This window comes from Dama dama, chromosome 4 (genome assembly GCF_033118175.1).
Source record: "Dama dama isolate Ldn47 chromosome 4, ASM3311817v1, whole genome shotgun sequence".
NCBI classification, from domain to species: Eukaryota; Metazoa; Chordata; class Mammalia; order Artiodactyla; family Cervidae; genus Dama; species Dama dama.
Genome location: NC_083684.1, coordinates 67,624,543 through 67,760,670, shown reverse-complemented (window position 1 = coordinate 67,760,670; position 136,128 = coordinate 67,624,543). Strand labels below are relative to the sequence as shown.

The 136,128-nt window shown below is 44.4% G+C and overlaps 4 protein-coding genes, 1 long non-coding RNA gene, 2 other non-coding genes and 2 pseudogenes across 10 annotated transcripts; 6 read left to right on the top strand and 3 right to left on the bottom strand.

Annotated features, from left to right (window-relative positions):
- The first annotated feature begins 5,216 nt into the window (after window positions 1–5,216).
- LOC133055329 (small nucleolar RNA SNORA7) lies at window positions 5,217–5,356 on the top strand. The gene has a single exon (XR_009692618.1). It is a non-coding gene; the product is annotated as a small nucleolar RNA SNORA7 (small nucleolar RNA).
- LOC133054844 (uncharacterized) lies at window positions 5,226–8,217 on the bottom strand. Its single transcript, XR_009692517.1, has 3 exons — window positions 8,139–8,217; window positions 5,582–5,732; window positions 5,226–5,345 (listed from the first exon to the last, which is right to left on the bottom strand). It is a non-coding gene; the product is annotated as an uncharacterized LOC133054844 (long non-coding RNA).
- Window positions 8,218–23,807: 15,590 nt separating this feature from the next.
- On the top strand, window positions 23,808–40,924 carry LOC133054843 (cationic amino acid transporter 3-like; annotated as a pseudogene).
- A 12,158-nt stretch (window positions 40,925–53,082) lies between these two features.
- Window positions 53,083–58,752, top strand: LOC133051825 (cationic amino acid transporter 3-like). The gene is given in 12 exon segments (XM_061136474.1): window positions 53,083–53,452; window positions 54,030–54,188; window positions 55,889–56,066; window positions 56,272–56,384; window positions 56,554–56,776; window positions 56,946–57,049; window positions 57,107–57,148; window positions 57,250–57,352; window positions 57,559–57,758; window positions 57,954–58,120; window positions 58,393–58,501; window positions 58,667–58,752. Coding segments are annotated over 12 exon segments (1,854 nt in total).
- A 1,616-nt stretch (window positions 58,753–60,368) lies between these two features.
- On the bottom strand, window positions 60,369–60,829 carry LOC133051816 (guanine nucleotide-binding protein G(I)/G(S)/G(O) subunit gamma-5). The gene has a single exon (XM_061136464.1). The coding sequence runs from the start codon at window positions 60,800–60,802 to the stop codon at window positions 60,596–60,598; it is 207 nt and encodes a 68-aa protein (XP_060992447.1). The 5' UTR covers window positions 60,803–60,829; the 3' UTR covers window positions 60,369–60,595.
- A 27,279-nt stretch (window positions 60,830–88,108) lies between these two features.
- LOC133055391 (U6 spliceosomal RNA) lies at window positions 88,109–88,215 on the top strand. Its single transcript, XR_009692666.1, has one exon. It is a non-coding gene; the product is annotated as a U6 spliceosomal RNA (small nuclear RNA).
- Window positions 88,216–101,201: 12,986 nt separating this feature from the next.
- Window positions 101,202–112,285, top strand: LOC133055209 (cationic amino acid transporter 3-like). The gene is made up of 12 exons (XM_061140636.1): window positions 101,202–101,254; window positions 106,766–107,168; window positions 107,863–108,021; window positions 109,288–109,465; window positions 109,671–109,783; window positions 109,933–110,155; window positions 110,327–110,466; window positions 110,568–110,670; window positions 110,857–111,056; window positions 111,262–111,428; window positions 111,892–112,000; window positions 112,167–112,285. Exons 2-12 carry the CDS (start codon window positions 106,796–106,798, stop codon window positions 112,283–112,285), a joined length of 1,884 nt encoding a protein of 627 aa, XP_060996619.1. The 5' UTR covers window positions 101,202–101,254; window positions 106,766–106,795.
- Window positions 107,346–107,428, bottom strand: LOC133055373 (U4 spliceosomal RNA; annotated as a pseudogene).
- A 6,422-nt stretch (window positions 112,286–118,707) lies between the features above and the next one.
- Window positions 118,708–133,073, top strand: ZNF331 (zinc finger protein 331). Of its 4 annotated transcripts, none has more exons than XM_061140169.1 (6): window positions 118,708–118,808; window positions 120,691–120,762; window positions 123,993–124,077; window positions 125,549–125,632; window positions 126,013–126,207; window positions 128,720–133,073. In XM_061140169.1, exon 6 carries the CDS (start codon window positions 128,776–128,778, stop codon window positions 130,033–130,035), a length of 1,260 nt encoding a protein of 419 aa, XP_060996152.1. In that variant the 5' UTR covers window positions 118,708–118,808; window positions 120,691–120,762; window positions 123,993–124,077; window positions 125,549–125,632; window positions 126,013–126,207; window positions 128,720–128,775; the 3' UTR covers window positions 130,036–133,073. The 4 variants fall into 4 exon arrangements, 3 of the variants coding, with proteins under 3 accessions (XP_060996152.1, XP_060996151.1, XP_060996150.1); XM_061140168.1 differs by having other exon boundaries at window positions 126,013–126,363; XR_009692516.1 differs by lacking the exon at window positions 128,720–133,073 and having other exon boundaries at window positions 126,013–128,709.
- Window positions 133,074–136,128: the final 3,055 nt, after the last annotated feature.

The window sequence follows — 136,128 nt, the reverse complement described above, 5'->3', positions numbered from 1 at the left end:
GGGTTAGCCTCAGCTTTAGATGGAAGCAAATTCACGAGTTTTAAGTTTTTTTCTTTTCGGGCCACCCACATGGCATGCAGGATCTTAGTTCCTAACCAGGGATGGAACCCATGCCCAGAGCAGTGGAAGTATGGAGTCTTAAACACTGGACCACCACCAGGGAAGTCCCAGGAGTTTTAATTCGGGGGATTCTGAAGGCAAATCTTGTAAAAAGATCTTGCAAACCACTTCACTAATCAATTTATCCAGTAGACACACAGCTGCATAGTTTGGGGTGGCCTGTTCTGAACTCTTTCAGGGTGAAAACTTTCTCAGTGGGGGAGATGGATTGAGAGAACCTCTCAATATATGTTCAGTGTCTAAGTCGTGTCTTTGTGACCCCCGAGACTGCAGCACACCAAGCTTCCCTGTCCTTCACTACTGGAGTTTGCTCAAATTTATGTCCATTAAGTCGGTGATGCTATCTAACCGTCTCATCCTCAGCCATCCCTTTCTCCTTTGGCCTTCAATCTTTCCCAGCATCAGGGTCTTTTCCAAGGAGAAATGGGGATTTGCAGCCAGAGTGTTGAGTAAGGGGGTCAGTGGATGCAAAATCCTTGAGACGAGATATCAAAGTGAGGAGGGGTCTTTTTTTTTTTTTTTTTGAGGAGGGGTCTTATAAGTGAGTCTAATAGGATTCTCATTAAGGCAGGTCAAGGACTCAGAGGTTAAATGGGGGGAGAGGAACTTGATCTGGTATGAGAGGTGATTAGCTCTCAAGGGTGTGTGTGTGGGGGTTGGGGGAGATTTAGCAGGATTCTTTGCTAAGACCTGGAAGGCAGGCTCAGGGCCAAGGTCGAGCTCATTATTCCCTCAATTGCAAATTCTACCTGTGGGGCAGATGGACAGATTTCTTGGGGCCAGGCTGCAGAAATTGATTTAAAAGCTAATGGCAATGGATGGGGGTGGGAATATGAAAAGGAAAAGGGGACTTGAGAGCAAAAATTCCTTCCTTCTCCTCAGGAAAGACATTCAAACCCTCATTCAGCACAAAGAATGAGATTTGATAGCTGTTTTAGAGAGTATTTTGAATATCACCAGCACACAAAGAGTAGGCAAACATCTGTTTAATAATGGCAAATTTACTATGAAAGCCCTGGGGGTGGGGACTTAGCTGGGTGGGACTTACTCTCATTCTTTGGATTTCTAAGAAATGACTGAGCTAGAACAGTTTTTTAATTTACAGCTTTTTTTTTTCTTTTTTTAAAAAGAAACTTTAAAAAAAATAAAATAATGAAACTTTTCCTTTTGGAACAAGTTTGGATTTACAGAGAAATTGCAATGTGTATAGTTTCCACTATGCCTGCTCCCAGTTTCCCCTCTACATAAATCCATTATTGCTCCAACAAGGACTGAGAAACCCTCGCAGCCAAGTGGAGAAGTGGAGCCCAAGAAAACATGACAACTGTGTAATGCGATGTCCTGAGTGGGATGCTGGAACAGAAAATGACATTAGTTTAAGGTTTAAAAAAAAAAAAAAAACTAGGGAAAGCTGAATTAACCACAGACTGCAGCTAATAATAATAATGTTGGCTTTTTAAATGTAATAAACAGAGCACAGAGAACTGGGTATTCTATAATAACCTAAATGGTAAAAGAATTTGAAAAATAATTCATACTTATAAAGATAAATTTAAAATACATCATTAGTACATTGGTAGAACACATTTGTTACAGTGAATAAACCAATATCATTACTGTTATTAGCTGCAGTCCATAGTTAATTTGTATTTCCTTAGTTTTGCTATTAGAACATTAGTACAACAAACTTGTTACATTTAATAAGCCAATATTATTATTAGCTGCAATCCATGGTTAATTCGGATTTCCTGTTTTTTTTTTTTTCCCTTGAGTTCTACTTGGCTGCGAGGGTTTCTCGGGCTTTTCTTATTTGGGGACAGTTTTGAGGCCTTCTGGTATAGAATGTGCTTCAACTGGGATTATGTGGTCAGTTAGCCACCTGCTTCCTCTGTTGGGATTGGTCTCCTGTTTTTCTCATGATTAGATTAGGAGCCTGATGGGCTGCGGTCCATGGGGTTGCAAGAGTCGGACACAAGTGAACTGCCTTAAAAGTTTAGATAGAGAGCCTGGGGACTTCCCTGGTAGGCCAGTGGTTAAGTGGAGAAGGAAATGGCAAGCCACTCCAGTATTCTCGCCTGGAGAATTCCAGGGACGGAGGTGCCTGGTGGGCTGCCGTCTATGGGGTCCCACAGAGTGAAGCAACTTAGCAGCAGCAGCAGCCAGTGGTTAAGGCTCTGAGCTTCCAATGCAGGGGGCACAGATTCGATTCACATCCCACAAGGTGCTGCCAAAAATTAAGAAATTTACACATGAAAAGAAAAGAGAGAACCTGTTCCCAGAATAAAGCTACCACCAGCGACGTCTACAAAGACTATGTGGCAAGTGTGTGTGTGTCAAGATGGGGAAGAACCTGGAGGCCTGGAGATCAGACTCCCCTCTGCATTCCATTGTCCCAGCCCAGCCCAAGCAAATGTTTGATTTGCTTTCCATCTCCATGTGAATTGCCCTTCTCTCAAGTCCCATTCCACCAGCCTCAGCATCTTCTTTTGTCTTTAGCTGAAGGTGGCTTGTAAGGCAAAGGTTTTGGCCATTCTGGCTAGTTACTCCATTTCCCTGAGGCTCCTCGTGTATTGCTGTCCAGTCATTCAGTCGTGTCCCAGTCTTCCCCCTGCAGTGGTAGCGCTGGGTCCCAGTTACTGGTTCACCAGGGAATTCTTGGTCTCATGTCAATTTAGAACAAGAGAACCTAGAAGAGTAGAGGCACATTTCTTCCTTCTGGACAATACTTTACCTAGACTCTGACTTAAGCCTGATTGAGTCAGGCTCCCCTGTAGCCTCTTAACTACACCTTGACCTTGACCTACCCGTGGCCCTCCCGGTCCAATCTTTGCAAATAAAAAAAAAAAAATCTGCCTGTCTCCACCCCACCCTTGATAGCTGATAACTTCTGATCTCTGATCAAGTTCCTCATCCTACACCCCTGATGTCTAAGGCCTTGGCTTGCTTTCAGCAAGAATCCTGTTAAGCAAGTTAGTAAGCATCCCCCCACCATGAGGTCTCCTGCTGGTAATTTTCCATCCACTCACTCACCTTCACTCTGCTGTTGGCTCTGACTCCCTGAATTTGAGCCCAGTCTCAATCCCCATGGGCTTCCCTGGTGGCTCAGATGGTAAAGAATCTGCCTGCAATACAGGAGACCCAGGTTCAGTTCCTGGGTTGGGAAGAACCCCTTGGAGGAGGAAATGCCAACTCACTCCGGGTTTCTTGCCTGGAAAATCCCACTGGACAGAGGAGCTTGGTGGGCTCTAGTCTCTGGGCTCACAAAGTGTCAGACTCAACTGGGCACAGCACACATTCTTTTTCAAATTCCTTTCCAATTTAGGTTATTATAGAATTTTGAGTAGAGGTCCTTGTGCCATACAGCAGGTCCTTGTTGGTTACCGTTTTCAAATAGCGGTGTGTACGTGTCCATCCTAAACTCCCAGTCTGTCTTTCCCCCTCCTCCCCACCCCGGTAATCATAAATTCCTTCTCTAAATCTGTTAGTCTGTTTCTGTTAAGCCTTGTCGACTTAAGAAAGAAAGAAGGAAAGAAAGCACTATATGAGTTGCGAGTTAAGTTTTATTTGGGACAAAATGATGACTGCAGTCTAGAGACAGAACCTCAGATAGCTCTGAGAAATGGCTCCAGAGAGGGAGGGGGAAGGTCAGTATGTATGTGATTTTGGGGAAGAGAAGTTATGCAATCAAGCACTTCTTTCTTTTTTTTTTTTTTTCCTGCAGAAGGTTTCTGCTAATCACGAGGAGCAGACATCACCAAGAAGGATTTTAGTGCTTTCCTAGATATGAGGAGATACAAGAATTGGGCTCATAAAATCAGTTCCTGAAAATATCTAAATTTCTGAAGACCTGTCCTGCCAGTTTTTCCAGTGAGCACAGCGTGCCTCCTTTCGGTGAGCTCCTTTCAGGCTGTGTTGAAGGACAACAGCTGCAGCAGCTCATGATTTAACCCTTGTAGAGTCAAGCAGCAATTTGCAGTTGACTAATCTGTACCCCCCCCCCTTTTTTTTTTGGCTGCACTGTGCCACTTGTGGGATCTTAGTTCCCTGACCAGGAATTGAACCTGGGCCCTGGGCAAAAAGTGTTACCAAAAGCATGTGTGGGGTCTGGCTGCCTGCCACTTAACAGCAGATAATCAGGCCAGGCTTTATTTCAGATGCCGGCAACTAGGTGGACATCAGTCCAAAAGCTGACTCCACCCGCCCCCAACAAGAAGAGGGTGAGAGCTTTTATAGATGGGGGGTGGTGCTACATGCAGAAACAAGTCATCTCCAAGAGTCAGCTTCAAATTGGTCATCAGTGGTCTGAGCAGAATCAGCTTGATTGTGTTAGGTGCAGTTAATCTTCAGTTTCAGGGTCCGTTTGTTCCCACTTCTTTCCAGTCAATTCTCTGAATTGTGGCAGCTCATGTCCGGGGTGCAGTCAGGTCGCCCTGTAGTTAACTTCTCCACCTGCTGCTTTGGTGTCTATAGGACAGCTCACAGGATATGGCTCAGAATATTGTCCATAGCTCTTGAGGGGGAACTAAAGGTCCTTGACTATGTCTAATGACTACATTATTATTTAGTCCCCTTTGATTGTTTTCCTTTGTTTCAGCATTTCTCCCTTCTCTGATCAAACTTATTCTTTGACTACAGTGTTCCACAGGCAAAAGGCAGGCAGAGAACATGGTGTGGGGGGCAAGGACCAAAGCATGAAGTCCTAATCACTGGACCACCTGGGAAATCCCAAGTCTTCACCAACTTTTAACAAGTGTCCAGTGGATTTTTTTTTTCTTTGTTACTTGTTCCAGAACCTGCACTGTTAAACACTCAGAGCCATACCATTTATTCTAGGATTCCACACTCAGATGGGTTTTACTGATGATGTACTTTAAGAAAAAAAAGAGAAAGAACATGCTGAAGTGACGGAGATTTGGAGATAAGGGAGGGAAGGGATGGGCCAGGAAGGACCTCTCTGCTCAGCCCTGGGAACCGTCTCAATAACTAGGCCCTGTTATCTGCCCTCTGGACTCATTCTTACCATCAACTCTGTTTCCAACACAATAACCATTAGCCACGCTTAGCTCTTTAAAATTTAATTAATTAAGAATTAAGGTAACCTCCCAGGATCGCATCTGGAGAATGGCTTGTATTATGCCAGCTTCGGAGTCGGGAGGGAAAGCAAGCCTGGCAGATGTACCCATTCCATTCCCACTTTGCTCAGTATCTGGTGATTGGAAGACACTCTGCAACAAGAGAAGAAAAAGAAAAAAAAAAAGAATTAAGGTCGTACTGAATAGCACAGGGAATTGTATTCAGTATCCTGAGATAAACCACAATGGAAAAGGATATTTTTAAAATATTTATATATATATATATATAGCTTTGTCACTTTGTTATACAGCAGAAATTAACACAACATTGTAAATCAACTTTATTTCAATTAAAAAAAAAAAAAAACAGGTGGGAAAAAAAAATTCACCTCCTCAGTCTGAAGTTGCCAGGCAAAATACAGGACGATCAGTTAAATCTGAAGCTCAGGAAATTCCCCAGTGGTCCAATGGTTATGACCACACTTCCACTGTGAGGGGCATGGGTTTGATTCCTGGTGGGGTGACTAAGATCCTGCGAGTCTTGCAGCAAGGCAAACAAAACAAAACAAAGAATTCCTTCAAGATCTTGTAAGGAGTCACAGGACCCACCAAGATTAGTCTTGTGTGTGTATGAGTTGCTTCTGTTCATATTTAAACTCTTTAAATATTTAAGGAGTTCCTGTCCAACTCTTTGCCAGGCTCCTCTGTCCTTGGGATTTCCCAGGCAAGAATACTGGAGTGGGTTGCCATTTCCTTCTCCGGGGGATCTTCCTGACCCAGGGATCAAAGTTGGGTCTTCTGCATTGCAGAGGGATTCTTTATTTTCTGAGCCCTGCTGATCCTCAAATTCAGCTGGAATAAAGTCTTCCATTGTTTTCTTAGATCGACTGATTTTCCATTGACAGGGAAGAGGTCTAGAAAATATTCCAAGGCATTACAGCTTCTGGAAAAGAGGTTTCAGATGTCCAACTCACTTCAAAGAACTGAGTCTCATAAGCTAGGTACAAAAAGATATTTTTAACACATAGAACAAAGAGCATTTAGTAGGGATTTCCTCTTGGATGACTAGAATCCTGAAGAGGTTTGGGGAGGGGCTTAATCTCATTTTCTTTTTTATCTGTTTAGGATTTACAAGGACAGTTTTTTTTTAGTTTCCAAAATCCAATTTCACTGAATATTCCTGAAGACTTCTTGTGAGCAATTTATTTGTTCATTAGTTATTAGCTGAAATCTATTTTCTGGGTCCTAACACTGGTAAGAAAGGGAGATATAATCCCTTAGTACTTGGGGTCCGTGCTCAAGGACTCAGAACCTGAGAAAGCCAAGAGTTGTATATGGCCACTGGGTGGTGGGGATGGTACACAGGTGACTCCCCTGATTTGAGATCCTCTGAAAGACATTCTAAAGAAAGCTTTGGGAGGAAAAACTTTTTCCTCTTTCAAAGAGGTCTAGTAGTTGAAGGCCAGAAAACTAACAGCGAAATTAACAGGAGAAAAAAAGCTTATTAACAAGTGCATGAGGGACCTCCCGCTATTGAGAAACTAGAGGAACTTTTACATAAGGCTTCCCCGGTGGCTCAGATGGTGTAGAATCCGCCTGCAATGCAGGAGACCTGGGTTTGACCCCTGGGTTGGGCAATCCCCTGGAGAAGGAAATGGCAACCCACTCCAGTACCCTTGCCTAGAGAAGCCCATGGACAGAGGAGCCTGGCGGGCTACAGTCCACCGTGTCTCAAAGAGTCGGACACGACTGGGCAACTAACACTTGAACTGAAGGAGGCTGTATAGGGGCTTCAGTCGGAGGGTACGGAAAGTTCTGTGGGGCTTTCTGATGCTCGGGCTATGGGCCTTCTGCCTTGGCAACTGAATTACAGGAAACTTCCCTTGCAGGAGGTGGTTGAGGGCAGCTGTTTTCTGGGGAGGCAGATGAAGCTTATCTAACATTTCTTTCTGCATCTTCAGCAACTGAATTGTTTTTATTTGGGGATAGATATAATTTGGGGACAAAGGGAACTTCCCTGGTGGTCCAGTGTTAAAGACTGCTTCCACTGCAGGGGGTGCGGGTTGAAATCCCTAGTTGGGGAACTCAGGTTTGCATTTGCCTCACAGCACAGTCCAAAAAAACAAACAACACACACACAAATAAGGATAATTTGGGAATTAAAGATTATTTTATCTGAACTCTGGGATTCCATGTGGGCCCCCATTTCAAAGGGAAGTAAGACAGGCAAGCATAGTAGGGTGGGGGTATGTAAAGGTGTTGTTAAAACTCACATTCACAGGATAAAAAGTTTAATCTGAAAAGCTTTGTTTTGGGGGCTAAGGCCTGTGGATTCTAGCACCCTGGGCAGTGAAAGCCAGAGTCCTAACTACTGGACCACCAGGAAACTGCCTCTTGAATGTTTTTCCAGATTTTATGAGGCTGGAATGGTGGGGCTGGTGAGTAAAGCTGAAACTTCGTAGCCAGGAGCCTGATTTCTGAAATAGAAGCTCCATGAGAGCGGAAGAAGGGGGTGACAGAGAATGAGATGGTTGGATGGCATCATTAAGTCAATGTACATGAGTTTGTGCAAACTCTGGGAGATGGTGAAGGACAGGGAAGCCTAGCGTGCTGCAGCCCATGGGGTCGCAGAGTCGGACATGACTGAAAGCGGCTTAGCATGTGGCAGATACCCATTTCACAGATGGGCACACTGAGACCCAGGCAAAGTGTGGTCCCAGCTGACAAATCAGCTAACTGGACAGGAAAGCAAATTTTGGGGTGAATGTGGAGAAAGGAGAGGAGCTAAGTAGACTAGGAACAAATTTTGAGAAAGAGGTGTAACCCCCCAGGAAGACACATGTCTGCAGTTACCCCCGGACTTTATTTTGGAGTGAAAACTTCTTTTTAGTGAGTGAAATCTGTGACTCAACATGCGTCAGCTACAGATTGGCACTTGCCATCTACCTCTGCAAGGATTAAATCCGATGCTGCTGCAGCTGCTGACCTTCAACACCTCCTGAAAGGAGCTCAGGATGGAGAGCAGAACCTGTTGCAGAAAGGAGGTCAATTCTGACTCCATGTTGGAAACTGTTTCTTTGACTTGCCTTTATTATTATAATCATACTTAATGGCTTGCCTGGAGGACCCTGCCCCTCTGCTTGTCTGCAAACTAAAGTGCCTTTGTTCAGCTCACGGAGAGATAATTTGTTCCTCCCCACCTGTGAACAGAACAGATTAACACACCCCTTCTGCAGGCTGGACATCCCCTTGGAGGTGTTTTGCAAGACTGAAGACCCTTCCACTGTACTTCCTCACTTCCTCTCCGTCTCTATTGTGCCTTTTGACTTTAGTCCCTCATTGCTTCTTTCTCTCAGATCTGTAAAAGAACCTGGCATCTAGATCCCAATAAGATGTTGATTTTGAGGTGCTAGCCTGCCCTCTTCTCCGTCTGCTGGCTCCGGATTATTAAGTCTCTTCCTTGCCTCAACACCTTGTCTCTCGGATTCATTGGCCTATTGTGTGGCGAGCAGAGTAACAAAAGGAGGCAGTCTGTATTCCAGGAAAAACTGGCAGGACAGGTCTTCAGAAAGATATTTCCAGGAGTTGATTTTATGAGCCCAGTCCTTGTATCTAGGATATCCATATCTAGGAAAGCACTAAAATCCTACATGGTGATGTCTGCTCCTCGTGACTAGTAGAAACTTGCAAAAAAAAAAAAAAGTGCTTGATTGCATACACTTCCCCGAAATCACATACATAGCTGACCTTCCCCCTGCCTCTTTGGAGCAGTTTCTCAGAGCTGCCTGAGGTGCTGTCTCTCCAGCTGCGGTCCTCATTTTGCCCCCAAATAAACTTACTTGGGGGCTTCCCTGGTGGCTCAGTGGGTAAAGAATCTGCCTGCAATGCGGGAAGCCTGGGTTTGATCCCTGAATGGGGAAGATCCCCTGGAGGAGGGCATGGCAATCTACTCCAGTATTCTTGCCTGGAGAATCCCCATGGACAGAGGAGCCTGGCGGGCTGCAGTCCATGGGGTCGCACAGAGTCGGACACGGCTGTGCGACAATCACAAGCACGCACACTTCCTTGGCTCCCAACTCTCGCTTCGTGCGTTTTTTCAAATCAACACAAGCAATCCGTTGTTTGTGCCACCTGGGCTGTGACTGTCTTCTCCATCAAAGTGGGAACACCTTAAAGCCGACACCAAGACAGACACATCTCTGTGTCATCTGTATCATTCAGCGTGGGTGCTGGTCTGCAGAAAGCTGGCTGAGTGGGTGAAATGGACTCACAGTGATTTCACTGAGCCCTGGTTCAGTCTGAGCAAGTAGCTCAGATTATGGCTCTATTTAGCAAATCCTCATTCCCAGTGCGTAAAGATCATATACTTTCATTTATTTATCCTGGACATGGCTAATGCAGTTCTCATAGTGACTTAAGGACTCAGAGATGTCAAGCCCCTTGCTTAAAAATCATGGAGCTCCTACAAGCCAGGATTTACACTCGGAGACCTCCAGATCTAATTTGTGTTGTTATCCCCACCTACTGGAGGCTTCTGGTATTTTTTTGTTTTTGTTGGTTTTTTTTTTTTTTTTTTTTTTTGGCCTCAGGTTTGTTATTGTCGTTCAGTCACTTGAGTCTTGTCTGACTCTTTGAGACCCTATGGACTGCAGCATGCCAAGCTTCTCTGTCCTTCACGATCTCCCTGAGTTTGCTCAGACTCATGTCCATTGAGTCCGTGATGCTATCTAACCATCTCATCCTCTGTCGCCTTCTTCTCTTTTGCCTTCAATCTTTCCCAGCATCAGGGTCTTTTCCAAAGAATCCACTCTTGTAAAGGTGGCCAAAGTATTGCCTACCAATTAATGAGATAAGATTAATATGATAAGGTTTTCACAACTAAGCCATGATGTCCGTCACTTTACATAGTTTTCCCACTATGCCCAATCTCATTTTTTTCCAAGGAGGATATTGAAAATTGCATTTTCTTTTTGTAGGAGATATAAATTAGGATTTAGGATTAACATATGCACACTACTGTATATAAAATAATCAACAAGGACCTACTGTATAGCACAGGGAATTTTATTCAATACTCTGTAATGACCTATATGGGGAAAGAATCTGAAAAAGAATTGAATCAGTTTGTTGGGACCTGAAACTAACACAACATTATAGATCAACTATACTCCAATAAAAAATCATTTTTTAAAAAATGGGGGTGACCAGGAAAGGAATGAAATTCTCTGGTGGTCCCGCGGCTAAGACTGCTTCCACTATCAAGGCAGGGTTAAATCCCTGGTTGGAGACCTCAGATCCAGCATTCCACACAGCACAATGAAAAAAAAAAATTCCAATTTTATGGTGTTATAGTCAGGGTGAGTAAGGGTGGCATAAAATAAGGGGATGCTAGAATCATTCAGATCAGCCTCTTGTGAACAGAGGGGACTGGGGTACATCCCCAAACAAATGATCAAATATCTTTGGAAATATGTGTCCACAAGTAGGCAAAAGATATGAACAAATAGTCCATGGAAGTGAAACTCGTTCTGCTGAAAAAAAAAAAAAAAAAAACAGTGAGAAACCAAACTGCTGAGACATTGAGGTTGTACTTCAAAGTGAAAAATCCTATGGTGACAGTTAAATCCAAAAAGCATTTGCTGGTTCCCCTGGTGGTTCTGAACTGTGGTGCTGGTGAAGACTCTTGAGAGCCCCTTGAATTGCAAGTAGATCAAGTCAGTCCATCCTAAAGGAAAGCAACCCTGAAGATTCACTGGAAGGACTGATGCCGAAGCTAAGGCTCCAATACTTTTACCACCTGATGCGCAATGCCGACTCACTGGAAAAGACCCTGATGCTGGGAAAGATGGAGCGCAGGAGAAGAAGGGGATGACAGAGGATGAGATGGTTGGATGGCATCACCGACTCAGTGGACATGAATTTGAGCAAACTCCGGGAGATGGTGAGGGAAGCCCGGCATGCTGCAGTCCATGGGGTCACAAAGAGTCGGACACAAATTGGCGACTGAGCACCCACACAGAGACGTGTGCAGGTCACTTCGGTCAAACTTGGCTTGTTGATCTGCATCCGTAACCTGTTGTATACACTCGCGTTCCTTTCATACACACTCCCATTCCTCAGACTTAAAGGCCTTGATTGCAGCTGCTAAAGGATCCACCCTGCAAACAGGCCGCTTCCTCCTGCTGCATCTCACTGGGTGGCAGCTTCTCACCTGGAGGAGGATGCTCTGTGAGCATCCCTTTCTGCACTTGCCCTACATCCACTCTGGCCTCTCCGGGATTTGCTCTGGAGCTAGACCACAATGTTCTTTTCAAAACGCACATAATTATCCTGACCTAAACCCAGCTCAAAAAAAAAAAAACAAAAAAACATTAATGGAACCAAAGTCCTTGTAAAGGCAAATTCTTACCAGCCCTTACAGGGACTTAAATAACTGTATCCCTGTAAGCTCTGCATCATCATTACCCTCTCTGTCTTGTTAGATGTCAGCCCACTCACTGTCCATTATTTCTTTTCTGAAGAGGGCTCTCAGCCTGATCCACTCTGCCTCGAATGCTTTTAGCTAGCTAATCACCACCCTGTGTATCCTTTTAAAGGTAAATGCCATTTCCTCAGAAAATATGTTCCTGACAAGACCAAAGTACCCTCTCTTTTTCTTTGCAAAACAGACCACATTTTTTTTTTTTTTTTTTGCAGGATGGGGAGGGTCATACTCAGAAGCTTCTATTGTAATGATTTTTTTTTTTTTTGAAGATGGGAATTTAAAAAAAAAAAATGAAATAAAATGTTACAAAATGAACAGGAAGCATACTAGGTATAACCATCTGAACCAATTCCAGACCTTACTGTCAACTGGCAGGAAATAAAGACCAAGGACCATTGGACCAGGAAGATTTGGCCAGAAAAATCCAGACCGTGGGACACCCTTATAGGTCAAATTGCTCAAGTTCTACAATATAGACTAGAACAAAGGGAATATAGTATTATGGGGAAGGGCCTGGGTGATGGAGAAGCAGAAAAGGGAAGATTGTTCATCAGTCTCTATTTTATTTCATGATGTGATTTTCTCTGCTCTGCTAGGGCCATAAGTTCCTTGAGAACACATGTCATTCTTGAGTTCACCCATCCCAACAGTAGTAGTGTTTGATATAGCTTCTTGCCCCCATACATGTTTCTCAATCAGAAATGTGGGACTTAGAGCCATCTGGCCACATCAACAAAGGTGAAGAAATGGTTCTGCCAAGCAAGTGCACTCACAGACCTCTGGGTGGCAGAAGAGGTGACCGAATAAAATACAGGATGTTAAAAAAAAAATTCATGATGCTCAGTAACATTTGGATTTCGAGTAAACAATGAATCGTCTGCTATTCAAAGAAGCATTTTCATATATTACAGGCTTAAATAACAAGTCATTTCCTCACTTCAATAGCAACTCATTTTTTTTTTTCCTAAAGAATGTCCCAAATGAGGGTTTCCCTGGTGGCTCAGATAGTAAAGAATTCACTTGCAATGCAGAAGACCCAGGTTCAATCCCTGGGTCAGAAAGATGCCCTGGAGAAGGGAAGGGCAACCCACTCCAGTACTCTTGCCTGGGAAATCTCATGGACAGAGGAGCCTGGCTGGCAGGCTACAGTCCATAGGGTCGAAAAGAATTGGACACAACGGAGCTAACACTTTCAAACTTTTTCACATGCCCCAAATAGTCAATATATGGGACATTTGTATTAAAACATCATCCATTGTTTATCTGAATTTCAAATTGTACTGCATATGTTATAGTTCACTTGTTCAATCCGGCATGCTATTGGGGAATTCAGCAAGGCATCTCTACAGAAGGTTTGTACTTTCAGCAAGAACTTGGAAAGTGGAAATCTCATCGAAGGGATTGGATCATCATGGCTCTTCATCACTTTCAGAAACTCTGCCAGATCCATGAATTCTCCACAAGGTCTAAACTATGGGCAGGAAAGATGGTTGGACTGGAGGAACTGGCTGGGTGTGGGCAGGTAGTCTGTCCAGAGTGTTCATCCTGCCGGGCTTTTGACCTCCTGTACCAAACTTCTTCATCCACCTCCCCTCACCCCACCCGATATCAATCTCTTTCATTCCCCACCCCCAGCCTCCTTACCATCCTTGTTAATGTTCAGTCGCTCAGTTGCGTCCGACTCTTAGCGACCCCATGGACTGCAGCAAGCCAGGCTTCCCTCTCCATCACCAACTCCTGGAGTTTACTCAAACTCGTGTCCATTGAGTCAAGTGATGCCATCCAACCATCTCATCCTCTGCCGCCCCCCTTCTCTTCCTGCTCTCAATCTTTCCCAGTATCAGGGGCTTTTCCAATGAATTGGCTCTTAGCATCAGGTGGCCAAAGTACTGGAGCTTCAGCTTCGACATCAGTCCTTCCAATGAATCTTCAGGTATTTCCTTACCATGGTTACATGCTTTACTTCATCAAGGGCTCAGCTCCAACACTGAGGGGACTTCCGGACTAACCCAGCCAAGACAGCTGCTCCCACACCCATCCCAGTTTACTCTGCCTAGGTGAATTTTCATGGTCCTCATCACCAGACAAACCATCTATACCTGACTACATGCTAATGGGAGCTACCCAGGTGGGACTGGTGATGAGGAACCTGCCTGCCAATGCAGGAGATATAAGAGACTTGGGTTCGACCCCTGGGTCAGGAAGGTCTCCTGGAGGAGGCAATGGAAACCCACTCCAGTACTCTTGCCTGGAGAATCCCATGGACAGAGGAGCCTGGCGGGCTACAGTCCATGGGGTCACAAAGAGTCAGACACGACTGAGCAGGCACACACATGCTAATGAGCTGTACCAGAACTGGGAGTTTTTTCATATAATGCTGTAAATGAGTAAAACAAAAATGAACCCGACTTTTCTAGGGTTGGTGATTCATACCATAGGGGTTTGAAAAGACTTGATTATGGCCGTGCTGCAGAAGAAGCATATCTGTATTAAGATATGGTCTAGAACACAAGCTAAAAGGAAAAGGGAATCAATGAATCTTCAAGTGGAACACAATTTTACTAACAAGGTGTTAGTGCAAATGAAAATTTCATGGAATAAGTATGACACATATAGAGGCGTTTAAAAAAATTATGTGTTTTATTTGGCTGTGCCAGGTCCTAGCTGTGGCATGCAGGACCTGCACTTGTGACATGTGGCATCTCGTTCCCCAGCCAGAGGCTGAACCCAGGCCCTCCACATTGGGAACGTGGGGTCTTAGCCACTGGACCACCAGGGAAATCCCTAAAGGGAATATTTTACCTCCCTTGGTTCCCAGGATGAGCAGTTCTTAGACTGTAACTCCAGATTCCAATAATGTTGTTAGCTGAAGGGCAATTCTGCTTTTTTTTTTTTTTTTGGCACAGAAAAAAATGCAAAGTGTTAGACATGCATGGTTTGTACCCAACAATTCAGCTGGATTTAACAATCTCTATGGAGATAGACATAGAGGTAAGTGATTACTCAGCTTCAGTGTATCATTTGTAGTCCAGGTGAGATCATCCATAATAGAATCTGAGATGTTTCAGGGGCTTCGCTGGTGGCTCATTGATAAAGAATCTGCCTGCAATGCAAGAGGCCCGGGTCTGACCCTTGGTTGGGAAGACCCCTGGGAGAAGGGAATGGCTACCCACTCCAGTATTCTTGCCTGGAGATTCCCATGGACAGAGGAGCCTGGTGGGCTACAGTCCATGGGGTCGCATGCTGCAGGATGTGGCCAGAAAAAGAAAAAAAGAAGAAGAATTAAGTAGTTTAAGAATGCTTGACTCTCTACCCCTAGCTTCCTCTTGGTAAATTTCCAAGTGGACCACAAGGGCAAGAGAACCTCCAGTTGCGGGTCAGTCACTTGAGCAAGAATATATTCCAGGGAAGACAGAGGGAAGTCAGCTGGCTTGCAGCAATGGAAGAATGACAGAGAATCTGACTTCCTGCCTTAATGATTAACTGAGACTGTTTCCCTTTAAAGATTGTTTTGGCTGAGGAGGTGGCTACAAGTCCATCTTCTCCCCAGATCATTAGCTTTTCTGAATAAAGCATCATTCTTCTCTACAGAAGCCTGTCCCTTGATTTATCATCTGTTGAGTGATAAGTAGCCAAACCTGCCATCAGCTACAGATCTAACTGCTGGGCTAGGATAGCCAATGGGTCAAAGCTGGTCACCCTGCCTCTGAGTTAATATACCCAGGGTGAGTCCTCTATCTTCATTCATGAAGATTAAACTCGGTAATTTATAGTTAGGATGGCTTACTGCTGGAGCCTGGGCTAATGCAGATGTTAAAGCATTGTTAGCCTTTTCTCCTTCTCTCATTCATTCAGTTGGGTTTGGTTGGGTAGAGTTTAGTAGCACATAGAGGGTGGGCAACACAGGGACATCTAGGCACCTAATTCTCCCGATGTCTGGCTAGACGTAGAAATCCCCCGAGTGATCAGGAGCTCAGAAAGCCAGGGTTCCCTTAATTCTTTCAGAATCAATCAACATTCTTCCTTAGATATGAAGCGGCCTAAATATTTCACAACTCGTGAGCAGAACTGCAGTTTGTCTGTGGAGGTATTACGCCACTTAGAGGTTAATTCCTGTAACAGAGGGATAGTATCTAAACTCTCCACAACAGCTTAAAGTGAAAGTGATAAAACTCAGGGCGCCTGCATTGTAGGCCGACTGTTCACTTTCTGAGCCACCAGGGAATCCCCCACTTTGTGTGGTTGCCTTAAAAAAAAAATTTACAATATTGCAAGTCAACTATACTTCAGTTTTAAAAAAAAAGTTAATGTAAGACTCAACTACTACATTTAAGTTCTGTTTTGATGGCCTGTGTCCTGGGTCTTATCTTATGGGTCACTTGATGGATTTCAGAATCTAGTCAACCCTTCACCAGGACCCCCACCCTCTTCACTGTTCCACCTCCTCTTGCCAGGTTTTCCTTCCTGAAGACTAGAGCTCCTTATCTCATATCTCCCATTTTCCTTCTCTGCCTGTGCGCTCAGCTTTCCCAGCAAACAGAGCTCCTGGAAGAAGGGGACCAAGTCACATCCCCTTCCAGCCCTTTGTCCAAGGCTGGATGCAGGCACGAGGCTCGTTAAATGCTTTTGTTGCTTGAATTCACCTCAGAGATCTTAAGCTCCCCTTCTCCTGGTTGGGGCCCAGCTGGCCTTGGGGTCCCCCCATACTGGAGTGTCTCAGGGAGGTGCAGACTGTGGGGAGCTGAGTGTGTAAGAGGACTGGGAGGGAGCAGGGTCTGAGTGGGGCCCCCAGTTTTACATCCCTTCTTAGGGCCCTTGAGATCCATGAATTCAAGTGTCCAGAGAAATAATCAACCAACCATGTATAATGGGAATATGAAAGGGTTTTGCTTGAACCAAACTGAGGACTGTCCTCTGGGAGACAGATGCTCAGATAGTTCTGAGGAACCGCTTCACTGAAGCAAGAGTTTTCAGCTCAGTCTTATACTTTATCCAAACAAAGAACATACATCAAACATGCCAGGGTGTATTCCTTCAAGCCTCCAAAAAAGACAGACTTAGTACATAGTGAGACAGCGGGACCCTGGGGTCAGAGAAGGGCACTTTCTCTTCCAGGGAGTGTTAACACAGATGCTATGAGAACAGAGTTGTTCATCCTCATCTTCAGAACAGATTTCCTTTACCTCAGTGGTTAAAGCAGATGTGCTGTGAGGGTTGGGCAGGCTGTCCTAGTTCACACACAGTTCAGGCTGAATCGTGTATAAGACAGATTGACTTCTCCATTCCTCAATACGTGAACATCTTCTCCATCACAAGCAGCTAAAAATCTTAGAACCATATGATCCAGCAATTCTACCTCTGAGGATATACCCAGAAGAGTTGAAGCCACACTCAGGAAGAGATATGTGTCCACTCGTGTTCATAGCACCATTATTCACAGTAACTAAGACATGAAAGCAACCCCAGTGCCCATTGACCAAAGGATGGTGAAGCCATTGTGGTAGGTACCAATAACAGAGTATATTCAGCATTTAAAGAGAAAGGAGTATAACATGCTACAACATGGATGGACCTAGTGGATATTACACTCAGTAAAATAAACCTGATAGTAAAGGACAAATTTTGGATGATTCCACTGAAATGAAGAACCTGGAGTAGTCAGATCCATCGAGACAGAAAATAGAAAGGTGATTGCCAAGAACTGGGAAAGGATAAAGGGGGATTTGTTGTTGTTGTTGTTGAATGTGTAGTTTCTGTTTGCCAGAGGAAAAATGTACTGGAGTTTGGTTGCACAAAATGTGAATGTACTTAACATGGAAATGGGGTAGGACCCTAGGGTCCTTGACCCCCATGTCCTCTGCCTGCCTTCTGTCTGTGGGATAAGCTTAGCCAAAGAATCAGCTTAATCCAAGAAGTGAGAGCATGCAAAAACAAAGGACAACAGTCAAAAGAGAACAAATAATAATAATGTGGTGACGAGGCATAGTCACAGACCTTTAGTTCCTCCTCAAGGGCTACAGACAGTATTCTGAGAGTGTGTGGAGATGGACATTTCCACCAGCTGCAAGAGAGTAACTAGCTGATGACTGGACTGTAGCCATGACAACAGCTGCCGCAGTTCTGAGAAACGGCCTCAAGGAAACGGGAACAAACTGATCTTGTGACTGGAGAGTAACTGTACCTAAAACAATCAAGATGCTGCTGGTCCAACCACTGATGACCAAGTTCAAGATGACTGTCAGAGCTGACCGTGCTGTTTCTCCATGTAGCCCCCTCCCTCTGTCCATAAACCTCTTACCCGCTGCCTGTTGGGCTGGGAGGGGAGTCGACCTCGGGCAGGAGTGTAACCCTCTCCCCCCACTGCCGGCATCCAAAATAAAGCAAACTTTCCTTCCACCAACCTGGCCTCCTGAATGGCTTTTGAGCAGCCGGCAGCCAGACTTTGCCTTCAGTCACAAAATGACTGAACTGAATACTTAAAGACGGTTAAAATTTCCTGTTATGTGTATGTTACCCCAGTTAAAAACATCTTAGAAAATCTCACAAGGGTAACCACAGAAGTGTTCAGTGCTGACAGGAACTTTGCACAAGCTTCCGGTCCTCTCAGCCCCATCCCCACCCCAGTTACCCAGGGTTAAGGGTTGTCTTCTGTGTTCAGGGGCTCCCCTTTTTGGATTTTGGGCAACCATCAGTTCCAGCCCTTAACCTCACCTCAATAGCACCTTAACCTCAGGCTTCCTGACTGCCCCAGTGCTCCAGGCTCTGCTCCAAGGATCCAGTAAGTCTCGGGTCACCCTCTACTGTGGGAGACTGGGCGCTGAGTTCACATCCTCCCAAAGAGGCCTCTGCAACCCCAGAGTGCAGGGGGGGTGGGTGAGCCCGGCCTCTGACTGAGGGTGGAGAGCCCCGTTTTCCAGATGAAAGTAGAAGGAGCTGGGAGCTGTTGTGTTTGTGTGAGAAGAGGAGGGGCTGGGAGAGATTGGATCAATGTCCAGAGGCTCTTGGACTGGTTTTAGATTGGTGCTCACTCAACACTCAGAGGACCCTCACATAGAGTTTGTGATACGGGTACCACTGCCTTCAGTCTCCTGTCTCCTGTCTGCCCTCCGTGTCTGCTGATGCCTCCTCTAGGAGCTGAGCATTCTGCTGAGGACGACTCAGTGGTGTTTTGTGTTGAATTACCTTGGAGTTTTGTACACTCAGCAGCTCTGTGAAGCTGGCTCTCCGGTTTATCCTCAGCATAAAATTTTAAAAACTGTGATGAAATACACATAAATTGGCCATCTTCACCATTTTTAAATGACTCTTCAGCAATACTGGGTAAATTTACGGCAGCTGTGTAACCAGTTCACAGAACTCTTTTTGTCTTGTAAACTGAAACCGTGTCCGCATTTAACGATGATGACTCCCCATTTTCCCCCTCACCCAGCACCTAGCAAACCAGCATTCTACTTTCTGTCTTTGTAAATTTGACTGTATTAGCTACTTCAAAGAAGTATTTGTCTTTTGGTGACTGGCTTATATCACTTAGCATATTGTCCAAGTTTCCTCTATGTTATAGCATGGGTCAGAATTTCCCATATTTTTAAGGCTGAATAATATTCCACTGTAGATATAGAGCACATTGTATTAATCCATTTTTAAAAAAAAATTTCCCATTTATTTTTATTAGTTGGAGGCTAATTATTTTACAATACTGTAGTGGTTTTTGCTATACATTGACATGAATCAGCCATGGATTTACAAGTTTTCCCCTTTCCAATCCCCCCTCCTGCCTCCCTCTCCATCCCATCCCTCTGGGTCTTCCCAGTGCACCAGCCCTGAGCACTTGTCTCATGCATCCAACCTGGGCTGGTGATCTGTTTCATCCTTGACAGTATACTTGTTTCAATGTCATTCTCTCAGAACATCCCACCCTCACCTTCTCCCACAGAGTCTAAAAGTCTGTTCTGTACATCTGTGTCTCTTTTTCTGTTTTGCATATAGAGTTATCATTACCATCTTTATTTATCCATTTTTTGTGGATGGCCATTTGGGTTGCTTTCATCTCTCAGCTAATCTGAATAATACCACCATGAACACTGGTGTGCAAACGTCTCCTATGACCTCACTTTCAGTTCTTTTGGGTGTACACTCAGAAGTGGGACTGCTCAACCACGATGGTAATTTCAGTTTTGGTTTTTTGGAGGAACCACCATACTTTATCCACAGCAACGGCACCATTTTATGTTCCTAACGACAGGGCTCAAAGGTTCATCAGCAGCGTTTGACCAAGAAGGAAACGCAGGTCCAGAGAAGTATATGACTTGTTCAAGGGCAGAGAGGTGGGGCCAAGATCCTAATCATAGCTTCCCGACTCTGAATGCTTACCCTCAACCATAATGCTCAACTCGGACCTTAGAGTAACATGGACAGAAGCCCCCTGCCCTTAACTCGTGTTCACTGAGTCAGCCTGGCCCTTACACTGGCAGAGCAAGTGTAAGGGGGAGACATTCTATGTCCCAAAGGATAGAAACTAGAGTCTGTTATTTCTGATTCAGAATGAAGATTAGTCCTTCATTAGTCCTAATGAAGATTAGGCACATGGCAGGTGAGTCTGGTTTTTCTTTTTTTTCGATAGTCAATAATAATTAACTAGAATTTTTTTTTTTTTTTTTTTGCTTTTTCATTGGAGGATAATTGCTTAACAATGATGTGTTGATTTCTGCTGTACAATAAAGTGAATCAGTCCTAATTATAAATATACTTTCTTCCTGTTGAGCCTCCCTCCCCCTTCTGATCCCTTCTGATGTGTCTACATCCCCACAGAGAACCAGGCTGAGCTCCCTGAATTGTGCAGAGGCTTCCCACTAACTCCGCTTTACACATGGAGTGTGTACGTGTCAGTGATACTCTGTCAATTCATCCACCCTCTCCTCCCCTGCTGTGTCCACAAGTCCAATCTCTATGAGTCCATCTCAATTCTGGCCCTGCAGATAGGTTCATCTGTACCATTTGTCTAGATTGCATATATACATATATATATATATATATACATATATATATATATATATATATATATATACACATTGATATACAATATTTGCTTTTCTCTTTGTGACTTACTTCACTCTTTATATCAGGTTCTAGGTTCATCCACCTCACTACAACTGACTCAAATTCTTTCCTTTTTATGGCTGAGTAATGCGTGCTGCAATTCATGGGGTCGCAGAGTTGGACACGACTGAGCGGCTGAACTGAACTGAACTGAATACTTCATTGCATATATGAACCACATCCTCTCTATCCATGCATCTGTCTAAGGACTTCTGGGTTGCTTCCATGTCCTGCCTATTGTAAATAGGGCTGCAACGAACGTCAGGGTACATGTGTCTTTTGAATTATAGTTTTCTCAGGGTTTATGTCCAGCAGTGGGATTGCTGGGTCATATGGTAGTTTTATTCCTAGTTTGTTAAGGAATGTCCATCCTGTTCTCCATTGTGGCTTTGTTAATTTACAATCCCACCAACAGTGCAGTAGAGTTCCCTTCTCTCCACGTCCTCTCCAACATTTATTGTTTGCAGATTTTCTGAATGGTGACTATTCTGACGGCTGTGAGGTGATAGCTCACTGACATGTGGACCCAGTGAGGGAAGGGGAGGGTTGAACAAATTGTGGGATTAGGACATATATACACTACACGGGCAAAACAGATAGCTAATAGCAACCTGCATAGAACACAGGAACCTCAGGTTTTTGCTCTATGATGCCCTAGAGGGTTGGGATAGGGGCTGGGTGGGAGGGAGGCCCAACAGGGAGGGGATGTATGTATACCTATAGCTATTCACTGGGCTTCCTTCCCTTGTGGCTCAGTGGTAAAGAATTTGCCTGCCAATGCAGGAGACACAGGTTTGAGCCCTGGATCAGGAAGATCCCCATGATTAGGAAATGGCAACCCACTCCAGTATTCTTGCCTGGCGAATCCCATGGACAGAGGAGCTGGCGGGCTACAGCCCATGGAGTGGCACAGAGTCAGACATGACTGAGGGGCTAAACAACAACAAAGCTGATTCACTTCTTTGTGTCGCAGAAACTAGCACAACATTGTAAAGCAATTATACGCCAATAAAAAATGAAAAAAGAGAACACTCATATAAGTAAAATCAGAAATGAAAGAGGAGATATTACAAATAGAACCTCAAATATACACAGTCTTATACACATTCCTTATACTATGAAAAAGTATATGCCAACAAATTGGATAAACTGGAAGGAAAAATAAACAATCTGAATAAACCAATAACAAGAAAGGAAGTTGAATCAGTGATAAGAAACCTCTCAACACAGAAAAGATAGTTTCACTGGTGAATTCTACAAAACATTTGATTTAAAAAAATTTTTTAAACAATTTTGGCTCCACTAGGTTTTTGTTGCCGCGGGAGGACTTTCTCTCTAGTTGCAGTGATCCGGGGCTACTCTTCATTTTGGTATTCGTACTTCTCCTTGCAGTTGCTGCAGTTTTTGTTTAGTCCCTCAGTCTTGTCTGGCTCTTTGCAACCCCATGAACTGCAGCACGCCAGATTTCCCTGTCCTTCACTGTATCCCGGAGTTTGCTCAAAGTCATGTCCATTGAATCAGTGATGCCATCCAACCATCTCATCCTCTGTCTCCCCCTTCTCCTCCTGCCCTCATTCTTTCCCAGCATCAAGGTCTTTTCCAATGAGTCAGGTCTTCACATCAGGTGGCCAAAGAATTGGAGCTTCAGCATCAGCATCAGCAGGTAGATTCTCATCCACTTACACCACCAGGGAAGTCCAAAAAACTAAGAATTTTAAAAGACTACATGTATTTCTAGACCCCTTCCTTTTCTAAGATAATGGAGAAAACCTGTGTTGTCACTGTGTACACTTTCAAGGGTCCCCTCATAATGGAAGAATCTTTGATGATACCATGCTTGGGAATTTTTTCATTCTCTTCTCATGTCGCATGGTTTTCTTTCAACTCCCCTCTGACTTAGTTTCCGTTCTGTCAGGGCTAGCCTGGCTTAGGGATTTGGACGATTTCCAAATGCAACCAAGGCAGGAAATCTACTGGTCCAAGGCACAGTGATGAATTCATGTCAAAAACAGGATGTATGGAGGAAGGGGGCAGAAGGCAAGAGAGAGAGAGTGAGATGAAGAAATATTTTCATCTGTGGTAGAAAAGAGGCAGGAAGTGAAGTGAAATGAAGTGAAGTTGCTCGGTCATGTCCGACTCTTTGTGACCCTGTGGACTGTAGCCAACCAGGCTCCTCCGTCCATGGGATTTTCCAAGCAAGAGTACTGGAGTGGGTCGCCATTTCCTTCTCCAGGGGAATTTTCAGACCCAGGGATCGAACCCAGGTCTCCCGGATTGTAGGCAGACACTTTACCATCTGAGCCACTAGGGAAGTCCAAAAGAGGCAGGAGGAGGAGGCAAAGACAGAAGGATTAAGATACTAAAGACTGGCGGTGAGAGGGTGGGAGCAGATTATCAATAGTGAATTACAGGTTACCATGAATGCAACATCAATTTAAAATATTCATATATAATGTATATGCAAAGCACCCAAACTCAGCCATGGTTATAGAATTGAGCAGTAATTTCAGATACTTCAAGAAGTACATGAAAAAGAAAAGGTGTTAATATTTGAGAGGTAGAGGTCAGAAGGCTGGGAAATTTAGGGGAGGGGTGATGATCAGGACACTCACCTTGAAATACAGGGTGGCTGTTCAATGGAAAGGAAAAAGAAAAGGAATGTGAGCATATCTGTGATATCTCAGTCACCATGAGATGAATTAAAAACATGGGAAATTATACTGAAAAGATGAGAGGGTGGGGAGAAAGCAGCAGAGGTGGACCTGAGTGACTCTCATGAATCATAACAGGAAGGGAGTGCCTGACAACCAAGGTTGTCTACTGGGCTGGGCTTCCCTGGTGGCTTGGTGGTGAGAAGCCAGTGCAGGAGAAGGTGGCAAGCCGATGCAGGCGGTAAGAAGCCAGTTGGTCTCCTGCCAATGCAGGAGACATGGGCTTGATCCCTGGGTTAGGAAGATCCCCTAAAGGAGAAAATAGCAACCCACTCTAGTATTCTTGGCTGGGAAATCCCATGGACAGAGGAGCCTGGCAGGCTACAGTCCATGAGGTCACAATGATTCAGACACGACTGGGTGACTAAACAACAACGAAAGCAACAAAACTTTGTACGATGTGATACCAAACATGCCATTCTCAAAGCTTAGGTGTCTGTCCTTACATTATGTTAAACTCTGTATGTTTTCCCCTATTATAATTGTGTGAAAAGTCAGACTCTTAAAAAAATGATGTGGAAGTTTTTTCAACATATGTATGTGGACTTGATTCCAAATGTCCTTCTGTTGTTAAAGAGGGGAGTGCTCCTTACTTCTAAATCCCCAATGCCTATTTTACATGTCTTGTACTTTTTTAAAAATTTTTACTCTCACTTGTTTGGCTGCCTCAACTTGAATTATATATTTTTTTAATTTATTGAAGTATATTTGATTTACAGTGTTGTGTTAATTTCTTCTGTAGAGCAAAGTGACCCAGTTATACATATGTATTGATATCTTCCTCTTCATTTTCTTTTTCATGACTGTTTATCACAAGATATTGATTATAGTTCCCTGTGTTATACAGTAGGACCTTGTTTATCTATTCTATATAGAATAGTTTCCTCGTGCTAATCCCAAACTCCCAATCCTTCCTTTCCCCTCTTCCTTGGCCATCCTAAGTCTAGTTTCTATATCTGTGAGTCTGTTTCTGTCTCATAGATAGGTTCATTTCAGTTATATTTTAGACTCCACATGTAAGTGATATCATACAGTATTTGTCTTTCTCTTTTTGATTTATTTCACTAAGTGTGATAATCTCTAGGTCTCATACTGCTGCAAGTGGCATTGTTTCATTTTTCATGGCTGAGTAGTATTCCATTGTTTGTCTATCTGTCTGTATGTCTGAATATATATATTTGTCGTTGTTTAGTTGCTAAGTTCTGTCCAGCCCTTTTGTGACCCCATGGACTGTAGTTAGCCAGGTTCCTCTATCCATGGAATTTCCCAGGCAAGAATACTGGAGTGGGTTGTCATTTCCTTCTCCAGGAGATCTTCTTGACCAAGGAATCAAACCTGTACCTCCTGCATCAGCAGGCAGATTCTTCACCACTGAGCCACTAAATATTCACACACACACACACACACACACACACACACACACACACACATATCTTGTTTATCCCTTCATCTATTTGTTGCAGGAAGGGGGACCCCTTCCAGGGCCCGAAACTGGGCTCTTGTCTAACACTCAGAAATGAATTGTCTGAGGAGACATATCCACTGACAAAGCAAGAGATTTTATTGCGAAAGGGCGCCCAGGCAGAGAGCAGGAGGGTCAGGGAACCCAGGAGAACAGCTCTGTCACATGACTTGCAGTCTTGGGTTTTATGGCGATGGGATTAGTTTCCGGGTTGTCTTTAGCCAATCATTCTGACTCAGAGTCCTTCCTGGTGGTGCAGGCCTTGTTCAGCTAAGATGGATGCCAGAGAGAAGGATTCCGGGAGGTGGTCGGACATGTGGTGTCTCCCTTTGACCTTTCCCAAACTCTTCTGGTTGGTGGAGGCTTATTAGTTCCCTGTTCCTTACCAGGACCTCCTGTCATAGAACAGCTCATGCAAATGCTCACTATGGTGTCTGACCAGGGTGGGCGGTTTCAATCAGTGTGCTTCCCCTAACATATTGATGAATTTTAGGTTTTTTCCATGCCTTGGCTATTGTAAATAGTGTTGCTATGAACATACGAATGCATGTATCTTTTTGAATTATAGTTTTGTCTGGGTATACAGTCAGAAGTGGGATTACTGGATCCTATATCAACTCAATTTTTAATTTTTTGAGGACCCTTTATACTGTTTCCCATAATGACTGCACCACTTTACATTCCCATCACAGTGTAAGAGGGTTCCCTTTTCTCCACACCCTCTCCAACATTTATTATTTGTAAACTCTTTAATCATGGCCATTCTGAACAGCATTAGGTGGTACCTCATCATTGTTTTGATTTGCATTTCTCCAATAATTATGAATGATGGCCATCTTTTCCTGTGCAAGTTGGCCATGTTTTAGATATCTCTTTTAGTGACTATTTTAGGATGCCTTTTGGCAATATTAGGTGGATGAATTCTGTACACTGCTTCTTTTCCTTGGCCACATATTTTATTAGTGAAAGAAAAGTGAAAGTGTTAGTTGTTCAGTTTTGTCCAACGCTTTGTGACCCCATGGACTATAGCCCGCCTGGATCCTCTGTCCACGGGCTTCTCCAGGCAAGAACACTGGAGCAGGTTGCTGTTCCCTCCTGCAGGGGATCTTCCCTACCCAGGGAACGAATCCACATTTCTTATGTCTCCTGCATGGCAGGCAGATTCTGTACTGTCTCAGCCACCAGGGAAGCTCACATCATCTTGTTGAAGCATTTAAACTTTACTGCTGTTGAGACCGAATATCTAGTCCTCTATCCTCTTAGGTTCTTTGTCTGGAGTCTGCAAAGTAGACACACAAAGGGTAGATGAGCAGGAAAGAACTACATTTACAACTAGCCTTCTGTTTACATTTCCTAAGAAAGGAGGCCAGAGGGCTCTAGGCTAGATATTTACAATGAGCCTTCCGTTCCCACTTGGAGACAGAAATGACAGAACAATGTATGACAAAAACCACTACAATATTGTAAAGTAATTAGCCTCCAACTAATAAAAATAAATGGGAAAAGAAAAAAGGAAATGACAGAACAGAGTGAAGAGCTGGACTTTGCCTGCTGTGAGCACGGCAATATAACAGTCAAGGCAGGGACAGAAAGGGGCTAAACCCTGTGTGTGTAAAATATCAAGAGGCCACATATTTTCTATCTTGAGGGCACTGCACACGCACAGAAATTCTCCTTGGGGGGCAAAAAGATGGGGGTGCCATCCCATAATCGGTGATATCCAGGCCCCCACAGGCCTGTGTGCTGGAATCCATCTAGGAAAAAAGCTGCGCACACTTGTCGGGGAGGGTCCTAGGGCAGGGCAGGTAATTAGCCAAAGGCAAACAAAGACAGAAGAACTACCCTGTACGGTTGATTTAACATTCTCCTTAAGGGGCTCCTCCTCCTTCGGGAGGACGCCCACAGCCTTTCTCTTGGGTGTGAACGCTGCCTGGCTTCTGTCTTAACCAAACAAACCTCTGTGCGCTCCCCGACGAGTGTGCTGTGTCTTCAGTAATGCACTTTTACCTTATTTTTAGTTTTTGCCTCCTGGTGAAATGCATTTTTTACTGGGGGCAAGAACTGGGAGAATCTTGTTTCTAATTTCTAGCCCCTGGTGGACTAGTGGCTAGGATTCCTGGTTTTTCACCCAAGACACCCAGGTCCAATACCTGGGCAGAGAACTAAGCCACTTCTCATGGTTGTCTCTCTCCAAGATCATTGATGCTGAAGCCCGGGATTTCAAGGTAACTGCTCTCCCCAAACTGCTGGCTGGAGACTTCTGCCTTTCTCTCTCCCTCGAGAACTTGCTTACTCTCCCTCTCTGCTCTGTTCTCTTTCCAAGACCCACAGGGCTGAATCTAGGTCCATTCAGTGAAGGAGCCCTAGTTGTGTTTCTCTCTCTCCTCTCCTCTTTCTCTTGTTCTGCCTGAACTACAACTCCTGGCATGTCCCTTGCCTAAGCAGTGCTTCCTCATCAGCTTCCGAGAAACACGCCGGGAATCAGAGCTGGGCGCCTGCCGCCACCAGCAGCAAATTGCTCCCTGCTATGCTGTTCAGTTGCTCAGTCGTGTCTGAGTCTTGCGACCCCAAGGACTATAGCCAACCAGGCTCCAAGTTCTCTTGCTCCTTCAGATTCTTCTGCAATTTTAAGATATTGTATTTGTAAAAAGAAAAAAAGGTTAACAATCATTTGCCATCACATGGTTGCCACAAACCGTCAATTAATAAGAAAAAGCAGTATCTTTGAGGCACAATAAATCATTGCATGATAGTGCTTGTACAAGTATCTGTACAGATTTGAAATATAAGTATAATTAATGCACAACTGTATTTATATGAAGTATAATTAATGCAGAAATGTATTTATATAAAATGCACAAATATGCATTTATATAAAAGATGTGTATTGAAATATATATTTGAATGTTCCCTCTTTGTCTGAAATTCACTATATCTAGGTGTTTTGTATTTTTGTTTATTAAATCTCTCACTCTGCATTCTATTTGCTTCTTAGAAGGGAGTTAGTCATTTGGGGTTAGAAGCCACCCTAATAGCACAGGTATAGGAGTAAGAAGGTAGTCAGTTAGCACCATGCAGTCAGGGTTGTTGTCATCTTGAGGTGCTGGAAGCAAAATTGCAGGGTTCAGATGATTATATCAAGCCAAAGTGACACTGGGTGAAGGGAGTTACCGTACCTCCTAAGAGGCCAGTTAACTCAGAACAGTGTCGAGTATGGCAGAATTTAAGAGATTCAATTGGGTGAGCAGCAGAAATAGGCAGAGACCACAATTACAAGTTCTTCAGGCAGCAGGATACCAGTGTCTGGGAAGGCAACCTTGTCTTTTCATGGATGCCATGAAAAGGGAGTTGTTCCTCCTTATTTTCAAAAAAGACGTTCTTTATCTCAATGGTTAAGACAGATGAGCTGTGAGAGTCAGCCAGGCTATCTTAGTTCACACAAAATTCAAGTTGAACCACAGAAAAAATGACTTCCCCATTTCTCAATATGTGAACATTTTCTCCATCACAAGCAGATAAAAATCTTAAGACCATATGGTCCGGCAATTCTAATTCTGAGTGTATACCCAGAAGAGTTGGAAAGCAGCACACTCTGGAAGACATATGTGTATACCCATATTCATAATAGCATTATTCACAATAGCTAAAGCATGAAAGAAACCCAAGTGCCCACTGACCAAGAAATGGATAAGCCAAGTATGGTATGTACTCATAATACTGTAGAGTATTATTCAGCATTAAAAAGGAATGGAATACTAACCCATGCTACAACATGGATGAATTCTGTTGACATTATACTAAGTAAAGCCTGACAACAAAAGAGAAATAGTGTATGAACCCACATGAATGAAGTACCTAGAGTGGCCCCAAAGAGTTGGACATGACTGAAGCAACTTAGCCCTAGCTCTAGAGGGGTCAGGCTCACAGAGGCAGAGGGTACAATGGTGATTGCCAAGACTGGTGGAGAAGAAAGGAAGAATTTTGTTGTATGGGTACAGAGTTTCAGTTTTACAAAATGAAGAAAGTTCTACAGTTTGGCTATCCAAAATGTAAATATACTTAATTAAACTACACACTTAAAAAAGGTTATAATGGTCAATTTTATGTTATGGACATTATACCACAATTAAAAAAAAAAAAAAACACCTCTCAGAAGCATCCCCTGAGGTAACCACGGAAGAGTCAGGGCTGATAGCAACACTGCAGATGTTTCCTGCCCACCCAGCCCCAACCTCATCCCAACAACCCAGTGGGTAAATGCTGTCTTCTGTGCTCAGGACTCCCCGCTTCGGTTCTTGGAGATGTCTCAGCTCCAGCCCCGCATGGCTTAACCTCAGCCTCCCTGACTGACTCAGTGCTCCAGGCTCTGCTCCAAGGATCCACTAAGTCTTGGGTCACCCTCTTCTGTAGGAGACTGGGTGTTGAGTTAACATCCTCCCAAAGAGACCTCTGCAACCCCAGAGTGCACGGGGTCAACCCGGCTCCTGACTGAGGGTGGAGAGACCAGTTTCTAGATGAAAGGAGGAGGAGCTGAGAACTGTTGTGTTTGTGAGAGAAAGGGTGGGGTGGGGGTTGGATCAAGTCTGAAAGTTGGGAGACTCCTTTCAGACTGATTTCAAATGATTTGAAAGAATACCTTTAAGATGAGGGGAAGGGATAGTTAGGGAGTTTGGGATGGACATGCACACACTGCTATACTTAAAATGGAAAACCAACAAGGACCCACTGTATAGCACAGGGAACTCTGCTCAGTGTTATGGGGCAGCCTGGATGGGAGGGAAGTTTGGGAGAAAATGGCTTCATATATATGTATGGCTGTCCCTTTGCTGTCTACCTGAAACTATCACAACATCGGCTATACTTCAATACAAAATAAAAAGTCTAGAACTGATTCAAATGAATTCTTTTTAATGACTGAGTAATATTCCATGGTGTATATGTACTATAGCTTCCTTATCCATTCATCTGCTGATGGGCATCTAGGTTGCTTCCATGTCCTGCCTATTATAAATAGTGCTGCGATGAACAAAAACCACTACAATATTGTAAAGTAATTAGCCTCCAACTAATAAAAATAAATGAAAAAAAAAGTCTAAATTACTCTTAAAAAAAGATTACTTTTATATAGGATTTCCATTATGTGAACCTGATCTCAGTTCTCCTGTATACTGTTGGCCTTCCAAATCTATGGGTTCTTCCTCTGCAGATACTGGGGCAACTGTATTGATATGAAAAATTGGATTTTGGTAAGTGTGGAGGACAACTGCATGTTAATTTATATTAAGTCATGTTTGGGTTTGCTACACCTGGGAACTCTGTGAAGCTGTCTCTGTTATTTATCATTGGCAGCAATTTCTTTAATGATACACATGACATAAATTAACCATCTTAATGATATTAAGTGTACAGTGGGAGAAGAAGAGAGGGGGGCAAGTTGAGAAAGTAGCACAGACATATATACACTGTCATGGGCTTCCCTGGTGGCTCAGACAGTAAAGGGTCTGCCTGCAATGCAGGAGACCTGGGTTCAATCCCTGGGTGGGGAAGATTCCCTGGAGAAAGAAATGGCAACCCACTCCAGTACTCTTGCCTGGAAAATCCCATGGACAGAGGAGCCTGGTGGGCTGCAGTCCTTGGGGTCACAAAGAGTTAGACACGACTGAGTGACTTCACTTTCTTTTCCTTTTATGTGTAAAATAGATAGCTAGTGGGAAACCACTGTATAACACGGGAGCCCAGTCTGGTGCTTGGTGATGACTTAGCGGGGTGGGATGGGGGTGGGGATGGAAGGGAAGGTCAAGAGGGAGAGGAATACATATACAGTTACAGCTGATTCATGCTATTATATGGCAGAAACTGACACAACATTGTAAAGCAATTACCTTCCAATTAAAAAAAATTTTAAGTACACAGCTCACTAATGTTAAGTATGTTTACATTGTTGTGCAGCCAATCTCTAGACCATTTTTCATCTTGTAAAACTAAAACTTTGTCCCTATTTTTATGATAACTCTCCACTTCCCCTTCATCCCAGCCCCTGGAAAACCACCTTTCTGTCCCTATAATTGGATAACTCAGAGGTTCAAAGAAGTAGAATTATGCAGTATTTGTCTTTTTGTTACTGTCTTCAACAGGTTACTTAGCATAATATCCTCAAGTTTCTTCCACATTGTAGTACACATCAGAATTTCCTGTCTTTTTAAGGCTGCATAATATTTCACTGTATGTACAGACCACATTGCGTTTATCCATTCTTTTGTGGAAGGACATTTAGGTTGCTTCCAACTTTCAGCTACTGTGATAATTCTTTTTTGAATCAGTTCAGTTCAGTCACTCAGTCACATCCAACTCTTTGTGACCCCATGAACCGCAGCACGCCAGGCCTCCCTGTCCATCACCAACTCCTGGAATTTACCCAAACTCATGTCCATTGAGTCAGTGATGCCATCTAACCATCTCATCCTCTGTCATCCCCTTCTCCTCCCTCCTCCAATCTTTCTCAACATCAGGGTATTTTCCAATGAGTCAGCTCTTCGCATCAGGTGGCCAAAATATTGGAGTTTCAGCTTCAACATCATTCCTTCCAATAAACACCCAAGACTGATTTCCTTTAGGATGGACTGGTTGGATCTCCTTGCAGTCCAAGGGACTCTCAAGTATCTTCTCCAACACTACAGTTCAAAAGCATCAATTCTTCAGCAGTCAGCTTTCTTTATAGTCCAACTCTCACATCCATACATGACTACTGGAAAAACCATAGCCTTGACTAGACGGACATTTTGAATATGTGTGTACAAATATTTCTTTGAGAATCTATTTTCTGTTATTTTGGGTATATGCCCATAGGGTGAATGGATCATATATTAAATCAATCCACTTTTAGGTTTTGGAGAAATTATCATACATTGTCCACAGCAGATGCACCATTTAATATGCACAAGGATTCATCTGCAGAACATAAACAAGAAGAAAATGGAGGTCCAGAGAAGTAAATGACTTCTTCAAAGCCACAGGGGTGGTGAGGAAGCCAATATTCTAATAATATTCTCCTGGCTTCTTAATCCTTGCTCTTAACCAAAATGCTGAACTTGAACTTAAGAGCATGGGAAGAGAGAGCCCCCTGAAGGTAACTCGTGGTCACTGGGTCATCCTAGCCCTGCAGAGCCATGTGGTGAGGAGACATTTCAGGCCTCAAAGGAGCAGGAAACAGAGTCCTGTCATTTCTGATTCAGAATGAAGGTTAGTCCCCCTCCCTCCAGGCAGTTGGGAGACCTCTCTGGTTTGATGCTTTGACTGAGCTAGTCTAGAGTCTGTCCCTCCTACATATTCCATCTTCTTCTGCCCCAAAGCAGAGTTCTTATTTTATGTCACTCTACAAGCAATGAAGCAGAAAGCTGTTAGGTTTCAAGATCCTTACTGAAGAAATGTATGGAGTCTGGGCTTTTTGATCACCATGCTCCTAAGAGTCATTTCACACATATCAAAGAGGGAAGGGAATGGTGATGATAGCAATTTTCCCTGTGTTATACAGGAAAGGAGGGCAAAGATGTTATGTAGTTTGTGAAAACTCAGAAAAATTAATATGTTCCAGAGCTGGATTTGAACCAACAGAGCTGGTTGATTTCAATTAAAAAATTATATTCTTATCCATTCATTCATGCATGTTCAGTCACTCAGTCCTGTCTGACTCTTTGTGACCTCATGGATGGTAGCCCACCAGGCTCCTCTGTCCATGAAACTTTCCAGGAAAAGAATACTGGAGTATGTTGCTATTTCTTCCTCCAGGGCATCTTCCCAATGCAGGGTGAACCTATGTCTTCTGCATCTCCTGCATTGGCAGGCAGAGTCCTTACCACTGAGCCACCTGGAAAGCCCCTCTTATCCACTCAACTTATACCAGTTAATTAGCTACTGTATGTCAACTCTGCATTTGAATCTTTGGCTTCTCAAGAAGCAGGAAACCTTTCTTTCTAGGTTTTTTGGCTGGTCTAATAATTAAGTTGACATGAGACAAATTTAATTTGTTGTGTATTGAGAGCCCCATAAAAACTTGAGGCTCAAGACAGTCAGTCAGTGGAGGCTTATATGGTACCATGAGTTTAACAGAATGAGGTAAGGATCTGGGGCTTCAAAAGGGAGGAGGACACCCATAGGGTGATGAGAAGAGCGAGTGCTTGGTCAAAAAATGTTTGCCACTCCAGGCAGGGAAGTCTTTCTGAGGTTGTAAGTTCTCTCTGGTAATACCTCTCTTCCTGCCGTAGGTCCACTAATCTAATTATTTTGAGAGTTAAGGGAGAGACAAATTGGGAAAGGAGTACGTCAAGGCTGTATATTGTCACCCTGCTTATTTAGCTTATATGCAGAGTACACCATGCAAAATAATGGGCTGGATGAAGCATAAACTGGAATCAAGATTTCAGGAAGAACTATTAATAACCTCAGATATGCAGATGATACCACCTTTATGGCAGAAAGCAAAGAGGAACAAAAGAGCCTCTTGATGAAAGTGAAAGAGGAGAGTGAAAAAAGCTGGCTTAAAACTCAAACATTCATGGCATCTGATGCTATCACTTCATGGCAAATAAATGGGGAAACAGTGGAAACAGTGACACTTTATCTTGGGGGGCTCCAAAATCACTGCAGATGGTGAATGCAGCCATGAAATTAAATGATGCTTGCTCCTTGGAAGAAAAACTGTTACGAACCCAGACAGCATATTAAAAAACAGAGACATTACTTTGCCAACAAAGGCCCATCTAGTCAAATATATGGTTTTTCCAGTAGTCATGTATGGATGTGAGAGTTGGACTATAAAGAAAGCTGAGCACCAAAGAATTGATGCTTTTGAACTGTGGTTGGAGAAGACTCTTGAGAGTCCCTTGGACTGCAAGGAGATCAAACCAGTCCATCCTAAAGGAAATCAGTCCTGAATATTCATTGGAAGGACAGATGCTGAAGCTGAAACTCCAATACTTTGACCATCTAATGCGAAGAGCTGACTCATTGGAAAAGACCCTGATGCTGGGAAAGATTGAAAGCAGGAGGAGAAGGGGATGACAGAGGATGAGATAGTTGGATGACATCACTGACTCAATGGACATGAGTTTAAGTAAGCTCCGGGAGTTGGTGGTGGACAGATAAGCCCAGTGTGCTGCAGTCCATGGGGTCGCAAAGAGTCGGAGATGACTGAGCAACTAAACTGAACCAAATGGAACTGAAGGGAGAGACAGGGAGCTTCTCCTGAGTCTGCTGGGTCTTAACTGCCTTCAACTCACAGCAGTCTACCCACCAAAGAGGCACATTTGGGCAGAGATAATCCACTCTATCTCACTTTTCTTCAAGCAACCCTTCCAGTAATTTTGAATCATATTAAAATATGTATTTATGTTTAAGAAACAAAAGCTCAGAGACAGAGAACTTGCCCAGTGTGTCCTTTTACCACCTGCTCCACATCATTCCATTGCACCATGGAATTGGACTCCCAGGGTCAAGGGCAGATGGGACTTTTTTTTTTAATTGAAGTAAAATTGTTTACAGTGTTGTATTAATTTCTACTGTACAGCAAAGTGACTCAGTGATACATATATATACATTCTTTTTCATATTCTTTCCTATTATGCTTTTTCACAAGATATCGAAGAGTTTCCTGGGCTACATAGTAGGACCTTGTTGTTTAGGACAGACATTCTTAATGACCTTGTGTCTTGCAGCAGATCTTCTCAGCAGATCGTAGCCTCCTCAACTCCGTCTAGGATGCTGTGCCAGTATGTTCACCAACTTGGTCAAAAACTGGTCCGCAGGCGGCGGCTGGAGCCCAGAGAAGAGTCTGAGAGTCCTGTGGCTCATTTGAACACCCTGCAGATGGTGATCTTGGGTGTGGCCAACACCCTGGGAGCTGGCATATACATCGTGGCTGGTATAGTGGCCAAATACATAACTGGACCAGCGATTGCCATCTCCTTCTTGGTGGTCGCCCTGCCTTGTGTGATGTGCGCTCTCTGCTATGCTGAGTTATGGGCCTGAGTACAACGTTCTGGTTCTGTGTATTTCTACAGCTACGTCACCATGGGTCATCTGTGCGCCTTCATCACTGGCTGGAACCTCATCCTGACCTTACTCATTGGTGAGATGATGGTGGGGAGGAAGGCCTGGGACTTAAGATCAGGAAACTAGGAGGGAATGAGGGGTTTTCTCTCATTCACAAGCACTTTGCTATCTACCTTGTGGTGGAGGTGGATAATAGTGGCAGGAAAACTCCACAACTTCATTCTACTCAGGTCTATCCTGTTTTCCTTAAATGATGGACCAAGAATTAAAAGGATAGGGAACTGTAGGGAGTGGGTTGCGTGTTGCACAGGCTCATCCTTTCACCATACTGAAGTCTATGCTCAGTTGTTGTCTTCGTGGGATTTTCCTTTACCACTAGATATAAAATTTCAACCCTCATCTCTGAGCCTCCCTGGTCCCACTTTCCTGTGTTATTTTCTTGCATAACATTGATCTCCTAATTATATCAAATAGTGACCTATTTTGTGAGTTATCTGGGTCTGCTCTTCCCACCCCAAGAAGAGAAGCTCTTTGAGATTAGGTACTTTGTCTTTTGTTTTTTTAATACATCCCATGGCACATAGTCAAGAATCAATTTGTGCTTGTTAGTGAATATTCTTCTGCCTCTGCAGCCACTGCCAGTTTGTCCAAAGTGTGGAGCATCACCTTTGACAGCCTGATTGGAAATCACATCTCTCAGGCGTTAGAGGAGACTTTCTCTCCGTACATGCCCTCTTTCCTGGCCACGTTCCCAGACTTTGTTGCTCTGGCCCTGTTGCTGGTGATGATTGGTGAGAAGGGGACAGAGACAGGATGAGAAGAGTGGGGTGTGGAGCAGGAGCTGGGGAGGGAAAGGCTTGGGTGCAGAATGAGGGGGGTTAGGACTAGAAGGAAAGGTGGCAGGAGGGGAGGACACACACTGTTGTTTTATATTCTTGGCACCATTGACAATTCGGGCTGGATCATTCTTGGTGTGGTGTGAGGACTGTCCTGTCCATTGTAAGGTTTTTAAGAAACCGTTTTCAGGTGTTCAATAGCATCCCTGGCCTTCACTCACTAGACACCAGCAACACCCATCCCCTCAAAAAGCTGTGACAATCAGAATGTCTCCAGACAGAGCCAACTGCTTGGGGAACAAAATCGCCCCTGCTCAGAATCATTTACTTAGACCAACAAGTTTCTTCCTCTGCACTGAGACCAAAAGTAATTTTTTTTCAACTTAAAGGAAATCCTCATAGCATAAAATTAAAAATCTTATTATTCTCTCCCAGCTTTATTTAGATCTATATGACATACAGCACTGTGTAAGTTTAAGGTATACAACCTGATGATTTCATAGACATGTATTGTGAGATAAATTAACCACTTGAAAGTGTACAGTTCAGTGGCACTTAGTACATTCACCACGTTGTGCAACCATCACCTCCATCTACTTTCAAACATGTTTATCTCCCCAAAAGGGAAGACTGCTTCCTGTACCCACTGAGCAGTCACTATCTATCCACCACCTTGCCACAGTCTGCCAATTATCCACCTTTAGCAACCATTAGTCTACTTTCTCTATATATAGATTTTTTTTTTTTTGAGTGTTTCATATTCTTTCTTTCCTATAGGAGTAACGCTTCTGGGACCTCATACGTCACCCCTGATTATCAAAGTGTTCACAGGCATCAACATTTCTGTTCCAATCTTCACGATCATCTCTGGCTTCATTAAGGGAGACCTGCACAACTGGCAGCTCACAGAACAGGACTACAGACTGAACACATCCGGATCCAGTGACATCTATAGGTTAGGAGGCTATGACCCTTGGCCAGAGAAATGCTTGTGAAGTGGGGAAGGGGGCAGTGCAGAGCTGGGGATATGATAGGGACTAGAGAGATCTGGGCTGGTGAATCCACATGATCAGGTGATGGGGGGCTGGAGTCCAGGACTTGTGGTATGAAGGGAAGAATCCAGTAGAGATGGCTGAGCACACCCCACCCATGTTCTTCTTCATTCTTTCTCTCACCATAGCTTGGGCCCTCTCGGTTCTTGAGGGTTTGTGCCCTTTGGCTTTGAATGGGATTCTCCGAGGAGCAGCTTTATGTTTCTACCCATGTTTTGCTGTTGAGGCCGTGGTCGCTACAGGTAACATGGTCATTTTGTGTCCCATCTGGCGCTTGGGCACAGTTTCAGCTGCCCTTGGGCACAGGGGTTGATAGATGGTTAGCCTGCTTTGGAAGATGCAAGAGGAAAGGGGATTTTTTTTTTTTTTTTCCTTTCACACTGGTGTGTTTTCCTCACCCAAAACTTCTACCCACTCTGCAGGGAGAGAAGCCCAAAATCCTCAGCGTTCCATCCCCTTGAGCATGGTGATCTCCATCTCTGTTGGCTTTTTGACGTATTTTGGAGTCTCAGCAGCACTCAGCCTCATGGTGCCCTACTACCAGATTCATCATTACAATCCTTTACCGCAGGCCTTTCTCCGTATCGGATGGGCTCCTGCCAGCTATATCATGGCTGTTCTCTTCCTGTGTTCTTTTTTATACAGGTCAGTGTCATGGTTTTCTCCCTGTCTACTGTCTGGTTTTCAGGTATTCTGGCCCTTGAGATTGACAGACAAGAGAGCAAGACATCTTACCCCATGTAGACCAGGGAGATGTCCTAGTCTATCCCTCTTCTCCACATCCCCACACATGTTTCAATGTTCTTTTCCAGCCTTCTGTTTAGCATATTTTTCATGTCTCAGTTCACCTGTGCAATGGCCAAGGATGGGCTCCTTTTCCGGGGCCTTGCCCAGATCCATGCCCGCACAGGCACCCCCGTTGTGGCCATCATGTCTTCTGGAAGCCTTGCAGGTGAATAAACAAAACCCACTCCTTCTCCAATCAGTTTCCTTAACTTGGATTTTTCTAGTGATTTCTCACCCCCTTCTCTACCTTGCTCCTGCCCTCATTCTAGCCGTCATGGTGTTACTCTTGGACCTTGGTCATATTGTGGAACTCATGTTAACTGGGATCATGCTTGCTTACACCCTTGCGATTATTTCTGTGCTTGTCCTCAGGTGAGAGTCCCCTATACCTGGGCTGGGGGTCTTGGACCCTGGGGGTGGATGGAGAGGTAATCCTCTTCTGGTTTCATGCTGCCTTCTATATGTCCTGTTCTGCATAAGGCAGGAAAGAGACAAATAGACTGTCTGATGTTGGATTAATAGGGACTGCTGTTATTATTGCCTTAATACCTCTATTCAGGTACCAGCCAGACCTGAATGAGAAAACAGAGGAGGAAGTTGAGATGGAGCCTGAAGTTGAAGAACATCCTCTGGACTCTGCACCAGAAGCAGAAACCTCAAACATCCTAAAAACTCTGTGGTTCCCTACGAGCACCACCCCCACCCAGGAATCTGGTCAGATTGTCTGTGGATGTGCCTTCCTTCTTGGTGAGCAGTGGGATTTCTTTTGGTCGTATTCTGAAATTGACAGGATGGTATTGGAGTGTGTATTTTGTCAGTTGAGGAGTGTTGGAGATATCATAGCCTTTCCTGATGTGGGCAGACTGGGGAGGGGTGTGGCCCAAGGTCCTGAAGTCTTTGTCTCCTGGAGTCCAGCCTGTTCTCATCCTTGACCCTTGCAGTTCTCCTGCTGACCATCCTGAGCCTGATCCTGGCCCAGTGGCCCAGCCAGGTGTTCTCTGGAGACCCTGGGCTCACAACAGTGGCTGTGCTGCTGCTGCTGCTCATCACTGGGGTCACAGTCATCATCTGGAGGCAGCCTCAGAACCCCACTGCTCTTCACTTCAAGGTAGGTGACCTTACTTGCTGAAAATATCCACCTGAGTGAATCAAGTCTGCATGCTTTGAGGTCTAAAAGTCCTTCACTGGAAAAGGAATTGAGGGGAGTTGCTAAAACCAGTGGACCTGTCCCTGATGCACACTCAGTGTTTAAAAACCCAGTCTCAGTAGGGACTTAACACACAGGCTGAGGACTAGTCTTCTTGCCTACATGTGATAGGGTCTCCCTTTCAGACGTCTGGGCTGTGTCCAGGGATGAACTAACTCTGTCCACAGGCCCCTGCTCTGCCTGTCCTCCCACTGGTGAGCATCTTTGTGAACGTTTACTTGATGATGCAGATAACGTCTGGAACATGGGCCCAATTTGGAGTCTGGAATGCCATTGGTAAGTTGCTTTCTGGGCTAAAGAGGCATCATGGGTGACTGAACCTCTTCCTTTTACTTCATCTGCAAACTGTGTCAGATGCCATAATAGGAGGCCATTGATGACTTAGTGACTAAAAAACAACAACTGGGCGTTTGTAAGTGGGAAGAGCGCCTACTTTCCCTTCTCACTGTCTCATTTCTCTACTAGGATCTGTTATATACTTTGGATATGGGATCCGACAGCCTTGAGGAGAACAATGAGCAACAGCCATCAGCCTCCACCTCCCAGACTCTTTACAAAACATCCCTGGTGCTGAGTCATCTTAACCACAGGAAACAGCTGCTGTGTGGAATCCCTCCACGCACTTGAGAGTCTGCTGGTTCATGGGACAGTGTAAACCTTGATAGAGTGTGGGCACAGCATGCCTTTATAGCTGTGTATTCATTGACAGAAGATAAAATGACTTTAAAGTTGTAGAAATTAAAAATGTACATACAGAAAAGTCCATGTTTCATAAGCATACAACAAGATAAAATTTCACAAAACAATGTACAAGAACATAAGCAGGAACTGGAAGAATAAATAAAATATCAATTAGCACATAAAAATCTCTTCCTTGTGCCTATTTCCAGCAAGAAGAGGAAAGAAACTCACATAGGAAAGAAACTCAATCACTGTATTGTGTCATGAGTTGCACTTTATGGAGGAGGGAATGGCAACCAACTCCAGTATTCTTGCCTGGGAAATCACATGGACAGAGGAGCCTGGTGGGCTACAGTCCATGGGGTCACAACAGAGTCAAACACAACTTAGCGAGTAAACAATGAGTCCACAATAGTGAAAGACAATACCTTGATGCTCCCCTTGGTGGCTCAGTGGTAAAGAGTCCACCTGCCAATTCAGGAGACATGGGTCCAATCCCTGATCCAGGAAGATCCCACATGCCGTGGAGCAACTAAGCTGGTGCACCAACTACTGAGCCTGTGCTCTAAAGCCTCGGAACCACAAGGAAAGATACCACAATGAGAAGCCTACACACTGCAGCTAAAGAGTAGTCCCTGCTCACCACAACTAGAGAGAAGCCTGCACAGCAAACATAACTGTCACAGCCAAAAATAAATAAAATTTTAAGACATTTAAAAAAAAATTGTACTTTAAATATCAGGATGCAAATGTGTTGGAAGTAAAAGGAAAGGAATGTATACATTGTGCCAACAGCAATATGAGAAAGCTAGGCTAGCTATATTACTATAAAAATGGACTTTGATGAAATGAGAATAATAATAAAGTGGATCACTTCATAATGCTAAAGAGAAATGATCATTTGTATCTTTTCCCCTAGCTTTATTAAGGTGCAGTGTAACATGGTATAAATGGTCTTTTTTCTTTTTTTTTTTTTTTTTTCTGTAGGAGACTCTTAGAGTTAAGCAATACAGTTGATGAGGAAAAGTTCTTAAAAAAAAAAGAAAATCCCTGTATTTCCAGTGGTGGAGGAAGCGGGTGGGAAGTAATGGTTAGTTGATAAATAGTTGGGATCAAAAGGTAGCAATTGAGACTGAAAAGACAAGGGTCTTCCCTGGAGGTCCAGTGGTTAAGAATCTGCCTTCCAAAGCAAGGGATACAGGTTTGATCCCTGGTTGGGGAACCAAGATCCTACAAGCTATGCAGTGTGCCCCCACCCCCCCCCCCCCAAAAAAAAAGTACATTCCTTAATTTTAAAATACTTTATTGCTAAGAAATGCTAACAATTATCTGACAACTAAGGGTTGCCATGAACTTTCAATTTGCAAAAAATGCAGTATCTGTGAAGCATAGTAAAATGATATATGACTGCACCTGTGTATGTATACATATTAAAATAAGTATATGTATAATTAATATGCATAAGGTATGCATGTATAATATATGCATTAAAATATATGTGTTCATTCTTTACCTAACTTCAATGTATCTGGCTGTCTTGTAATATTATTTGCTAAATCTCTCACCCCTTGGTCTCTGTGTATGTTCTCTGTATTCTAATATCCTCTTGGTATAAAAACGTTAGTTTTATTTCCTTAGGGCTCACTCTTATGACCTCATTTAACTTTAATTACCTCATTTTAAAATAATTTTCTTCATTTGAAGTGTGAAGTGTTAGTCACTCAGTCATGTCCAACTCTTTGCAACTCCATAGACTGGACCCTGCCAAGCTCCTCTGTTCATGGGATTTTCCAGGCAAGAATACTGAAGTGGGTTGCTATTCTCTTCTCCAGCGGATCTTCCAGACCCAGGAATCAAACCCGGGTCTCTGTCATTGCAGGCAGGTTATTTATCTTCTGAGCCACCAGGGAAGCCCTTTCTTCATTCAGGTCTCACATTTATTTATTGGCTATGTCGGTTCTTAGTTGCTGCACTTGGGCTCAGTAGTTGCCATTTGGACTTAGTCTGAACAAAAGATCAAACTCACATCTTCTGTGTTGGATACTTAACCACTGGACCACCAGGGAAGTCCCTTCATTCCCTCGTTAAGGCCCCACTGTATGTGACCACATACAGTCACATTCTGAGGTTGCAGGGGTTAAGACTTTAACCTATGAATTCAAAAGTTGGGAGAACTTCAGACCATAACACTTGGCCCCCCCTTTTGCTTCCCAGTAACTAAAACAGGGTCTGGAACACAGTAAGTATTCAGTTACATTTGATGAGCCATATAATGAAAGAATCACACCTACACATAATATTTTACATGACCCAAGAGGAGGAACATTTCATTTACCAGAAATTATCAAAGGGAGACCACAGTATTTGATTTGGAGAGGAAACATTTTGTTAAACTACTTGGAATACAAAATGAGTCTTTAAAACCATGTGTCTTTTATCAATGGTGAGACCTAGATTGTGTTGCAGGAGAAAAGAAATACAGAGAGAAATTGGGGCAAGGAGAAAGAGGGAGTGAAGAGAAGGTGGTGAAGGGACTCTGTGAGATAAGAACTTCTTCGCTGATCTGGCCTCACTTTCATATGAAAATTATGAAGTGATGGATAAGGTCATATCTTTTTGCCTTTTCATACTCTTCATGGGGATCTCAAAGCAAAAGTACTGAAGTAGTTTTCAAATCCTTGTCCAGTGGGCCACATTTTGTCAGAACTCTCCACCATCACCCATTCGTCTTAGCTGGCCTTACATGGCATGGCTCATAGTTTCATTGAGTTAGACAAGGCTGTGGTCCATGTGATCAATTTGATTAGTTTCTATGATTGTGGTTTTCATTCTGTCTGCCCTCTGATGGATAAGGGTAAGAGGCTTATGGAAGCTTCCTGAAGGGAGAGACTGATTATCGGGGAAACTGGACCTTGTTCTGAGTGGGGCCATGCTCAGTAAATCTTTAATCCAATTTTCTGTTGATGGGCGGGCCTGTGTTCCCTCCCTGTTGTTTGGCCTGAGACTATGGCAGGGGTAATGAAGATAATGGCGACCTCGTTCAAAAGGTCTTGTGTACAAACTGTGGTATTCAGTGCCCGTGACCCTGCAACAGGCCACTGTCGACCCATGCCTCCACCAGAGACTCCAGATTTTCACAGGCAAGTCTGGGTCAGTCTCTTGTGGGGTCTATAGTTCAGTTCAATTCAGTCGCTCAGTCATGTCTGACTCTTTGTTACCCAATGGACTGCAGCATGCCAGGCTTCCCTGTCCATCACCAACTCCCAGATTATACTCAAACTCATGTCCATTGAGTTGATGATGCCATCCAACCATCTCATCATCTGTTGTCCCCTTCTGCTCCTGCCTTCAATCTTTCTCAGCATCAGGGTCTTTCCCAATGAGCCAGCTCTTCGCATTAGGTGGCCAAAGTATTGGAGTTTCAGCTTCAGCATCTGTCCATCCAATGAATATTCAGGACTGATTTCTTTAGGATGGACTGGTTGGGTCTCCTTGCAGTCCTAAGGACTCTCAAGAGTCTTCTCAAACACCACAGTTCAAAAGCATCAATTCTTCAGAGCTCAGCTTTCTTTATAGTCCAACTCTAACATCCATACCAGACTACTGGAAAAACCACCGCTTTGACTAGACAGACTTTTGTTGGAAAAGTAATGTCTCTGCTTTTTAATATGCTATCTAGGTTGGTCATAACTTTTCTTCCAAGGAGCAAGCATCTTTTAATTTCACAGTTGCAGTCACCATCTGCAGTGATTTTGGAGCCCCCCAAAATAAAGTCAGTTACTCTTTCCACTGTTTCCCCATCTATTTGCCATGAAGTAATGAGACCAGATGCCATGATCTTAGTTTTCTGAATGCTGAGTTTTAAGCCAATTTTTTCACTCTCCTCTTTCACTTTCATCAAGAGGCTCTTTAGATTCCTCTTCACTTTCTGCCATAAGGGTGGTACCCTCTACGTATCTGACGTTATTGATATTTCTTCCGTTGTGGCTCAGCTGGTAAAGAATCCGCCTGCAATGTTGGAAACCTGGGTTCAATCCCTGGGTTGGGAAGATTCCCTGGAGAAGGGAAAGGCTACCCACTCCAGTATTCTGACCTGGAGAATGCCATGGACTGTATAGTCCATGGGGTTGCAACGAGTCAGACATGACTGAGGGTGCCACCCTCAGATGGCATCTGTAGGTGCCACCAAGATGCACAGCCTCCAGTATTAAATGCAGGGTTTTCAGATAAAGATGCCTCAAAAAAAGAAACTATAGGCCAATATCAGTGATGAACATAGATGTAAAAATTCTTAACACAATTTTAGCAAACAAAATCCAACAACATATTACAAAGATCATACATCATGACCAAGTGGGCTTTATTCCAGGGATGCAAGGATTCTTCAATATTCACAAATCAATGTGATATACCACATTAACAAATTGAAAGGTTAAAAACCATATGATTATCCCAATAGATGCAGAGAAAGCCTTTGACAAAATTCAACATCCATATATGATAAAAACCCTCAGGAAAACAGGCATAGAAGGAACATGCCTCAACATGATAAAAGCCATATATGATAAACCCACAGTAAACATTATCATCAATGGTGAAAAATTGAAAGCATCTCCCCTAAAGTCAGGAACAAGACAAGGGTGCCCACTCTCATGACTACTATTCAACATAGTTTTGGAAGTTTTAGATACAGCAATCAGAGAAGAAAAAGAAATAAAAGGAATCCAGACTGGAAAAGAAAAAGTAAAACTCTCACTGTTTGCAGATGACAAGATCCTCTACATAGAAAATTCTAAAGACTCCACCAGAAAATTACTAAAGCAAATCAATTAATATAGTAAAGTTGCAGGATATAAAATTAACACACAGAAATCCCTTGCATTCCTGTACACTAACAATGAGAAAACAGAAAGAGAAATTAAGGAAACAATTCCATTCACCATTGCAATGAAAAGAATAAAATACTTAGGAATATATCTACCTAAAGAAACAAAAGACCTATATATAGGAAGCTATAAAACACTGATGAAAGAAATCGAAGATGACACAAATAGGTGGAGAAATATACTATGTTCTTGGATCGGAAAAATCAATATAGAGAAAATTATTATATTACCCAAAGCAATCTATAGATTCAATGCAATCCCTATCAAGCTACCAACAGTATTTTTCAGAAAGTGAAGTCGTTCAGTCATGTCTGACTCTTTGCAACCCATGGACTGTAGCCTGTGAGGCTCCTCCATTCATGGGATTTTCCAGGCATGGGTACTGGAGTGGGTTGCCATTTTAATTTGTATGGAAATACAAAAAACCTCAAATAGTCAAAGAAATCTTGAGAAAGAAGAATGAAACTGGAGGAATCAATGTGCCTGACTTCAGACTATACTACAAAGCTACAGTCATCAAGACAGTATGGTCCTGGTGCAAAGACAGAAATATAGATCAATGGAAAAAAATAGAAAGCCCAGAGATAAATCCACGCACCTATGGACACCTTATCTTTGACAAAGGAGGCAAGAATACAGAAAGGAGAAAAGACAATCTCTTCAACAAGTGGTGCTGGGAAAACTGGTCAACCACTTGTAAAAGAATGAAACTAGAACACTTTCCAACACCAAACACAAAAATAAACTCAAAATGGATTAAAGATCTAAACATAAGACCAGAAACTATAAAACTCCTAGAGGAAAACATAGGCAAAACACTCACTGACATAAATCACAGCAAGATCCTCTATGACCCACCTCCCAGAGTAATGGAAATAAAAGCAAAAATAAACAATTGGGACCTAATTAAACTTAAAAGCTTTTGCAGAATGAAGGAAACTATAAACAAGGTGAAAAGACAACCTTCAGTATGGGAGAAAATAACAGCAAACGAAGCAACTGACAAATAATTAATCTCAAAAATATACAAGCAGCTCCTGTTGCTCAATTCCAGAAAATTAAACAACCCAATCAAAAAACGGGCCAAAGAACTAAACAGATATTTCTCCAAAGAAGGCATACAGATGGCTAACAAACATATGAAAAGATGTTCAACATCACTCATTATCAGAGAAAAGCAAATCAAAACCACAATGAGGTACCATCTCATGCCAGTCAGAATGGCTGCTATCAAAAAGTCTACAAACAGTAAATGCTGGAGAGGGTGCAGAGAAAAGGGAACCCTCTTACACTGTTGGTGGGAATGTAAACTAGTACAACCACTATGGAGAGAAATGTGGAGATTCCTTAAAACACTGGAAATAGAACTGCTATATGACCCAGCAATCCCATTGCTGGGCATACACACCGAGGAAACCAGAATTGAAAGAGACACATGTACCCCAATGTTCATCGCAGCACTGTTTACAATAGCCAGGACATGGAAGCAACCTAGATGTCCATCGGCAGGCAAATGGATAAGAAAGCTGTGGTACATATACACAATGGAATATTACTCAGCTATTAAAAATAATGCATTTGAATCAGTTCTAATGAGGTGGATGAGACTGGAGCCTATTATACAGAGTGAAGTAAGTCAGAAAGAAAAACACCAATACAGTATACTAACGCATATATATGGAATTTAGAAAGATGGTAACGATGACCATATATGTGAGACAGCAAAAGAGACACAGATGTAAAGAACAGTCTTTTGGACTCTGTGGGAGAAAGTGAGGGTGGGATAATTTGAGAGAATAGCATTGAAACATGTATATTATCATATGTGAAATAGATCACCAGTCAAGTTTTGATGTATGAGACAGGATGCTCAGGGCTGGTGCACTGGGATGACCCTGAGGGATGGGATGGGGAGGGAGGTGGGAGGAGGCTTCAGGTGGGTAACACATGTACATCCATGGCTGATTCATGTCAACAAATGGCAAAAACCACTATAATATTGTAAAGTAATTAGCCTCCAATTAAAATTAAAAAAAAAAAAAAGATGTGTGAAATGGATTCCAGATAAACTGTCTCCAATGTCCCCTGTTGTTACAGTGGGGAGTGCTCTTTGCTTCTAAGTCTCCGATGCCTATTTCAGTTCCTGGCACATAGTCGTCTCCATGGCAACATTAAATGCCTGTACTCTGTCCACTACTTCCTTTACTGGCCACACATTTTATTCAGTAGCAACTTCATATTGTGGAAGCAGTTAAACTTTGCTGCTCTTGGATCAGAAACACTTCCTTCCCCTCTTTATCCTCTTAGGCTTTTTGACTGGAGCATGCAAAAAAGACACAGAAAAGGCAAATTACCAGGAGGCAAATTACATTATATACAGGAGACAACAAAAGTGTAACCTGCTAAATGATTAAAGCTACAGGCTTCTGTACCTAACTTAGTAGAGGGGTGCAGGGAGAAAAGGCTTTTATGGGAAGAACAAATGGGTTTCTTTGGGAAAGACAAATAAATTAAGAAACCAGAGATGAGACGCTTTGTAATAATGTTTGTCTCTGCAGGTGTGGGTGGTTTTTCCAGATTCTTCAGGCTAGAGACTTCTGAGAGAGTGAAATTTTTTAAAAATTTAAATGTCTCTCTCTTTTTTTTTTCATTTATTTTTATTAGTTGGAGGCTAATTACTTTACAATATTGTAGTGGTTTTTGCCATACATTGACACAGCCACTATGGAGAACAGAGTGGAGATTCCTTAAAAAACTGGAAACAGAACTGCCATATGACACAGTAATCCCACTCCTGGGCATACACACCGAGGAAACCAGATCTGAAAGAGTCCCGTGCACCCCAATGTTCATTGCAGCACTGTTTATAACTGCCAGAACATGGAAATGTCTCTGTTTTTAGTTGGAGGATAATTGCCTTACAACTTTGTGTTGGTTTCTGCCATACATCCACATGAATCAGCCATGGGTAGACCTGTGTCTCCTCCCTCTTGAGGCTCCCTCCCACCTCCTACTCCATCCCACCCCTCTAGGTGTCACAGAGCATCAGGTTTGAGCTCCCTGAATCATATGGCACATTTCCATTGGCCATCTGCTTTACACATGGTCACGTGTATGTCTCCATGTTACTCTCTCAATGCGTCCCACCCTCTCCTTCCCCCACTGTGTCCACAATTATTGTCCTGGTTTTACTCACCATCCTCCTCTTGGGAGCAGCCTCTCCCCAGAGAGGGACTTTCTGGCAGTGGTACTTACCAGAACTTTCTGCTTTGAGTCTGATAAGGGAGGCTTCGAGAAGGCTTCTTTCTGCATCCGTTGCATCTCCAATGTCTTCTTTTAAAGTAATCCTCCTGACTACTGAGTCTGTGCTCTAGAGCGCCTGTGCCACAGCAGAAGCCTGTGACCCTAGAGTCCGTGCTCCCCAGCAAGAGAAGCCTGAGCATGCAGCTAGAGAGCAGCCCCCACCCCATCCTGCAAATGGAGAAGGCTCCCGCAGCACGAAGACCCCGCCCCGCCCAGAAGAAATACAGAAGTGGCTCAGACGGTCAAGACTGCGCCTGCAATGCAGGAGACCCTGGTGCAAACACTGAGTTGGGAGGATCCCCTGGAGAAGGAAATGGCTACTCACTCTAGTACTCTTGCCTGGAGAATCCCATGGACAGAGGAGCCTGGCGGGCTACAGTCCATGGGGTCACAAAGAGTTGGACACAACTGAGCACCTAACACTATACTCTTCCTACCAACTTTGGGGATTCAAGGGTGTCCTCACTCGACCAACTAAAACTTTCTGGAATAGGTTAAGCCATTTCATCTTGTGTGGCTGTTTGTTTATTTGTTTGTTTTTAATTTACAATATTGTAAATCAACTATACTTCAATGTTAAAAAAAAAAAAAAGTTAATGTGAGAGTCAGTCAAGCAATGCATTTATGTCTCCTTTTGCTCCCTGATAGCTCAGCTGGTAAAGAATCCTCCTGCAATGCAGGAGACCCCGGTTTGATTCCTGACTCAGGAAGATCCACTGGGAACGGACAGGCTACCCACTCCAGTATTCTTGGGCTTCTCTGGCGGTTCAGCTGGTAAAGAATCCCCCTCAATGCAGGAGACCTGGGTTCGATCCCTGGGTTGGGTAGATCCCCTGGAGAAGGGAAAGGCTACCCACTCTAGTATTCTGGCCTGGAGAATTCCATGGACTGTTTAGTCCACAGGGTCACAAAGAGTCAGACATGACTACGTGACTTTCACTTCACTTCACTGTGCTGTTTTGTGCCCAGTGTTTTAGCATATGGGTCACTTGACTTGGGTCAGAATCTAGTCAACACTTCACTAGCATCCTCCAAAGCTGCAACATTCCCCTCTCACTCTCGGGGTTTCCTTCCAGGAGGAGCAGAGTTCCTGATCTCTTGCATCATTTTTCTTCTCCATCTCTGTGCTCAGCTCCCCCAGCAAACAGAGCTCCCTGAATAAGCAGACCAAGTCACATCCCCTTTACCCTCTTCCATCCTTTTGTGCAAAGCTGGGTGCAGGTGTGATGCTGGTTCCATGTTTGTGTTGCATGAATTAACATCAGAGGCTTTAAGCGCCCCTTCTCCTGGTTGGGGTCAAGCTGAACTTGTGTGTCCTTCCACAGTGGGGTGTCTCAGGTCATGTGCAGACAGTGGGGAGTCCGGCAAAAGGACTGGGAGGGGGTAAGGTTATAAGTAGGGTCCCAAGTCTTACAACTCACATGTCTCATGGTCCTTTATGATCAAATGAGTTCAAGTGTCCATGGAAAGAATCAATAAACAATCTAGTATGACAAAACCCACTGAAATGTTGCAAAGTAATTAGCTTCCAACTAATAAAAAAAAATAAATAAATTATTAAAAATAAATAAATAAATAAATAAACAATCTAACAGGAATAAAAAAGAGTTTTATTTGAGCCAAGCTGAGCACCATAGCCCAGGAGGCAGCCTCTTAAATAACTCTGAAGACCTGTTCTGGTATTCTTATTTTGGCCCTGCTGCATGGCATGCGGGAGGAGGGGAGTGTGCAGGATCCTTAGTTCTCAAACCAGGGATCGAACCCATGCCCACTGCAGAGGACTGCCAGGGAATTCTCAGAACTGTCCCACTGAAGCATGGCTTCCAGCACAGTCTTACGCCTCATCCAAACAGAGAACATACATCACACATGACAGGGTGTATTTCTCAAGTGTCAAAAAGACTGACTTAGTACATAGACAGCGAGACAGCAGGACCCTGATGCCTGGGAAGGGAAGCTTATCTTGGAGGGAGTGTTAATATGGATGCCATTAGAAGGGAGTTACTCATTCTTATCTTCAAACCAGATGCTCTCTACCTCAGTGGTTAAAGTAGATGAGCTGTGAGGGTTAGACAGGCTGTTTTAGTTCACAAACAGTTCAAGATGAACCATGTATAAGCTAAATGACTTCCCCATACCTCAATATGTGAACATTTTCTCCATCACAAGCAGATAAAAATCTTAGAACTTTATGATCTAGCAATTCTACCTGTGAGGATGTGCCAAAAAGAACTGAGAGTACACCCATGGTCATAGCAGCATTTTTCACAATAACTAAAACATGAAAGCCACCCAAGTGCCCACTGACCAAAGAATGGATGAACCAATGTGATATGTATGAATAATAGAGTATTATTCAGCACTAGAAAGGAAGGGAATTCTAACACATGATGGATGCACCTTGTAGATATCATACTCAGTAAAATAAGCGTGACTACACTTGAGAACTATTGTGTGATTCCATATAAGTGAAGTCTCTAGAGTCATCAGCTTCATAGAGACAGAAAGTAGAATGGTGATTGCCAGGAACCAGAAAAGGAAAAAGAAGGAATTGTTGTTTAATGGGAACAATTAAGAGATTCAGTGTTGCCAGGTGAAAATTGTTCTGGAATTTGGTTGCACAAAATATGAATATACCTAATACAACTGAAAGGCTTTCCAAGTGGCACTAATGGTAAAGAACCTGGGTGCCCAAGCAGGAGATGTAAGAGACCTGGATTCATTCCCTGGGTTGGAAAGATCTCCTGGAGGAGGAAATAGCAAGCCACTCCAGTATTCTCGCTTGCAGAATCCCAAGGGCAGAGGAGAGTGGCGGGGTTGCAAAGAGTCGGACACGACTCAAGCGACTTAGCACACACACATACACACCATGACTGAATTGGACACTTAACATGAATTAAATGGTAAATTTTGTTATGCAACTTTACTACAACAAAGAAAACATCTCAGGGCCTTCCCTGCTGATAGAGAATCTGCTTGTCAATGCGGGGGACTCAGGTTCAATCCCTGATCCAGGAAGATTCAACATGCCATAGAGCAATTAAACCTGTGTCCTGCAATTCCTGAGCCCATTCTCTAGAGCCAGGAGCCACGGCTACTGAGGCCACATGCCGCAGCTGGTGAAGCCCGCCAGCCCCAGAGCCTCTGCTGCACAACAAGAGAAGTCACAGCCATGAGACGGTCCTGCACCGCCTCAGAGAGCAGCCCCCACTCGAGCAACTAGAGAAAGCCTGCATGCAGCCACAAAGACCAAGCACAACCATCAATAGTCTAACTAATTAATAAAAAATCATCTTAACTACTTGAAGAAAAACAAAACCCTCTCAGAACCTCCCCCAAGGGTAACCACAGAAGAGTCTGGGCTGATAGCAACAAGGCAGATGCTCCCCGCCCACCCAGCCCCATCTCCACCCCAACAACCCAGGGGTGAGGACTGTCTTCTGTGCTCAGGACTCCCCCCTTTGGTCCTTGGAGATGTCTCAGCTCCAGCCCCACATGGCTTAACCTCAGCCTCCCTGACTGACCCAGTGCCCCAGGCTCTGCTCCAAGGATCCAGTAAGTCTCAGGTCACCCTCTTCTGTAGGAGACTGGGAGCTGTCCTCCCAAAGAGGCCTCTGCAACCCCAGAGTGCAGGGGGTCAGCCCGGCTCCAGCCTGAGGGTGGAGAGACCCATTTTACAGATGAAAGCAGGAGCTGGGGGCTCTTGTGTTTTGTGTGAGAATCAGTGGTGGCAGGGCAGCAGGAGGGGAGGTTGGATCAGTGCCTGGAGGTTCTTGCGTGTGTGCTAAGTCACTTCACCATGTCTAACTCTTTGCGACGCTATGGACTATAGCCCACCAGGCTCATCTGTCCACGGGATTCTCCAGGCAAGAGTACTGGAGTAGCTGCCATTTCCTCCTCCAGGGGATCTTCCCAACTCAGGGATCAAACCAGCGTCTCCTACATCTCCTACATTGGCAGGCAGGCTCTTTATCTCTTTTTTTTTGGGGGGGGGGGGTTACTTGTGCTCAAACAATAGTGAAGATTTTCCTATTACAGGGCTTATGATATATGGGCCACCCACTTCAGTCTCTTGTATACCACCCGCCTTTTGAATCTATGGGTTCCTCATCTGCTGATACAAGGGAACTGTAAAGGACTTGCATGTCAGCAGATGTTGGTGTCTGGAGGGGATGATGGTAGTTTCTTCAGTCACTCAGTCATGTCCGGCTCTTCATGGCCCATGGACTGTAGCACACGAGGCTTCCCTGTCCTCCACCATCTCCCGAGTTTGCTCAAATTAACGCTATGTTGATTTGTATTAAATCACCTTAGGGTTTGTTACACCCAGCAACTCTTTGAAGCTGGTCTCTATTATTTATCATTGGCAACAACAAGATAGTAAAATATACATGACATAATATTTACCATCATAATAGTTTTTTTTTTTTTTTTTTTTAATTCAGCCCCAACACCCACATGGTTCACAGTTCCCCCTTGGGGATCTGTGGGTGGGGGAATTGGGATCAAATGCAGGTCCATGGCAGTGAAAATTCTCACTCCTATCTACTGGACTGCCAGGGAATTCCCATCTAAATCATTTTTAAGTGTACATTTCAGTAATGTTAAGTATATTCACATTGCTGTCCAGCCAATATGAAGAGCTCTGTTGTATCTTGTAAAATGGAAACCGTGTCCCATTTAACAATACCTCCCCATTTTCCCCATTAACCCCAGCCCCTGGCAAACCACCATTCTACTTTCTGTCTCTATGGCTTTGACTCCTCTCGATATGTCATGGAAGTGGAATCATACAATGTTTGTATAGTGGCGAGTGTCTTAAGGGTGGCTCAGATGGTAAAGAATCTGCCTGCAATGCAGGAGATCTGGGTTGGGAGGGCCCCCTGGAGGAGGGCATGGCAACCCACTCCAGTATTCTTGTCTGGAAAATCCACATGGACAAAGAGTCAGAGGGGTTGCAAAGACGTGACTGAGCAACTAACACACACAGACAAGGGAGTGACAGGAAGCTTTTCCCAAGCTTTCTGGGTCTTAATTACCTCTAGCTCATAAAGAATCCTTGAGCCAAAGTGGCACATCTGGGAAGACATATTCTCGTCTCCCTCACTTCTCATCAAGCAAATCTTCGAGTGACCTTGAAACATTAAAAATCTTCTTTATGTTTGAAGAAACCAAAGCTCACACGGAGAGAACTTGCCCCATGTGTCCTTTTACCACCTGCTCCCATCCCTCCATTCCTCCGTGGAATTGAGCTTCCAGGGTCAAGGGCAGATGGACATCCTTGATGACTTTGTGCCTTGCTTTCTCAGCAGATCGTAGCCTCCTCAACTATGTCTACAATGCTGGGTCAGTATCTACGCCAGTTTGGTCAGAAGCTGGTCCGCAGGAAGCCACCATTCAGGGAGGAACCTGAGAGTCCCGAGACCCATCCTCCGAACACCCTGGGCCTGGTGTGGATAGGTTTGAACAACATGTTGGGAGCTGGCATATACATCCTGATTGGAGGAGTGGCCAAATTCGTAGCTGGACCAGCAATCATCCTTTCCTTATTGGTGGCCGGTGTGACTACTGTGTTGTCTGGGCTCTGCTATGTCGAGTTGGCAGCCAGAGTAAAACGACCTCTTACTGGGTATTTTGTGAGCTATGTCACGATGGGACAACTGTATGCCTTCATCACTGGCTGGAACCTCTTACTGTATTTAATTGTTGGTGAGATGATAGAGAGGGGGAGAAGTGGGCCTTAAGATGGAGAAAGTAGGAGAGATGACTGGGGGCTTCATCACTGATCAGAACTTTGTTATCCACCTTCAGGGCAGAGTTGGGAGAGGGGTAATGGTGGCAGGAAAACTGCACAACCTCATTGCATGCAGGTCTATCCTGCTTTCCTTAAATGATGGATGGAGAAACCAGAGGAAAGGAACTGTAGGGAGTGGGTGAGAGGGAGGCAAGTCCCTAGGCTCATCCCCTGACCACAGTGAAGTCTTTGCTCAGCTGTTGCCTTCCTGGATTTTCCCTTACAGCTCAACTTAAAAATTCAACTCTGATCTAGTCCCTCCTAGTCTCCTTTACCTGTGTTTCTTTGTTTTCCATCACTTCTATCTCCTAGCATGTTAAATAGTTGACCTTTTTGTGAATCAACAGGGTCTCCCCTGTCCACCCCATGAGAAGAAACTCTTCGAAATCAGGTGGTTTTTTTGCTCACCTCCTGCCCCAAATATCTCACATGGCACGTAATAAGGGTTCAGTTTCTGTCTGCTTGTAAACATTCCTCCTTCTGTTGCTGCAGCCACTGCCTGTATAGCCCGGGCCTGGAGCTCCACCTTTGACAGCCTGATTGGGAACCACATCTCTGAGGCATTAGGGGGAACTTTCTCTCTGCAAATGCCCTACTTCCTGGCCTCATTTCCAGACTTTCTTGCCCTGGGCCTGGTGCTGCTGCTCACAGGTGAGAAGGGACCAGAGACAGAAAGGGAAGAGAGGGGTATGGAGGGGGAGCTGGCATGGGGAAGGCTTGGGGTAGCAAAAAGGCGGGTAATTAGGACTGGGAAATGGGGGTTGGATTAAGAAAAAGAGAAAGGCAAGACATGTTTTCCTACCCTTGGACTATTGGTAATTCAGGTTGGATCATTCTTTGGTGTGGGGTCATGTCCTGTACATTTCTGCTTTATAAAAAAAATCATTGTTGGGGGAATTCCCTGATGGTCCAATGGTTAGGACACTGTGATTTCACACTGAAGGTTTCGGTTCAATCCCCGGTCAGGGAACTAAGATCTCACATGTCAAGAGGGGTACCCCCCAAAAAATCATTGTTGGATGTTGAGCAGCATCTGTGATCTTTATGTACTAGGTACCAGTGACACCCAGCCCCCAAATTGTGACAATTGGAATGTCTCCAGACATTGCTAATATCCCTTGGGGCACAAAATCATCCCAACTGGGAATCACTTGCCTAGACCAACAAGTTTCTTCCTCCATACTGAGATCAAAGATTTTTTTTTTAACTGAGAGGAAATCCACATAAATTTAACCATTTTATTATTTTCCTAGTTTTATTGAGATATAATTCACTTCATGGCAAACACATGAGGAAAAAATAGAAACAGTGAGAGGCTTTATTTTCTTGGGCTCCCAAATCACTGTGGATGGGGACTACAGCCATGAAATTAAAAGGCACTTGCTCCTTGGAAGAAAAGCTATGACAAACCTAGATAGTATATTAAAAAGCAGAGGCATCACTGCTGACAAAGGTCCATATAGTCAAAACTATGGTTTTTCCAATAGTCATGTACAGATGTGAGAGCTGGACCATAAAGAAGGCCGAGTACCAAAGAATTGTTTTCGAGCTGCGGTGTTGGAGAAGACTCCTGAGAATCCCTTGGGCTGCAAGGAGATCCAATCAGTCCATCCTAAAGGAAATCAGTCCTGAATATTCATTTGAAGAACTGATGCTGAAACAGAAGCTCCAATACTTTGGCCACATGATGCGAAGAACTGACTCATTGGAAAAGACCCTGATGTTGAGAAAGACTGAGGGCAGGAGGAGAAGGGGATGACAGAGGATGAGATGGTTGGATGGCATCATTGACTCAATGGAGATGAGTTTGAGTAAACTGCGGGAGGTAGTGAAGGACAGGGGAGCCTTGCGTGCTGCAGTCCACGGGGTCACAAAGAGTCAGACATGACTGAGTGACTGAACCACAACAACAACTGACACACAGCATTGTAAAAGATTAAGATGATTTGATAGACATGGATATTGTGAGATGATGGTCACAGTAAGAAAATATCCATCTGCAAGTGTCCAATTCAGTGGCACTTAGTACATCCCCAGTGCGGTGTAACCAACACCCCATCCAGTACATACATTTTCATCACAACAAAAGGAAACCCTGTACCCTCTGAGCAGTCACTGTCCATCTGTCCACAACCACCAACCGCCAGCCCTGGGCACCCACTAGTCTGCTTTCTGTCTCTCTGGATTTAGTTATTTATTTCTCTAGCCTCACTGCAATGCATGGGGAATTTCCCAGACTAGAGATTGAGCCTATGCTCCCTGTAGTGGAAGCTCAGGGTCTTAAGCAATGGACTGCAAGGGGAGTCCTGGATTTAGTTATTTTGTTGTCTCATTTTCCATTTTTCCCACAGGACTACTGGCTCTGGGAGTTTATGAGTCAACCCTGATTAGCAAAGTGTTCGCAGGCTTGAACATTTTGGTTCTCAGCTTCATCATCATCTCTGGCTTCATTAAGGGAGACCTGCACAACTGGAAGCTCACAGAAGAGGACTATACACTGGCTGCAGCTGGAGCTGATGATGCCTATAGGTTAGGAGGGCACACTTGGTTGTAGTCATGCATGTGTGTGTGGTGTGCAGAGTTGGGAATACGGTGGGGACTAATGACACCTGGGCTGATGGTCCAAGCGTGGGGGTCCCTGGAGCACTGGACTTGTGGTACAAAGGGAGGAGCCCAGTAGAGATGGCCGAACACACCTCACCCACGTTCCTCCTCTTTCCTCCTCTCACCATAGCTTGGGCCTTCTGGGTTCTGGAGGGTTTGTGCCTTTTGGCTTTGATGGAATTTTCCAGGGAGCAGCTACATGTTTCTACGCATTTGTTGGTTTTGCTCACATTGTCAGAGCAGGTAACATGAGCCTCGTGTGTCCCATGAGGGGTTTTGGAAGAGAATGGGTTGCCCTTGGGCACAGGGGTGGGTAGAAGTTTAGGTTGCTTTTGAAGCTTGAAGAGTACAGTGGGTTTGGTGATTTCACCCCAGTGTGTTTACTGACCCAATACCTCCTCCCATCCTGAAGGGGAAAAAGCCAGCAACCCTCAGTGATCCATCCCTTTGGCTGTCGTGATCTCCTTCTTCATCTGCTTTTTGGTGTGTTTTGGTGTCTCGGCGGCCCTCACCCTCATGGTGCCCTACTACCTGATTCAGCTCGAGAGCCACTTGCCGCAGGCCTTCATCTATGTTGAGTGGGAGCCTGCCAAATACGTCGTGGCTGTTGGCACCCTCTGCATTCTTTCATACAGGTCAGTGTCATGGTTTTCTCCTCCTCTACTCTCAGATGCTTGGGTATCCCCAGCCCTTGGGACTGAGAGATGAGAGAGAAAGACATCTTGCCCCAGGTAGACCAGGGAGCAAAAGCCCCGGTCTCTCCTGCTTCTGCACCTTCTCACACATTCCCATTTTCTCTTCCAGCCTTCTGAGTATCATGTTTATCATGGCTCAGTTGACCTATGCGATGGCAAAGGATGGGCTCCTTTTCCGGGGACTTGCCTGGATCCCTGCCCCCACCGATGCCCGCACTGATGCCCGCACCAATATCCGCATCATCATTGTCCGTACAGTTGCCCCCACAGGAACCCCCATCATGGCCGTCTTGGTTCCTGGAGCTCTTGCAGGTGAACAAACAAAACTCACCCTTTTAAAATCATACTTCTTAACGTGCATTTTTCTAGTGGTTTCTCACTCTCCCCCCACCGTCTTTGCTCCCTCATCCCAGCGGTCATGGCGTTACTCTTCGACTTCACTGACCTGGTGGACCTCATGTCACTTCGGTCCCTGCTGGCTTACTCCCTGGTGACATTTTCTGTCCTTGTCCTCAGGTGAGACCCCACGACACCTCGACTTGGGCGGGGGGGGAGCTGTCTTTGACTTGTAAGGGTTGATGGGGAGGTAATCATCTTCTACCTTCATGCTGCCTCCTCAATGTCCTGCTACCATTGATTGGGTAAAGAGAGGCATTAAACAGACTGATGTTGGATCAGCAGTAGGGGCTGTTACTAATATTGCTTTAATATTTCTAATTTAGGTATCAACTAGTCCAGAATGGAAGCAAGAAGAAGAAAACAGCGGAGGAAATTGAGATGGAGCCTGAAGCTGAAGGAGGTCCTTTGGAATCTGAACCTGAAGCAGGAATCTCACGCATTCTGAAGAGTCTATGGTTCCCTCCCAGCACCATCCCCACCCAGAGATCCGGCCAGATTGTCTATGGATGTGCCTCCCTGCTTGGTGAGCAGTGGGATTTCTCTTTGGTCATATTCTGAAATTGACAGGATGGTACTGGAGTGTGTATCTTGTCAGTTGAGGAGTCTTGGAGATATGATGGCCCCTCCTGATGTGGGCAGCATGGGGAGGGGTGTGACCCAAGGTCCTGACTTCTTTGTCTTCTGGAGTCCAGCCTGTTCTCCACCTTGACCCTTGCAGTTCTCCTGCTGACCATTCTGAGCCTGATCCTGGCCCAGTGGCCCAGCCAGGTGTTCTCTGGAGACCCCGTGCTCACAACAGTGGCTGTGCTGCTGCTGCTGCTCATCACTGGGGTCACGGTCATCATGTGGAGGCAGCCCCAGGACCTCTCTCATCTTATCTTCAGGGTAGGTGTCCTTATGTGCCTAAAGTGTCCACCTTGAGTGAAGCAGGTCTGTGTGCTTTAGGTCTAAACATCCTTCACTGGACCAAGGAAGACGGGGAGTTGCTGAAACCAATGGACCCTTCCCTGATCCACACTCAGTGCTTTAGAAACTCAGTCTCAGTAAGCACTGAGCACACAGTCTGAGAAGAACTGGAGTCTTCCTGCCCACATGGGGTAGGGTCTCCCTTTCAGACTTCTAGGGCGTGTTCAGGAATGAAATGACTTTGCTCACAGGTCCCTGCTTTGCCTGTCGTCTTCCTGGCGAGCACCTTTGTGAATGTTTACTTGATGATACAGATGACCACTCAGACCTGGGTTCAGTTTGGCATCTGGACGGCGATTGGTAAGTGGTTGTCTGGGATAAAGAGGTTTCTTGACTGACGGAGCCCAATATTCTTTCTACTACCTCTCCCCTGAACTGTGTCAGACACCATGATAGGAGACCTATTGGGCATTTGTAAGTGAGGGGAGCACCTACTTTCCCCTCATCATCTCATTTCCCTTCTAGGATTTGCCATATACTTTGGATATGGGATCCGACACAGCCCAGAGAACAATGGGACATAGCCACCAGCCTCCACTTCCCAGTCTTAACAGAATCATCCCTAGTGATGAATCATCTTAACCACAGGAGAGAGATGCTATGTGGAATTCCTCCACGCACTGGAGGATCTGCTGGTTCAAGGGACACTGTGAGTCTCTATGGAGCATGAAGGTGGATACATGATTGCCAGTGGACAAAGTGACTTGAATGTTTTAAATGCTGAAGTTTACATTTAAAAGCATAATACACATCCAGAAAAGTGAATTTTCATGCAGAATGTACAAAAATGTAACCAGAAACCAGAGGAAGAAATAAAATATTAACTTGAACACAAGCACTGCCTCCTTGTGCCTGTTCGCATTGGAAATATATAAATTGTCACATGGGAAGGAAACACAGGTTACCATATATTGTGACAAGAAAGTGAGAGTCACTCAGTCATTTCCAACTCTTTGTGACCCCATGGACTATATGGCCTCGGAATTCTCCAGGCCAGAATACTGGAGTGGGTAGCCTTTCCCTTCTCCAGGGGATCTTCCCAACCCAGGGATCAAACCCAGGTCTCCTGCATTGCAGGTGGGTTCTTCACCAGCTGAGCCACCAGGGAAGGCCAGGAATACTGGAGTGGGTAGCCTACCCCTTCTCCAGGGGATCTTCCTGAGCCAGGAATCGAACCGGGGTCTCCTTCATGACAGGTGGATTCTTTACTAACTGAGCTATCGGGGAAGCCCATATTGTGACAAGAGTTGCACTTCAGGGGGCTTTCCTGGCAGTCCTGTGGTTAATATCTTGCCTTCTTATGCAGTGGGTACCTGTTCTATCCCTGGTTAGGGAACTAAGATCCCACATGCCTCAAAACATAAAACAGACGTGTAAAGACTTTAAAAATGGTCCACATAAAAAATATATATATATATTTTAAAAAAAGGAAAAAGAGTTGTACTTAAGGTAGTCCCTGGAGGTCTAGGAGTTAGGACTCAGTGTTTTCATTGCCTTGGCCAGGGTTCTATCCCTGGTCGGGGAACTAAGATTCTAAAAACTGTGCAATGTGGCCAAAAAATAAGAAAAAAAAGGTTAAAAATGAATTTAAAAGAAAGAATTTAATTTTCTTAAATTGAAAATCTAATCGGCTTTATTCAACAACTCATGAATTTAAACATGTGCTCATATTCCCTTTTTTTCTGACAGAGCTTTTAAAGTGTTCATATTATTTTTTTTATATATATATTTGATAGAATTTAATCAGAGAAGTCATCTCAGCCTGGGTTTTGCTTTGTGGGAGGATTTATAATCACCAATTCTTGTCCCTGTTATAAGGCGACTCAGATCTTTCTTTAGAAAAAAAGAGTTGCAGTTTAAACATGAGAAAAGAGATAGGTTGGAAGTAGAAGGAAAGGAACAGATACATCATGCAAACAATAACATAGAAAGCTAGCATAACAATATTAATATCAGACAAAGTACATTTTAGGAAAAAGAGCATAATAACAGACAAAATGGGTAATTTACAGTGAGAAAGATAATCAGTCATTTTCATCTTTTCCTCCAGCTTCACTGAGATATAGAATCACACTGTGTAATAAACACTTTACTTTTCTGTCACAGACTCTTAGACTTACACAGTACAGTTGATGAGGAAAAGTTCTTTTTTTTTTTTTTAATACTAAGTATTTTATTGTATGCTGCCATCAGTGTATATAAAATAATTACCCTTGTGAAACAGAAAATTAAGAATATTCAGAGAGGTAGACATTAAGGACTGACAAAAGTAGAAGTTTGTGTAGTATGGCACATTACAGAGAGGCTTTTGTACAGGCTTCAAATTTAGCTTTCCTTTGAATATTCACTGGTTTATGAAAAGTGGTTTGGAAAACCTTGTCAAGATTCATCTTACTACAAAAAGGAACAGACTTTCTGGGGCCTGAAGGGATTTGTACTTGAAGATACTCCAGTCAGCAGAGGGTCATGTTGAGCATTCTGCAGACAGAACTGTTTCAAATCTGCAGCTGCCTGGGAAACCTTCACCCGATTGAGCCCGGCCTCCAGCCGGAGCTGTTGAACCACTTTTTTCATAGCCGCGACGCTGGATGAACCAGACATGGCGCACTGGAAAGGATGGCAGATCCGCGGGCTGTCGGCAGGTCTGCGGTGGGTCGAGGAAAAGTTCTTAACTGAAAGAAAAAAAAAAAAAAAAAACCTCCTGCATTGCCAGGGGTGGGTGAAGGGGATGGGAAGTAGTGGTTGGTTGATAAATGGTTACAGTTGAGTGGAACTAAAAGATGGGAAGTGAAACTAGAAAGTCAAAATAAAAAGGTGTTGCTGCAGAACAGAATGCTTAAAATTGAGATTATAGACATCGAAGATGTTGGTAATAATGAAGTGGAGGACTGTTTGTGGGAATGAGCAACTGAAGTAGAGTGAAGGAGAGCTGGAGGTCAAGATATTGAGTAGCAAAGTTATTAAATGAATTTTAAAATAAATGGAGGAGGATGCACAGAATTAGGCAAAGTCACCATCTTGCAAGTTGTAATAACTCAGATTTAGGACACAATTAATGTGACTGATTCTGTTAGGCGAAACTGTGATGGAAGAGGCTGACATCCCCTGATCGCTGTTCTTCCCTTACCGCTGGGGGACAACCAGGTATCCCGTGTTACCCCATGTGCTGTAACAGGCAACACAGAACACCGCCCGGAACACAGCCCTGATGAAAAGCTGAGTCAGAAAGTCATCAAGCCTCTAGATCAACTGCAGCTCATCGAGAACAGAAGGGACAGATTCACATTTCCACTGAAAACACAATCAACCAAAACCAGCCTGTTGACAATTCCCCAGGGCAGAAGAATGGTCCCCTTTTTATACCAATTAAATGACATGACCCACGGCCATAAAAAGGAATGCATTCGACTCAGTTCTAATGAGGTGGATGAACTTAGAGCCTTTAATACAGAGTGAAGTAAGTCAGAAAGAGAGTAGATATCATATATTAACACATATGTATGGAATCTAGAAAGATGGTTCTGATGAACACACCTGTAGGGCAGCAATAGAGCTGCAGACATAGAGAACAGACTTGTGGACACAGTGCGGGAAGGAGAGGGTGGGACGCATTGAGACAGGAGCATTGAGACACAGCCATCACCACTTGTGAAAGAGATCGCCAGTGGGAAGCTGCTCTATAACACAGGGAGCTCAGACCCAGTGCTCTGTGACAACCTAGAGGGGTACATGGGGTGGGAGGTGAGGGAGGAGGCCCAAGAGGAAGGGGACATACATGTACCTATGGCTGATTCATGGTGATGTATGGCGGAAACCAACAGAATATTGTAAAGCAATTATCCTCCAATTAGAAATAAATAAATTCAAATATAATTAAATAAATAAATGATATGACCCAAAGTGAAGAGCTAATACAGGCATATCTCAGAGATGTTGCTAGTTTGGTTTTAGAAGGCCACAGTAAAGAGAACATGGTAATAAAGAGAGTCACACAAGTTTTAGTTTTCCAGGGCATGTGAAAGTTGTGTTTACACTACAGCATAGTCTATTTAGTGTCCAAAAGGACAATGTACACTCCTTAATTTAAAAGCACTTGGGACTTCACTGTTGGTCCAATGGCTAAGCCTCTGCACTCTCAATGTAGGGGGCCTGGGTTCGATCCCTGGTCAGGGAACTAGATCCCACATGCCACAATTAAGACCTGGCACAGTCAAATAAATAAATAAAAATAAAATTAAAAAAAAAAAAAGCATTGTATTACCAAAAAACAAATGCTGGGATATCCCTTGTGGTCCAGTGACTAAGACTCCCTGCTCCCAGTGCACATGGCCTGGGTCTGATCCCTGGTCAGGGAACTAGATCCCACATGTCACAACTAAGAGCAAAGATCCTGAATGCCACAAGTAAGACCCAGGACAGCCAAAAAAACAAGGTAACAACCATCTGATAACCTAGGGTTGCCACAAACCTTCAATTTGTAAAAAAAAAAAAAAAAATGCAGTATTTCAAAGGGCAGAAAAGTGAGGTATGCCTGCCCATGTGTATGTGTTGTTCAGTCACTATGTCACGTTTGACTCTTTGTCATTCCATGGGCTGTAGTCTTCCAGGCTCCTCTGTCTTCTACTATCTCCCAGAGTTTGCTCAAATTCATGTCCATTGAATGTATATGTATGTGTATGTATGTATACATATTAAAACTTGTATATGTATAATTAACTGGAGAAGGAAATGTCAACCCACTCCTGTAATCTTGCCTGGGAAATCCCATGGGCCAGGGAGCCTGGTGGGGGGGTCACAGTCCATGGGGTTGCAGAGAGTCAGACATGACTGAGCCACTGAGCATGCACGCACGCATAAAAACAAACACAGTAGAGTGAGGAACACGAAACATGTTAGAATGGTTGCCTCTGGTGGGAAAGACAGTGAGAGAAAGAAACTGGAATTCTCTTAGGCCACCTCTAGTGCAGCGTCACGACTAAGAGGGAACTTGCGGGTGGGGAGTACACATTGAGAAGAGGGCTGGAAAATGGGGAGGTGAAGCCCACCCACTGTTCTGAAGCTCCTGTGTGGATGAGAAGTGACAAAATCTCAGCACATCAACTATACTTCACCGCCCCCCCCTCCATAAAAAAAAAACAAACCGAAAACGTCAGCACTATAGACACACAAATGTAGGATGTCTTTGTGAGACAGGTGCGCAGGGCTATCGGTGTCTACCTGCAAGAGTGTCGTGCTCAGGTCTGACCCATGCTACAGAGTAGACTGCATCACCAACTCAATGGACACGAATTTGAGCAACCTCTTGGAGATGGGGGGTGGGGGGACTCTGGGTGATAGTGGACACAGAGGAGTCTGGCAAGCTACAGACCCTGGGGTCGCAGAGAATTGGACACGACCGAGCAACTGAACAACAGCAGCAAGTACAAAATCCTACATCTTCACATCAAAGTACATGATCTGTTGATCAGGCCTTTCTGTATTCGTAGATGCTGAACATCAGGGAGAGGGGTCAGTAGGAAGGAATCAGGAGACTGAGAACTCTTTGGAAGATTTTATGGCGTTGCCATTATCTTTGGGGGGGGGGGGGGGGGCGGGGCATGCCCTACAGCTTGTGGGATCTTAGTTCCCCACCCAGGAAATGAGCCTCGGCCCCTTGCAGTAGATGCTGGGAGTCCTAACCTCTGGACCGTCAGGGAAGTCCCTTCCATTGTCTTAAGAAAAGTCGGGGCGGGGCGGGGGAGGGGAGAACAAAAGAGAAAAGAAAGAGAGAAGTTGGGAGACTGGAGATATTTGAGTGGTCATCAGATATAAAATAATAGGGAGGTGGCCATAGTATAGGAAGTAGAAAAACAAGCCAACACTGGCTAATTTTTTGGCTAATTTTAAAAAAGTATTTATTTAATTAAATTAATTAAATCAATTAAATTAATTAAATCAATTTAAAATTAATTATTTAAAATTAAAATAATTTTTAAAAAATATTTGTCCATTTATTTGACTGTGCCAGGTCTTGGTTGTGACACATGGGATCTGGTTCCCTGACCAGGGACTGAACCCAGACCCCCTGCATTGGGAGAACATTGTTTTAGCCACCAGATCACCAGTGAAGTCTCATGACTAAATCTTATTAGCTGAAAAATACTGAAGGGGAAAAAAAAAAAAAAAACCAGAAACAAAATCAAAACAAAGAAGCAGGAAAAAAGAAGATAACTGTCCTTACTAGTCCTATTATATAGTTATTTTTTATCAAGGTATAAATTATGCAAAATAAAATGCACACATTTTATTTAAAATTTGTTTCTCCAGTTCCATTGATATGTAATTGACATATAACATTGTGTAAGTTTAAGATGTACAGCATGTTGATTGAATATAATTATATGTGATAAAATGATTCCCGTCATGGCATTAGCCAACATCTCCATCCCATTCACACAATTCTCATTTCTTTTTTGTGATGAGAACATTTTCCCCCATCTATTTGCCATGAAGTGATGGGACTGGATGTCATGATCTTAGTTTTTTGAATGTTAAGTTTGAAGCCACATTTTTCACTTTCTTCTTTCACCTTCATCAAGAAGTTTTTTAGTTTCTCTTTGCTTTCTGCCATAAGGGTGGTGTCATCTGCATATCTGAGGTTGTTGATACTCCTCCAAGCAATCTTGATTCCAGCTTGGGATCAGAATCATGACAAATCATAACATGTGACTTTCTGGGCCTAGCTTCTCTTAGAGCTTTGTGGCAAAAAAAAAAAAAGAGCCCAAAGAATTAGAATTGAGGTTTGTAGAGACAGCTCAGGATTCCACAATGGGATAGAGGTAGTATATATTCGGGTCTTGGTAGCAGCCAAAATGGACCATTTTGTGGCCCAGAGAATGGTCTGTGAGATCCTTCGGGGCAGGCCGTATGCTGAGCTGGAAGGAAGGTATCTGATGATCTGTAAGAACTAGGGATTCAAGGGAGGCACCAGAGAGGACCTTGGAGGTGCAGCCACGTTCTCCTTGGTGGAGCCAATATTGACCATGACCTCAGAGAATTGCTGTTGAACTTCTCACTGTTCTGATGGGAAATCCTCATCTTTGGCTTTCTTGAATTTCACTCTATGATTCTTGAATCAATCCTGAGGAGAGAAGAGAGGATCGATGGGTTAATGAACCATGTGAGGTTTCAGAAGCATTTTTATTTTACTCAACTAAACGAATGCTTCTAGCTGAGGACAGCTCTGGTTCCACATCTCGGCTTGTGGAACCCCTGCCAACCTATGGCCAGGGAGAAGCAGGAATGAGGCTGTGGGCACAGAAAGTGAGGCAGGGATCTGAGCCCCCAGAGAAACATATTTGCTGCTGTTGTTCAGCCCCTAAGTCGTGTCCCACTCTTTATGACCCCACGGATTGCAGCACACCAGGCTCCTCTGTCCGGCATTATCTCCTGGTGTTTGCTCAAATTTGTGTCCATTCAGTTTGTGATGTCATGCAACCATCTGTCACCCCCTTCTCCTCCTACCCTCAGTCTTTCCCAGCATCAGGTCTTTTCCAATGAGTCCCCTTTTTGCATCAGGTGGCCAAAGTATTAGAGCTTCAGTTTCCACATCAGTCCTTCTGATGAATATTCAGGGTTGATTTCCTTTAAGATTGACTGGTTTGATCTCTTTGCTGTCCAAGGGACTCTCAAGAGTCTTCTCCAGCACAATTCGAAAGCATCCATTCTTAGGTGCTCAGCTTTGTTTACGGCCCAGCTCTCTCATCCCTACATGATTTCTGGAAAAACTATAGCTTAAACTATGAAGAGCAAGGTACGGGAAAGCAAAGTGGTCATCACTAGGGGGTGCCATAGCACGGATGTCTGTACACGGTCCACCGCTGGGCCAGATCTGACCCCTCACTTGTTTTTGATTTTTTGGTTTGTTTTGTTTTAAATTGCCTGGGAAAATTGCACTTGAAAATGTAAAGTTAAAAAAAAAAATGTGAACTTGAAAGTTATATTCTAAAACAAAAGGCTTTGAGTCAGATTATGAAGGACCTTAAAGGTTAAGTGACAGACAAACTTTTTACAAAGGTGTTTTGATGTGGACCATATTTAAAGTCTTCATTGAATCTGTTACAATATTTATTCTATTTTCTTTTTCTTTTTTTCTTCTTCTGTTTTATGTTTTGGTTTTTTGGCCCCGAGGCAAGTGGGGTATTAGGCCCCTGACCAGGGATTGAACCTGCACCCTCTGCATTGGAAGATGAAGTCTTAAGACTGGACCACCAGTAAATCCCTTTTTAAAATACACAAACACACACACACACATACACACACACACACATATATATATATATATATATATATATATATATATATATTTTTTTTTTTTTGCTGTATCGCTCAGCCTGTAGGATCTTAGGTCCCTGACCAGGGGTGGAATTCACACCCCCTGCAGTGGAAAGTGGAGCCTTAACCACCGACTGTCTCTAAACAAAACTTTTTCTTCCGCCAAAACAAACATTTTAAGCAACAGCATTGATAACTGATCTGAGGGCATGTTCCAAAGTTGACTGGAGCTTTGCAGAGGCCACTAAGTTAGATAAGAAAAGTGTTTACACAACCTAGGACAAAGTATTGACCTTGAAATAAAGACCAGGGGCGGAGTTCAGGAAATACTGCTACAGAGATTGTGAAAAGAGTTTTGGTGAAGGGTAGTGCCGGGAGCCGGCACACGAGATCCCGCCCACGACACGGTCACGAGGTCACGAGGAGAAAACCTGACGGGCAAGGCGGATCAGGTCTTCAGGGGTTTCGAAAAGCTGCCCCCGGCGCTCACCTTAAAGATGATATCTGTCTTTCTGATGCCTGCCTCAATGGACTACTCCCTAATTTCTGTGACACAGGCAGAAGGCCTTCCCCCATCTCTTCCCAAATAAGAATCAATTTAGAACTTTAATCAATAAGTTTCCTGGGTGGTGGTATTTTATGAGATTATCCAGGGTGAAAGGAGTGTTTTAATTTAAACTCCTTTGCTGGTATTTTAGTTTGTTTGGCAAATGCATTTATGCCCTTGGTACTAATATGCATGATTGCTTATATTAATACCTTAATCATAAAATAGCATAAAGAACTTGATCATATAAAGGTCCTAGTAGACATAGAGCCCTTCGGGGAGTGAGGAAGCCCTATTAGAAAACATAAGAAAAATTATTCTAAAGGTAGTTATTGGGTTGACGTTTGCTTGCTGTGTTTTTGCTTTTAATGTGCTAAGGTTGTATTATATAAACTATTGTTAATATAGTCATAGATCTAGAAAAATAAGAGCTTAGCCCTAGTGTGGTAACAATGAGATGGTTGTCAATTGTCAGCCAGGAGTGCTAGGCAGAGGCTGCCTCACCGAAGCCGCAGTCTGTGTGGGGTAAACTTCTTAGATAAATGCAACTGACAACTTCTGCAGAAGGATTAATTTTTGTGTTAACAAGGTTATACTTCTACTCTGTACTGTTGCCCTATGAGACTGCTACCTTTCAGTTAAGGTCACCATAGGAACAGAAAATAGGTTTATATTCACCTGACTTGCATAAAATGTTAATAGGCCCCAAGGCCAGAAGATAATGGATAATGTACAAGACCCTCATAAACAAAGAGGTATGCAGAAAACACCCTGGTTTTGTGAAGGACAAGCTGACGTAATGTTAAACTATCTTCCCTTTAGAAATGTACTAACTTAGGGTATAAAAGCTATGGTAAAAAATAAAGCATTGCCAGACTCAGTGGCTTCCTTGGTGGCTCAGTGGTAAAGAACCTGCCTGCCAGTGCAGGAGATGTGGGTTTGATCCCTGATTTGGGAAGATCTCCTGTAGGAAGGCATGGCAACCCTCTCCGGTATTCTTGCCTGGAGAATCCCATGGACAGAGGAGCCTGGAGGGCTATAATCATGTTCAATTCAGACATGACTGAATGACTAAACAATAAAGGGAAATGGTACAAACACTGCAGCTGGAATTTGGAGACATAAAGAGAGAGATTAGTTTAAGACAAGCCACTTAAAGGTAATTGTATGATCCACCATCTGTTTCAGTATGGCCCACAAGTTAAGAGGCTTTACATTTTGAAATAGTTGGGAGGAAAAAAAAAAAAAAAAACAGCACAAGAAGAAGAATAATTTAAGACATGTAAATAACATATGAACTTCTAATATGTGTCCATGAAGTCGTATGGAACACAAAATATCCATGGAATTCTCCAGGCAAGAATGCTGGAGTGGTTGCCATTTCTTTCCCTAAAGAATCCCCCGTAAAGGCATGCAAGATTGGCTCAGATGGTAAAGCGCCTGTCTACAATGCGGGAGACCGAGGCTCGTTCCCTGGGTTGGGAAGATCCCCTGGAGAAGGAAATGGCAACCCACTCCAGTACTCTTGCCTGGAAAACCCCATGGACGGAGGAGCTTGGTGCAGGCTACTGTCCACGGGGTCACAAAAAGAGTCAGGCACGACTGAGCGACTTCAAAGGATCTTCCTGACCCAGGAATCATACGGGTGTCTCCTGCATTGCAGGCAGATCCTTTGATGTCTGAGTCACAGGGAAGCCCCTATGAGAACACAGACACATCTTTCTGTTTCCACAACCTGGATGGCTGCTCCTATGATGCTATCAAGGAAGAATTTAACAGTTGTGACAGAGACTGTATGGCTCACAAGTGTTTACTATCTGGTCCTTTACACAAAAACTTTGCCCATCTTGCTCTAGGGGTTGGGAGAGAGAGTAATAGGGTATGGGTAGTAGTCTGGGTCTTCAGAGTCTTGGGGATTGCAGTGGTATCAAGCTTCAGGAATTATCCTAGAAATCAGCCCTGGTTATTCATTGGAAGGACTGATGCTGAAGCTGAAGCTCCCATACCTTGGCCACTGGATGCAACGAGTCAATTCATTGAAAAACACTCTGATGCTGGGAAAGATTGAAGGCAGGAGGAGAAGGGCGTGGTAGAGGATGAGATGGTTAGATAGCATCACTGACTCAGTGAGCATGGATTGAGCAAACTCTGGGAGATGGTGAAGGACAGGGGAGCCTGGCAGGCTGCAGTCCATGGGGTTGCAACATGACTTGGCAACTGAAGAACAGCAACAAATGAAGTGGCCTGGTGAGATGGGGCTTGTTTTCTGACCTGCAGGACCATTGGGTGTAGCTCATTTTTGAGGCCATTTCTCTCTGGAGGCCAAGGGTGGGGTATGGGTTTTGTTTTTTTATTTTTTAAGAAAATTTAAATATGCCAACTGTTTCTCCGTGAACATGGTTCGTTTCCTTTTTGAGTGCTTGCGGTATTTTCCTAGGAAGGAGAGAAAGGCAGGAATGAGGTGCTAAAGTCAGTTTCATTTTCAAAAGCCTGAAGTTCCCCCTTCCTCTCCCCAGAGGTCAAGCTTGCCTCTCCAGTGACTGAAATGCCCAGATATTCACAAACAATGTGGATGATGTCGACCAAAAATAAATATGCACAACTTGAGAGTTGTGAGTTAAGTTTTATTTGGGGCAAAGTGAGGACTGCAGCCTTGGAGGCAGCATCTCAGATAGCTCTGAGAGACTGCTCCAAAGCAGCAGTGGGGGAAAGTCAATATATAAGGTTTTGGTGAAGGGGGAGTTCAAGGCCATGAAGCACTCATTTTACAAAAGGATTTTGTTAGTCATGAAGGTCTGATATCACCATGAAGGGATTTAGTGCTTCTCTAGATAGGAGGAGATGCAAGGATTGAGATCATAAAGTAAGTGTGAGTAGTTCAGTGCCCAGCTCTTTGGGATCCCATGGACTGCAGCCCACCAGGCTCCTCTATCCATGAGAATTTTCCAGGAAAGGATACTGGAGTGGGTTGCCATTTCCTTCACCAGGGGATCTTCCCAACCCAGGGATCGAACCTGGGTCTCCTACACTGCAGGCAGGTTCTTTACCAACTGAGCTACAAGGGAAGCCCTTGAGATCATAAAACCAGTCCCTAAAAACACCCAACTATCTAAAGACCTGTCCCACCAGATTCCCTGGAGCACAGAGTGCCCCACTCCACCCTGAACTCCCTCAGGGATTGTTGAAAGTCAATAGCTATGCAGCACTGGGTTCAATCTCCAAAGAGGAAGATGGCAAATGGCTTTTTTGTTCAGTCATTGGCAATGCTCTTGGTAAGTGCCAATTTGTAGTTGACAATGGCTTTCCTACTGGTTTCTCTAAAGCTTCATCTTTTGTCACTGTTGCTATCTAAATATCCACCACAGGAAAAGTGAAAGTGAAAGTCGCTCAGTCATGTCTGACTCTTTGTGGCCCCATGGACTATACAGCCCATGGAATTCTCTAGGCCAGAATACTGGAGTGGGTAGCCTTTCCCTTCCCCAGGGGATCTTCCCAACCCAGGGAGCAAACCCAGGTCTCCCGCATTGCAGGGAGATTCTTTACCAACTGAGCCACAAAGGAAGCCCCACCACAGGAAAGGGTCATTTAAATATGGATCCCTTGAATCCCAAGTTTGGATTCTTTTTTTTTTTTTTTTGCGAGTGAGGAATACGAACAACTCAATCCAATGTACGTGATTTTATCCTTGTCATTCATCCCATTTTGACTTATAACTTTTCTCAAATTCAGGTATTCTTTTAGGAACACCAGCAATGAAATGGGAAACAAGATCACTGCTCTCCTAAACCCAGAGAATGAACCCTATAGATTTTGGATGATTGGGACCTATTGATACAGGTTCATCAACGGTAATGTATGTACCACTCAGTGTGGGAGGTTGCTACTGGGAGGAGCAATGCCTGTGTGGGGACAGGAGGTTTGACAGAGATTTCTGTCTCTCTGCTCAATGTTTCTGTGAAGCTAAACCTGCTCTAATAAAAGTCAAATAATAATAATACTCTTTTCATGGGCATCACACTTCAGTGGAGCCACACATACACACAGAGTATTAAAATATACACTGTATTAGGGACTAACGTTGATGGTTCGGTGGTTAAGACGCCACATTTCCAATGCAGGGGCCACAGGTTCAATGCCTTGTTGGGGAACTATGATCCCACATGCTGCATGGTGCAGCCAACAAAATAACATAGTTAAAAAATATATATACACTGTATTAAATACTGCTAATGTAACCAAGTAGGACCCTATGGGCCTTGCCTGAGGAGACTCTACCCCATATCCTCTTCTTCAGCTCTTCTCTGAAATACTGAGATAATAGTATCTCGTGAACATTTCCTGAGTCCTTGTACAGAAGCTAGAACCCCCACCAAATGGAAGGTTTTAACTACTTGATGACCATGAGCCTGTAGCCCCCAGACCTACTGGTGCCTAAGGGTGGATAATGTTAATCCCTGTGACATCACCCTCTTGTTTAGTCACTAAGTCAGGTCCAACTCCTTGCGATCCCATGGACTGTAGCCTGCCAGGCTCCTGTGTTCAGGAGATTTTCCAGGCAAGAATACTGGAACGGGTTGCCATTTCCTTCTTCAGGGGATCTTCTCGACCCAGGGATCAAGCCCACAACTGCTGTATTGGCAAGTGGATTCTTTACCCCTGAGCCACCTAGGAAGACCTGTTACCCCACCATGAACCAGAGGATTGTACATAAGCTAACCTGGGAGTCCCCTCTCTCATCTTGTCTTTAAAAAGGCTTTGCTGGAACTTCCCTGGTAGTCCAGTGATTAAGAATCTGCTTTGCAATGCAGGGGACATGGGTTTGATCCCTGGTTGGCGAACTAAGATTGTTGCAAGGAAGAGTCGATTCTTACTCCATGTTGGAACTGTTTCTTTGACTTGCTTTTCATTGCTGTTGTTATTATGCATGTGTGCTAAGTCTCTACAGTCATGTCCAACTCTTTGTGACCCCATGGACTGGTGTAGCCCACCAGGTTCCTCTATCCATGGGGATTCTCCAAGCAAGAATGCTGGGTTAGGTTGCCATGCCCTCCTCTAGGGCATATTCCTGACCCAGGGATCAAACACGAGTCTCTTGTGTCTCCTGCATTGGCAGGCAGGTTCTTTACTGCTAGAGCAACCCATAGTCATACATAATGGCCAGCCTCAGAGAACCCTGCCCTTCATCCTGACTGTTAGACTAAAGTCCTTTGTTCAGCTCACAGGGAGATGACCTGACCAGCCCCACTGTGAATGCCTGCAGGAGATTACCACTGAAGGCCAGTTGTCCTGGAGATGTTTTGCAAGACTACGGCCCCTTTTACTTTACTTCCTCACTCTCTCTCTCTCTTCTGCCTTTTTTTTTTTTTTTTTTTACTTTACTTCCTCACCTTCCCCATCTCCGTTCCATAAAACAGGCTGGCATCCAGACCCCAATAAGGTGGTTATTTTGAGTCATTAGTCTGCCATCTTCTCCATCAACTGGCTTTCCTAATGAAGTCTCTTCTTTGTCTCAGCACCTCGTCTTGGATTTATTTGCCTGTGGTGCAGCAGAGCAGAGTGAGCTTGGACTCTGTAACAAGTCCAACACTTTTGGAACAGCTAAGTTCTGTGTCATTAGAGAAGCCTGAACACTGCGTCTAAAGATACCACATGATGCAAAAAAGATCTTGAGTGCTACAACTAAGACCTTGTGCAGCCAAATAAATAAATAAAAATAAATGTTAAATCTATTAGAAGGCATTGTTGGGGGATGTCTTTATGAACTCTGAGTAGGGATGGACTTTGAAATTACATATAAAATGCTGCTAAGCTGCTAAGTCACTTCAGTCGTGTCTGACTCTGTGCGACCCCATAGAAGGCAGCCCACCAGGCTCCCCTGTCCCTGGGATTCTCCAGGCAAGAACACTGGAGTGGGTTGCCATTTTCTTCTCCAGTGCATGAAAGTGAAAAGTGAAAGTGAAGTCACTCAGTCATGTCTGACTCTTAGCAACCCCATGGACCACAGCCTACCAGGCTCCTCCGTCCATGGGATTTTCCAGGCAAGAGTACTGGAGTGGGGTACCATTGCCTTCTCCAACATATAAAATGAGCAAACCATTAAAGAAAAAAGATGGAACCATTTGACTATATTATAATTAAATGTCATTCAAAGATTTTTAAGGGAGTGGAAAAAAAAAAGGCAATTAAAGGGATTAAAAAAAAAACCTTACTATGCATAGACTTTACTGTAAACAATGGTTATCTGGCTTAGTTATCTGTAAAACCAAGATCTCTAACCATTACCATTTTAAAAGATTTGAGTGGCTGAATCAGATCACACCTGAAGTTTACCAGAAGCGTGAAATCTACTCAATGCTCAATAAAATGATGAGCTTTCCAAGTTTCCAGAAATCTCAACCAGATTTCTTGGTGGAGCCTATATACTCTGACTTAATCATCCTCCTAAGAGGGATCAGGTGCCCATTTCTCAAGGATCAGAGGAATTATGAGTTAACAAAGGGAAGATCTGGAATTCAGACTCAGACTTGGCATTTCCTCTGACTGAGTTTGCCCTCAGATGACAGCTACTAAGCTTCTCCACCATCCGTGTCAAGGCTGAATAGTTGCGGTAAGTGGGTTCAGTAGTTAGAGCTCACAGGGTCTAGAGCACAGGCTCAGTAATGTTGGCACACAGGCTACAGCTGCTCTGTAGCACATGGAATCTTCTCAGACCAGGGATTAGACTCACTTCTCCTGCATTGGCAGGTGAATTCTTCACAACAGACCCACCAGGGAGGCCCTGACTTACCTTCTGAAGTGTCGTCTGGATCTGACATTCTGTTATCCAAATGTGCTTCCATGCTTCTAGTGCTTCTAGTAATAAGAACTGGCAAAATGGGCACCAACACATCCCTTGACAGCCATACCCCCGTCCCGCCTGCTCCATGTCTTCCATCCTCATCCACTAATCTGATCCCTGGTCCTCTGGAGCCTGTAGACCTCTCCCATTTCTGTCATTAATCTGATATTTATTGAGTACAGATTTGAAACGGAGCAGGACCCTATGGTCCTCCCTGTTCCAACTTCATCCTCCACCTGTCTGTTGTCTAGGGGAAAACTTCAGCCAAGGAATAAGTTAGTCAGAGAAGTGAGAAGATGCAGACACAAAGGAAGACAGTCAAAGGAGACCAAATTGTACTAGTTTAGTCATTAAACAAAGTCCAGGACCTTTAGTTCCTCCTCAAGGTCTATGGACAATATTCTGAGCCATATCCTGTGAGCTGTCTTGTAGAGACTGAAACCCCCACCAGATGGAAGACGTTAAGGACATGATGACCAAACTGTAGCCATGACAAGAGCTGCCACAGTTCTGAGAATTGGCCTTAGGGATATGGGAACCATCCAATCCTGGAACTGAAGATAAACAGCACTGAAAGCAATCTAGATGATGCTGATCTGACCACTGATGACCAATTAATTTCAAGATGACTGTCAGAGCTGACTGTGCTGTTTCTTCATGGAGCCCCCCTCCCCCCATATAAAAAAGATCTTGCCCACAGGTTGTCAGTGGGGTGGGGGGAGTTGGACTTTGGGCTGGATTCCACATCCCACCCTCTCCACCCCATTGCCAACATCCAAAATAAAGCAAACGTTTCTTTCCAGAAATCTGGCCTCTTTATTGATTTTTGGGCAGTGGGCAACCAGAACACAATTTTCATTACAGATTGATTTTACTTTTCAAAGTGAAGCCCACAAACCAACCTCATGGCATCACCCAGGAGCTTGTTAAAATGCAGAATCTCTGCCTATTGTTCAAAGGGTACAAACTTCCAGCTATGGGATTAATGAGTTCTAGGGATTTAATGTACAGCATGATGACTATAGCTAATAATCCTGTATTGTGTATTTGAAAGTTGCTAAGGCAATGCATCGTTAATGTTCTCACTACGAAAAAAGAAAAAAAAAGGTTAAGTATGGGATGCAGGTGCTTGCTAATGCTATGGTGGTAAACTTTCTGCAATACATAAATGCATCAAATCAACATATTGTCTTCCATGAAAGTGGTCCCTGGGGGCAAAAACGTTGGAGACTGCTTATCCAATGGGTAGAAGTCAAGGATGCTCTAAACATTCTACAATGCACATTGTATGAATGTTGTGTTCACAACAAAGAGCTCCAGATGTCAGTAGTAACAAGCTTAAGAAGCCCTGCCTTAGCTGTACTTGTGGAGGTTCTCTCTACACTTATCTTGATGACTTCTCCCTATAGACTGAAGGCTGAAATGTCCTTCTACCAGATAGTGTCATGGATTCTTCTGGCATTTCATCCAAATCTCTGCTAAGATATCATCTCCCCAAAACAAAAATACCCACTGAAACCCACCCCCAAGCCCCCAAGCCAAAACAGATACTATCCTAAGTGTATTATCTTAAAAAGCACCCATCAGGCACCATGGAATATTACTCAGCCGTTAAAAAGAATTCATTTGAATCAGTTCTAATGAGATGGATGAAACTGGAGCCCATTATACAGAGTGAAGTAAGCAAGAAAGATAAAGAACATTACAGCACACCAACACATATATATGGAATTTAGAAAGATGGTAATGATAACCCTATATGCAAAACAGGAAAAGAGACACAGATGTACAGAACAGACTTTTGGACTCTGTGGGAGAAGGTGAGGGTGGGATGTTTCGAGAGAACAGCATGTATATTATCTATAGTGAAACAGACCACCAGCCCAGGTGGGATGCATGAGACAAGTGCTCGGGCCTGGTGCACTGGGAAGACCCAGAGGAATCGGGTGGAGAGGGAGGTGGGAGGGGGGATTGGGATGGGGAATGCATGTAACTCCGTGGCTGATTCATGTCAATGTATGACAAAACCCACTGCAATGTTGTGAAGTAATTAGCCTCCAACTAATAAAAATAAATGAAAAAATAAATTTAAAAAAAAATGAAAAAAAAAAAAAAAGCACCCATCAGGACTTCCCTGGTGACTCAGTGGTTAAGAATCCATCTGCCAATGCAGGGGATCCTTTCCAGACCATCCCTAATCTGGGAAGATTCCGCATCCCTCAGGGCAACTCAGCTCACGTGCCCCAACTCCGGAGCCCGTGCTCCGGAGCTCGTGAATCACAAATACCAGAGCTCACGCTCTGCAAGAAGAGAAGCCACCGCCACAAGAAGCCCGAGCACCTCAACTGGAGAGTCTCCCCTGCTCACTGCAACTACGGGGATCCTGCACACGGCAAGAAAACCTAGCACCCCACACCGCCCCCCCCCCCCCGCCCCCGACCGCCCACAAATAAAAGTACCCGTGGGTCTCCATTTCTCCTGAAAAATAGAAGACACAGGTCAACCCACAAGCGTTTATAGTTTAAGAAGATTACCGTCTTTTTTAGGGGGAATGCAACTAACACACTGAAATGTTTTAAGCTGATTCAAGCAATCAACCAATGGCCTCATTCATTTGATCTTCAGTCATTAACTGAGCTTCTTATGTCTAATCTCTGCGGATACAGGGATGAAAAACAATCTTTGCTCTCAGGGAGGCTGCTTTTCCCTTGGAGGGGCACTCTAAAAAATTAGTAAACATACACAAATTAATATTTTTATTTTAATTTTTTTTAATTTTTTGCATCACGTGCAAATTATTTGAGACGTGATGCAAAGAATGTACGTGTGTGTGCTCAGTCATGTCGGACCCTTTGCGACCCCATGGACTGCAGCACGCCAGGCCTCCCTGTCCTCCACTATCTCCCAGAGTTTGCTCAGACTCATGTCCATTGAGTCAGTGATGCCATCCAACCATCTCACCCTCTGCTGCCTCCTTCTCCTTTTTAGTCTCCTTCTAAAACGAATCCGCCTGCAATGCAGGAGACCTGAGCTCAATCCCTGGGTTGGGAAGACCCTCTGGAGGAGGGGATGGCAACCCTCTCCAGTATTCTTGCCTGGAGAATCCCCAAGAACAGAGGAGCCTGGCATGCTACAGTCCATGGGGTAGCAAAGAGTCGGCCACAACTGAGGGAGGAAGCACAGAACAACGGACAAACCATCCCTTCAAAAACAAAACCGGGCGCCTGTGAGACCTAGGGCCACACGTCAGGGAACCTGGGAGGAATCTCGCCTATCTGTTCATCTTGGTGCCAGGCAGACGGACCTCTGCATGGGCTGCGGAACCTGCAGGGCCGATGAGCCTGTCCCCATCTCCCTTGCGGTGGCGGCATTGGAGAAAACTGACCTGGGCAAATTCCAACACACACAGAGAGTAATTGCAGAAAGTGAGCTTTCCCCGGGGGAGATTCCAGCATGCCAAGACAATGTAGTCACAGCAGAGGGGGCAGTAAGAGAGGATTTCTCAGCTCTCAGCCCGCCCCTCTTCCCCAAGGAACATCTCTGGAGGCTGATCTACCCAGAGACCACCTCTCCCATCAAGGAAAAGATAAGTGGTAAGTGCTCTGCTCCCCTGGATAGGCACGCCACCGCTGGAGACACCGGTTTGTGTCTACAGCGGCACTGGCGTCCGGAGGCAGGACCTCCAAGAGGAGGGAGAGGAAGGATCTTGGGAAAGAGGCAGACAGGCATTCCAAAGGGCACTAAAGCAATTGCTTTCAATGGCGAGTCCAATCACGAGCCTCTGGGAGAACCACACCTGGGAATCTCCCTACAGGGTCCACGGGCACCCTCAGTGCCCCGGCTGCTGGACCCACATCTGCCCCCACTCTCCGGGGGCTCCTTGTGGGACCCTCCCCCTGCAGCGCCCACAGGAACTCTACAGACAAGATGCTGGCTCAGCTAACCGGCCCCCTCGCTCTGGGCTAGGGCGCCAGCAGACTGGAGCTCTAGAGCCACCTTCTGGGAATCCAGAGACAGGTTTCCAAGAGGCAGCCTGGTGGGTTGTCAGAGTAGGGAGACAGAAAAGCTTAAGAATTCTCCCACAAGAGAGAGCAAGAAAAGTGGAGCAGGTGTAGGGAGAGAAAGAGAAAGCCCCAGATAATACACTACTTTCATTAAAAAGAATACCCCACTGAAAGTGGCTAGCAAAGGCTTAAGGAGGTGTTTTCGCCTTAAAATGCAAAAGCACCAATGGAAAACTACCAAAAAAAAAAAAGAAAAGAAAAATCAAAGAAACATGTCATGACTAACAGAAAGTCAGAAAGTGACACTTTCCCAAATATCGATCTGAAAGGCACATAGGCACATAAACTTTTTCTTTCCTTTTTTGCCGCCCGCTCTGCTTGTGGGATCTTCGTTCCCCAACCAGGGATTGAACCTGGCCCCCTGACAGTGGAAGCACAGAGTCCTAGTCACTGGACTCCTCAAGACACAGAATTTTGTGAACAAGCAGATAAGCAATTCAAAATTGCTGTTTTGAAGAAACTCCATGAGAAAATGCCAAAGGAAAATACAATGAAATCTCAAAAAAAAAAAAAAAAGTGGAATTTTTGTCAATGAGATGCAGATCTTAATAAAAGAACCAAACAGAAATTCTGGAGCTGAGAAACTCGATGGAGGAGATGAAAAATACAATAGAGAGCATCTGTTGTTCTTGTTGTTCAGGCTCTCTGTCGTGTCCAACTCTTTGCCACCCCATGGACTGCAGCATGCCAGGTTTCCCCTGCCCTACACTATCTCCCAGAGTTTGCTCAGATTCATGTCCACTGAGTCACTGATCCTATCTAACATCTGGAGAGCATCTGTAGGAAAGCAGAGAAAATGGAAAAGATGATGAAGAAGGAATTCATAGGGCCTGAACTCCATCTTAGGCCTGTTCATGCTGACCATGCTCGGCCACCTCCCCAGTGAATTCTGAACTCTGTGTTTAGTGCCTATGGAAATGACAACAGAAGGAGAAGACCCCCCTCTGGACAGGGGAAGCTTGAAGATCATATCCATGTTACTCCTCGCCTAAGAGAACACATACACTAATCACCCCTGCCTCCAGACAGGCCATAAATTTTCTGTACCTGTCAGAGTGTAACCTCTGGCTTATTGAATATTGGCTAACTGTTTAAGCACATGGCACATGAATGATGAGGTTATTGGGATTGTATTTACCCTTCCTTTGTTTCTGTAAATCTCAAGGAATTTGGGGTGGTGGGTTCAGACACATACACATGGGGTATAAAAGATTTTCACAAATGCTTGTCAGGGTCCGTGGCTAAGAGGAGATTCTGCCTTGGGCCCGCCAGTGTAATAAACTGCACTCCACTATCTGTATTGTCCTTCTGAGTGAGTTTGTTTCACGGAACACATGGCTACAACTTTTTGTGCATTGGCTGGGAAACTCCTCACTTTGAGGAGACAAGTCCCACTTGGGACTACTCCGAGGCCTTGCAGCTTGAATCTTCTAGAGGGGGGAAGGCGCCTCACCCTTCTGGAAGGATTCTGCTTCTCAACGCCCGGACCTTTCACGTTAGCAGGTAGTGGACGGCAGCAAGGGAACGGAGCACTCAGGTGAGGAGGAACCCAGCCCGGCAGGGTGGAAGAGGGGGACTGATCACCCCCGTGGGAGGGACTAGAAGGAGCGGGGACCCACAGGAGCCTGGAATAGGCAGGCAGCAGTGATTGCTTGGTACACTTGGTTGACGAGCGTGCTAGGGCTTAGGAAGGGAATTTGCGAAGGTCATTTAGGAGGTGTGTCCATGACGTCTCAGGGAAAATTATTACCAGCGATCGCCAGGGGATTTTTAGGATAGGAAACTGGTCCTTGTATGCACCTATTCTGCCCTCCCCCAGGAGGTGTCCTGTCTGCTGTGAAATTCTTGACCCCCTCGGAATTGTTAGGCTAGAAGGAGGGGGATACATAAGTGAGTATGAATTGGCTTTTCTGGAGATGGCCTGGGACATGTGATATTTAACCCATCTGTGTTTTCATCCGCACCTGATCAAACCCACGAAGGCAGAACAGACTTTAAGGGAGAAACAGTCTTGGACCACGTGGTGTTCTGGTTCGGCTATGCTGACCGGCAGGTGAAGACACACCAATCCCCCTTCTCCCTCTGGGGTCTGGCAGGTAAGGCTCTTCTCACCCCAATTAGGAAGGAGGCAGAATGGCAATTTAAGTGTCACTGAGTGGAAATATCAGAAGTACATAGGGTACTGAGAACTTTGTAGACAGAAAGAAAAGGAAAAATAGAAGAAAGTCCGAGAAGGTAAGCAAGATGGGGGGAAGTGAATCTAAGGCAACTGTATTGAGTGCATGATTAAAAATGTAAAGAAGGGATTAGGAGGAGATTATGGGGTGAAGATGAAGCCTAACAGCCTCCACATACTCTGTGAAGTCGAATGGCCCCCTGTGGGAGCAGGATGGTCACCAGAGAACACCATGAACTTAAAAAGAGTGGAAGCAGTCTATACAGTAGTCACGGGAGAGCCAGGACACCTGGATCAATATCCGTCTATTGACTCATGGCTAGGGTTAGCTAAAGACCCTCCTACTTGGACAAGGTTCTGTATCCAGAAGGGAAAGGGAAAAATATTAATGACACAAAAAATGAGTGATGATAAAAAAGGAAATTCTACAGGATTTGGACGGGGATGACCTGACCCCCTCCTCCATGCTGGATAATGACGCACCTGCCTCCCAGTGCTTTGCCAGGACCGGAGACCGCCTTAATGCCCGATCCAGGGCCAGGTGAAGTTTCTGCAACATCCACTGCTCTTCCACCAGCTCTCCCAGAGGTTGTAGAGCCACCGTTTTGGCAGGGTCTGATCCCAGTGACAGAAGCCTCTGGCCAACACTTCCAGGATCCAGCTCCAAGCGAACCGTCCAAGCTATACCCGCCTCTCCCGGTAAGTACTGACAAGAAGGGGAGGGAGACGTTGGAATTAAGCAGAGACCGCGCTCTGCCAGAAAGCTGGAGGGAAGGAAAGAGAACAGTCAAGAGATCTACAGTTCCAGCTGCCGCTCTGGGAAAGTCTATCTCGGGCCCTCTGGAAAACCTCATCTGCCCCAGGGACAGGACAGTCCTTCAACCGGTCACAACAGAGGCCCCGGACCCCGTTAGAGCCAAATGAGTGTGCCAAACCAGCGTGCCCAGTGCCGAGGTTTTGGCCACTGGAAGAATGAATGCCCTAAGGCAAGGAAGGAAGAGGAAGCTCCCACAGTTGTGGGGCTTGCTGACTTGGAAATTAACTAGGGCTGCCAGGGCTCAGAGATATGAAGTCCCCGAGAGCCCATGGTAACCTTAGAAGTGGGGGACCAAAACATTGACTTCATACAGGATACAGGAGTAGAACTGTCGGTAGTAAGAATACCTGTGGCACCTCTGTCCAAAAAGACTACCGCTGTAACTGGGGTATCGGGAGAAGAGATGATTAAATCATTTTGCCAGCCCAGAAAATGTCAGATGGGGGGGTCACCAAGTGATTCATGAGTTCCTCTACACTCCTGAGTGCCCAGTACCCCTGTTGGGAAGAGACTTGCTCTCCAAACTAGGAGCACAAGTGACTTTCTCCCCTGAGGAGAGGCCCACCTTCCGGATGGACTCTAAGACTTATTTGTTCTCTCTCTCTCTCAATACCACCCCAAGATGAGTGGAGGTTTCATGAGCCTCTGAAGGCAGAACCGGGTGCGCCGGAAGAGCATGAGAGAGAGCTAACTCAATTATTCCCTGAGGTCTGGGTGGAAGACAACCCCCTCTCCCCGCAGGCTGGCTAAACATCACGCCCCAGTGATAATAGAGCTCAAACCAGGCCCCATCCTGGTTAGAAAGAGCCAGTACATGCAACCAATATAGGCCTGTGTCGGGAGCCATTATGGGAGATCCCACCCATGACAAGGTCATGAAGAGAAGACCTGAAACGCAAGGCTGTTCAGGCTACAGGGGACCCTCCAGGTTGACCCGGCCTCTACCCCACCCTGTAGCCTCCCCCTCTTGCTGTTGTCCTTGTTTGTCCTGTTGCAGATGTTTGCGTTGCCTGCCGCGAGCTCTCCTGCTCCTCTTTACTAAATAAAGACCAACATAGAACCCTGATTAATAAATCTCCTGGATGCTGGTTCCCTATGAAGGGGCCAGGAATGAAGGAAATGTTTCAAGTAAAAACCCTTTTGCTGGCACTCTGGCTTGTTTGGCAGATGCGTACTAACGCACATGACCGCTCACAACACCTTAATCATAAACAGCATAAAGAACCTGATTACAAAAGGCCCTGATAGGCACAGAGCCCTTTGGGGGGGGGGGGGGGGGGTGAGAAAGCCCTATTAGAGTACAAAAAATATTATTCTAAGAGTGGTTATTAGATCAATGTTTGATTGCTGTTGATTTATTGAGGTTGTGCAGTAAAAACTATTGTTAATATAGTTAAGGATTCAGAAAAATAAGAGTTTATCCCTAGTGTGGAAACAGTAAGATAATTGTTAATTTTAATCAAGAGTGCGAAAACAGAGCCTGTCTCATCATAGCCACAGAGTCTTTGTGTGTTAACTTTTTAGATAAATGGCTGAGAACTTTTGCAAAAAAGGCTGACATTTGCGTCAACAGGATTATATTTCTACTATGTTGCAACCTACTGTACCATGAGACTGCAACCTTTCTGTTTTCTGCTAAACTCAAGGCAAAATAAAACAATAAAGAATAGACTACGGAAAACAGTTTTGCTTTCACCTAGGTCATAAAATGTTAATAGGCCCCAAGGCCAGAAGATAATGTACAAAGATCCACTATGAAAGAAGACTCTCATGAACATAGAAGTATGCAGAAAACACCCTGGTTATGAGAAGGACAAAACTGACGTAATATTAAACTAAACTTTGTATGCTTATCCTTCACCTCCCCTTAGAAATGTACTAACTTAGGGTATAAAAGCTACGGTAAAAAATAAAGCATTGCCAGACTCTGCTGCACATCCCGGTCTGGTCTTTCTCTCTTTCTCTCTCTCACTTGCCGACGCTGTTCATCCTGAGGGTACCACTGGATCCTGATGGGGCTGGACCCCGGCAAGTGGCACCCAAACGGGGACCCAAAGGTAAGTCTCTCATTGTCCAGTTTTCAGAATGGCTAGGACCCCACCAGGGCGTTTTGGGCCCCCCTGCATAAGACAGGCAGGGTAAGGAGGGTGGGTAGAACCCCACTAGGGCACTACAGCTCCCCCCCCCCCCCCACATAAGAAAGGTAGGGCGAAAAATGTGGGTAGGTTTCAGGTAGGACCCCACTAGGGCGTAATAGGCCCCCCTACAAAAAAAAAGGTAGGGTAAAAAAGGGGGTAGGTTTCAGCTTCCTTCTTTTCTAAGATTAAGATCCTCTCCTTTCTCTTCTAATTGCTAACAAAAATGGGTAACAGTGAGTCAAAAAAAAAAAAGCAACTTTTTATTGGGGTGATATTACAACTATTAAACAAGAGAGGTATTAAAGTAAAAAAAGCCAGCATTCAATCTTTTTTTTCATATTTGTACAGGAGCAATGCCCTTGGTTCCCAGAAGAAGGCACTGTTAACTTAAAAACATGGGAAAAGGTGGGAAAACAGTTAAGAGATTATTATGCTCTACATGGACCGGAGAGAGTGCCCACCGATACCTTCTCCCTGTGGCGTATGGTTAGAGATGCCTTAGATCCAACTCATGAATCTGAAAGAGTAAAAGTTAAAGAAAACAAGGATGATGCTGAGCCCAAACTGAGCTATCAACAGTTAAAACAAATGTTAGCTGCTATGAACATCAATAGTCATCCAGAAGGTGGGGAAGAAAAAGAAAAACAGCTTTCACCCCAAGATGATGAAGATTTAGAAGAAGCAGCAGCTCGTTATCATTCTGATGAGGATTGGTCCTTTTTTGCCAAAGACATTCCTAGAAGTTTAAGAGATACATCTCCAATTAGGCCTTCTGTAAAATTCAATCTTAAAATTCCTAAAGCATCCTTAGAATAGGGTAAAAAAAAGCATGGGGGCAATCTCGACGCCCCATGCCTCCCCCTCCATATAGGGGTAAGGGTCCTCCCTTGGGCTTTTCACAAAGAAGGGTGCTTTCAGGGCCTGGAGATGATTTTGACCCCCATCTTGAGGCTTGCTTTCCTGTATTACTTGATTCAGAGGATGAAAAAGGCCCCTCTTGGGAGCCCCTTCCAATAAAATTGATTAAGGAACTCAGTCTTGTGCCTCATATGGGGCTACAGACCCATATACTTTAACATTATTGGACGCTTTGGCAGCTAGATGGATGACCCCATATGATTGGAAGACAGTTGCTAAGACTTGTTTATCTGGAGGACAATATCTACTTTGGAGAACTGAATATGAGGACTTGGCCCGTAAGCAAGCTACAGATAACCGCAAATATGGTCCACAACATATTGTGTAGGAAATGCTGGCAGGAACTGATGAATTTGAATCAGCCAGAAATCAGATGAATTTAGATAAAAAGGCCCTAGAGCAAGTGGCAACTTGTGCTCTTGGGGGCTGGCGTTCCTTGCCTCAAGGAAAAGAATTAACCTCTTCCCTATCTAACATAAAACGAAAACCAGAGTGCCCCGACCAGTAGGGAACAAGAGACTTTATTGACTTCTCTCCCCTTCCCTCTCTCTTTCCTCTCCTTAGCTCTTCCTATCCTTCCCGTTTTTCTAGTCCCCCAGTCCTGGACTCAAGAATCTGAAAAGCCTTTAAAAATTTTATTTATTTCAACTTTTTTATAAACTCTATTAAGAATAATTATTCTTTAAAAATATCTGTCTACAATAGTCTCTCCAGATTGGCATAACTTGAATTTCTAAGGGTTGTGCTAAACTAAGTATTTGAAGCCTATTAAATAATTAGGTCATTTCCAAATATAATAAGATTTTGAAACATTTACTACTAAACACTGATTTCCCTTTACAGAAAAACTAAAGAGATTTGAGACTACAAATGAATAATGTTTGATGCCACCCTGACATGTTCACTAAAATTTTTTTAGAAATTGTCACTGATATTTATGTTCACCAATTTATAGAATGCTAATATAAAAGTCAATTATTGCTTGCTTAAGGAAAGTAAGATGTGTGTGTTCAGTAAAGAAGGTATGAGGAATGAAGTTACATTTTATGAAGGAAAAGGAAGTAAGTCTGACTTACAGGCAGCTGTTTCAGGATGGGAGAACAAAGTAATGGGTACAGAAAGTGTTAAGAAGGTTTGATGAAAAGTACACTCCAAGGGAAGAGTTTTGTGCCTAAGTACAAGTTTTCTTGAGATGGTGAATTGCCTTTGATAATGAATTTTAAGTTTCTTTACCTCTGAAGTGATCTGTTCTATGTTTACCTTTAAAATCTTCTTTTGTAAGAAGTAAATATATTATTTCACAGTGATCTATATGATTCTACCTGACAAAGTACTATAAACCCTTTTGATATTTATTGACGAAACTGCCTAAATAGGTTGACCTCTAGCTGACTTTGGGATGCTTCAGAGGGCCCCTGAGACATCCCAAAGAGCTATTAAACTACCTGAGTTCATTTGACATGTTAAATCGCATGGGAAATATTGTTGGAGGAGTGATAAATCTCCTTAGATTATATTGTATGGTTGATGTTACTTATATAGATATCCTAAAAATTGTGTGAAATTCATAAAAGTCTGATATGTCCTGGTAAAATGTTGTCAGTTATAATTTTAGTTATCATGTTAAAGTGTTACAAGTCACGGCAATGACCAGACCACTTTGTCAATTACAATTTAATTAGATTTTAAGCATGCCTTATATGGTTTCACTCGCATGCCTTTAGAAAAATACTGCTAGTTCTTCAAGATTTATAAAAAAGACTTTTCTAAGATTAACTGATAAATTTTGTTTGTTTGCTATCTGGTAAATTGGTCACAGACTGAAATTTAGTCTACTCTCTGTGTTAAGAAAACAAAGTTTTCTTAAAATAAATCTTTCAATAATAGATTATAAATTTCTTTGCCTTTAAGTGATTTATATTTGTTTTTAAAATCTTTTGCTACTTTAGTAAAGTAAATAAGTGCTATTTAAGATTATAGTACATGTAAAAGCTCATTTTGCTTCTACAAAAAATAACCCCTCACTGTTAGACTTGTACTATCCTAATGTCCTTAAAACACGGCAACAGTCTACTCCTAAATTGGGTAATTAAAAATGGGTGAACAATAGCTGAAAATCAAAGAGTCGGGGCTATGGGAGATCCAAGACGGCCACTTGGCTTTTCCCAGCTCCCTGACAAACCTCATTTTTATTTGATGGGTTAAAGCCTTCCCTGGCTACAGGGTTAATATATCCATAATTTAAAAACCCCACTAAATATTAAGTTTTGTAAATTGTTAAACTAAGTTTCTAGTTTTGTTAATTAAGGTCTAGTTTTTACTAAGACTCACTTCTGAGACAGTTCCTTGTGGTTACGTTATATTGCTAACAGATTTAATTAAGTTATTAAAAAAGACACTCTAAGTTTGTTTCTAAAGCTTATCTCAGTAATCTATCTTTGGATGAAGATCAGATGCCTCATGACCTGCAACCAGGACATCCTGCGTGGGCAACTCAACAAGCCTCCATACCCACATGGGGACAAAATGAGTCGCTTTGCCATCAAGCACAGAGAATAGCTTCTCTACAGGGATCTTCAGCCTCTACTAAAAGGGTTTTTATTGCTATGCTTGCTTTACTTTCTTGCCAGTTGCATTAACCAAGCGGGTGCATACTGAACAGTATGTTGATACTATGTCAAAGGTGTCTCCTTGGCTTTGACTGCTCGAGAGGTCGTGGCCAGAGGACTGGAGATGAAGGTGGATGCTCTTGAGGAAGAGGTGGTGCATATTGGAACAGAACTGCAAGCCCTAAAAGTAAAATTAGCACTGTCCTGCCACGCAGACTACCGGTGAATTTGTGTAACACCTTTAAAGGTTAATGAGATTGATTACAACTAAAAAAAAATTAAAAATCGTATTTCAGGGGTATAGAATAGCTCTAGCATAAGTTTAGATTTAGATAGATTGCATGGACAGGTTAGAACAATAGAGCATTCTCGATTGGATTTTACTGCCGCTGGAGCTGCCAGTGATTTCTTTAAAATCTTCTCCAACTTTATCTCTGCCAAAAATATTTGTCTACTATTTTTAGTTACATTGCTGCAATAGCACTGATTATTATTATTATTGTTATTCTCCCTTGTATCATCAGAACTCTTCGGCAGAGCACTCAGAAGCTTGCAACAGAGATTCATCTGGCTGTTTTAAAAAAAAAACAAAGGGGGAGATGTCGGGAGCCTTTATGGGAGATCCCACCCATGACAAGGTCATGAAGAGAAAACCTGAAACGCAAGGCTGTTCAGGCTACAAGGGACCCTCCAGGCTGACCCCGGCCTCTACCCCACCCTGTAGCCTCCCCCTCTTGCTGTTGTCCATGTTGACCCCAGCAGGCCTGGGCCGGCATACTGGCCCACATCAATAGATTGAAACAAGCGGGCATTCTAGTAGAGTGCCAGTCGGCTTGGAACACGCCAATCCTGCCAGTCAAAAGGGAAGGAGGACAGGACTCTAGGCCTGTACAAGATCTCAAGCTAGTCAACCAGGCTACTGTGACTTTACACCCCACTGTTCCAAACCGCTACACCTTACTTAGCCTCCTCCCGCCGAGGACTAAAGTTTATACTCGCCTAGATCTCAAGGATGCCTTCTTCTGCATACACCTCGTCCCAGCATCACAGCCCATCTTTGCCTTTGAATGGGAAGATCCAGTCGGGAGCACCAAACAACAGCTCATCTGGACTCCCCTGCAAGGGTTTAAGAGCTCCCCAGCCATCTTTGGGGAAGCCTTGGCTTCTGACCTGAACTCATTCCATCCAGAAGAGTATGGATGTTGGCTCCTACAGTCCATGGATGACCTGCTGCTGGCTGCCGAGAAAAATGCTGGAAAGGGACAAATGCACTGCTCCAGCTGCTGATGGAAGCAGGTTACCGGGTGTCGAAGAGGAAGGCACAGATCTGCAAGGAGGAGGTAAGGTATCTGGGGGTTGTTTTAAAGAAGGGCTCAAGGTTCCAGACCCTAATTGGGTCCTATATACTGATGGCACTAGCCTGATAAAACAAGGACAACGGCCGTCAGGTTAGCCAAAGCAGAAGGGGCCATCAAGACTGAAAAGGGGTGCTCGCTTCAGCAGCACATATACTAAAATTAGAACGATACAGAGAAGATTAGCATGGCCCCTGCACAAGGATGACACGCAAATTCGTGAAGCATTCCATATTTTTTGAACAGACTTTTAGACTCTGTGGGAGAAGGTGAGGGTGGGATGTTCTGAGAGAACAGCATTAAAACAAGTATACTATCAAGGGTGAAACAGATCACCAGCCCAGGTTGGATGCATGAGATGCGTGCTCAGGGCTGGTGCACTGGGAAGACCCAGAGGGATGGGATGGAGAGGGAGGTGGGAGGGGGGATGGGGATGGGGAACACATGTAAATCCATGGTTAATTCATGTATGGCAAAAACCACTACAATATTGTAAAATAATTAGCCTCCAACTAATAAAAATAAATGGAAAAAATAAAATTGAAATAAAAAGGATGCATATTTTAAAATAAAAATAAATAAATAAAATCATTATAAGTAACAACAACAACAACAACAAAAGACTTAAAAGGGATGGTGGGAATTTCCACGTGGCAAATTATTGGTACTGGAGGAGCTGGCACACACTCTGGTAAGCCAGACACACCAAGCGACCCACCTAGGCCATGCTGCCTGCTCACAGGTTAATGCTGCCTCTTGGGGATTCAGACAAAAACCTCCGGGTATTCAGCTGAAAGGCATGCTTCCCTTTGAACACCTGGGAGTGGACTTCACTGAAATGAAACCTCACCGACACTACCGTTACCTGCTGGTCATGGTATGTACATTCTCGGGATGGATAGAAGCTTTTCCTACCTGGAGTGAAAGAGCACCAGAAGTAGCCCGGTGCCTGCTTAGGGAAATAGTTCCCAGATTTGGACTTCCTACCAGCATTGGTTCAGACAATGGCCCCAGTTTTTGTAGCTGATTTAGTACAACAAGCAAAACTTTAAACATCCAGTGGAAACTGCACACTGCATATAGGCCCAGAGTTCTGAGATGGTGGAATGAGCCAACCGGACACTTAGAGACTCTCCAAGTGGATCAGAGAGACTGACTGCTCCTGGGTGGACTTGCTTCCGACGGCTCTGCTCAGACTCGGGATGACCCCACAGTCCCAAGGCTATTCTCCATACGAAATTGTGTATGGGAGGCCCCCTCCGATAATAAAACAGGTTTCAACAAATTTGCCTCAGGTAAGGGGGGATAGGATTTCACAGCAGATGGAACTGGGTAAGGTAATAAATCGGGTAACTAAGTTTGTACAAGAAAGGGTGTCGTTCCCCTTTGGGGAACAGTTCATACTTGGTGACCAAGTATGGGTCAAAGATTGGAAACATGATGTGCTAGCCCCTTGGCGAAAGGGCCCTTATGTTATTTTAACTATCCCTGCTGCAGTTAAAGTTGCAGGTATTGTCCCTTGGATCCATCATACGAGGGTGAAGAAAACATACCACGCAGACCCAGAAAACGCTGAGTGGACTGCACAGAGGGACCCCATGATCCTTGAGAGACTAAGACCATCCTTAAGAAGAAGGAAAAGAAGATCCTGGACGAGCCCCCTTCAGGATGAAGCTGCACAATCAACTCCTGCTGCTTGGCCTCATCAACGTGATTTTGAATTTAACGAGCCCCCTCAGGATGAAGCTGCACAACTTCTGTCTCAACTCAGGACAACGTTTTCACCTCATGGGCACATTCCTACACGGACTTCCACAACACCTACAACTTCTGGGTATGTAGGACTATGCCTCTGTCTGTGAAGGATGGACTTCCTTGGTGGGTGTCACCGCTCTGCCAAGCAGATTTTAAACCACTTTGCTCTTTTCTGGGATGACAAAAAGAGACTTTCCTCTCTCTTGTCAATCATAACCTCTCCTTGCTCTCTTGGTGTAAGACCTACAGTCAATAGACTCGGGTCATGGGGTTACATTTGATATAAATGCCAGTGTAACAAACGCCTAACCTACAACAAGCCCCGGTAAATCTACCTTATTTACATGCTAGGTGGAAAAGACCTGTGTTTCGATGGTATGAGTATATTGCTGCCTTATTCGTACCCTCTATAGGGACAACAGATATTATGATTAAAGTAGAGGCCTTGACTAATTTCACAAAACAGCCCCTCCTAGATAGAACAAAAGCCACCCAAACCTTAAATGAAGAGCAAATGCAAATGAGAAAAGTAATAATTCATAATAGAATGGCTTTGGACATACTCAGAGCTGCTCAAGGAGGGACCTGTGCTATAATAAGGTTGAATGGTGTGTATCTATTCCTGACTTACCTGGCAATGTATCGACTGCTTTAGATGGTATGAAAAACCAGGTAAAAGCAATGTCAAATGAGAGCATTCCTTTCTGGACTTCGGTCCTATCTTGGGTGAAGGGCGATTGGTGGAAAACTATATTTACCACTGTTAAAGTTGCCTTGATAGTTCTGCCTTGTGGACCCTGAATTTTACAATGTATTATGAATTTTATAACCCAGAGGTTGATAGTGTTCTCTCATGTGGGTGGCCAGAGGGCCAGGGTACAATATATCACAATAAATGATGCTCATTACAGAAACTAGGAGCATCAAGAGGGGGGAATGAAGAAGGAATTCATAGGGCCTGGACTCCATCGTAGGCCTGTTCATGATGATCATGCTTGGCCACCTCTCCAGTGGGCTCTGAACTCTGCGTTTAGTGCCTATGGAAACAACAATGGAAGGATAAGACCCCTTCCGGACAGGGGAACCTTGAAGATCATATCCAGGTTACTCCTCGCCTAAGAGAACACATATACTAATCACCCCTTCCTCCAGAGAGGCCATAAATTTTCTGTACCTGTCGGAATGTAACCTCAGGCTTATTGAATATTGGTTAATTGTTTAACTATCTAAGCACATGGCACATGAAAGATGGGGTTATTGGGATTGTATTTACCCTTCCTTTGTTTCTGTAAGTCTCAAGAAATTTGGGGTGGTGGGTTCAGACACGTACACATGGGGTATAAAAGATTTTCACAAATGCTGGTCGGGTCCTTGGCTAAGAGGAGACTCTTCCTTGGGCCTGCCGGTGTAATAAACTGCAATCCACTATCTGTATTGTCCTTCTGAGTGAGTTTGTTTCCCAGAACGCGTGGCTACAACAATGATAAGTGAGTTAGGGACTTCCCTGGTGGTCCGGTGGTTAAGATTCCAAGCTCCCAGTGTAGGGGTACAGGTTCAATCCCTGGTCAGGAGACTAAGATCCTGAAGGCCAACCAGCCCAGACAAAAATAAATAAATAAGTAATATATGGATTAGAGGATGGGAATTTTCAATAATGTGTACAAAGAAAAAAGAATGAAAATGAGCAAAAAAAAAAAGTCTACGTGATTTATGGGTACTCTGTGACACTGCCATGTTTTTCCCTTTCAGCTTTACTAATATGAAATTGACTAATAGCCCTGGGTAGGTTTAAGGTGACATGATGTAGTACCCTACTGCCGTGATGAGTAGGGGTCATCTTGGCTACATGCAACAGTCCCACAGAAGGACCTGCAAACTCAAATCTGAGTGAAAGAAACCAAACAAAAAAGAGCACATGGCCTGAGCCCATCTATCTTTCTTTACTTTAAAAAAAAGTATATATTTATTTGGTTGTGCTGGGTCTTAGTTGCAGCATGTGGGATCAAGATCTCTGACCAGGGGTCGAACCCAGGCCCTGTGCATTGGGAGCTTAGAATCTTAACTCCTGGACCACCAGGGGAGACCTGAGTCCATTTATGTAGTAGAGGATGTGAGACAAAATCATTGTATGCCTCTGGGGATAGGTCTTCTGCTTGTGAATCACAGGTCAGTGTTTTCAGGGTTTAACCTTTAATATTTAATTTAATATTTAATTTTTAACCTTTAATATTTCAGGTTAAAATATTCATATTTAATGCAAAGAGTCAGACACGACTGCATGACTGAACTGAAATGAGCTGAATATATACACAAAGTACCCAATCTCAACCATGGTTATACACCTGAGATTTAATTTCATAAACTTGAGGATGTATATGAAAAAGAACAGATGCTACTATTTAAGCGAGAGAGGTCATAAGGCTGGGAAACCAGCGGAGAGATGGTGGTAGTGACTCACTCACCTTGCAGAGAAGGTATTCATACCATAGGGGTGGGGCTTCCCTGGTGGTTCAATAGTAAATAATTCCCTTGCCAATGCAGGAGACATGCGTTCAATCCCTGGTCCAGGAAGATTCCACGTGCCACCGAACAACTAAGCCCATGTACCACAACTACTGAGCCTGTGCTCTAGAGCCCAGGAACCACAATTACCAAAGCCCATGGGCCCTACAGCCGGTGCTCCACCAACAAGAGAAGCCACCCCAATGGGTAGCTTTCCCACTACAACTAGAGAGCAGCCCTCACTCATCACAACTAGCGAAAGTCTGGGCAGCAACCATGAGATGCAATGGTAAATTACACCAGAGAGATGAGAGGGTGAAGAGAAAGCAGCAGGGATGGACCTGCGTTGCATTCTCATGAGTTGGGAATTCCTGGCGGTCCATTGGTTATGACTCTGTGCTTTCACTGTCGAGGCCCTGGGTTTGATCCCTGGTTGGGTAACTAGGGTCCCACAAGTCTGCAGCCAAAAAAAAAAAAAAAACCTCACATGAATCATAACAGCCTGACAACTGGGATCTTCTAAATTCTATACAGTGTGATCAATGTGATATTGGACATAAAAATTCTCAAGGCTTAAATCTCTGTCCTAATATTATCCTAAAGGAAATCAAACCTGAATATTCATTGGAAAGACTGATGCTGAAGCTCCAATATTTTGGCCACCTGATGGGAAGAGTGCACTCATTGGAAAAGATCCTGATGCTGGGAAAGATTGAGGACAGGAGGAGAAGGGGGTGACAGAGGAGGAGATGGTTGGATGGTATCACAGAGTCAGTGGACATGAGTTTGAGCAAACTCAGGGAGATGGTGATGGACAGGGAAGCCTGGTGTGCTGCAGTCCATGGGGTCTCAAAGAGTCAGACACTACTTAGCGAATGAACAGTAACAATATTATTTTAAACCCTTTGCATGGTTTCTCCTGTTACATTCTAGTTGTTTTGAAAAGTTATCATCCTTAAGGATTTCCTTGATGGTCCTGTGATTAAGACTCTTCACTTCCAATGCAGGAGGTGTGAATTTGATCCCTGATCGGGGGACTAAGATCCCACATGCTGTGCGGCATGGCCTAATCCTTTAACCATGTGAAATTTATTTCAGTATAAGGTGTCTCCAAATTCTCACTGTTGTTAAAAGTTGGCAGTGTTCTTTGCTTCTGAATCCCTGATGCCTGGTTTAGTGTCTGGCACAGAGAGCTCCCTTTGGCACTGTTAAATGGATGAACTCTAGCTTCTACTTCCTAAACTTGGCCACATGTTTTATTCTGTAGCACCGCCATATTGTTGAAACATTTAAACCTTGCCACTAATGGAGCAGAAAAACGTTTCCTCTCTCCTCTTAGGTTCTATGACCGATACTTGCCAAAAAAAAAAAAAAAAAAGATTAACAGGAGAAAAGAATTCTGTATGGAAGCTAATAGAAGGTATAACTTGCTAAAATGATTAAAATTATGGGCTTATATATCCAGCTTGGGCTTCTCAGATGGCTCAGTGGTAAAGAATTCACTTACTGATGCAAGAGACACTGGTTTGATCCCTGCATCGGGAAAATCCTCTGGAGAAGGAAAGGCAACCCACTCCAGCATTCTTGCCTGGAGAATTTCATGGACATAGGAGCCTGGTGGGCTACAGCCCATGGGTCACAAAGAGTTGGACATGGACACAACTGAGTGACTAGACAACAAACAACATCCAACTCAGTAGGGGAATAGGGGGTGGGGTAGGGAGAAAAGGTTTCTATGGGAAGAACAAATGAGTTTCTTTCTTTTTTTTTTCCCAATGAGTTCCTTTAGGAAAAACAAACAGGTTGAGAGAACAAACATGAGGTGAGATACTTTGTGATAATGCTATCTCTGCAGGTGTAAGTGGGCTTTCCAGCTTCTTCAGGCTGGAAAACTCCAAGAGAGCATAGTTATTGTCATAGTTTAACTTACCGTCACCCTCTTGGGAGCAGCCGCTCCCCAAAGAGGCAGTTTCTGACAGCTGTATTTAACCAGAATTTTCTGCTTTGAGTCAGAAAAGGGAGGCTCAGAGAAGGCTTCTTTCTACGTCCCTTGCATCTCAAATGTCTTTCCTTAAAATAATTGTTTCAACCAGCTCTGGGGTTTCCTGTGAGTCCCCACACAACCAACTAAAACTCTGCACAACAGCTTAAGCAATTTCATTCCATCTTGTGTAGCTGACTTTTCCAAAGCTAAGGTAAGCATCAACATTATAATGCAAGTGTGCATGCTCAGTCGCTCAGTTGTGTCCCACTCTTTGTGACCCCATGGACGGTAGCCCACCAGGCTCCTCTGTCCCTGGAATTTCCCAGGCAAGAATACTGAAGTGGGTTACCATTTCCTTCTCCAGGGGATCTTCCCCATCCAGGGTTTGAACTTGCGTCTCCTGCATTGGCAGGAGAATTCTTTACCACCCAGCCACCTGGGAAGCCCTGTAAGACTCAACTCTGGCATTTAAATCCCACTTCAGTGGCTTATGTCTCGTGATTTTGGTGTGTGTCCAAATCTTCTCAGCCCTTCACCAGTGACCCCACCTCACTTGCTCCTGGGTTTTTGCTCCTTCTGTTAAGTGTAGAGCTCCTGACCCCTTACACCCTGTTCCCCTAACCTGCCTCTGTGCTCAGCCCTCCCAGCAACACAGAGCTCCTTGAAGAAGGGAGGCAAGTCACATCCCCCTTTATCCTCTTCCAATCCTTTGTGCAAGTCTGGACGAAGGCGCAAGGCTTGTTTCGTCCTTTTGTTGTCTGAATTCACAGCAGAGACATTAAGCTCCCTTTCTCCTGGCTGGGGTCTAGTTGGGCTTTGAGGTCCCCATACTGGAGTGCTCAAGTGATGTGCAGACTGCCGGGAGTCAAGCAGTGCAAGAAGCTAGGGACGGTGTGAGCAGGGTCTTCAGTTTTATAGCCCCTAATTCTCGGGGTCCTTGATGAACAAGAGAATGCAAGTGTCCATAAAAATAGTCAATAAACAATCTCTGATAGGAAAGGGTTTTATTTGAGTCAAACTGAGGGTTGTAGTCTGGGAGGCACCTTCTCAGAGAGGAGCTGCTCCACTGAATCATGGTATCTGGTGTCAGGAAGCATTTAATAGTAAGATTCCCGTGTGCTGTTTCCTCTCTCTCTTGAGCCCTCAGTTCCGTATCAGTCCCTGTCAGGGGCGAGAGGAGCGGGCAAGCCTCTGCCAGGATGGAGATCAAAGAGATGGAATACTTGCATAGGATTTCCTTCATTAGCTTTTCCAAGCGGTGAAAAGTAACTATTTAAGACCCTCTTTTCATATGGACCGCCTCTTGGCCTTATGGCCTCTATTGCTCCTTGCTTCCTTGGTAACCTTGTAAAATTTGGTCTCTTGATCTTTATCTAAAGAAGCTACTGGTATATATACTCTTACAGAATTCAATAAAGCACCTTTGCTTCATCAGAGCTTGGGTCCCCGTGTCTCTCTCTCTCTCTCTCTCTATTTCTGGCTGATTCCCTGCAACGTGAAAGCCGGCTGCATAACCCAGGGAATATTAGCCTCTTTCCTTCTTTCACTCTCTCATCATCGACTCCGGACCACCAGGTTCCAGTCCAATAAAGGACCAACAAGCGGTGCCCAGAACAGGGCCTGGTACACCTGGCAGATTCGGACGGAGCGACCCCAGAGGGCCTATTGAGGCCGGTAAGTACTAAGACATGGGTCAATTGGCTGGAAAGCCCCCTCACTTTTCTACTTTACTTTATCACTTATTTAAAGTTCAGGGATTGAATGTAACCCTTGGTTCACTGATGAAGGTAGTTTTAATTTAGAAATTTAGCATCGGGTCAAAGAGAATGCTGAACGAGCCGTCAGACAGGGAAAAATATTCCAATAGATTTCTGGCCCCTATGGGTTCTCACTGAAGCTGTGATTCTGCCATTTCAAGGTAATTCTAGCCCTCCTGATATTCGGCAACAGACAGAACACTTACTACATGAATATGAATTAGATGATAAAGCCCTACAAAAGGCCCAGTTAGAACAACATAAGATATTTCAGAATTTTCCTACTAACCCTGCTCTGGTTGCTCCAAGCGCTCCTCCCCTGCCGGAGGGTACATATCCCAAAGTCTCTCCCTTGATAGAACCTAATGATTCTGGCAACGACTCCCTTAAGCCCATACTGTAATAAAAAAAAAAAAAAAGAAAGAAAGAAAGAAAGAAAGAAAGCTAAAAGACTACTAAAAAAAAAATTACTTGTTTATGAAAATGAAAATCAGGAATGTCAAAAAGCTGTAGCCCCAATTCGTGAGACAGGGACTATTTTTTGATTATTTGAAGGCCTGTCACCATATAAGATCAGAAACTCAAAAAATGCAAAGGCTAGCTGAGATAATTGCTGCTTGCTTTAAAAAGAGAAATGAAGGATGCTTTACATGTGGAGATAAAAACCATTTAAAAAGGGACTGCCCTAAGAAAGTTAATGAAAACCTCCAAAAATCTGCCCTCACTGCCATAGAGAAATGCATTGGACCAAAGATTGTAAATCTAAATTTGATATTTTTTTTCTTCTCTATATAAATTTAAAAGGAGGTTTCTCTTAAAATACTGTGTTGCCATAATGACACCTGGTTTCACTTGAAGTTAACTATTCTCAAACCCTGAGTTAACCAGTGCATTTTTCTTATGGAAATATTTGTCTTAAGCTATATTAATGAACTATGTATTTACCCTAGATTCTTTCTTCAAGTTGGTTCTGCCTAAGACTCAGAACCCACTTGACAAACCAGTATATTTTACTCATGCAAATGTTCTCAAGCTATGTTAATGAAACTGTATTTGCTTGGAAATACACTTGCCTTTCTTCAAGATTCATGTCAATCATTTTGTAGCCGGGGACAACTCACCTGGTGCCAAGGTTATCTCAAAATGCATGTTGTGGGTGAGGGACCTGGTGCTAATCTCTTCAGTTTTGAGACATTCCTTTTCTCTAATTAACAGACTGCTAGTAGTTATATGACACCTGGCTAAAGACTAGCAGAGGGGTACTCTTTCTGCCCCCTTCTGATGCCTATGTCAGAAGCTTTCTCTATCTCCTTTATACTTTTATAAAACTTTATTACAAATAAATCTAAATTTGAGAACACACTACAAACTTCTACCGATTTCCAATTAGCTTTTCTAAAATATTCTGGAGAAATTTCATTTCATTATCCTTCTGGAAAGCTGTGGAATTTCTTCAAAAACACTGAATTTATTATTTTTCACATTTCTTTTGTTTAGATGGGACTAAAAACGCCAAGGCTCTGGTCTCTTAAAAAACATAAAGTCTTTTACACTAAATTCCATTCTGCTCAACAAAATGAATTATACATTCTTATTCAAGTTATTTGCCTACATCGTTACCCCATTAATATAGTCTCTGATTCTATATATCCAGTTTTTGTATTAAAAAATATAGAAACCTCCACCGTAAACTCCTAGTTCTATTAAAACAGACAATGGCCCTGCCTATAATTCTAGACACTTTAAACAATTTTTACAATCTTTTTCTATTAAACATATTACAGATATTCCTTATAATCCACAGACACAAGACATAGTCGAACAAACACATCACACACTAAAGTTACAAATAAAAAATTTAAAGAAGGGGGAATACACAGGTACACTACCGTCTTCCTTATCTAAAGCAGACTTTACTAGATTCCAACATAAGATATTTTCTAAACCTATAACTATTGTTAATACAGCTTTATTTGTTTTAAATTTTTTAAACCTACCACAGGGAAATATTTTAACAAGAGCAGAAAGACATTTCAAGGAATTGAAGGACACTTCTCTTCCTCTGCCCATTTGGTACCAAGACGGGTTCAATAAACAATAGAAATCTGGGAAATTAATCTTACAGGGAATGGGATATGCTTGTATTTCCTAGATGGATCCAACAAACTTTTTCCTCGGAAAATTCGACCCAAGGGGGCCCCCGACATTCAAAATGGAAATGAAACAACAAGAACCCCGGGAAGAAGAAATTCCAGTATGGGCCTTGGTGGCTCTAAAGATCTCCAGAAAGCAACTGCCCTCGGCGGCATCAACCCTATGACCTCCCCTCTTGGGGACAGATAAAAACCCTTACTAATAAAGCTGAAAATTTGGTCTCTCAACAGGGAATGCCTCGGAGTCCTGAATACATTTTCCTGCTAGCCTGTGCCTCCCACCCCAACTTAACTGGGCTTTCTTACCCAACCCCTCTTTATTATAGGTCATAAAATGGATGGAGAAAAGAGAGATCATATCAACCAATGACTCCACCCATATGCCCCCTCCCTGGAACCCTCACAACCTGGGGAAAAGGGAAAATTAATGAACATTTCTTTAGGCTATGAAGTCCTTTCATTGCCTGGGCCCAGGAAAATTATGCATAAATGTATGCCGACAAACTTGAGTTTTCGTCCTGCCTCCAAAAGAAGACTTTTGGACATTGCTGCCCTTTCTCTGTCTGTGAACCATGTTTATACTACTAAAACTTTAGGGAAAGAACAAAAAACATTATATATTATGCTGCTTAAGTGGCTTTAAAGGTTACTAACACTACGTTGAAACATTACCACGACAAAGGACTTCTTGGCTGGCTTGAAGGTGGAATGGCATCCCCCCACCCACCCCCCGCCCCACCTCCTCGAATCATCCTCGATAAACAGAGTGGGCCTAAACAATGGGACATCGGGAAACTTGCTGCCAGCACCGAAGAACTTGGGACTTAGACCGGACATTTCACAGAGACCAGTCGTGGTCATAGTAGCTATTTCTTTGGCTATAATCAGTCATATTTTATACAAGCCTGTGTCCTACTTCCTTTTGTTACAGCCATAAGAAATTTACAATTTAATAAGACTTTATGTTATGTAACTTGTATTAATTGCCAATTTTGTGTTACTCCTGTTCATTTCAATCATAGTACCTACAACTAGGAACAAATCAAATTTCATTTACATGATAATGCCTCTCTGAATGTACAATTACTGCAAAAGGAAATCTTTGACACTTTTTCTAATCGTCTGCCCTCTCCACTAATTTGAAAACTTTAGCTAAACAGCTCGCTGATCGATTGTTTGGGCTAGACCCACAAAGATGGTCTTAAAGTATTACCCACAGAATCGAGTCTGAAAATGTAACTTTGGTGATTGTCTTGATAATTGTATTTGTTGTTTATCATCACCTTTCTATAAGGTTGGTTAATACTAACCAAACTCATTTGGTCAGGAACTTTTTTACAAATATAAAATAGGGGGAATTGTCAGGAAGCATTTAACAGTAAGATTTCTGTGTGCTGTTTCCTCTCTTGAGCCCTGTGTTCCTTACCAGTCCCTGTCAGGGACCAGAGGAACAGGCAAGCCTCTGCCAGGATGGAGATCAAAAAGATGGGATGCTTGCATAGGATTTCCTTCGTTAGCTTTTCCATACGGTGAAAAGTAACTATTTACGACCCTCTTTTCATATGGATCGCCTCTTGGCCTTATAGTCTCTATTGTTCCTTGCTTCCTTGGTAAACTTGTAAAGTCTGGTCTCTTGCTCTTTATCTAAAGAAGCTACTGGTATATATACTCTTACAGAATTCAATAAAGCACCTTGCTCCATCAGAGCTTGGGTCCCCGTGTCTTTCCTTCTTTCTCTCTATTTCTGGCTGATTCCCTGGAGCGCAAAAGTCAGCTGCATAACCCAGGGAATATTAGCCTTTTTCCTTCTTTCACTCTCTCATCGTTGACTCCGGAACATCAGGTTCCGGTCCAATAAAGGACCAACAATCTGGCACAATCTTACACCTCATCCAAGCAAAGAACACACATCACACGTGACAGAGTGTATCCCTTCAAGTTTTCTTAAGAGACAGACTTCGTACACAGATAGCGAGACAGCAGGACCCTGGTGTCTGGGAAGGGAACCTTATCTTCCAGAGAGTGTTACTATGGACACCATGGGAAGAGGGAGTCCATCTTTACACTCAGGACAGACATTCTTTATCCCGACGATTAAAGCCGATGTCTTGTGAGAGTCTGACAGGCTGTCTTAGTTCACATAAAGTTCAGGCTGAACCATGTATAAGCCAAATTGCCTCCCCCATACCTCAGCATGTGAACATTTTTCTCCATCACAGGATATAAAAATCTTAGAACCATACGATCCAGCAATTCTACCTCTGAGGAAATACTCAGAAGAATTGAAAGCACACTCTGGTGCTTTGTACACCCACGTTCATAGCAGCATTATTCACAGTAAGTAAAGCATGAAAGCAATTCAAGTGCCCATGATCAAACAATGGATAATCAGGTGGGGCAGGCACATATACTAGAGTATTATTCAGCATTAAAAAAAAAAAAAGAAGGAGGGGGGGGGGGGGCTTCCCTGTGGTTCTGTTGTTAAGATTCCCAAGTTTCCAAAGCAGGAGTCGCAGGTTCGATCTCAAGTTGAGGAACTAAGATGCCAGGCATCCAGCAGCTAAAAAAAAGAGAGAGAGGGAGAAGAGAAGGGAATTCTAACACATGCTACAATGTGAGTGAATCTTATGGACATTCTGGTAAGTGAGATTAAGTGATTCTACTTAAATGAAATACCTGGAGTGGTCAGATTCATAGCGACAGAGAGTGGAAATGAGATTGTCAGAAGCTGGTGGAGGAGAAAGAGGGGATTGTGGTTGAATGGGGACAGAGGTTCAGTTTTGCCAGATGAAAAAAAGTCCTGGGGCTCTGTTGCACAAGATGTGGAGGTACTTAACACGACTTAAGTGGCTAAATTTTACGTTCTGTGTATTTTTACCACTGGCAGACTCAAGAATCTCAGAACCGTCCCCTGAGGGCAAGCTCAGAAGAGAAGTGGCTGACTGCACCACTGCAGACTTGCCCCGCCCATCCCCGCCCATCCCCGCCCAGGGCTTAAGAATTGTCTTTTTATTGTGGGAGGGTTCCCAGATTTGGTTTTTCCAGATCTATCAGCTCCAACCCTACACAGCTTTAAACTCGACCACGCTGACGATACCCGTGCTCCAGGCTCTGCTCCTAAGATTTGGTAAGTCCCGAGTCACCCCCTCCTCTGTCGGACGCTGGGAGCTGAGTTCAGATCCCCCAAAGAGACCTCCTAAAAGCCTAAGAGCTTCCCACCTGGCTCAGCAGTCTAGAACCTGCCTGCCAATGCAGGTGACGCTGGAGACCATTCCATCCCTGGGTCGGGAAGATCCCCTGGAGAAGGGAATGGCAACCCCCTCCAGTATTCTGGCCTGGAAAATCCCACGGACAGAGGAGCCTGGCGGGCTTCAGTCCATGGGGTCGCAGACAGTCGAAAACGACTGAAACCCTCACCTAAAGACAGCTCTTCAATCCACCCACGTGTACAGTTGGCTCCAGCTGGAGGGTGGAAAGACCCATTTTCCAGAAGAGAGCAGAAGGAGTTAGGAGTTGATAAGCTTGTGTGAGGAGAGGTGGGCAGGGGAGGAGATTGCATCAGATCTGGAGGCTCTGAGACTAATTTTTTCACTGGTGTTCAAACACTAGTAAAGATTGCTCTTATGTAGGATTTATGACATGTGCATCACTGAGTTCAGTCTCCTGTGTACTGTCCATTCCTGTAGGTTCCTCCTTTATGGATCCTGGGGCAACTATAAGGGACTTAATCGTCTAGAGTTTGGTACCTATGGAGGAGGGCTGTGTGGTGATTTACTTTAAATCACTCTCAGGTTCCTTACACCCAGCAACTCTGCAAAGCTGGCCCTATTATTTATCATTGGCAGAATTTTTTTAAACATTGGTAAAAATACATGTAGGGGCTTCCCAGGTGGCTCAGTGGCAAAGAATCCGCCTGCCAACTAGGCGATGTGGGTTTGATCCTTGGATTGGGAAGATCTCCTGGAGGAGGGCATGGCACCCCACTCCTGTATTCTTGCCTGGAGAATCCCAGGGACAGAGGAGCCTGGCAGGCTACAGTCCATGGGGCTGCATGTGACTTTGTGACTAAGCAACAACAGAAATACACGTAATACCAAGTGACGTAAAATTTGCCATCTTAACTATTTTTAAGCTTCCTGTTCAGTAATGTTAAGTATAGTCACATTACTGGACAGCCCATCTCTAGAGCTCTTCTCTTATTGTAAAACTGAGACGTGTCCTCCCATAACGATTACTCATTATTCCCCTCTCACCCCAGACTCTGGAAAAGCACCATTCTGCTTTCTGTCTCTAGTCAAGTAACTTTGACTAGGTATTTCATAGAGGTGGAATCATACAATTTTTGTCTTTTAGTGACTGGCACAAGTCACTTAGCATGAGGTTCTCAAGGTTCTTCCATGTTGTAGCCTGTATCAGAATTTCCTTCCCGTGCCCACCCCCACCGCCACCTAATGCACCAGCACGTGGGATGTTAATTCCCAGACCAGGACAGGATCCAACCTGTGTCCCCCCTGCAGTGATTGCCCAGAGTCTTAACCACTGGATCACCAGAGAATTCCCTTTCCTCTTCTCTCTTTGTCGTTCAGTCGCTCAGTCATGTCAAACTCTTTGCCACCCCATGGGCTGCATGCAACATGCCAGGTTGCCTTGTCTTTCACAATCTCCCGGAGTCGACTCAGACTCACGGCCATTGAATCGGTGATGCCATCCTCTGTCATCCCCTTCTCTTGCCCTCAATCTTTCCCAATATCAGAGTCTTTTCCAGTGTCGGCTCGTCACATCAGGAGGCCAAAGTATTGGGGCTTCAGCATCAGTCCTTCCAATGAATATTCAGGGTTGGTTTCCTTTAGGATTGACTGGTTTGATCTCCTTGCTCTCCAAGGGACTCTCCAGAGTCTTCTCCAGCACTACAGTTCGAAAGCATCAATTCTTCAACGCTCAGCCTTCTTTATGATCCATTCATGACTGTTGAAAAAACCATAGCTTTGACTAAATGGACCTTTGTCACAAGCTGCTGTCTCTGCTTTTTAATATGCTGTCTATGTTTGTCACAGCTTTCCTTCCATGGAACAAGTGTCTTTTAATTTCAAGGCTGCAGTCAAAGTCTGCAGTGATTTTGGGACCCAAGAAAATAAAGTCTGTCACTGTTTCCATTGTTTCCCCACCTATTTGCCATGAAGTGATGGGACCAGTTGCCATGATATTAGTTTTCTGAATGTTGAGTTTTAAGCCAGCTTTTTCACTCTCCTTTTTCACCTTCATCAAGAGGCTCTTTAGTTCCTTCTTAAGGCTGAGTAATATTCCACTGTCTGTATAGCGTTTATCCATTCCTTTAAGGAGGGACTTCTGGGAGACTGTGAATTCTGCTACTGTGAATACTGCTGCTATGAACATGGGTGTACAAATATCTCTTTGAGACCTTATTTTCAGTTCTTTGGGGTATACACCCATAGGGGAAGTTGCTGGATCATAATGGTAAATCCATTTTTAGTTTTTGAAGGAACCACCATACTTTTTTTTTTTTTTTAAAGAAAGATTTGAGGAAATGACTCATTGGAAAAGACCCTGATGCCAGGAAAGATTGAAGGCAGGAGGAGAGGGGATGACAGAGAATGAGATGGTTGGATGGCATCACTGACTCGATGGACATGAGTTTGAGTAAGCTCTGGGAATTGGTGATGGACAGGGAAGCCTGACATGCTGCAGTCCGTGGGGTCACAAAGAGTCAGACACAACTAAATGACTGAACTGACTGAATTTATTTTTCGGTTGTGCTACACAGCAGGGCATGTGAATCTTATTGCTTGACTATAGATTAAGCCTGTATCCCCTACACTAAAAGGTAGACTCTTAAAGTCCCTGGAAAAAAACATACTTTTTATCAGCATCCGCTGCACCATTTATATTCCTATTACCAGGGCTATAGTATTCACCAGCAGCATTTGAGCAAGAAGGAAACACAGGTTCAGAGAAGTATATGACTTGTTCAAAGGCACAGGGGTGTTTGAAGAGCCAAGACTCTAATGACTCTTAGTCAAAATGCTAACCTTGGATTTTGGAGTATCAGGGGTGGAAGCCCCTGATGGTGACTCGTGGTCTCTGAATCAGCCTAACCCTGTGGAGCCGTGTAGTGAGGAGACATTTCATGCCCCAGAGCAGCAGGAAACAGAATCCTGCCATTCTGATCCAGAATGAAGGCTAGTCCCCTCTTTCTCCCGGCAGTTGGGAGGGCACTCTGGCTTAAGGCTTTGACTGAGCTGGGCCACAACCTGCCTCTCCCTGCGAATTCCATCTGCTTTCTGCCCCAAAGCAGAGTTCCAGTTCCTTGTCACTCTGCAAGCCGTGGAGGAGAAAGCTTCAGGTTTGGGGATCCTTGGTGTAGAGATGGGTGGAGTGTAAGACTTGTGTGGAATCTTGTGCCTGACACATAGTCTGTTTAGTCACTCAGTCGTGTCTGACTCTGGCTCCTCTGTCAACAGGATTCTCCAGGCAAGAATACTGAAGCCGGTTGCCATTTCCTCCTCCAGGGCATGTTCTTGACCCAGGCAGGGAACTCACGTCTCTTTCTTTGGCAGGTGGATTCTTTACCACTGAGCTACCTGGGGAGCCCAGGGAGGAGGTGGTCTTTGTGATTTCAGCTTCCTGATAAGAGCTCAGTTGCAAACATCCTGTCAGCGTTTTTGTGACTCAGTGGGTCATTAGGGATTGTGGTTGTTTACTGCAAGGTAAACTGGCAAATCAAGATCTCTGGGATCCCTCAACTTCTTTCTAGGAGAGCAAAAACAATGGTTGAATCACTGCGTTATTACCTAGAGCCTGAGGAACAAATAAGAACATCAAGCTGTTTTTCCCTTGGAGACTATTTGGTGCTACTTTTTCTCTGTTTCTATCACTTCTCTAATTAGTACTGTGGAATCTGCCTTTTGGAACTCAGGTGAGACCTCGGAGGTTAAATCCTTTGTCTACAGACAAATGAGAGGATAGAGAGACTTTTGTACCCGAAGCGTTCTGCAGGGTCCTCCTTGAGTTGAGTCCCTCCTTTTTTTTTTTTTTTTTTAAAGATTTTTTATTGGAATATAGCCAATTAACAATGTAATAGTTTCAGGTAGACAAAGGGACTCAACCATTCATACACATGTATCCATTCTTCCCCAAACTCCCCTTCCATCCAGGCTGCCACGTAACATTGAGCAGCTATACAGTAGAGTCTTGTTGATTATCCATTTTAAATACAGCAGTGTGTGCATGTCCATCCCAAACTGCCTAACAATCTCTTCCCCTTAGCCTTTATTCACTGGGCCTCGTTTTTTTGGTTCCCCATGGGGAATAGGACTGGGACCAGAGTAAAGTTTTGGATGGAGCGATGAATCATAAAGTCAGCAGGGAAACTCGGTTACTGGGGGACTTGGTTTCATTGCTCTGATCACTGAGCCCCTTCAACTGTCATATCACACATAATAGGGAAGGGGGGAATAATGATGGTAATAATTTCTCTGTTTTATAGGAGAAAGGGGGACACATACAGCACACACAGCAGTCTGTAGCTTGTGGGAAGTCAAACAAGCACACATCACAGTGCCAGATTTGAACCAAGCTGATTTTGCTTTAAAAATCAACATTCTTGGGACCTCCCTGGTGGTCCAGTGGTTAAGACTCCGTGCTACCAGTGAAAATGGAGTGGGTTTGAGCCTTGGTCAGGGAACTAAGATCCCACAAACTATGCTGCAGGGCCAAAAGATTAAATAAAGAAGAACAAAAATCCAGCATTCTTACCCATTTAGCTAATACCATTTAAGCAGCTACTGTGTGCCAGGCTCTTTGTTGAAAGATTTTGCTTCTCTGTGTGTGTGTCACTCAGTCATGTCTGACTCTTTGTGACCCCGTGGACTGTAGCTCACCAGATTCCTCTGTCCATGGAATTCTCAAGGCAAGAATACTGCAGTGGGTTGCCACCATTTGCTTCTGTGCGGGGGTGGGAAGCTTTCTTTGTAGGTTCTTTCCCGGCTCTAATCATTAAACTTATACAAGACAGATTAAATAAACTCCTATGTATGGGAGTCCCAGAAATACGTTGAGGTTCAAAGACGAGCAATTGAGGTTTAAAGGCTCCCCTGAGGTAAGGAGAAGGGGGTGGGGATCTGAGGCTTCAAGGGGAAGAGAACCCACAGAAAGATGGGAAGGTTGTTAAATAAATGATTGCTACTCAGGTAAGTCTTTCTGAGATAAAGAGTTATCTCTGGTAACAGCTCTTTTCCTGCCATAGACTCCCTAATCTAAATGATTTTGATCAGTTAAGGGAGACTAACTTAAGCCTAAGCAAGGAGATTTTTCTGAATCTTCTGGGTCTTGGTTGCCTTCAGCTCAAAACAATGACACAAAAATCCACAAGGCAAAGTGGCATGTTTACGGAGACGTATTCTTCTCCCTCGCACTTCTCTTCAAGCAACACTTCTAGTAACTTTGAAGCATATCAAAAGTCTTCTTTATGTTTGAAAAACAGCAATGCTCAGGGATGGAGAACTTGCCCCACATGTCCTTTCACCACCTGCCCCTCATCGCTCCATTGCTCCGTGGAATTGGACTCCCAGGGCCAAGGGCGGATGGACCTCCTTGATGACTTTCTGTCTTGTTTTCTCAGCAGACCGTAACCTCCTCAACTCCGTCTAGGATGCTGCGTCAGTATGTTCGCCAGTTTGCTCAGAAGCTGGTCCGCCGGAGGCCTTTGGAGCCCATAGAGAAGTCTGAGAGTCGCCTGTCTCGTTGTCTGAACACCCTCGACCTGGTGGCCTTGGGTGTGGGCAGCACCCTGGGGGCCGGCGTGTACATCCTGGCTGGAGAGGTGGCCAAGGATAAAGCTGGACCAGCTATCGTCATCTGCTTCCTGGTGGCCGCCCTGTCTTCCATGTTGTCCGGGATCTGCTATGCCGAGTTTGGGGCCCGGGTACCAGGCTCCGGTTCTGCGTATCTCTACAGCTACGTCACCGTGGGACAGCTATGCGCCTTCATCACTGGCTGGAATCTTATATTGTCCTATGTCATCGGTGAGTCGATGGGGAGGGGGGAGGTGTGGGGCTTAAGATGAAGAAACTAGGAGCGGGGATTTAGGTCTTCACTCGTTCATGAGAACTTACTATCCACCTTGGTGGTGGTGGGGAGATGTGGGTCATAGAGGCAGGCAAACCTCATAGCTCCCTTCTTCTCAGCTCTCTCCTGTTATCTTTTTTTTTTTTTTTTTTTCAATTAGCAATAATCGCGCCTCGGATAAACCTCATTGGCTACGATACTGCCACTGCGCAAAGCTCTCTCCTGTTATCTTTAAAGGATGGACCCAGAACAAAGAAGGGAAGGGAACTGCAGGAAGTGTGTGAGAGGGAGGCAGGGCCCACAGGCTCATCCTTTCACCATATCTAGGGTCTTTGTTCAGCTGTTGCCTTCACGGGATTTCCCTCTGCTACTTGATTGAAAATTTCAACCCTCATCTCCCAGACCTCCTGCTCCCAATGACCTGTTTTCTTTTCTTTCTTTCTTTTTTTTTTTTGCATAACATTGATCTCCAAACATTAAACAGTTGATCTATTTTGTGGATCATCCAAGTCTACTCTTCCCAACAGGTGAAAAGAATCTCTTTGAGATTAGAACATTTTGTATGTTTCTCCCCAGCCCTTCCCCCTGCCCAAAGACATCCCGTGACACCAGGTAGGGGTTCAATGAATGTTCTATCTTCTGCTCCGGCAGGTACCGCCAGTGTGTCCAGGGCCTGGAGCTCTGCCTTTGACAGCTTGATAGGGGACCACATCTCTCAGGCGTTACAGGGAACTTTCTCTCTGCATGTGCCCCACTTCTTGGCCAAATACCCAGACTTTTTTGCACTGGGCCTGGTGCTGCTGCTCACGGGTAAGACAGGGGTCACTGATAGGATGGGAAGAGCGGGGTGTGGAAGGGGGAGCTGGGGTGGGAAAGATTTGGGGTGGAAAAATGGTGGGAGGATTATGACTGGATTGAAGGTTCTAGGATATGAGAGACATAGGTGAGACATAGACCATTGTTTCCCACCGTTGGCATTACTGACAGTTTGGGCTGAATCATTCGTAAGTGTGGGGGACTGTCCTTTGCATTTGATTTTTTTTTTTTTTTTGTGACTGCTGCAATGCATTCTGGATCTTGGTTCCCCTGTGCATGCGTGTGTATGTGCTAAGTCTCTCAGTCGTATCTGACTCTTTGTGACCCCGTGGACTGCAGCCCGCCAGGCTCCTCTGTCCATGGAACTCTCCAGGCAAAAATACTGGAGTGAGTTGCCATTCCCTTCTCTAGGGAAGCTTCCAGACCCAGGGATTGAACCTGCATCTCCTGCATTGACAGGAGGTTCTTTACCACCAGTGCCACCTGGGAAGCCCCTTAGTTCCCCTGTATGCATGCGTGCTAAGTCACCTCCAACTCTTTGCAACCTTATGACTGTAGCCTGCCAGGCTCCTCTGTCCCCTATCAGGAGTCAAACCTCTGCCCCCTGAGGTGGAGGTACAGAGTCTTAAGCGCTGGACCACCAGGGAAGTCCCTGGGTTTTGTTTTTGTTGTTTTAAATCTTGGTCAGGTGTTGAGTGGTATCCCTGGCCTTCACTAACTAGACACCAGTGATGTCCGCCCTCCCCCCAAAGTGTGACAATCAGAATGTCTCCAGACAGTGCCAGTGGCTTGGGGGACAAGATCACCCCGCTGAGAACCATTCACTTAGACCAACAAGTTTCTTCCTCTATACTGAGATCAAAGATTGTTTTTTTTTTTTTTAATTAGGAAGTAATTTACATAGCATAAAATCAACCATTTTAATTATTTATTTATTTTTTAGATCAACCATTTTATTCTTCTCCCCAGCTTTATTGAGATATAATTGACAGCCAACATTTTTAAGTTTAAGGTGTACAACCTGATGATTTAATAGATCTGTCTACTGGGAGATGATAGCCACAGTAAGAAATTAGTGTGCAATTCAGTGGGACTTGGTATATTCACAGTGTTCTGTAACCATCACCTCCATCTACCTCCAAACATGTTCATCACAACAAAAGGAAACCCTGTACCCACTGAGCAGTCACTGTCCACCTCCTCAGGACCCCAGCCCCTTGTAACCACTTTTGAATGTCTCATATTCCATCTTTCTCACAGGACTACTGGTTGTAGGAACTGGTGAGTCGGCCCTGGTTAACAAAGTGTTCACAGGCTTGAACCTTTTGGTTCTCAGCTTCATCATTATCTCTGGAATCATTAAGGGAGACCCACACAACTGGAAGCTCACAGAAGAGGACTACAAACCGAACATATCTGGATCCAATGATTCCTCTAGGTTAGGAGGGTTCTCTGGGCCTTAGTAATGCACGTGGAGGAGGGTGCAGAGATGGGAACGTGGTGGAGACTAAAGAGACCTGGGCTGATGAATCCAGGTGATGGGGCTCCTGGAGCCCAGGATTACTGGTCTGAAGGGAAGAGTCCAGAAGTGATGGCTGAACACAGCTCACCCATGTTCTTTCTTGCTCCTTCTCTCACCATAGCTCGGGCCCTCTGGGTGCCGGAGGGTTTATGCCTTTTGGCTTTGATGGGATTTTCCAAGGAGCAGCTACGTGTTTCTACGCATTTGTCGGTTTTGACGTCATTGCTACTACAGGTAATGTGGTCATGGTCCCATCCAGGGTGTGGGCACGGACTGGGCTGCGCTTGGGTGTAGGGGGTTTTTTTGGAGGTTCCACAGGAAAGGGGAATTTGTGCTTTCACCCTGGCATGTTTCCTGACCCAGTACTTCCGCCAATCCTGCAGGGGAAGAAGCCCGAAATCCCCAGCGGTCCATCCCCTTGAGCATCGTGATCTCACTCTTCATCTGCTTTTTGGCGTATTTTGGTGTCTCAGCCTCACTCACCCTCATGGTGCCCTACTACCAGATTCATTCTGCGAGCCCCTTGCCACAGGCTTTTCTCCACGTTGGCTGGGATGCTGCCAGATATGTGGTGGCTGTTGGCACCCTCTGCGCTCTTACATCCAGGTCAGTGTCACGGGTTTCTCCCCATCTACTGTCAGATGCTCGGGTATCCCAGCCCTTGGGATTGAGAGAAAAAGAGAGCAAGAAATCTTGCCCTGTGTAGACAAGGGAGTGGATGCCCTGGTCTCTCCTGCTTCTCCACATCCCCACACGTGTCCTCGTTGTCTCTGCCAGCCTCCTGGGTTCCATCTTCCCCATGCCCCGTGTGATCTACTCAATGGCAGATGACGGGCTCCTTTTCCGGGGACTTGCCTGCGTCCACGCCCGCACCCATACCCCTGTCATGGCCACCTTGGCTTCTGGAATTCTTGCAGGTAAAGAAATAATGGCCATGCCTTCTTTGATCAATTTTCTTAGTTTGGATATCTCTCCTGGGTTCTCACTCCCCACCCATACCCGTGTGCCCTCCTTCTAGGGGTCATGGCGTTACTCTTCGAGCTCCGTGACCTCGTGGACCTCATGTCCATCGGGACCCTGCTTTCTTACTCCCTGGTGGCATTTTCTGTCCTTGTCCTCAGGTGAGACCCCACGACACCTTGGGTGGGGGGTTGGACACCCGGGACTGATGAGGAGGGAACTGTCTTCTGCGTTCATGCCACCTTCTAAATGTCTGATCTGCTTAAGGCAGCAGAAATGTGGAATAGGCTGTGTGAGTTGGATGAGTAGGGGCTGCTGTTGACATTGCTTTAATATCTCTAATTCAGATATCAGCCGGATGAGAATTTAAGCAAGACCAAGAAAACAGAGAAAGGAACTGAGATGGAGTCTGTAGTTGAAACAAGTCCTTTGGACACTGCACCTGAAGTGGGAACCTCAAAGATTCTCAAGAGTCTCTGTCACCCTACCAGCACCATCCCCACCCGAATGTCTGGCCAGATTGTTTATGGATGTGCCTTACTGCTTGGTGAGCTGTGGGAGATCTCTCTCTGGTGGTATTCTGAAATTGACAAGATAAGGTGGGAATGTGTATTTCATCAGTTGAGGAATGCTGGAGATATGATGACCCTTCATGATGTGGGAAGTTTTAGGGAGGAGTGTGCCCAAGGACTTGACATCTTCGGCTTCTGGAGTCAAACCTGTTCTGTTCTCCTCCACCTTGACCCTTGCAGTTCTCCTGCTGACCATCCTGAGCCTGATCCTGGCCCAGTGGCCCAGACGTGTGTTCTCTGGAGACCCCGTGCTCACAACAGTGGCTGTGCTGCTGCTGCTGCTCATCACTGGGGTCACGGTCATCATCTGGAGGCAGCCCCAGAGCCTCACTGCTCTTCACTTCAAGGTAGGTGACCTTATGTGCCCAAAGTATCCACCTTGAGTGAAGGAAGTCTGTGTGCTTTAGGTCTAAACATCCTTCACTGGGACTTCCCTGGTGGTCCAGCGGCTAAACTCTGACCTCCCAATGCAGGGGGCCCAGGTTCCCTCCCTGGTCAGGGAGCTAATCCCACAGGGTGCAACTAAAGATCCGTGTGTGCAACAAAGATGAACGATCCCACCTGCTGCAGCTAAGACCTAGTACAGTCAAATAAAGAGATACTTAAAAAAATCTGTTTAATCATCCTTTGCTGTACCAGGGAAGAAGAGTTGTTAAAACCCTTCCCTGGTCCACACTCAGTTCTTTACATATACAATATGAACAGGCACTGAACTCACAGCCTGAGGACTGGTCCTCTCACCCACGTAGGGTCGGATCTCCCTTTCAGACATCTGGGGTATATTCAGGGATGAACTGACTCTGCCCACAGGTCCCTGCTCTGCCTGTCCTCCCACTGGTGAGCATCTTTGTGAACGTTTACCTGATGATACAGATGACCTCTAGGACTTGGGCCCAATTTGGAGTCTGGAATGTGATTGGTAAGAAGTTTTCTAGAATAAAGACACCGCTTGAGGGACTGAACCCAGTAGTCTTCTATAGCATCTCCCCTAAACTGTCTTGGCCACCATAAGAGGAGGCCTTTTGGGCATTTGTAACTGGGTGCAGCTCCTACTTTTCCTTTTCATTGTCTCATTTTCCTCCTAGGATTTATCATATACTTTGGATACGGGATCCGACACAGCTTGGAGAACAGTGAGCAACAGCCGGCAGCCTCCACCTCCCAGACTCTTGATAAGAACACCCCTGGTGCTGGGTCATCTTAACCACAGGATGTAGATGCTGGGTGGAATCCCTCCAGGCACTAGAGGTGTCTTCTGGTTCCAGGGGCACTTTAAGTCTCTATGTACTGTGACGGTGGGGGTGCATTTAGGGCCCTTTACTCATTGCTAGTGGATGAAATGTAATGAAATGTCTAGTTTTTCAGTAAACTTTTCAAAGCATGATAGATATGTACAGAAAAGTGCATACCTCATACCTGTGCAGCAAGTTGAATTTTCACAGAGAGCACAAGCTAACCAGAAAAAAATAAATAAATAAACTACTAACCTGCATGGAAGAAGTATCATCATGGGCCTTTTTCCAACAAAAACACATAGATTGCCACACAGGAAGAAAATTCGGGTAACTATATACTGTGTCAAGGGTTGCACTGTGACTTTTCTGTGATGTGACTCTTCATTTCATTAATCTTCTTTAGTGTCATTCACTAACTCTTTGTTTTTATTTCCCAAGAACTCTGTGGAAATTGTTCCTAAATATTAAAAAAAAATTTGTTGAGGGGCTTCCTTGGCAGTCCGGTGGTTAGGAGTCCGAACTTTCATTGCTGGGTTCAGGTTGGATCCTCAATGGGAGAACTAAGGTCCTGCAAGCCATGTGGTATATCCAAATCTTTTTTTTTTTTTTAATTGATGCTGTTGGAATTTCTTTTTGTTACTGTTGAAATGAAATGCAATTTTGTGTTTATTTAAAATTTTCTAAAAAAAAATCTAAATATATACAATTTTAAATTTACCATTATACCTCAGTAAAGCTGGAATCCAGATAAAATAGGGAAACTGAATGACTTTAGCACATTTATCATTCATTCTGAAGATGATATCATCATACAGTGATTCTTAAGCATTGGATTTTTGACGTCTGTATTTCCACTGGAATATTTTAATACACCATGGGCTGCCTTTACCCATTCAGTCATTCATTTTTTTTTTAGATTGAGGTACAGTTGATTTACAATATTATATTAGTTCCAGGTGTATAACACGGTGACATAATTTTATAGATTGTATTTCATTTAGAGTAATTATTTATTAATATAATGGCTTTATTTTTCTGTGCTGCACCATATATCCTGTAGCTTATTTTATACATAGTAGTTTGTATCTCTTAATCCTCTACCACATTTGTTCCTAACCCTTCTCTCACCTGACTGGTAACCACTAACTAGCTTATTCTCTCAGTGATTCTCCTTCTCTTTTGTTAATACACATTTATTTTTTAGATTTCACATGTAAGTAATTTGTCTTACTTTATTTCACTAAGTATAATAACTTTCAGGTACATGTATGTTGCAAATGGAGAACTTTGTTCTTTCTTATGCCTTCGTAGTATTCTATTGCATACATACACATCTTTTTTTGTCCATTTGTCTTTTGGTGGACACTTGAGTTGCTTCTGTGTCTTGACTATTGTAAATAATGCTAAGAATACTGGGCTGCATGTATCTTTTCAAGTTAATTTTTTCCCCCCAGATATATAACCTGGAGTGGAATTGTTGTTATGTGGTAGTTATTTTGGATTTTTGAGGAACCTCCATACTGTTTTCCATAGCGTCTGCAAACCAACTTCTCACCTCACCTCATCTGTTTGTCCACAGCCCTGAAGTACAACTATGCTCTGTTTTCCATGTCCACAAAGATCCTGCCTGTGGGCCAGTTTAGTTAATTTCAGCTGAGTATTTCAGTTAACTTAAATAATGTAATTTTTCACCTTATTTGAAATTTCACAATTGGCTAGGTCATTCATTACATAAAAGTTTAAAGAATGTGAGTCATGCCTGACTCTTTCCAGCCCCATGGAGTGTAGCCTGTCAGGTTCCTCCATTCATGGGATTTTCCAGGCAAGAATCCTGGAGTGTGTTGCCATTTCCTCCTCCAGGGCATCTTCTCAACTCAGGGATCAACCCCTCTGCTTTGGCAGGTGGATTCTTTACTACTAGAACCACCTGGGAAGCCCTAAAAAATGGTGAATTCTGTCTAGGAAAAGACAGCCTCCAGAAGAACCACGGATAACCTGATGGATTTGTGTATGAGTTCTGCTTCCCCAGTGGCTCAAATGTTAAAGAATCTGCCTGGAATGTGGGAGACCTAGGTTCGATCCCTGGGAAGATCCCTGGAGAAGGAAATGGCAACCCACTCCAGTATTCTTGCCTGGAGAATCCAAAGGACAGAGGAGCCCGGCAGTCCATGGGGTCACTAAGAGTCAGACATGACTGAGTGACTAACATACACACTTTCTGCTTCATACAAATACTGTAATATTTCCCACACTCTGCAAACAACCAAAAAAAAAAAATCCCTCCCCAACAAGAAAACAAAACAATCCCCACTCCACAAAATCAAAACGTAGCAAGACAGCAACAAAACTCTCCAAAACAAAACAAAAAAAATCCCAAACTCTACAGAAAGTCAACGATTGTTGATCCCTGGGTCAATGTGAGCTCCTGAGGATAAGAGGAGGTTCTTTGGGAAAGGTGATAAGTGTCCATGTATATGTCATGAGAAAGCTTTTAATTAATGTGTAAAATAGTGTATATCTTATGTGGGACTGTTGAGCCAAAGACAGGCACATTTTAAAATTTTTGACAAATTGCAGAAGAGAATGGTGCTGTCTTAGTATCACATTAGAAAAGGAAAAAGAAATAGGTACAACTAATTTTAATAATGTATTTAGTTCAAAATTTTATTGTTTAAACATATAATGTCAAAATCACTAATGAGATATTTTATCTTTTTATTTCTGAACAGTCTTCAAATCTCAGTGTACATTTTACACTTATTTCCCACCTAGCCACATTTCAAGTGCTCAAGACTGTATGTGCCTTTGTTACCATACTGGATAATGCTGATCTAGAATTTTTCTTCCCCATCCTTACCTATTGGTTTAGGGAAGTAGTCAGGTCCATAGCTCAAAAAACTCTGGTCCATAGCTCAAATCTTGCCTGTGGGCCTGATTTTGTATGGGCTAGAGGCTGAGTGGTTTTTATTTTCAAAAGGTTGTTAGTAAAAATACAGAGGACTGTGTGGTCCAGAGCATATGTGGCCTGCACAAGTAAAATATTGACTATTTGGCTCTCAAGAGAAACACTGTGGCAAACTCTGGTCTGGAGTAACTCAGGTTTGTTTATTTGCATTGTCAACATATTCGTGTTTCTTTGCTTTTTTGATGCTTCATCTTAGCCAGACACACATACCTAGACAGACTAGAAGCATCTCTAGTGATCTTTGACTTCTTGCATAATCCATTTTTCTCCCCCTGCCCCGGTCAATCTAACTAAAGATTTTCCCATTTTCAAAGAACCAAACTTCTAGCTTCACTGATTCCTTGTAGCACTTTAAAAATTTTCTTTCTTTCTTTTTTTTTTTTTTTTGCCATGTCCCTTGTCTTGCAGGATCTTTGTTCCCCAACCAGGGATTGAACCTGAGACCTCAGCTGTAAGAGAGTCCTCACCACTGGACTGCCAGGGAATTGCCATCTACTTCACTTTTCCCCACTCTAATCCCTATTTCCTGCCTTCTGGTTTTGGTTGTTTGCTTTTTTTTTTTTTTTACTTTTTTTTTTTTTTTTTAGTTTACTTAATCGACTTGAGGTTTTTTCTTTTTGAAATTTTTTTGGCTTCTTGATTTTTTTATTACTCCAAAAAGCTTCACTCCCCCCGCCCCCCAGCTTTCTGACTTTGTGCTTGTGCTCTCAACACTTTCACAGTGATTTTCTGCTTCTCAATAAGGAAAGAGCACCTGATCCTGTCATGGACAGACTTAGCCCACCTGAACCCCACAGGCCTGGCTGACATGGTGTTTTGTTTTGTTGTTTAGTCACTTAGTCATGTCTGACTCTTTGCCACGCTATGGACTGCAGCACGCTAGGCTCCCCTGTCCTTCACCATCTTCCAGAGTTGTCTCAAACTCATGTCCATTGAGTCAGTGAGGCCATCCAACCATCTCATCCTCTGTCGTCCCCTTTTCCTCCTGCTTTCAATCTTTCCCAGAATCAGGGTCTTTTCCAATGTATCGGCTCTTTGCATCAGGTGGCCGGAGTATTGGAGCTTCGGCTTCAGCATCACTCCTTGCAATTAATTTCCTTTAGGATTGACTGGCTTGATCTCTTTGCTGTCTAAGTGAGTCTCAAGAGTCTTCTCCAGCACCACAATTTGAAAGCATCAGTTCTTCAGCGCTCAGCCTTCTTTATGGTGAACACAAAGACGGAGAAGTATTCAATATTTCATGGAACACATCAATTCCTGCTATAAATTCTGAAGCAGAAAAGAAAAATAACAGGATGTTGAATTCGTCCAAAAGTTTTTGTTTCGTTACGGTAACTTCCTTCCCTTTTTGTGAGTGCTTGCTAAGTCGCTTATGTCATGTTTAACTCTTTACGACCCTATGGACTGTAGCCTTCCAGGCTCCTCTGTCCATGGAATTCTCCAGGCAAGAATACTGGAGTGGGTTGCCATGCCCTCTTCCAGGGGATCATCTCAACCCAGGGATCAAACCTGTCTCTTATGGCTCCTGCTTTCGCAGGCTGTTCTTTAACACTAGCGCCACCTAGTGTGAATTCTTTCCAAAAACAGTAAGTTGAATATATATATATATACATATATATATATATATATATATATTTTTTTTTTTTTTTTAAATGGTCACTAGGGATTTAAACACCTGAAAATATCAGATGCTCTAGCAATATTACAATTGCCAAATGTTCGAAAGAATTCAAAGGGTAGTTATGAAGGGCTACCATGAAGGGTTGTCCCAGGGACATTTCGTTTTCCTTTGGCTCTTCACTCCGAGATCTCTGTTGCCTATTTCTCTTTGTAGCTACCACCATCTAGAAAGTGACCAGGATAAGAGGCTTCCCTCTATCTGCCCGTGAAAGCAGCCATGCTTATCTCCACCATCCTCGGTGCTTCCAGGGATCAAACCTGAGTCTCCTGTGTCTCCTGCATTGGCAGGCGGGTTCTTTACCACTGACCCACCAGGGAAGTCCAAAGATAAGGATTACCAAGCCCTAATTGGACTTTCACTTGCTCATTGCACTGTCAATACTTAACAAATTTATCCTTTCTTTGTCTAAAAGGTATAAAAGCTTCCTGCTCTGGTCAGTTCTTCAGGTCTTCATTCTCTTCTGAAAGCTCTCACGTACATGTTTGCATGCTAAATCGCTTCATCTGTGTCTGTCTCTGTGACCTGATGGACTGTAGCTTGCCGGGCTCCTCTGTCCACGGGATTCTCCAGGCAAGAATACTGGAGTGGGTTGCCATGCCCTCCTCCAGATGATCTTCCTGACCCAGGGATCAAAGCCTGGTCTCTTAAATCTCCTGCATTTGCAGGGGGGTTCTTTACTATTAGGGCTTCTCTGGTGGCTCAGAGGTTAAAGCGTCTGCCCGCAAAACGGGAGACCTGGGTTTGATCCCTGGATAAGGAAGATCCCCTGGAGAAGGAAATGGCAGCCCACTCCAGTATTCTTGCCTGGAGAATCCCATGGAGGGAGGAGCCTGGTAAGGCTACAGTCCACGGGGTCGCAAGGAATCGGACACGACTGAGTGACTTCACTTTTCACTTTCTTTACTATTAGTGCCGTCTGGGAAGTCCAAGATGTACATGTAAGAACTTAATAAAGCTTTTTTTTCCTGTTAGAAGAAGGAGGAAAGGGATAGTTAGGAAGTTTGGGATGGACATGCACACGCTGCTATATTTAAGATGAATAATCAACAAAGTCCTACTGTATAACACAGGGAACTCTGCTCAAAGTCACGTGGCAGCCTGGATGGGAGGGGAGTTTGGGGGAGAGTGGATACGTAGATACGCATGGCTGAGTCCTTTTGCTGTCTACCTGAAACTATCACCACATTATTAATCAGCTATAAGTGTAATTTGTGCTCAGCCCTGTCTGACTGTTTGCATCCTCATAGACTGCAGCTCGCCAGGCTCCTCTGTCCTTAGAATTTTCCAGGCAAACAATACTTGAGTGGGTTGCCATTTATACTCCAGTATAAAATAAAAAGGTTTTTTCTTTTTTTAAGTAGTAGTAGTAATGATACTAATACTAAAATGAGTAATAAAAGAAATCTGAGCTCCCAGCATTTACAAACTCTGCGACTCTGTAATACACTCCGTCCCAAGTCTGGGGGCTACAGCTTCTTGATACGCAGGGAGAGATGCCTTCTGAGGTATCGTGTGTATTACTTGAGATGAGAACTACACTTCCCAGAAGGCCCTGAGGCACAGCTCTAGTAGGACCGTTGCGGAGTTGCATGCTGGGAAAAAAGAGCCCATGAGCTATCAGCTCCGCAAATTCCCCGTTTTTTGGACTACGTTTCCCAGAGGGCTTTGGGACACGAGTCTATTAGCCTCGCCGGGAGTTGCATGCTGGGAGATGCGCTTTCTGCGCGTCAGTTTTGTTTTTTTTTTTTTTTCCACGCTCTGGTTTCCTGGCGACGCTGTCCGGAGTTAACCTGCACGCCTGCGCTCCCTCCCTCCCGACACCGTGTTAGTTGTTTGGCCCAGAGCGGTGAGTAATTAGCATCCCGGGAGGAAACCTGCAGTGGAAGGCGGCGGGCGGTGGCGGTGCGGGAAAAGGCCCGAAACGGAGCGTCGGCCTGTGGCTTCGGGAACCGCTGCGGAAGGAGTGCGAGCGTGTGCGTATGTGTGTGTATGTGTGTGTGTGATGGGACTCGGCCTTGTCTACAGACTAAGGTGCGCGTGGGCGTCGGTGAGGGACACAGGTCGGGTCCCTGCGGTTGTGACGCACTTGCGCGTGAGTGTGTGAAGCGGGGAGGCGACCTGGCCCCATCCCCGCGGCTGTGCATCCCTCACCCCCGGTGCGTGTGAGCCTCGGACTCGGACGCCTCCGCTCCGCTCCTCGTGAGTTCCACGCGCGTGGGCTCTGGCGGGGGCGGCGGGGCTGTGAGAGCCGCCTTGACGTGTCTGTGGGGTTGGCGGAGCCGGGCGCCGTGTCTCTGGCGGGGGCGTCAGGCGGTGTGTCGCAGCCGCGGTGTGTGCGTTTGTTCAGCTGTGACAGGTGCAGGCTGGCGCCCGGGTGTGTGGGCACTGATTGAGTGAGCCCGGGGAGGGGGTGTGTGACGGTATCACCTGTAGCTCCGGTGCCTCCGCTGGTCCCTCCGCCCTCACGTTCTTGCTTGCGGGGGCAGAGCGGCCCCCAAGGGACTTTGGAGCCCGAACCCTGTAATGAAAATGACAGGAATTGACACAGGTGTCGGCAGGAGATGGCGACTTTAGAGCTAGAGGTACCGTCCTTCTAAAGTCCAGGCTATCTGAGTGACAAGATGGAAGGGTCCCGGGGTGGGGGGGTGGATTCTATTTTGGAAGGGCGAGGTCCCTGACCTGGGAGGTGCGGGAGGGCGGGGTACCCCCAATTAGTAGAACCTAGTCTCCTGGAATCTCTGAAATACATCTGGATGCACCCTTCTTGTTTTCGGTGCCTTTTTTTTTTTCTTTTTTTGGGAGTATAATTGCTTTACAATATTGTGTTAGTTTCTGCTGTATAACGAAGTGGATCAGCTGTAAGTACACTCCCATCCCCTTGCTCTTGGGCCTGCCTCCCAGCACCCCCACCCATCCCAGCCCCCTAGGTCATCAGAGAGCACCACGCTGAGCCCCTGTGCACTACCGAAGCCCCCACTGGTTGTTTCACGCTTGGTCTGTGTATATGTCAGCCCTGATCTCCCCGACCTCTCCCTGCCCCGGCCCTGTGTCCACATGTCCATTCTGTAGGTCCGTGTCTCCATTCCTGCCCTGGAACTAGGTTCATCTGTACCATTTTTCTGGATTCCACACATAGGCGTTAATAGATATTTATTTTTCTAACTTCACTCTGTATGAGAAACTGTAGGCCCATCCACGTCTCTACAAATGATCCAGTTTCATTCCTTTTTATGACTGAGTAATATTCCATTGTACATATGTACCACATCTTAGGTGTGGTCTTGGAGGGTATTTGCTCTGTCTTTTTTTAGCTTTATGAAGACTATGCTATTACCCAGGGTTGGGCCCATGCTTTCCTTAAAATTAATTTTAGCTCTTTAATTAGATTTTTCTGTGCAAAGCTCCCTACTTAAAGTCTATTCTCTTTAAACTAGGAAGAATGAAAACATCTCTTTATGGCCTTTAACTATGTAACTTTGATTCTTCAAGACTGACACAGCTTTCCCTGAAAGGATTTGGTTCAAAAATACTGGTGTGAAATAGCTGTACTTAGGCAGGCAACAGAAAAGTACAGTTATGTATCAGGGAGTGTAGTTTTTGCTTTGCCAATTTAGTCTTTGAGGAAAGCGATTACCTCATTTTGAGACTGGAAATGGGAGGGTATTTCCTGATGTAGTCTGTGCTCTGGAAAGGCCCCAGTGTCTCATTCTGTCCTTTCTTTCCTCCAGGCCAGCTGTCCTCCAGAAAAAGCATCTTGAAGAAGAAGACAGATTATCACAGATCTTCACATCAAGTTCCAGGTGAACTTTTTGTTCAGTAAATGATCTGAATCTGTAGCACTTAAGAATATTTGCTTTCCTTGACCTGAAATGTCCTCTGTATTAACTCAATAATTGCTTCCCAAGCAATTGTGCAGGTGTCTTCTCCATTGACCAGCCCTCTCTCATGAATATTCACATATTCAATAGGCAAATTGTTCACATCCTCTTGTGTGATCTTCTAAGAATCCAATAGGATCAAGGGTTACTACTGGGAGGTTAATGTTAGCAGTTTTAGCATGTGATATGGTAATATAATATTATGATATTAATTTTTAGGTGGAATCAAAGGCTACATATCTTTGGTCTTTTGCACAGGACTGACTTTCAGAGCACAGTAAGAAAGGAGAAGGGTTTGATTGTTTTAATGAGTTAATGACAAAGTCTTGAGCTTTGTGAAGTTTTTAAGAATGGGGTTTGAGCAAAGGTCTTTGTCATTGAAGGCAAGGTTTTTTTTTTTTTCTCTAGTAATCATTAAATAGAAATTTGTTATCAGCCAGGTCTTATTTGAGGTCTGACAGTTTCAGTTACATCTTTTTACGAATGATGAGAGGCAGTACAGTTTGATGCTATGTGTGGGTTCTGGATCTCGAGCAGGGTTTGGCAAACTTTTTCTCTAAAGGGTCCTATATTAAATATTTTGTGCTTTGTGGGCCACATGTGGTTGCAAATTGTTCTTTTTAATAGATTGTATTTTTTAGAACCATTTTCCTTTTTTTTTTTTTTCAGTTAGAACAGTTTTAGTTTTACAGAAAAATTGCAAAGATAGTACACAGAATTCCCAGGTACCCTGCACCCAGTTTCTCCTATTATTTACAACTCATATTAGTATGGGATATTAGTTACAATTAATGAACCAATTTTGGAACATTACTGTTAACTGAAATCCATGCTTTATTCAGATTTCCTTAGTGCTTTTTTTAAAACAGTTTTGACTACGTTTATTTATTTATTTTTTTGTTATTATCTGGCTGCGAGGCATGTGGGATCTTAGTTCCCCCACCAGGGATCGAACCCTCACCCCCTGCAGTGGAACTGCCAACATCTTAACCGCTGGACCACCAGGGAAGCCCCACAGGTTTCCCTAGTTTTTACACAGTGGTTTTCATCTGTTCCAGGATCCCGTCCAGGATACCACATTACATTTCGTTGTCATGTCTCCTTAAGCTCCTCGAGGCTGTGCTGATTTCTTACACTTCCCTTGTTTCTGACAACCTTGGTGGTTTTAAGAGGAACTGGTCAGGTATTTTGTAGGCTGCCCCTCTGTTGGAATCGGAGGTATTCATCATGATCTTATGGATTTATGGGTTTGGAGAATTCTGGGTGATGTACCCTGAGAGCTGCTAGGAAGAGGGCTTCATTCTCATGATGTCAGATCATGACCAAAGTACTTCCAAATGACGGACTCTATGTGTCACTAAATGAATTCATTTTCTATGTTTTATACCTTGCATATTTTCTCCTAATAGCATTGCATGCAACGAGAATGCTAGCAGGGTTAGGGGATTTAGTGTTTATCTACAGGACACTGTGGCTGAGGGACAGGTTCAAAAGCAGAGCTCACCCTTCAAGACTAAGACTAAGCAGCATCAAGATACCCATCAGTATCTGTGGGGCATCAGTTGGCATTTTAGCCATTTTTTTCCCAGTCAGTCCTCCAACATATGTGGGAGGATGTAGACATCACAGAGTTGGTTTAGGTATTAGGAAGTAAAAAGAAACGCGATGTTATTCAGTAAAAAAAAAAAAAAAATCCCCAAAATAAGTTATTCAGAGATATTTCTGCAAGTTCAAGAGGTCCCCTTTGAAAAAGAGAGTGGAACTTTATCTTTTGAGAATCTGTCTCAACATGTATGTGTGTTTATATATATATATATATACATACAGATATCTCGATCATGGTGTATATTGTATATAAACATGTATGTATGCGTATTGAGAAACGTCGTTTCAATAGCCTGATTTTCTTACTGACAATATACCTGAAAAACTTTTCATGTCTTCAAGCATTTCTTCTGACTTAGCATTGAATAGCCCTCTAGTACATTTTCACTTTGATATTCTGCATGTATTTATGCAGCCAGCTTTGCTGGATTCAGAATGCCAGACCCTATCTGGGTAGTTCTCTCTCTGCCTTGTCCGCCTGCCAAGTCTTGGTGACTTGACCCTGTCCAGAGGCCGGAAGAGCTCGACTCGGCATGGTGCAGCGCCCCCACCCTGGACGGTGTGAGTGACCGTAACGGGCCCTCTGCCCAGGCTCCCCCAGCCTCCATCAGTGAACGCTGAGGGCCCGGTCTCCACACAGAGCCCCCCTCTGTCGTCACACCAAAGGCAGGTTCAGGAGCTTCCCTAAACCACCCTCAGGTTTCCTAACTCGGGACTAGAGGGGCTCCTGGAACTTGCCGAACGCTGCCCCACTCCTGGTTGCTGTGAATGACAGGGCAGGGATGCAGGCTGACAGCCGCCAGGGAGGCAGGTATACAGGGTGGGGCCCAGCGAGTTCCCGCCCTGGGGCTTCCGGCGCCTTCTCCGGAAGTCAGGCCGCCAGCTGACGGTGTGCCAGCGACAGCGTGCTCAGAGTACTGCCGGCCAGGGCAGCTCACCTGAGCTTCAGCGTTTGGAGTTTCCACTCGGCTTCCTCACGTGGACATCATTGATGGGTCCTGTGGGCGTAGGTGATTGATGTGTTGTCCAGATGTTGATCTCAGCCCCCAAGTCAACTCGCAGTCCATGAGCCAGGGTCTCCCCATCCCCACCCACAACCTGAGTGGTCTTCCTGGTGTGGCCAGCTCCCACCCTAAGGCGCAGTGTGGCCTGCTCCCACCCAAAGCAAAGACATCCCTGTTATGTGCGACGTCCATTACCTCTCAGAGGCTGAGGGCAAAGGTCGCACCCCTCTTTGGTCAAGGCTGGATTCTCAGCCATATCCCCCACCAGGGAGCTGGCCAGGAATCCTCCCACTCCAGTGTCAGATCTAATTTCAAGACATAAAATAAGAGCTCCTCTGCCCCATCTGTGCAGCTGGGTTTCCTGGAGTTTCGGGGAGAACTGGGTTTTTCCAGAATCCTTTTAATCTTCTCCAGTTGTGTTTTTGTGTGCTTGTAGGGGAAGAAGATGGGGTTCTTTGGCAGCGAAGGTGGAGTGAGAAGGCTGTACTAAGTCATTTGGGGACCAGGGTGCACTTATTTTCATTCCTCGTTTTCCTCTTGTAGATCTGGCATCTCTGGATTTTGTGTTTTCAGTAAAGGAGACCCCAGGAGCACTGACCAGTCCTTGACTTCTAGAACTATGGCCCACGTGAGTGTGTGTTTCTCTTTCCATCTTGAGCTGTGATGTTGGGTCCTGTGCATACTTCTGTGAAATACTGTGAAGCCTCCTGCCCAAGTGAGTCCCACCGAAGACCTGCTCCAGCAAATAATGATGCAGTGTAGCCCTGTACCCACCTCTGTGGCTAAAGTTTTTCACTGAACCCTTGAGCTAGTTACTCAGTGTCTCTCCCCTGCTCACTTTTTTTGTCAACAGTAATTGCAACAATGGAAGCAGAAACTACCTTGGGAGAAATATTTGAGTCAGGTCCACGATTTGATGAGTTCAAGATGTTGGTCCCATTTGACCACATGAGATTCCTCTCTCACCTCCGCTGATCTTCCCAGGCTCAGGCTTTACAAAGAATTGGAGGGTGACGAAGCCCTGGCTCAGAGATCATGTTCCTGTCAGGGGACCCAGGAGATGAATTTTGTTTTAAACAGACCTGTCTGTGTGTTCCCAAATCATTTGATATCTGTTTCCTCTAAATCAGGAAAAAAGAAAAGGCAGGGTTAGTGGGTGGTTAACAGATAAGAAGGTCATTTCAGATAAAAGTAATAGATGATTGTATACTCCTGGAATCAGGGAACTTAAGACATTTTACTCAACCTAAATGTATGACTGTAATAATTCAGTCTAATCCGTTCATATTGACAGCTTACAGTGAACGGTGTCAGATTCATGATCTCTGAAGAAGATTTAGCTTCGGGATCAGGGACCAGGCTTGATCACTCAAGAACTTTTGTGTAGCAGAGTTTTATTAAGAGACAGAGACGCTTCTGACATATACATCAGAAGGGGGATGGAGAGTGCCCCCTTGTTAGTTTTTTGCAAGCTGTTTTTTGTCAGTTAGAAAGCTGTTTATCAGATAAGAGAGGCACCTCAAGGCTGAGGTAGTCTCACCAGGCCCCTCTCCCACAATATGCATTTTTGAGACAGGATGGAACGAGGTGTGTCATCCCCCAGTCATAAAACAATTGATACGAATACTGGTTTGTTGAGCTGTTATCAGCCCAAGGTTTGAGAAAAGAAAAAAGTTAGTCTTAGGTAGAATCATTTTGAAGAAAGGCAAATTCCAAAGCAAATACATAGTTTCATTAACATAGTTTAAGAAAAGTATTTCCATAAGAAAAGCACATTGGTTAGCTCAAGGTTTGAGAAGAGTTAAGTTCATCGCTTCTCGGCCTTTTGGCTAAGATCAAGTGAGAAGAGTTAAGTTCAGGTGGAACCAGGTGTCGTCCTGGCAACACAGAATTTTAAGAGAAACCTCCTTTTAATTTTGTATAGAAGAGGAAAAAAATCTGACACTTGTAGTTTGTTTCCTCCTGCCGCTTCAGGGAGAGATTAAACAGTTGCAGCCTATTTCCTCGTTTGGAGACCCCTGGCCTTCCTGCCTGTTACCCTCTCAATATTGACGGAGTTAAAAAAAAAAAAAAGAAAAAAACTGCTTTTGTCATCACAGAGGCGGACCTCATAAAAGATAACCTGGCAAAATGATGAACCTGAGGCTTGAAAACATTCAAACCTGCAAGCCTGATTTTCTAAGGTAAAAAAAGATTTTATATTCAGGAAGCAAACCCCTGGCATTTTTTTTTTCCTTTCTCCTTAAAGAGAACAGAAATGCTGTAGGAATCCACGCTTGCTGAGAATTTATGAGACAGGCATGTAGCAGGCTCAGTACTTGTGCACAAGAGAAACCTGGGCTTGTTTTAGCCATTTCCTGGCAGAATGGCATGGTTAGAATTCCCCACGGTGTCTGTGGTCTTCCTTGCAGCAGGAGGGGCTAAGCGTTAGTCGCAGCGGTGACCTCCCTGGCCCCCACCCAGGTCCCAGGGCTTTAATCTGCTCGCTGTGTCCACCCCTGCACAGAGTATGGGCCTCCCTCCCCCTCCTTCATCTTGAAGTCATGTCCTTCTGCTCCATCAGGGACGCGTGGGTTTGGTGACCTTCTCGGATGTGGCCATCGACTTCTCTCAGGAGGAGTGGGCATGTCTGGACTCCAGGCAGAGGGACTTGTACTGGGATGTGATGCTGGAGAACTACAGTAACCTGGTCTCACTGGGTAAGTTCCCTGCCTCGGACAACCCGGACTCTGTGCCCACACCATCACCTTCCTCCACGGTGAGCTTCAGGACCATCTTTCAAGAGCCTCATTGAATTTCTTTCTTCCTGCTCTCAAGGGACATTTTGAGCTTTGTCCAGTCGGAAATGGGCATCACGTGTACACCTGTACCTCCTCACCCATCTGCAATCTTCCCACCGCTGTCTGGCCCTCATGTAATTACTTCTCTTCCTTAATGACCAAAGGGTTGATTGGGGTTATTTAACTTATGAAAATAAATGTATTTATTTATTTTATTTCATGACCATCTTCGGAGAAACCAAGCTTCATGCTATGAGCCCACGTTTACACCCAGATTGCTGTTGGTGGTACTGTGGGGACCCACCTTTAGGGAACATGGCCTGACACATGACATGAGTTTCTCTAGCATACCAGCCTCTGTGTAGATGCAAACTGAACAAGCAGAATCCATGTAAAACCACACTGAGCATATTCCACTCCCTACACGCTGGACCTGCAGTGAGGTTGAAAGTTATAATCTGTGAATTCTGAGTTAAACACCAGATGATATCATCTTATAAACATCTAAGGAAATTTCTTAATTTTTCTGTTAGTGAAATAATAGCCATAATATGCAATGAGTTTGAGTAAACTCGGGGAGTTGGTGATGGACAGGGAGGCCTGGCATGCTGCGATTCATGGGGTCTCAAAGAGTCAGACACGACTGAGCGACTGAACTGAACTGAATATTGTGCTTACTATGTACCAGGAAGCATCCTGAGCATGGTGTGTTTGTATATTAATATATTTCATCCCATTCTCACTAGTTTATGAGGTAGGAGCAGTTATTATATTACTATAGATCAGTATGCTGGGGCACAGGGTGACTTGGTCAGTCAAGGAGGCAGAAGCAAAAATGGTACCTAAGATTTCTGGCCCCCAAATCCATACACTCAGCCGCCATGTTCTACTTGCCTCTATAAGCTTAAAACAAGACCCTTTATGTACCCATCTGGTTTCCTCTTTGTCCTCCAATCCTTTCTGTTTCCTGAAGTCTTTTATCATTTTGACATTTAGATTGTGACACGTTTGACTGAAATGCAATCAAAAGAATCTTGAGCCAATAAGTTTTTCCCCAAGTTCTGCCTCTTGTGGCGTTTTTCTTCTTTCGAAAGCAAGACATCTTGTTTCTATGCCAGACACAATGCTCTTATGGAAGCAAGGGAGAGAGCGCTTTGATGGTTGAGGGGAAAAGATACCAAAACAGTGCAGAGCAGCCCTCTGGCAGGGAGCAGCTGCCCCCCCTGAGGTTGTTTGGGGGGCTCCCCACAAAGGTCTCAGGCCCAGGGCCTCTGAGGAAGGAGTTGCCACCTTGAACTTGACCTTCACGCTGTCTCCCTCCCAGTCGGTTTTCCTTCTTGTGTTTCACCCCTGTTGAGAGACAAGTGCTTGTGAAACAGGGCCCTGTGCCATCAGTAGTTTCTGAGATGTGGTTATTTTCCTAGCTTCATGTGCTTTCTTCCTTTTCTTTGTATATATATATAAAATTATTATTATTATTATTATTATTTTTTGGTGATACTGTTTCTTGGGTGCTCTGTTCTTCCATCATGAAGCAACATCTGCTTGTGTCTCTTTTTGTGTCATTAGCAGTTGCTGACACTCAGTACCGAGATTCAGTATTTCATTGGGGTTCAAAATTATGATATTCTATCATTGCCTCTTCATTTGTTCACTGTAATAATTCTTTAAAGAGTAACCATGATCCACTTGCTTATTGGTGGTGTAGTGGGACTGCTCATGTCGAAAGGTAACTCTTTGTTCTTTCAGGGAAAAAAAGTATTAGCTTTTAATAACAAAGGGTTGGTGTCCTAGCCTGCTCTAAGTTGGCCATTAACATTTTTCTAGTGTTGTTATGAACTCATGAATTTAAATGTTTGATGTTTTGTAGTCCCTTGAGTTAGCATCTTTATTGATGCTCAGATTTTTCTAAGCATTGCCTCATAAGTGTTTCGCAGTTTTATTATTAAATTTAGTTCTACACATCATCTTTTGAATGTTGAATCTTTCTATCAGGAATTACTTTTAATGATAGTACGTGTGTGTGTGTGTGTGTATATACAACCATCCAACTATATCTTTTTGTTTTTTACAGTCGTGGTATATTTGATTTTCTTGGTTTTCCAGGCTTGTCATCACATCTACAAATTATGATCTTTTTCATCTTCATTTTTGAGATTTGTCCCTTCAGGTGTTTTTGTTTTTTGGGGTTTTTTTTGCTTAACTGTTATAGCTGATAGGAAATAGTAGAGCTATTAATAACAGTCAGTGCCTTTTGGGTTTGATTTTAGCAGGAATGTCTCCAGTGCTTCCACATTAAGTGTTGTGATGCTAGACATGGAATCTGCATGTTAATAAGAGCTCTAGGTGATTCATATTTTTCCCACTGGAGAAGTTTTGTTTTTGTTAGAGAAGATTTTGGTTTGTGATTAGTTTTGGTTTTGTTTCCTTAAAAAATAACAAAATATGTTGGATTTGTTTGTGTGTGTGTGTTGGTTTTCTTCCCCCCAGATTTGGAATCACCGTACGAGACCAAGAGTTTACCTTCACAAAAGAACACTTATGGGATGAATTTTTCCAAAGGGACCTCAAATAGAAAAAGTAAATCCCGTGGCCTTGACTGGACGTGTGAAGGTGAGCTGGACAGATCACGGGCCCCTCAAGAGGGACGTGCCAGTCAAAGGATAATCAGCTGTGGGGATACCCCCACTTATAGAGAAAGCGCCCCTGTCCGGCCACAGCAGAGACTCCCTAACAGAGAAAATTCCTATGAATGTAAGGAATGTGGGAAGGCCTTTAGCCGAGGCTATCAGCTTACTCAGCATCAGAAGATTCACACAGGCGAGAAACCCTATCAATGTAAAGAATGTAAAAAGGCCTTCCGTTGGGGCAATCAGCTTACTCAGCATCAGAAAATCCACACCGGCGAGAAACCTTACGAATGTAAAGACTGCGGGAAGGCCTTCCGATGGGGCTCGAGCCTCGTGATCCATAGGAGAATCCACACGGGAGAGAAGCCCTACGAGTGTAAGGACTGCGGGAAGGCCTTCCGGCGCGGCGACGAGCTCACCCAGCATCAGAGATTCCACACGGGGGAGAAGGACTACGAGTGCAAAGACTGCGGCAAGACCTTCAGCCGGGTGTACAAGCTCATTCAGCACAAGCGCATCCACAGTGGCGAGAAGCCCTTCGAGTGTCAGGACTGCGGGAAGGCCTTCATCTGCGGCTCGAGCCTTGTGCAGCACAAGAGAGTCCACACGGGGGAGAAGCCCTACGAGTGCCAGGAGTGCGGCAAGGCCTTCACCCGCGTCAACTATCTCACCCAGCATCAGAAGATCCACACGGGGGAGAAGCCTCACGAGTGCAAGGAGTGTGGCAAGGCCTTCCGCTGGGGTTCGAGTCTCGTGAAGCACGAGAGAATCCACACAGGGGAGAAGCCGTATAAATGTACAGAATGCGGGAAGGCCTTTAACTGCGGCTACCACCTCACTCAGCATGAGAGGATCCACACCGGCGAAACGCCTTACAAGTGCAAGGAGTGCGGAAAGGCCTTCATCTACGGCTCGAGCCTCGTCAAGCACGAGCGCATTCACACGGGGTTTAAGCCCTACGGGTGTCAGGAGTGTGGGAAGGCCTTCAGTCACGGCCACCAGCTGACACAGCATCAGAAAACCCACACTGGTGAGAAGCCCTCTGAATGTAAGGAATGTGGAAAGGCCGCATGTAACCATGGAAACCAGCTTCGAGAGCACGAGAGGATTCCCGCCGTTGAAAAGCCTTTTGCCTACAAAGGCCTCCCTTCGACATTCGTTTCTTCCACGACGTGAGGAAGATTAGTGATGAGAGTGAATGCAAGAAAGCCTTCCCTGGTCGCTCTTCTGCTTATAGACTGTCAGAAGTCGTGTGAGCGGTGAATTTGGAGAAATCGCTTTTTCTTATTGATCACAGCATACTCAGCTGTCAGCGGTTATCTCCTGGATTAGGTTGGTTTCAAGGAGCGCATAGAAACCTTCCAGCACCGCTTCATCTCTGTTGTATTTCAGATGTGTTCTAAGGTGAAACTGTGCTAGTGGAACGTGTGTGGAAGAGCTTTTCTTGTGGTACTCACCCCAACCTCTTAGCACCACCCTCCCACCTCTCACTGCCTGAGAGACGCTGGGAAAAGGAGCTCTTACCCGCTGTGCTTTATTCGTGAGGTGGGGATAATCACACCTACCTAATACTACTGTTGTGGTGATTAGATGAGTTTGGTACATGTGAACTCCCGGAACATGTATCTGGAATATTGTGTAAGCTCAATAAATATTAGCTGCTGTTGTTGTTCTCATTAGCATTAGCATTGCTATTAGTTATTACAGGAAGACATCCTGTAGGGGCAGTGAGTTGAGAAGTCTATCCGAGTTCTGTAAGAAAATGTAGGGACTTCCTTAGTGGTCCGGTGGTTAGGACTCCGTGCTTCCACTGTGGAGTCTGCAGGTTCAGTCCCTGGTCAGGGAACTAAGATCCCACAAGCCACATGGTGCAGCCAAAAAGAAGAAGAAGAAAATAGAGGAGATTGCCATAACCATGGGGTGGGCAACATTTCCTAGTACACAGAAAACTCGCAACCGAAAACAAAAAGTTATTAAGTTGGAAGTTATCTAAAGTTCAAAGTTCCGGTCATCAAGTGGCATCATGAAGGTGATGAAAAAGCAAGAAGCAAACTGGGAGAAGACATTTACCTAAATCTGACGAAGGATTCACAAAGGATAAAAAGAATAATTCAAGTCAATAATAAAACAGCAAATCAATTAAAAGGTGAAGGGAGGGGCTTCCCTGGCAGTCCAGTGGTTAGGACTCCACCGTTTCACTGCCAAGGGCATTGGTTCAGCCCCTGGTTGGGGGACTAAGATCCCACAAGCTGCACAGTGCGGCCAATAAAAATAATAAATACAAGGTGGAAGGAGAATTAGGCAAACATGTGAGATCACCAAATGTCAAGTAAGTTGAGATGAGTTAAATGTTATCACTCCAGGGATATGCAAAGTCAGATTGCCCTGGAAGTCACTAGACACCAGAATGGCTGATATTGAAATTACATATGAGCCAGTGTCTTTGCTGGATGTTCACATATGGCCTGTTGAAGGAACAGAACCAGCACACTGGACCTCTTCAGGTCCTGGAGGTCCCAAAGCAGGGGATTGGGAGGGTTGGGGAGGCCAGTGCTCCAGAGATGCAAGTGGATTTGCCCTGGGGGAGGGGCTGGGGCCCAGGGTCAAGTCCTGAGTGTGGAGGGAGCAGGTAGACTCAGAAGGGACCTGAGCTGTCTTAAGAGTTGTCATTCAGTCACTCAGTTGTGTCTGACTCTTTGCAGCCCCATGGTCTGCAGCACACTAGGCTTTCCCTGTCCTTCACCGATTGCCAGAGCTTGCTCAAACTCGTGTCCATTGAGTCGGTGGTGCCATCCAACCACCTCATCCTCTGTTGTCCCCTTCTCCCACCTTCAATCTTTCGCAGCATCAGGGTCTTTTCCAGTGAGTCAGCTCTTCTCATCAGGTGGCCAAAGTATTGGAGGTTCAGCTTAAATATCAGTCCTTCCAATGAATATTCAGGGCTGATTTCCTTTAGGATGGACTGGTTTGATCTCCTTGCTGTTCAAGGGACTCTCAAGTCTCCGACACCACAATTCAAAAGTGTCAATTCTTCGGTGCTCGGCCTTTATTGTCCGACTCACGTCCGTACGTGACTATTGGAAAAACTATAACTTTGACAATATGGACCTTTGTCGGCCGTCTTAAGAGGGTCAGTCCTAAGTGAAGATGGGGATTGACTTGGGGAAAGGACTTGAGCCTGTGTGGGGAATCTGAGAGTCTGGGCAGGGGAGAACTAGAGCCCACAGGAGTGAGTTTAATAAGCTTGGAGCAGGGCTCACGGGCATGGGTGGTGGAGCAGCCAGAGCTCAGACAGGTCTGGGAGACTGGAGAAAAGGAGAGAGTCCTGGAGAGGGAGCCTTTGAGAGCTGGAGGACTCGAATGCCGTGGATGAATACAGCTTGGGAAACCTGGGATGAGAGCTAAAGCCTATGGGAGAACTGTGGCACAGGGTGTCTGGGTGGTTAGAGTCCAGAGGTGTGCCCTGTGAAGGCCAACAGAGGATCCCGAACCCAGCTGAAGCCGGGCTTACGTGTGGCATATCTCAGCGTTGAGGTTACAGCTCCATTAAAGCTGTTTTGTCCTTGGGTTATGTATATCTTAAGGGCTTCCCAGGTGGTGCTAGTGGTAAAGAACCCACCTGCCAACATAGGAGATGTAAGAGACATGGGTTTGATCCCTGGGTCAGGAAGATCCCCTGGAGAAGGAAATGGCAACCCACTCCAGTGTTCTGGCTTGGGGAATCCCATGGACAGAGGCGTCAGGGGGGGCTACAGTACATGGGGTTGCAAAAGAAACATGGCTGAGCGACAAAACTAAAAATCCTTATCTTCATTTAATGAGGTTCACTTGCAAATTCCTCTGGCGCCATCTGTAGGCTGGTTAGAGTATCTTCATCAAAAGGAGAATTGATTTCCTGCCTTTGGACAGAGCGATCTTTTTGTGTGTTTACTGCTTAATTGCCTTCAGCTCAAAATAACTTTTATGTCAGGTATATTTTAGGATGATGTACCTGGTTTCCTTCAATTATGATACAGGCATTGTTTGCAATAAAGAAAGCCATGAAGTATTTTTGTATGTGTTCTTTTTGTATATCATACCGTTTTATACTGTTTATGAATTAGTTTAATTTAGGTTTGTTTGCTGTGAGTCAATGTGTGTGTGTGTGCATGCGTGCTAAGTCGCTTCAGTCATGTCCAATTCTTTGTGACCCCATGGACCGAATGACAGCCTCCTCTGTCCATGGGATTTTCCAGGCAAGAATGCTGGAGTGGGTAAGTCAGTCCCTTCTCCAGGGGATCTTCCTGACTGATCAAAGGGTCGACCGCATCTCTCCTGCATTGCAGGCGGATTCTTCAGCGTCTGAGCCACAGGGGAAGCCCCACAGGTACATGTATCACCATCATATTTTCCGTGATGTCATGAGTGGAGGGGACTCGGAACAGGAGAGCCTGGAAGCCCCGAGGACAGTGGGGTTAAGCATAGCTGCATTCACAGGCAGATGGAGGGAAACCTCTTATCCTGGTCACTCTCTAGATGGTGGCAGCTACAAAGAGAAGTAGGCAACAGAGATCTCAGGGTGAAGAGCCAAAGGAAAATGAAATGTGCCTGGGACCCAGACAGACCTTCATGGTAGCCCTTCATAACTACCATTTGAATTCTTTCGAACACTTGTCGATTGTAATATTGCCAAAGCATCTGATATTTTCAGATGTTAAAATTCCCAGTGACTATGTGTGTGATATGTATATATTCAATCTACTGTTTTTGGAAAGGGTTTACGCCAGGTGGCGCTAGTGGTAAAGAACCCGTCTGCCAAAACAGGACACTTAAGGAGACGTGGGTTCCATCTCTAGGTGGGAAAGATCCCTTGGAGAAGGGACTGGCAACCCACTCCAGTATTCTTGCCTGGAGAATTCCTTTGACAGAAGAACCTGGCGGGCTACAGTTCATGGCGTGGCAGAGAGTCGTCCATGACTGAAGCCACTTAGTCTGCAGGCACTCCAGGGAAGGATGTTACCATAACAAAACAGAACCTTTTGGATGAATTCAACATCCTATTATTTTTCTTTGCTGCTTCAGAATTTATAGCAGGAATTGATGTGTTCTATGATGTATTGACTACTTCCCTGACTTTGTGTTGACCATAAAAAAGGCTGTATCAACCTAGAGGGGTGGCATGGGGAGGGAGATGGGAGGGAGTTTCAAAAGGGAGGGGGTGTAACTAGGGCTAACTCATGTTGAAGTCTGACAGAAAACAACAAAATTCTGTAGATCAGTTATCCTTCAATTAAAAAGTCAATTAAAAAATAACTTCTGGTATTACTTTAAATCAGGATATTATAGAGACTAATCCAAAGTTAAAACAGAAAAACTATTTGTTAATATGGATCACAGGATTAAGGTGAGAGATGTTTGGCAGTATAATTAGTACCATTTTTCCTTATTATATGAAAATGAAATTTAATATAGTTTGACTCAATTTATTACATGCTATTGAAAGGTTGTTGCTGAACGATAAGACGCGGGATTCTTGGCCTCCGGAGGAGACGAATTCAATCCGGGGCCAGAGACGAGGCTGGATTGCTCAGAGCTTTTGTGTAATAAAGTTTTATTAAAGTACAAAGGAGATAGAGAAAGCTTCTGACATAGGCATCAGAAGGGGGCAAAAGAGTACCCCCTTTGCTAGTGTTAGCAATGGAGTCATATACTCTCCAATGAATCCAAAGAATATCTGGAGGTTGTAAAGACCTCACCAGACCCACTCCCATAATTTACATTTTAAAATAACAGAGTTGGCCAGAAGGTTTAATCCAAAGATTGTCCTCAGGCAAGATACATCCTTGTAAAGACCAGACCTACTCCCATAATTTATGTTTAAAGATAACAGAATTAGCCAGAGGGTTTAGACTGTCCTCAGGCAGGATACATTATTGTTATATAATCCTAAGGAAAGTAGAGGGAAAAAAAAAGTTTGTACTTTCTTCCTCCTTGAATATCCCAGACCTCTCTCTCCTTGGGGACCCCTAGACTTCTTATCAACTTGCCTAGGAAATGACTCTCTCATTCCCCCCCTTTTCTTTTAGGAGAATTATGTTGCCTAGGGAAAAGGGGCGTCATTCTCATTCCATAACTGCTTCCGAGCTGACAAGGGGCATTGTCCCTAAATTGGTGAGGCAACATATTCTAATCCTCATAGTGAGGATGTCTGATCCAGGGGCTCCAAGTAATAGTTGGAGGAGGCTGTGGCACTCATAGGAGCTCGGACAACTATTTGTAAATTAAAAGCTTTTAGACGGTTAGAAAACCCCATTATACAGTTACAGATGTAAGGCAAAATAGTCATTAAACCAAGTTAAAATCAAAATGAAAAGTCACATTATGTCCATAGTTACATCAGTCCATCTTAAGGTTGTTAGATGTCATCTAAGAAGAGGCATCACATGTGATTGTTGTCGAAGGTATTCACAGACTTGGAGAAAGTCTTTTCCTTGAAGTGGAGATGTCCACCACGGGAAGCCTTCCACCGATGAAGTGGGGAGTGCTCCGCAGACCCAGCAGTTAGACCGATTGTGGAATGAAGCATAGGAGTGAGCCCAGGACAGGAAGGCATTGTCTTGAGGATCAAACGGCAGACTCAGGATTTTTGGAGTCAGCAGAAGTAGGCTCACATAGATTATCAGGCCCATCTGAAACATACAAAGTCAGAGCATAGAAAGTAAAAACGTAAAATGACATCACTTAGTTCTGGTCAGGGTGCCACCTCTTGACTGGAGTGTGATGCACCCATGAATCAATTCCTGGGACTTTGACAGCTGTGGGAGAAGAAAGAATAACCTGGTAAGGGCCTTCCCAGAGGGGCTCGAGGGATGGGCCCCCAGACCCCAATGTTTTTATGAGGACCTCGGTTCCTGGCTCAAATAGAGGCTTGCTGGATTCAGAGGCTGGGTCAGGAGTCATCTCCCGGAGTTTGGTTAATGCCTGTTGAAAAGCTGAGAGCTGAGTTACATAATTAGTTAACTCCAAGGCTTCAGGATCTATAACAATGTCTGTGCGTAAGAAAGGCCTTCCATAAATACATTCAAAGGGGGACAGTCCCTCCTTTTTTGGGGCAGTTCGAGCCCTCAGTAAAGCTATGGGTAGGACTTTAATCCAGTTGTCCTGCGTTTCTTGAGTTAATTTGCACAGATGTCTTTTGATAATGTCATTAGCTTTTTCAACCTTTCCCGAGGATTGGGGTCTCCAGGAACAGTGTAAGTGATACTCTATTTCTAGAGCTTTAGACACCCC

Bases quoted from the DNA above. Each gene is read 5' to 3' on its own strand.
- LOC133051816 (XM_061136464.1), bottom strand. From the start codon at position 60,802: ATGTCTGGTTCATCCAGCGTCGCGGCTATGAAAAAAGTGGTTCAACAG.
- LOC133055209 (XM_061140636.1), top strand. From the start codon at position 106,796: ATGCTGCGTCAGTATGTTCGCCAGTTTGCTCAGAAGCTGGTCCGCCGG. The intron at 108,022-109,287 runs GTAAGACAGGGG...TCTTTCTCACAG, and splicing joins CCTGGTGCTGCTGCTCACGG to GACTACTGGTTGTAGGAACT. The intron at 111,057-111,261 runs GTGAGCTGTGGG...TGACCCTTGCAG, and splicing joins TGGATGTGCCTTACTGCTTG to TTCTCCTGCTGACCATCCTG.
- ZNF331 (XM_061140167.1), top strand. The intron at 126,149-128,719 runs GTAAGTTCCCTG...TCTTCCCCCCAG, and splicing joins CAGTAACCTGGTCTCACTGG to ATTTGGAATCACCGTACGAG.